General features: G+C 54.7%; 1 protein-coding gene and 9 pseudogenes across 1 annotated transcript; all 10 read right to left on the bottom strand.

The window, feature by feature from the left end:
- Window positions 1-56,667: 56,667 nt before the first annotated feature.
- Window positions 56,668-118,269, bottom strand: LOC122688276 (liprin-alpha-1-like). Its single transcript, XM_043894175.1, has 7 exons — window positions 118,209-118,269; window positions 116,841-116,931; window positions 61,389-61,487; window positions 60,753-60,917; window positions 60,025-60,099; window positions 58,650-58,678; window positions 56,668-56,671 (listed from the first exon to the last, which is right to left on the bottom strand). The coding sequence occupies exons 2-7, from the start codon at window positions 116,895-116,897 to the stop codon at window positions 56,668-56,670; spliced, it is 429 nt and encodes a 142-aa protein (XP_043750110.1). The 5' UTR covers window positions 116,898-116,931; window positions 118,209-118,269.
- Window positions 90,477-90,595, bottom strand: LOC122688853 (annotated as a pseudogene).
- LOC122688841 lies at window positions 96,842-96,960 on the bottom strand (annotated as a pseudogene).
- LOC122688830 lies at window positions 103,203-103,321 on the bottom strand (annotated as a pseudogene).
- Window positions 109,564-109,682, bottom strand: LOC122688818 (annotated as a pseudogene).
- LOC122688807 lies at window positions 115,938-116,056 on the bottom strand (annotated as a pseudogene).
- Window positions 118,270-122,312: 4,043 nt separating the features above from the next.
- On the bottom strand, window positions 122,313-122,431 carry LOC122688801 (annotated as a pseudogene).
- A 6,264-nt stretch (window positions 122,432-128,695) lies between these two features.
- Window positions 128,696-128,814, bottom strand: LOC122688800 (annotated as a pseudogene).
- Window positions 128,815-135,080: 6,266 nt separating this feature from the next.
- On the bottom strand, window positions 135,081-135,199 carry LOC122688798 (annotated as a pseudogene).
- A 6,256-nt stretch (window positions 135,200-141,455) lies between these two features.
- On the bottom strand, window positions 141,456-141,574 carry LOC122688787 (annotated as a pseudogene).
- Between the last annotated feature and the right edge of the window lie 753 nt (window positions 141,575-142,327).

The raw sequence follows: 142,327 nt of genomic DNA, 5'->3' as shown, positions 1-142,327 counted from the left end.
CTACCTGGCCCCTGTGGCCAAAGCCCTTGCCCCTGTCTTCCTCACGACCCCTCCCCAGGGCCTGGCCACCCCCTTCGCTGGCTGCAGGACCACGTGCCATCATCCCGGCTCCGCTCCAGCGAACCAGCTGCCTGTGGGTTCACCCCTATCAGCACGTTCAGCACATCCTCTCGGTTCTCTCGCCTTCAAATGGCACAAGGGAACCAGCAGACTCCTCCTCCAGGGCACCCTGCAGCGCCCACTGGGGGTCTCTGAATGCTGCTTGGGAGAGGCATCTCCTGTCCATATAGTGTATGATCCATCTACATTATGCCTGTAACTGCATAGTGATACACTAACTCTAACTTACTGCTCTGCGGGAAAATCACCATTTAATGAGACACGAAGACAAAGCACAAACCAGACGAATGGAACACAGCACTGATATGACCAGAGCAAGTGGGAGGATGGCGGAGGGGAGATGGATGTGTGAACTACAGCCTCTGGTGGGGGGGATGGGAGGCTGCGGTCTGGATTGATGATGGCTAAACAGGCAACAGGATGAGTCAGGAAATCAAAGCCAATGATGACGGCAGACACACCGTCCGAAAACTCCACAAGGAGAAGATATTCGGAACTGTTCTTTTACAAATACTCGGAAAGAAATGAAGCGTGAAACCACAGAGAAATCGTCCAAGAATTTTAAATATCAACTACTTAGACACTGATACAAATTATAAAAGCAGTGTGTCAAAAGACCGCAAAATGGACCAGTTACCACTTCACATGCATCTAAAATGACCCACAGTTAATTGAACTCTATGCTAACAACGCAGCTCACAGGAAATGGGTGGTAACAGAAAAAAGGGATAATGCAAGTGCAGCTTCAAGGCAGAGTGTTGTACACGTGATTCACGGGGTAAACAGCCGTGCACTCAGAAACCGAGGCTACACAGGCAAGAAAGCCAGCACATGTGCCTTAGAGCCGCACGCTCTGTCTCCATAAGCCCTAGGGCGTCATCCCGTGTTGAGACGCGGAAGAGTGAGGCAGCCCGACTTCTTCCCTGGGGCCCTGGGGCACTGGGTCTTTAACTGGTTTCACGTGCACAGCTGGCCTGAGCATGCGGCCAGGCCCATCAGCAAGCGGACCAGTTTAGAGTCTTGGTCCTCTTGCCACCGCATGCCCTGCACCCTGCAGCCAGGTGTCCCCGATGGAACATGTGCTGCCCGGCTTTCACTCGCCATGAGGGCGGCCTATGCTTACTTTCACGAGGCTGTCTGCTCCCTGACCACAGAAACTTCCCTGCCGCTGCCGTGCCCAGCACAGGCCAGGCCCACCGCTCCAGAGGCAGGCTCTGGCTGAGTTCACGATGGCTTGCTAAGCCGGTGGTCCAAATATGAAGCCTAATTGGTCCCTGTGCCATTATGGAATGATTAAAGGCCAGGCAGTTTTAAAAGTCTTAAACCTCTGAGCGGAGCAAATGTACCCGATTTTCCTCTGGGGAAAAACAGAAAAAACAAAGGAAGAAAAACAGTGTGCTTGGGGAGGGATGCGGCAGGGAGGAGGCAGACACTTACCGGAGTCATCACGCCCAGCCGGTCTCCCTCGCGCGTCAGGCTTTGCCACCTCCCTCGGGGCGGGGAGCGCTCCCTGCTGGGCGGGCAGGAGCCGGCAAGTGAGGAGGCAGGACACAGGCTGAGGGAGCTCAGGGACTTAAAACGCCGAAGGCTGCCTAAGCGCGCCCCGCCCGCCCTGCTCTCAGTCTCCTCGGCCCGCTGCTTCGAAATCTTCTTCTCCTCTCGGATCCACCTAGAAGAGAGCAAAACTCGTCAGCTGCCCTCGTCAGCACAGGAACGTTTCTGGACAACAAATCTGGGCTGGCATTCTGTGTCACGATGAGCAAATTCTGGGAACATCTGCTCATTTCTCATCTCGGCTAAAAGGTTCGACTTTCCCTCTTTTGAATATTCTCAAACTTGGAATAACTTCGCACTGAGACTTACAAACTGGCCCCTGGTCATTCACGTTTGATTTGACTTATTTACGCTAACATTCTGACGGGGCCTGGGTGGCGACTCTCTCCCTGTGAGGAGATACCTGAAGTTGACAACCTTCACCTTCCCTGCTCTCAGGGCAGAGGTGTGCACGTCAGTGCCTCAAGTCTTTTCCACTGGGAATCGGGAACTCTCTATAACCAACACAGCGATTCACGAACAAGCTGGAGATTCTAAACAAAAGTCCCCAGACCAGATGAAGTGCTGAGGGGATTTTTCTTTTTTAATGGTTGAACATGTACAAACACATCACTTGATGAAGTTCTCCACCAGCTTTGTGCGAGTTTCTGGATTCATGTCAATGTGCCGCATTCACCTAGAATTCACGCTTACTGCTCTTCTCCCCTAATGTGTAGTGGATGATTTTATATAGCAGTTTAAATACTCGATGATGCCTATAAAATGATTTCGAAAATAAACTACAGGATTCTTGCAGGTCATAACCTCTTCAGCTTCATTCTACCCATAAGTCCTGAAAGTTTCTCACTTGTGATAGCAAGCTGATGGACAGAATTTATCATTTATAAAACAAGTCAACTTACTGCCTAAGGAAAATTCACTTTACCTGACAACTTGCTGTAAAAATAAAAATATTCATATGGAAAAAACCGTTCCACATTTCCTGCAGGGATGGGGAAAGCCCATCTTTCTGAGCTCTTCTGAGCTCAAACAGGGCGCAGGAAGCAGTCTGTCTCGGCATCAAAAGTGCAGGCGGCACCACCTGCGTTTGCTGGCTGTGCCGTTCACCCCTGCCTTCCCCCCGAGCCCCGCGTGCTCGGCACACAGGCACGAGCACCTCGACCTGGGCTGACGTGACGAGAACAATCTGAGCAGCAGCTCTGCCTGGTCCTGCGCACGGTCACCGGCCTGAGGCCACACTGGACGTGGACCCGGGACAGGGGCTTAGCTGTGCCGGTGTGGCCCAGGCAGGCCTCCGGCCCCCGGACACCCGGCTGCACCCAGACCCAAGGCCTGCTGCTCACCACGAGGAGCGCCTTTGCGTGCTATCCCATTTTGTAAACTGTTAACAACTGCCAAGACGGTGTGGGAAGAAAACATCTTAAATATACTGATGAGATGAGAATAACTCAAACCCGTGTCTTTGGACCACTGTCTTACAACAAGCCAATCTTCACACTGTATTAAGTTAAAAAGGACAATGCAGATCTGAGTGGGAATTTGCCAACCCCCAAGCCCCTGCTTTTCTGTTCCAGGTGGCTTTGCACCAGAACGTGGGAGTCTCCGATGGACACAGGTGGGTGAACCCACAGGGCTGGGGGGCACACGGGCCGCAGAGGACACCGCCTCGGCACCTCACCCACCTTGGGGCTCAGAGCTGGGGGGGACACCCTACAACGCCCCCCAACAGAGTGCTGAAACCAGCTGTGGACAGAACGCCCTGCCTGACTGAGCTCTCTCATCAAGGGCATTCTCACAACTGAAAATCCTTGAAGCAGGCCTGAAGTCAGTTCTCTCACTGTGGAACACTCAGACTTCTCGCAGGAGAAGAGAGCTCCTCAGAGAAGCCCAGGTTCTGGGGAGCTGAGTTTGGGCGCACCCACCGGATCTCTTCACTGATGGCGTCCAGCGGCTCCTGATACATCACAGGCAGAGTGTCGGCATCGGCCTGCACACTGGGCGGCAGCTGACCGGCCGAGCTGAGGAGGGTGACCCCGTCGCCCTCGCCGTCAGACACATCCTCGTCACTCTCGAAGGCCCGGGCCACGGTGTCCACCACGCGGGCCTGCTGCGCGGACTCCCAGTCCTGCTCCCTCTGGCTCTGCACCTGGGCACGAGAGGACCACGGCTCGTCAGCGACATTCAGGACAGCTCTCGTCTGTCAGGAACCGAGCACAATTTGACATGGAAGCCCTGACATTGGATAAACAGCCATGCTTATGAGACACTGCCATCTCTTAAGCGAGCAGTCCTGAAGAAACGGGCAGGAGGAGAATCCAGTTCCTAGATGGCCTGGTGACACTCAGGTCTTAGCGTGGACGGAAGGCAATCCTATGAGGTTATTCACAAGGGTGGGCTGATGGAGTCAGAGACAAAAACCCAAAATTAGAAACAGTCCATGCCTCCATCAGGCAGGATGAAGGAAAATAAGAAGGAAAAAATCCTTCAGCTCCGCAGCCTCTGGGTCCACCTCAGCGGTCATCACTTGTACTAGTTCCCCGAGGAGTGCCGTCCTCACAGGTTCCCAGGCCTCCGTGTTCCAGGCTGGTCTGAACACGCACAGACAGGAGCGAGCAGGGCAGCCAGGGGACTGGAGGGCCAGCCCCCTGCGGCTCTCGTCTCGGGGCACAGGCACTCGGGCTGTTCTGGGGGATAGCCCCTCGCACCGCAATGGCGGCTCTGCCATCAGAGACGCACGGGAGAGTGCCTGCTGGGGCCCGTGCCGCCCTCCCACTCTCACACCTCACACCCTGTTCTCTGCAAGTCTCCCCCCTGTCCGACTCTCAACCCAGGTCCTGCCTTCTCTCCCAGACATGACCGGAAAGCAACCGTGGGGCAGCCTCGAGATGCTGGCTGCCGACTACCTGGCCCCTGTGGCCAAAGCCCTTGCCCCTGTCTTCCTCACGACCCCTCCCCAGGGCCTGGCCACCCCCTTCGCTGGCTGCAGGACCACGTGCCATCATCCCGGCTCCGCTCCAGCGAACCAGCTGCCTGTGGGTTCACCCCTATCAGCACGTTCAGCACATCCTCTCGGTTCTCTCGCCTTCAAATGGCACAAGGGAACCAGCAGACTCCTCCTCCAGGGCACCCTGCAGCGCCCACTGGGGGTCTCTGAATGCTGCTTGGGAGAGGCATCTCCTGTCCATATAGTGTATGATCCATCTACATTATGCCTGTAACTGCATAGTGATACACTAACTCTAACTTACTGCTCTGCGGGAAAATCACCATTTAATGAGACACGAAGACAAAGCACAAACCAGACGAATGGAACACAGCACTGATATGACCAGAGCAAGTGGGAGGATGGCGGAGGGGAGATGGATGTGTGAACTACAGCCTCTGGTGGGGGGGATGGGAGGCTGCGGTCTGGATTGATGATGGCTAAACAGGCAACAGGATGAGTCAGGAAATCAAAGCCAATGATGACGGCAGACACACCGTCCGAAAACTCCACAAGGAGAAGATATTCGGAACTGTTCTTTTACAAATACTCGGAAAGAAATGAAGCGTGAAACCGAGAAATCGTCCAAGAATTTTAAATATCAACTACTTAGACACTGATACAAATTATAAAAGCAGTGTGTCAAAAGACCACAAAATGGACCAGTTACCACTTCACATGCATCTAAAATGACCCACAGTTAATTGAACTCTATGCTAACAACGCAGCTCACAGGAAATGGGTGGTAACAGAAAAAAGGGATAATGCAAGTGCAGTTTCAAGGCAGAGTGTTGTACACGTGATTCACGGGGTAAACAGCCGTGCACTCAGAAACCGAGGCTACACAGGCAAGAAAGCCAGCACATGTGCCTTAGAGCCGCACGCTCTGTCTCCATAAGCCCTAGGGCGTTATCCCGTGTTGAGACGCGGAAGAGTGAGGCAGCCCGACTTCTTCCCTGGGGCCCTGGGGCACTGGGTCTTTAACTGGTTTCACGTGCACAGCTGGCCTGAGCATGCGGCCAGGCCCATCAGCAAGCGGACCAGTTTAGAGTCTTGGTCCTCTTGCCACCGCATGCCCTGCACCCTGCAGCCAGGTGTCCCCGATGGAACATGTGCTGCCCGGCTTTCACTCGCCATGAGGGCGGCCTATGCTTACTTTCACGAGGCTGTCTGCTCCCTGACCACAGAAACTTCCCTGCCGCTGCCGTGCCCAGCACAGGCCAGGCCCACCGCTCCAGAGGCAGGCTCTGGCTGAGTTCACGATGGCTTGCTAAGCCGGTGGTCCAAATATGAAGCCTAATTGGTCCCTGTGCCATTATGGAATGATTAAAGGCCAGGCAGTTTTAAAAGTCTTAAACCTCTGAGCGGAGCAAATGTACCCGATTTTCCTCTGGGGAAAAACAGAAAAAACAAAGGAAGAAAAACAGTGTGCTTGGGGAGGGATGCGGCAGGGAGGAGGCAGACACTTACCGGAGTCATCACGCCCAGCCGGTCTCCCTCGCGCGTCAGGCTTTGCCACCTCCCTCGGGGCGGGGAGCGCTCCCTGCTGGGCGGGCAGGAGCCGGCAAGTGAGGAGGCAGGACACAGGCTGAGGGAGCTCAGGGACTTAAAACGCCGAAGGCTGCCTAAGCGCGCCCCGCCCACCCTGCTCTCAGTCTCCTCGGCCCGCTGCTTCGAAATCTTCTTCTCCTCTCGGATCCACCTAGAAGAGAGCAAAACTCGTCAGCTGCCCTCGTCAGCACAGGAACGTTTCTGGACAACAAATTTGGGCTGGCATTCTGTGTCACGATGAGCAAATTCTGGGAACATCTGCTCATTTCTCATCTCGGCTAAAAGGTTCGACTTTCCCTCTTTTGAATATTCTCAAACTTGGAATAACTTCGCACTGAGACTTACAAACTGGCCCCTGGTCATTCACGTTTGATTTGACTTATTTACGCTAACATTCTGACGGGGCCTGGGTGGCGACTCTCTCCCTGTGAGGAGATACCTGAAGTTGACCACCTTCACCTTCCCTGCTCTCAGGGCAGAGGTGCACGTCAGTGCCTCAAGTCTTTTCCACTGGGAATCGGGAACTCTCTATAACCAACACAGCGATTCACGAACAAGCTGGAGATTCTAAACAAAAGTCCCCAGAGCAGATGAAGTGCTGAGGGGATTTTTCTTTTTTAATGGTTGAACATGTACAAACACATCACTTGATGAAGTTCTCCACCAGCTTTGTGCGAGTTTCTGGATTCATGTCAATGTGCCGCATTCACCTAGAATTCACGCTTACTGCTCTTCTCCCCTAATGTGTAGTGGATGATTTTATATAGCAGTTTAAATACTCGATGATGCCTATAAAATGATTTCGAAAATAAACTACAGGATTCTTGCAGGTCATAACCTCTTCAGCTTCATTCTACCCATAAGTCCTGAAAGTTTCTCACTTGTGATAGCAAGCTGATGGACAGAATTTATCATTTATAAAACAAGTCAACTTACTGCCTAAGGAAAATTCACTTTACCTGACAACTTGCTGTAAAAATAAAAATATTCATATGGAAAAAACCGTTCCACATTTCCTGCAGGGATGGGGAAAGCCCATCTTTCTGAGCTCTTCTGAGCTCAAACAGGGCGCAGGAAGCAGTCTGTCTCGGCATCAAAAGTGCAGGCGGCACCACCTGCGTTTGCTGGCTGTGCCGTTCACCCCTGCCTTCCCCCCGAGCCCCGCGTGCTCGGCACACAGGCACGAGCACCTCGACCTGGGCTGACGTGACGAGAACAATCTGAGCAGCAGCTCTGCCTGGTCCTGCGCACGGTCACCGGCCTGAGGCCACACTGGACGTGGACCCGGGACAGGGGCTTAGCTGTGCCGGTGTGGCCCAGGCAGGCCTCCGGCCCCCGGACACCCGGCTGCACCCAGACCCAAGGCCTGCTGCTCACCACGAGGAGCGCCTTTGCGTGCTATCCCATTTTGTAAACTGTTAACAACTGCCAAGACGGTGTGGGAAGAAAACATCTTAAATATACTGATGAGATGAGAATAACTCAAACCCGTGTCTTTGGACCACTGTCTTACAACAAGCCAATCTTCACACTGTATTAAGTTAAAAAGGACAATGCAGATCTGAGTGGGAATTTGCCAACCCCCAAGCCCCTGCTTTTCTGTTCCAGGTGGCTTTGCACCAGAACGTGGGAGTCTCCGATGGACACAGGTGGGTGAACCCACAGGGCTGGGGGGCACACGGGCCGCAGAGGACACCGCCTCGGCACCTCACCCACCTTGGGGCTCAGAGCTGGGGGGGACACCCTACAACGCCCCCCAACAGAGTGCTGAAACCAGCTGTGGACAGAACGCCCTGCCTGACTGAGCTCTCTCATCAAGGGCATTCTCACAACTGAAAATCCTTGAAGCAGGCCTGAAGTCAGTTCTCTCACTGTGGAACACTCAGACTTCTCGCAGGAGAAGAGAGCTCCTCAGAGAAGCCCAGGTTCTGGGGAGCTGAGTTTGGGCGCACCCACCGGATCTCTTCACTGATGGCGTCCAGCGGCTCCTGATACATCACAGGCAGAGTGTCGGCATCGGCCTGCACACTGGGCGGCAGCTGACCGGCCGAGCTGAGGAGGGTGACCCCGTCGCCCTCGCCGTCAGACACATCCTCGTCACTCTCGAAGGCCCGGGCCACGGTGTCCACCATGCGGGCCTGCTGCGCGGACTCCCAGTCCTGCTCCCTCTGGCTCTGCACCTGGGCACGAGAGGACCACGGCTCGTCAGCGACATTCAGGACAGCTCTCGTCTGTCAGGAACCGAGCACAATTTGACATGGAAGCCCTGACATTGGATAAACAGCCATGCTTATGAGACACTGCCATCTCTTAAGCGAGCAGTCCTGAAGAAACGGGCAGGAGGAGAATCCAGTTCCTAGATGGCCTGGTGACACTCAGGTCTTAGCGTGGACGGAAGGCAATCCTATGAGGTTATTCACAAGGGTGGGCTGATGGAGTCAGAGACAAAAACCCAAAATTAGAAACAGTCCATGCCTCCATCAGGCAGGATGAAGGAAAATAAGAAGGAAAAAATCCTTCAGCTCCGCAGCCTCTGGGTCCACCTCAGCGGTCATCACTTGTACTAGTTCCCCGAGGAGTGCCGTCCTCACAGGTTCCCAGGCCTCCGTGTTCCAGGCTGGTCTGAACACGCACAGACAGGAGCGAGCAGGGCAGCCAGGGGACTGGAGGGCCAGCCCCCTGCGGCTCTCGTCTCGGGGCACAGGCACTCGGGCTGTTCTGGGGGATAGCCCCTCGCACCGCAATGGCGGCTCTGCCATCAGAGACGCACGGGAGAGTGCCTGCTGGGGCCCGTGCCGCCCTCCCACTCTCACACCTCACACCCTGTTCTCTGCAAGTCTCCCCCCTGTCCGACTCTCAACCCAGGTCCTGCCTTCTTTCCCAGACATGACCGGAAAGCAACCGCGGGGCAGCCTCGAGATGCTGGCTGCCGACTACCTGGCCCCTGTGGCCAAAGCCCTTGCCCCTGTCTTCCTCACGACCCCTCCCCAGGGCCTGGCCACCCCCTTCGCTGGCTGCAGGACCACGTGCCATCATCCCGGCTCCGCTCCAGCGAACCAGCTGCCTGTGGGTTCACCCCTATCAGCACGTTCAGCACATCCTCTCGGTTCTCTCGCCTTCAAATGGCACAAGGGAACCAGCAGACTCCTCCTCCAGGGCACCCTGCAGCGCCCACTGGGGGTCTCTGAATGCTGCTTGGGAGAGGCATCTGCTGTCCATATAGTGTATGATCCATCTACATTATGCCTGTAACTGCATAGTGATACACTAACTCTAACTTACTGCTCTGCGGGAAAATCACCATTTAATGAGACACGAAGACAAAGCACAAACCAGACGAATGGAACACAGCACTGATATGACCAGAGCAAGTGGGAGGATGGCGGAGGGGAGATGGATGTGTGAACTACAGCCTCTGGTGGGGGGGATGGGAGGCTGCGGTCTGGATTGATGATGGCTAAACAGGCAACAGGATGAGTCAGGAAATCAAAGCCAATGATGACGGCAGACACACCGTCCGAAAACTCCACAAGGAGAAGATATTCGGAACTGTTCTTTTACAAATACTCGGAAAGAAATGAAGCGTGAAACCACAGAGAAATCGTCCAAGAATTTTAAATATCAACTACTTAGACACTGATACAAATTATAAAAGCAGTGTGTCAAAAGACCGCAAAATGGACCAGTTACCACTTCACATGCATCTAAAATGACCCACAGTTAATTGAACTCTATGCTAACAACGCAGCTCACAGGAAATGGGTGGTAACAGAAAAAAGGGATAATGCAAGTGCAGCTTCAAGGCAGAGTGTTGTACACGTGATTCACGGGGTAAACAGCCGTGCACTCAGAAACCGAGGCTACACAGGCAAGAAAGCCAGCACATGTGCCTTAGAGCCGCACGCTCTGTCTCCATAAGCCCTAGGGCGTCATCCCGTGTTGAGACGCGGAAGAGTGAGGCAGCCCGACTTCTTCCCTGGGGCCCTGGGGCACTGGGTCTTTAACTGGTTTCACGTGCACAGCTGGCCTGAGCATGCGGCCAGGCCCATCAGCAAGCGGACCAGTTTAGAGTCTTGGTCCTCTTGCCACCGCATGCCCTGCACCCTGCAGCCAGGTGTCCCCGATGGAACATGTGCTGCCCGGCTTTCACTCGCCATGAGGGCGGCCTATGCTTACTTTCACGAGGCTGTCTGCTCCCTGACCACAGAAACTTCCCTGCCGCTGCCGTGCCCAGCACAGGCCAGGCCCACCGCTCCAGAGGCAGGCTCTGGCTGAGTTCACGATGGCTTGCTAAGCCGGTGGTCCAAATATGAAGCCTAATTGGTCCCTGTGCCATTATGGAATGATTAAAGGCCAGGCAGTTTTAAAAGTCTTAAACCTCTGAGCGGAGCAAATGTACCCGATTTTCCTCTGGGGAAAAACAGAAAAAACAAAGGAAGAAAAACAGTGTGCTTGGGGAGGGATGCGGCAGGGAGGAGGCAGACACTTACCGGAGTCATCACGCCCAGCCGGTCTCCCTCGCGCGTCAGGCTTTGCCACCTCCCTCGGGGCGGGGAGCGCTCCCTGCTGGGCGGGCAGGAGCCGGCAAGTGAGGAGGCAGGACACAGGCTGAGGGAGCTCAGGGACTTAAAACGCCGAAGGCTGCCTAAGCGCGCCCCGCCCGCCCTGCTCTCAGTCTCCTCGGCCCGCTGCTTCGAAATCTTCTTCTCCTCTCGGATCCACCTAGAAGAGAGCAAAACTCGTCAGCTGCCCTCGTCAGCACAGGAACGTTTCTGGACAACAAATCTGGGCTGGCCTTCTGTGTCACGATGAGCAAATTCTGGGAACATCTGCTCATTTCTCATCTCGGCTAAAAGGTTCGACTTTCCCTCTTTTGAATATTCTCAAACTTGGAATAACTTCGCACTGAGACTTACAAACTGGCCCCTGGTCATTCACGTTTGATTTGACTTATTTACGCTAACATTCTGACGGGGCCTGGGTGGCGACTCTCTCCCTGTGAGGAGATACCTGAAGTTGACAACCTTCACCTTCCCTGCTCTCAGGGCAGAGGTGTGCACGTCAGTGCCTCAAGTCTTTTCCACTGGGAATCGGGAACTCTCTATAACCAACACAGCGATTCACGAACAAGCTGGAGATTCTAAACAAAAGTCCCCAGACCAGATGAAGTGCTGAGGGGATTTTTCTTTTTTAATGGTTGAACATGTACAAACACATCACTTGATGAAGTTCTCCACCAGCTTTGTGCGAGTTTCTGGATTCATGTCAATGTGCCGCATTCACCTAGAATTCACGCTTACTGCTCTTCTCCCCTAATGTGTAGTGGATGATTTTATATAGCAGTTTAAATACTCGATGATGCCTATAAAATGATTTCGAAAATAAACTACAGGATTCTTGCAGGTCATAACCTCTTCAGCTTCATTCTACCCATAAGTCCTGAAAGTTTCTCACTTGTGATAGCAAGCTGATGGACAGAATTTATCATTTATAAAACAAGTCAACTTACTGCCTAAGGAAAATTCACTTTACCTGACAACTTGCTGTAAAAATAAAAATATTCATATGGAAAAAACCGTTCCACATTTCCTGCAGGGATGGGGAAAGCCCATCTTTCTGAGCTCTTCTGAGCTCAAACAGGGCGCAGGAAGCAGTCTGTCTCGGCATCAAAAGTGCAGGCGGCACCACCTGCGTTTGCTGGCTGTGCCGTTCACCCCTGCCTTCCCCCCGAGCCCCGCGTGCTCGGCACACAGGCACGAGCACCTCGACCTGGGCTGACGTGACGAGAACAATCTGAGCAGCAGCTCTGCCTGGTCCTGCGCACGGTCACCGGCCTGAGGCCACACTGGACGTGGACCCGGGACAGGGGCTTAGCTGTGCCGGTGTGGCCCAGGCAGGCCTCCGGCCCCCGGACACCCGGCTGCACCCAGACCCAAGGCCTGCTGCTCACCACGAGGAGCGCCTTTGCGTGCTATCCCATTTTGTAAACTGTTAACAACTGCCAAGACGGTGTGGGAAGAAAACATCTTAAATATACTGATGAGATGAGAATAACTCAAACCCGTGTCTTTGGACCACTGTCTTACAACAAGCCAATCTTCACACTGTATTAAGTTAAAAAGGACAATGCAGATCTGAGTGGGAATTTGCCAACCCCCAAGCCCCTGCTTTTCTGTTCCAGGTGGCTTTGCACCAGAACGTGGGAGTCTCCGATGGACACAGGTGGGTGAACCCACAGGGCTGGGGGGCACACGGGCCGCAGAGGACACCGCCTCGGCACCTCACCCACCTTGGGGCTCAGAGCTGGGGGGGACACCCTACAACGCCCCCCAACAGAGTGCTGAAACCAGCTGTGGACAGAACGCCCTGCCTGACTGAGCTCTCTCATCAAGGGCATTCTCACAACTGAAAATCCTTGAAGCAGGCCTGAAGTCAGTCCTCTCACTGTGGAACACTCAGACTTCTCGCAGGAGAAGAGAGCTCCTCAGAGAAGCCCAGGTTCTGGGGAGCTGAGTTTGGGCGCACCCACCGGATCTCTTCACTGATGGCGTCCAGCGGCTCCTGATACATCACAGGCAGAGTGTCGGCATCGGCCTGCACACTGGGCGGCAGCTGACCGGCCGAGCTGAGGAGGGTGACCCCGTCGCCCTCGCCGTCAGACACATCCTCGTCACTCTCGAAGGCCCGGGCCACGGTGTCCACCACGCGGGCCTGCTGCGCGGACTCCCAGTCCTGCTCCCTCTGGCTCTGCACCTGGGCACGAGAGGACCACGGCTCGTCAGCGACATTCAGGACAGCTCTCGTCTGTCAGGAACCGAGCACAATTTGACATGGAAGCCCTGACATTGGATAAACAGCCATGCTTATGAGACACTGCCATCTCTTAAGCGAGCAGTCCTGAAGAAACGGGCAGGAGGAGAATCCAGTTCCTAGATGGCCTGGTGACACTCAGGTCTTAGCGTGGACGGAAGGCAATCCTATGAGGTTATTCACAAGGGTGGGCTGATGGAGTCAGAGACAAAAACCCAAAATTAGAAACAGTCCATGCCTCCATCAGGCAGGATGAAGGAAAATAAGAAGGAAAAAATCCTTCAGCTCCGCAGCCTCTGGGTCCACCTCAGCGGTCATCACTTGTACTAGTTCCCCGAGGAGTGCCGTCCTCACAGGTTCCCAGGCCTCCGTGTTCCAGGCTGGTCTGAACACGCACAGACAGGAGCGAGCAGGGCAGCCAGGGGACTGGAGGGCCAGCCCCCTGCGGCTCTCGTCTCGGGGCACAGGCACTCGGGCTGTTCTGGGGGATAGCCCCTCGAACCGCAATGGCGGCTCTGCCATCAGAGACGCACGGGAGAGTGCCTGCTGGGGCCCGTGCCGCCCTCCCACTCTCACACCTCACACCCTGTTCTCTGCAAGTCTCCCCCCTGTCCGACTCTCAACCCAGGTCCTGCCTTCTTTCCCAGACATGACCGGAAAGCAACCGCGGGGCAGCCTCGAGATGCTGGCTGCCGACTACCTGGCCCCTGTGGCCAAAGCCCTTGCCCCTGTCTTCCTCACGACCCCTCCCCAGGGCCTGGCCACCCCCTTCGCTGGCTGCAGGACCACGTGCCATCATCCCGGCTCCGCTCCAGCGAACCAGCTGCCTGTGGGTTCACCCCTATCAGCACGTTCAGCACATCCTCTCGGTTCTCTCGCCTTCAAATGGCACAAGGGAACCAGCAGACTCCTCCTCCAGGGCACCCTGCAGCGCCCACTGGGGGTCTCTGAATGCTGCTTGGGAGAGGCATCTGCTGTCCATATAGTGTATGATCCATCTACATTATGCCTGTAACTGCATAGTGATACACTAACTCTAACTTACTGCTCTGCGGGAAAATCACCATTTAATGAGACACGAAGACAAAGCACAAACCAGACGAATGGAACACAGCACTGATATGACCAGAGCAAGTGGGAGGATGGCGGAGGGGAGATGGATGTGTGAACTACAGCCTCTGGTGGGGGGGATGGGAGGCTGCGGTCTGGATTGATGATGGCTAAACAGGCAACAGGATGAGTCAGGAAATCAAAGCCAATGATGACGGCAGACACACCGTCCGAAAACTCCACAAGGAGAAGATATTCGGAACTGTTCTTTTACAAATACTCGGAAAGAAATGAAGCGTGAAACCACAGAGAAATCGTCCAAGAATTTTAAATATCAACTACTTAGACACTGATACAAATTATAAAAGCAGTGTGTCAAAAGACCGCAAAATGGACCAGTTACCACTTCACATGCATCTAAAATGACCCACAGTTAATTGAACTCTATGCTAACAACGCAGCTCACAGGAAATGGGTGGTAACAGAAAAAAGGGATAATGCAAGTGCAGCTTCAAGGCAGAGTGTTGTACACGTGATTCACGGGGTAAACAGCCGTGCACTCAGAAACCGAGGCTACACAGGCAAGAAAGCCAGCACATGTGCCTTAGAGCCGCACGCTCTGTCTCCATAAGCCCTAGGGCGTCATCCCGTGTTGAGACGCGGAAGAGTGAGGCAGCCCGACTTCTTCCCTGGGGCCCTGGGGCACTGGGTCTTTAACTGGTTTCACGTGCACAGCTGGCCTGAGCATGCGGCCAGGCCCATCAGCAAGCGGACCAGTTTAGAGTCTTGGTCCTCTTGCCACCGCATGCCCTGCACCCTGCAGCCAGGTGTCCCCAATGGAACATGTGCTGCCCGGCTTTCACTCGCCATGAGGGCGGCCTATGCTTACTTTCACGAGGCTGTCTGCTCCCTGACCACAGAAACTTCCCTGCCGCTGCCGTGCCCAGCACAGGCCAGGCCCACCGCTCCAGAGGCAGGCTCTGGCTGAGTTCACGATGGCTTGCTAAGCCGGTGGTCCAAATATGAAGCCTAATTGGTCCCTGTGCCATTATGGAATGATTAAAGGCCAGGCAGTTTTAAAAGTCTTAAACCTCTGAGCGGAGCAAATGTACCCGATTTTCCTCTGGGGAAAAACAGAAAAAACAAAGGAAGAAAAACAGTGTGCGTGGGGAGGGATGCGGCAGGGAGGAGGCAGACACTTACCGGAGTCATCACGCCCAGCCGGTCTCCCTCGCGCGTCAGGCTTTGCCACCTCCCTCGGGGCGGGGAGCGCTCCCTGCTGGGCGGGCAGGAGCCGGCAAGTGAGGAGGCAGGACACAGGCTGAGGGAGCTCAGGGACTTAAAACGCCGAAGGCTGCCTAAGCGCGCCCCGCCCGCCCTGCTCTCAGTCTCCTCGGCCCGCTGCTTCGAAATCTTCTTCTCCTCTCGGATCCACCTAGAAGAGAGCAAAACTCGTCAGCTGCCCTCGTCAGCACAGGAACGTTTCTGGACAACAAATCTGGGCTGGCCTTCTGTGTCACGATGAGCAAATTCTGGGAACATCTGCTCATTTCTCATCTCGGCTAAAAGGTTCGACTTTCCCTCTTTTGAATATTCTCAAACTTGGAATAACTTCGCACTGAGACTTACAAACTGGCCCCTGGTCATTCACGTTTGATTTGACTTATTTACGCTAACATTCTGACGGGGCCTGGGTGGCGACTCTCTCCCTGTGAGGAGATACCTGAAGTTGACAACCTTCACCTTCCCTGCTCTCAGGGCAGAGGTGTGCACGTCAGTGCCTCAAGTCTTTTCCACTGGGAATCGGGAACTCTCTATAACCAACACAGCGATTCACGAACAAGCTGGAGATTCTAAACAAAAGTCCCCAGACCAGATGAAGTGCTGAGGGGATTTTTCTTTTTTAATGGTTGAACATGTACAAACACATCACTTGATGAAGTTCTCCACCAGCTTTGTGCGAGTTTCTGGATTCATGTCAATGTGCCGCATTCACCTAGAATTCACGCTTACTGCTCTTCTCCCCTAATGTGTAGTGGATGATTTTATATAGCAGTTTAAATACTCGATGATGCCTATAAAATGATTTCGAAAATAAACTACAGGATTCTTGCAGGTCATAACCTCTTCAGCTTCATTCTACCCATAAGTCCTGAAAGTTTCTCACTTGTGATAGCAAGCTGATGGACAGAATTTATCATTTATAAAACAAGTCAACTTACTGCCTAAGGAAAATTCACTTTACCTGACAACTTGCTGTAAAAATAAAAATATTCATATGGAAAAAACCGTTCCACATTTCCTGCAGGGATGGGGAAAGCCCATCTTTCTGAGCTCTTCTGAGCTCAAACAGGGCGCAGGAAGCAGTCTGTCTCGGCATCAAAAGTGCAGGCGGCACCACCTGCGTTTGCTGGCTGTGCCGTTCACCCCTGCCTTCCCCCCGAGCCCCGCGTGCTCGGCACACAGGCACGAGCACCTCGACCTGGGCTGACGTGACGAGAACAATCTGAGCAGCAGCTCTGCCTGGTCCTGCGCACGGTCACCGGCCTGAGGCCACACTGGACGTGGACCCGGGACAGGGGCTTAGCTGTGCCGGTGTGGCCCAGGCAGGCCTCCGGCCCCCGGACACCCGGCTGCACCCAGACCCAAGGCCTGCTGCTCACCACGAGGAGCGCCTTTGCGTGCTATCCCATTTTGTAAACTGTTAACAACTGCCAAGACGGTGTGGGAAGAAAACATCTTAAATATACTGATGAGATGAGAATAACTCAAACCCGTGTCTTTGGACCACTGTCTTACAACAAGCCAATCTTCACACTGTATTAAGTTAAAAAGGACAATGCAGATCTGAGTGGGAATTTGCCAACCCCCAAGCCCCTGCTTTTCTGTTCCAGGTGGCTTTGCACCAGAACGTGGGAGTCTCCGATGGACACAGGTGGGTGAACCCACAGGGCTGGGGGGCACACGGGCCGCAGAGGACACCGCCTCGGCACCTCACCCACCTTGGGGCTCAGAGCTGGGGGGGACACCCTACAACGCCCCCCAACAGAGTGCTGAAACCAGCTGTGGACAGAACGCCCTGCCTGACTGAGCTCTCTCATCAAGGGCATTCTCACAACTGAAAATCCTTGAAGCAGGCCTGAAGTCAGTCCTCTCACTGTGGAACACTCAGACTTCTCGCAGGAGAAGAGAGCTCCTCAGAGAAGCCCAGGTTCTGGGGAGCTGAGTTTGGGCGCACCCACCGGATCTCTTCACTGATGGCGTCCAGCGGCTCCTGATACATCACAGGCAGAGTGTCGGCATCGGCCTGCACACTGGGCGGCAGCTGACCGGCCGAGCTGAGGAGGGTGACCCCGTCGCCCTCGCCGTCAGACACATCCTCGTCACTCTCGAAGGCCCGGGCCACGGTGTCCACCACGCGGGCCTGCTGCGCGGACTCCCAGTCCTGCTCCCTCTGGCTCTGCACCTGGGCACGAGAGGACCACGGCTCGTCAGCGACATTCAGGACAGCTCTCGTCTGTCAGGAACCGAGCACAATTTGACATGGAAGCCCTGACATTGGATAAACAGCCATGCTTATGAGACACTGCCATCTCTTAAGCGAGCAGTCCTGAAGAAACGGGCAGGAGGAGAATCCAGTTCCTAGATGGCCTGGTGACACTCAGGTCTTAGCGTGGACGGAAGGCAATCCTATGAGGTTATTCACAAGGGTGGGCTGATGGAGTCAGAGACAAAAACCCAAAATTAGAAACAGTCCATGCCTCCATCAGGCAGGATGAAGGAAAATAAGAAGGAAAAAATCCTTCAGCTCCGCAGCCTCTGGGTCCACCTCAGCGGTCATCACTTGTACTAGTTCCCCGAGGAGTGCCGTCCTCACAGGTTCCCAGGCCTCCGTGTTCCAGGCTGGTCTGAACACGCACAGACAGGAGCGAGCAGGGCAGCCAGGGGACTGGAGGGCCAGCCCCCTGCGGCTCTCGTCTCGGGGCACAGGCACTCGGGCTGTTCTGGGGGATAGCCCCTCGCACCGCAATGGCGGCTCTGCCATCAGAGACGCACGGGAGAGTGCCTGCTGGGGCCCGTGCCGCCCTCCCACTCTCACACCTCACACCCTGTTCTCTGCAAGTCTCCCCCCTGTCCGACTCTCAACCCAGGTCCTGCCTTCTTTCCCAGACATGACCGGAAAGCAACCGTGGGGCAGCCTCGAGATGCTGGCTGCCGACTACCTGGCCCCTGTGGCCAAAGCCCTTGCCCCTGTCTTCCTCACGACCCCTCCCCAGGGCCTGGCCACCCCCTTCGCTGGCTGCAGGACCACGTGCCATCATCCCGGCTCCGCTCCAGCGAACCAGCTGCCTGTGGGTTCACCCCTATCAGCACGTTCAGCACATCCTCTCGGTTCTCTCGCCTTCAAATGGCACAAGGGAACCAGCAGACTCCTCCTCCAGGGCACCCTGCAGCGCCCACTGGGGGTCTCTGAATGCTGCTTGGGAGAGGCATCTCCTGTCCATATAGTGTATGATCCATCTACATTATGCCTGTAACTGCATAGTGATACACTAACTCTAACTTACTGCTCTGCGGGAAAATCACCATTTAATGAGACACGAAGACAAAGCACAAACCAGACGAATGGAACACAGCACTGATATGACCAGAGCAAGTGGGAGGATGGCGGAGGGGAGATGGATGTGTGAACTACAGCCTCTGGTGGGGGGGATGGGAGGCTGCGGTCTGGATTGATGATGGCTAAACAGGCAACAGGATGAGTCAGGAAATCAAAGCCAATGATGACGGCAGACACACCGTCCGAAAACTCCACAAGGAGAAGATATTCGGAACTGTTCTTTTACAAATACTCGGAAAGAAATGAAGCGTGAAACCACAGAGAAATCGTCCAAGAATTTTAAATATCAACTACTTAGACACTGATACAAATTATAAAAGCAGTGTGTCAAAAGACCGCAAAATGGACCAGTTACCACTTCACATGCATCTAAAATGACCCACAGTTAATTGAACTCTATGCTAACAACGCAGCTCACAGGAAATGGGTGGTAACAGAAAAAAGGGATAATGCAAGTGCAGCTTCAAGGCAGAGTGTTGTACACGTGATTCACGGGGTAAACAGCCGTGCACTCAGAAACCGAGGCTACACAGGCAAGAAAGCCAGCACATGTGCCTTAGAGCCGCACGCTCTGTCTCCATAAGCCCTAGGGCGTCATCCCGTGTTGAGACGCGGAAGAGTGAGGCAGCCCGACTTCTTCCCTGGGGCCCTGGGGCACTGGGTCTTTAACTGGTTTCACGTGCACAGCTGGCCTGAGCATGCGGCCAGGCCCATCAGCAAGCGGACCAGTTTAGAGTCTTGGTCCTCTTGCCACCGCATGCCCTGCACCCTGCAGCCAGGTGTCCCCGATGGAACATGTGCTGCCCGGCTTTCACTCGCCATGAGGGCGGCCTATGCTTACTTTCACGAGGCTGTCTGCTCCCTGACCACAGAAACTTCCCTGCCGCTGCCGTGCCCAGCACAGGCCAGGCCCACCGCTCCAGAGGCAGGCTCTGGCTGAGTTCACGATGGCTTGCTAAGCCGGTGGTCCAAATATGAAGCCTAATTGGTCCCTGTGCCATTATGGAATGATTAAAGGCCAGGCAGTTTTAAAAGTCTTAAACCTCTGAGCGGAGCAAATGTACCCGATTTTCCTCTGGGGAAAAACAGAAAAAACAAAGGAAGAAAAACAGTGTGCGTGGGGAGGGATGCGGCAGGGAGGAGGCAGACACTTACCGGAGTCATCACGCCCAGCCGGTCTCCCTCGCGCGTCAGGCTTTGCCACCTCCCTCGGGGCGGGGAGCGCTCCCTGCTGGGCGGGCAGGAGCCGGCAAGTGAGGAGGCAGGACACAGGCTGAGGGAGCTCAGGGACTTAAAACGCCGAAGGCTGCCTAAGCGCGCCCCGCCCGCCCTGCTCTCAGTCTCCTCGGCCCGCTGCTTCGAAATCTTCTTCTCCTCTCGGATCCACCTAGAAGAGAGCAAAACTCGTCAGCTGCCCTCGTCAGCACAGGAACGTTTCTGGACAACAAATCTGGGCTGGCCTTCTGTGTCACGATGAGCAAATTCTGGGAACATCTGCTCATTTCTCATCTCGGCTAAAAGGTTCGACTTTCCCTCTTTTGAATATTCTCAAACTTGGAATAACTTCGCACTGAGACTTACAAACTGGCCCCTGGTCATTCACGTTTGATTTGACTTATTTACGCTAACATTCTGACGGGGCCTGGGTGGCGACTCTCTCCCTGTGAGGAGATACCTGAAGTTGACAACCTTCACCTTCCCTGCTCTCAGGGCAGAGGTGTGCACGTCAGTGCCTCAAGTCTTTTCCACTGGGAATCGGGAACTCTCTATAACCAACACAGCGATTCACGAACAAGCTGGAGATTCTAAACAAAAGTCCCCAGACCAGATGAAGTGCTGAGGGGATTTTTCTTTTTTAATGGTTGAACATGTACAAACACATCACTTGATGAAGTTCTCCACCAGCTTTGTGCGAGTTTCTGGATTCATGTCAATGTGCCGCATTCACCTAGAATTCACGCTTACTGCTCTTCTCCCCTAATGTGTAGTGGATGATTTTATATAGCAGTTTAAATACTCGATGATGCCTATAAAATGATTTCGAAAATAAACTACAGGATTCTTGCAGGTCATAACCTCTTCAGCTTCATTCTACCCATAAGTCCTGAAAGTTTCTCACTTGTGATAGCAAGCTGATGGACAGAATTTATCATTTATAAAACAAGTCAACTTACTGCCTAAGGAAAATTCACTTTACCTGACAACTTGCTGTAAAAATAAAAATATTCATATGGAAAAAACCGTTCCACATTTCCTGCAGGGATGGGGAAAGCCCATCTTTCTGAGCTCTTCTGAGCTCAAACAGGGCGCAGGAAGCAGTCTGTCTCGGCATCAAAAGTGCAGGCGGCACCACCTGCATTTGCTGGCTGTGCCGTTCACCCCTGCCTTCCCCCCGAGCCCCGCGTGCTCGGCACACAGGCACGAGCACCTCGACCTGGGCTGACGTGACGAGAACAATCTGAGCAGCAGCTCTGCCTGGTCCTGCGCACGGTCACCGGCCTGAGGCCACACTGGACGTGGACCCGGGACAGGGGCTTAGCTGTGCCGGTGTGGCCCAGGCAGGCCTCCGGCCCCCGGACACCCGGCTGCACCCAGACCCAAGGCCTGCTGCTCACCACGAGGAGCGCCTTTGCGTGCTATCCCATTTTGTAAACTGTTAACAACTGCCAAGACGGTGTGGGAAGAAAACATCTTAAATATACTGATGAGATGAGAATAACTCAAACCCGTGTCTTTGGACCACTGTCTTACAACAAGCCAATCTTCACACTGTATTAAGTTAAAAAGGACAATGCAGATCTGAGTGGGAATTTGCCAACCCCCAAGCCCCTGCTTTTCTGTTCCAGGTGGCTTTGCACCAGAACGTGGGAGTCTCCGATGGACACAGGTGGGTGAACCCACAGGGCTGGGGGGCACACGGGCCGCAGAGGACACCGCCTCGGCACCTCACCCACCTTGGGGCTCAGAGCTGGGGGGGACACCCTACAACGCCCCCCAACAGAGTGCTGAAACCAGCTGTGGACAGAACGCCCTGCCTGACTGAGCTCTCTCATCAAGGGCATTCTCACAACTGAAAATCCTTGAAGCAGGCCTGAAGTCAGTCCTCTCACTGTGGAACACTCAGACTTCTCGCAGGAGAAGAGAGCTCCTCAGAGAAGCCCAGGTTCTGGGGAGCTGAGTTTGGGCGCACCCACCGGATCTCTTCACTGATGGCGTCCAGCGGCTCCTGATACATCACAGGCAGAGTGTCGGCATCGGCCTGCACACTGGGCGGCAGCTGACCGGCCGAGCTGAGGAGGGTGACCCCGTCGCCCTCGCCGTCAGACACATCCTCGTCACTCTCGAAGGCCCGGGCCACGGTGTCCACCACGCGGGCCTGCTGCGCGGACTCCCAGTCCTGCTCCCTCTGGCTCTGCACCTGGGCACGAGAGGACCACGGCTCGTCAGCGACATTCAGGACAGCTCTCGTCTGTCAGGAACCGAGCACAATTTGACATGGAAGCCCTGACATTGGATAAACAGCCATGCTTATGAGACACTGCCATCTCTTAAGCGAGCAGTCCTGAAGAAACGGGCAGGAGGAGAATCCAGTTCCTAGATGGCCTGGTGACACTCAGGTCTTAGCGTGGACGGAAGGCAATCCTATGAGGTTATTCACAAGGGTGGGCTGATGGAGTCAGAGACAAAAACCCAAAATTAGAAACAGTCCATGCCTCCATCAGGCAGGATGAAGGAAAATAAGAAGGAAAAAATCCTTCAGCTCCGCAGCCTCTGGGTCCACCTCAGCGGTCATCACTTGTACTAGTTCCCCGAGGAGTGCCGTCCTCACAGGTTCCCAGGCCTCCGTGTTCCAGGCTGGTCTGAACACGCACAGACAGGAGCGAGCAGGGCAGCCAGGGGACTGGAGGGCCAGCCCCCTGCGGCTCTCGTCTCGGGGCACAGGCACTCGGGCTGTTCTGGGGGATAGCCCCTCGCACCGCAATGGCGGCTCTGCCATCAGAGACGCACGGGAGAGTGCCTGCTGGGGCCCGTGCCGCCCTCCCACTCTCACACCTCACACCCTGTTCTCTGCAAGTCTCCCCCCTGTCCGACTCTCAACCCAGGTCCTGCCTTCTTTCCCAGACATGACCGGAAAGCAACCGTGGGGCAGCCTCGAGATGCTGGCTGCCGACTACCTGGCCCCTGTGGCCAAAGCCCTTGCCCCTGTCTTCCTCACGACCCCTCCCCAGGGCCTGGCCACCCCCTTCGCTGGCTGCAGGACCACGTGCCATCATCCCGGCTCCGCTCCAGCGAACCAGCTGCCTGTGGGTTCACCCCTATCAGCACGTTCAGCACATCCTCTCGGTTCTCTCGCCTTCAAATGGCACAAGGGAACCAGCAGACTCCTCCTCCAGGGCACCCTGCAGCGCCCACTGGGGGTCTCTGAATGCTGCTTGGGAGAGGCATCTCCTGTCCATATAGTGTATGATCCATCTACATTATGCCTGTAACTGCATAGTGATACACTAACTCTAACTTACTGCTCTGCGGGAAAATCACCATTTAATGAGACACGAAGACAAAGCACAAACCAGACGAATGGAACACAGCACTGATATGACCAGAGCAAGTGGGAGGATGGCGGAGGGGAGATGGATGTGTGAACTACAGCCTCTGGTGGGGGGGATGGGAGGCTGCGGTCTGGATTGATGATGGCTAAACAGGCAACAGGATGAGTCAGGAAATCAAAGCCAATGATGACGGCAGACACACCGTCCGAAAACTCCACAAGGAGAAGATATTCGGAACTGTTCTTTTACAAATACTCGGAAAGAAATGAAGCGTGAAACCACAGAGAAATCGTCCAAGAATTTTAAATATCAACTACTTAGACACTGATACAAATTATAAAAGCAGTGTGTCAAAAGACCACAAAATGGACCAGTTACCACTTCACATGCATCTAAAATGACCCACAGTTAATTGAACTCTATGCTAACAACGCAGCTCACAGGAAATGGGTGGTAACAGAAAAAAGGGATAATGCAAGTGCAGTTTCAAGGCAGAGTGTTGTACACGTGATTCACGGGGTAAACAGCCGTGCACTCAGAAACCGAGGCTACACAGGCAAGAAAGCCAGCACATGTGCCTTAGAGCCGCACGCTCTGTCTCCATAAGCCCTAGGGCGTCATCCCGTGTTGAGACGCGGAAGAGTGAGGCAGCCCGACTTCTTCCCTGGGGCCCTGGGGCACTGGGTCTTTAACTGGTTTCACGTGCACAGCTGGCCTGAGCATGCGGCCAGGCCCATCAGCAAGCGGACCAGTTTAGAGTCTTGGTCCTCTTGCCACCGCATGCCCTGCACCCTGCAGCCAGGTGTCCCCGATGGAACATGTGCTGCCCGGCTTTCACTCGCCATGAGGGCGGCCTATGCTTACTTTCACGAGGCTGTCTGCTCCCTGACCACAGAAACTTCCCTGCCGCTGCCGTGCCCAGCACAGGCCAGGCCCACTGCTCCAGAGGCAGGCTCTGGCTGAGTTCACGATGGCTTGCTAAGCCGGTGGTCCAAATATGAAGCCTAATTGGTCCCTGTGCCATTATGGAATGATTAAAGGCCAGGCAGTTTTAAAAGTCTTAAACCTCTGAGCGGAGCAAATGTACCCGATTTTCCTCTGGGGAAAAACAGAAAAAACAAAGGAAGAAAAACAGTGTGCTTGGGGAGGGATGCGGCAGGGAGGAGGCAGACACTTACCGGAGTCATCACGCCCAGCCGGTCTCCCTCGCGCGTCAGGCTTTGCCACCTCCCTCGGGGCGGGGAGCGCTCCCTGCTGGGCGGGCAGGAGCCGGCAAGTGAGGAGGCAGGACACAGGCTGAGGGAGCTCAGGGACTTAAAACGCCGAAGGCTGCCTAAGCGCGCCCCGCCCACCCTGCTCTCAGTCTCCTCGGCCCGCTGCTTCGAAATCTTCTTCTCCTCTCGGATCCACCTAGAAGAGAGCAAAACTCGTCAGCTGCCCTCGTCAGCACAGGAACGTTTCTGGACAACAAATTTGGGCTGGCATTCTGTGTCACGATGAGCAAATTCTGGGAACATCTGCTCATTTCTCATCTCGGCTAAAAGGTTCGACTTTCCCTCTTTTGAATATTCTCAAACTTGGAATAACTTCGCACTGAGACTTACAAACTGGCCCCTGGTCATTCACGTTTGATTTGACTTATTTACGCTAACATTCTGACGGGGCCTGGGTGGCGACTCTCTCCCTGTGAGGAGATACCTGAAGTTGACCACCTTCACCTTCCCTGCTCTCAGGGCAGAGGTGCACGTCAGTGCCTCAAGTCTTTTCCACTGGGAATCGGGAACTCTCTATAACCAACACAGCGATTCACGAACAAGCTGGAGATTCTAAACAAAAGTCCCCAGAGCAGATGAAGTGCTGAGGGGATTTTTCTTTTTTAATGGTTGAACATGTACAAACACATCACTTGATGAAGTTCTCCACCAGCTTTGTGCGAGTTTCTGGATTCATGTCAATGTGCCGCATTCACCTAGAATTCACGCTTACTGCTCTTCTCCCCTAATGTGTAGTGGATGATTTTATATAGCAGTTTAAATACTCGATGATGCCTATAAAATGATTTCGAAAATAAACTACAGGATTCTTGCAGGTCATAACCTCTTCAGCTTCATTCTACCCATAAGTCCTGAAAGTTTCTCACTTGTGATAGCAAGCTGATGGACAGAATTTATCATTTATAAAACAAGTCAACTTACTGCCTAAGGAAAATTCACTTTACCTGACAACTTGCTGTAAAAATAAAAATATTCATATGGAAAAAACCGTTCCACATTTCCTGCAGGGATGGGGAAAGCCCATCTTTCTGAGCTCTTCTGAGCTCAAACAGGGCGCAGGAAGCAGTCTGTCTCGGCATCAAAAGTGCAGGCGGCACCACCTGCGTTTGCTGGCTGTGCCGTTCACCCCTGCCTTCCCCCCGAGCCCCGCGTGCTCGGCACACAGGCACGAGCACCTCGACCTGGGCTGACGTGACGAGAACAATCTGAGCAGCAGCTCTGCCTGGTCCTGCGCACGGTCACCGGCCTGAGGCCACACTGGACGTGGACCCGGGACAGGGGCTTAGCTGTGCCGGTGTGGCCCAGGCAGGCCTCCGGCCCCCGGACACCCGGCTGCACCCAGACCCAAGGCCTGCTGCTCACCACGAGGAGCGCCTTTGCGTGCTATCCCATTTTGTAAACTGTTAACAACTGCCAAGACGGTGTGGGAAGAAAACATCTTAAATATACTGATGAGATGAGAATAACTCAAACCCGTGTCTTTGGACCACTGTCTTACAACAAGCCAATCTTCACACTGTATTAAGTTAAAAAGGACAATGCAGATCTGAGTGGGAATTTGCCAACCCCCAAGCCCCTGCTTTTCTGTTCCAGGTGGCTTTGCACCAGAACGTGGGAGTCTCCGATGGACACAGGTGGGTGAACCCACAGGGCTGGGGGGCACACGGGCCGCAGAGGACACCGCCTCGGCACCTCACCCACCTTGGGGCTCAGAGCTGGGGGGGACACCCTACAACGCCCCCCAACAGAGTGCTGAAACCAGCTGTGGACAGAACGCCCTGCCTGACTGAGCTCTCTCATCAAGGGCATTCTCACAACTGAAAATCCTTGAAGCAGGCCTGAAGTCAGTTCTCTCACTGTGGAACACTCAGACTTCTCGCAGGAGAAGAGAGCTCCTCAGAGAAGCCCAGGTTCTGGGGAGCTGAGTTTGGGCGCACCCACCGGATCTCTTCACTGATGGCGTCCAGCGGCTCCTGATACATCACAGGCAGAGTGTCGGCATCGGCCTGCACACTGGGCGGCAGCTGACCGGCCGAGCTGAGGAGGGTGACCCCGTCGCCCTCGCCGTCAGACACATCCTCGTCACTCTCGAAGGCCCGGGCCACGGTGTCCACCATGCGGGCCTGCTGCGCGGACTCCCAGTCCTGCTCCCTCTGGCTCTGCACCTGGGCACGAGAGGACCACGGCTCGTCAGCGACATTCAGGACAGCTCTCGTCTGTCAGGAACCGAGCACAATTTGACATGGAAGCCCTGACATTGGATAAACAGCCATGCTTATGAGACACTGCCATCTCTTAAGCGAGCAGTCCTGAAGAAACGGGCAGGAGGAGAATCCAGTTCCTAGATGGCCTGGTGACACTCAGGTCTTAGCGTGGACGGAAGGCAATCCTATGAGGTTATTCACAAGGGTGGGCTGATGGAGTCAGAGACAAAAACCCAAAATTAGAAACAGTCCATGCCTCCATCAGGCAGGATGAAGGAAAATAAGAAGGAAAAAATCCTTCAGCTCCGCAGCCTCTGGGTCCACCTCAGCGGTCATCACTTGTACTAGTTCCCCGAGGAGTGCCGTCCTCACAGGTTCCCAGGCCTCCGTGTTCCAGGCTGGTCTGAACACGCACAGACAGGAGCGAGCAGGGCAGCCAGGGGACTGGAGGGCCAGCCCCCTGCGGCTCTCGTCTCGGGGCACAGGCACTCGGGCTGTTCTGGGGGATAGCCCCTCGCACCGCAATGGCGGCTCTGCCATCAGAGACGCACGGGAGAGTGCCTGCTGGGGCCCGTGCCGCCCTCCCACTCTCACACCTCACACCCTGTTCTCTGCAAGTCTCCCCCCTGTCCGACTCTCAACCCAGGTCCTGCCTTCTTTCCCAGACATGACCGGAAAGCAACCGCGGGGCAGCCTCGAGATGCTGGCTGCCGACTACCTGGCCCCTGTGGCCAAAGCCCTTGCCCCTGTCTTCCTCACGACCCCTCCCCAGGGCCTGGCCACCCCCTTCGCTGGCTGCAGGACCACGTGCCATCATCCCGGCTCCGCTCCAGCGAACCAGCTGCCTGTGGGTTCACCCCTATCAGCACGTTCAGCACATCCTCTCGGTTCTCTCGCCTTCAAATGGCACAAGGGAACCAGCAGACTCCTCCTCCAGGGCACCCTGCAGCGCCCACTGGGGGTCTCTGAATGCTGCTTGGGAGAGGCATCTGCTGTCCATATAGTGTATGATCCATCTACATTATGCCTGTAACTGCATAGTGATACACTAACTCTAACTTACTGCTCTGCGGGAAAATCACCATTTAATGAGACACGAAGACAAAGCACAAACCAGACGAATGGAACACAGCACTGATATGACCAGAGCAAGTGGGAGGATGGCGGAGGGGAGATGGATGTGTGAACTACAGCCTCTGGTGGGGGGGATGGGAGGCTGCGGTCTGGATTGATGATGGCTAAACAGGCAACAGGATGAGTCAGGAAATCAAAGCCAATGATGACGGCAGACACACCGTCCGAAAACTCCACAAGGAGAAGATATTCGGAACTGTTCTTTTACAAATACTCGGAAAGAAATGAAGCGTGAAACCACAGAGAAATCGTCCAAGAATTTTAAATATCAACTACTTAGACACTGATACAAATTATAAAAGCAGTGTGTCAAAAGACCGCAAAATGGACCAGTTACCACTTCACATGCATCTAAAATGACCCACAGTTAATTGAACTCTATGCTAACAACGCAGCTCACAGGAAATGGGTGGTAACAGAAAAAAGGGATAATGCAAGTGCAGCTTCAAGGCAGAGTGTTGTACACGTGATTCACGGGGTAAACAGCCGTGCACTCAGAAACCGAGGCTACACAGGCAAGAAAGCCAGCACATGTGCCTTAGAGCCGCACGCTCTGTCTCCATAAGCCCTAGGGCGTCATCCCGTGTTGAGACGCGGAAGAGTGAGGCAGCCCGACTTCTTCCCTGGGGCCCTGGGGCACTGGGTCTTTAACTGGTTTCACGTGCACAGCTGGCCTGAGCATGCGGCCAGGCCCATCAGCAAGCGGACCAGTTTAGAGTCTTGGTCCTCTTGCCACCGCATGCCCTGCACCCTGCAGCCAGGTGTCCCCGATGGAACATGTGCTGCCCGGCTTTCACTCGCCATGAGGGCGGCCTATGCTTACTTTCACGAGGCTGTCTGCTCCCTGACCACAGAAACTTCCCTGCCGCTGCCGTGCCCAGCACAGGCCAGGCCCACCGCTCCAGAGGCAGGCTCTGGCTGAGTTCACGATGGCTTGCTAAGCCGGTGGTCCAAATATGAAGCCTAATTGGTCCCTGTGCCATTATGGAATGATTAAAGGCCAGGCAGTTTTAAAAGTCTTAAACCTCTGAGCGGAGCAAATGTACCCGATTTTCCTCTGGGGAAAAACAGAAAAAACAAAGGAAGAAAAACAGTGTGCTTGGGGAGGGATGCGGCAGGGAGGAGGCAGACACTTACCGGAGTCATCACGCCCAGCCGGTCTCCCTCGCGCGTCAGGCTTTGCCACCTCCCTCGGGGCGGGGAGCGCCCCCTGCTGGGCGGGCAGGAGCCGGCAAGTGAGGAGGCAGGACACAGGCTGAGGGAGCTCAGGGACTTAAAACGCCGAAGGCTGCCTAAGCGCGCCCCGCCCGCCCTGCTCTCAGTCTCCTCGGCCCGCTGCTTCGAAATCTTCTTCTCCTCTCGGATCCACCTAGAAGAGAGCAAAACTCGTCAGCTGCCCTCGTCAGCACAGGAACGTTTCTGGACAACAAATCTGGGCTGGCCTTCTGTGTCACGATGAGCAAATTCTGGGAACATCTGCTCATTTCTCATCTCGGCTAAAAGGTTCAACTTTCCCTCTTTTGAATATTCTCAAACTTGGAATAACTTCGCACTGAGACTTACAAACTGGCCCCTGGTCATTCACGTTTGATTTGACTTATTTACGCTAACATTCTGACGGGGCCTGGGTGGCGACTCTCTCCCTGTGAGGAGATACCTGAAGTTGACAACCTTCACCTTCCCTGCTCTCAGGGCAGAGGTGTGCACGTCAGTGCCTCAAGTCTTTTCCACTGGGAATCGGGAACTCTCTATAACCAACACAGCGATTCACGAACAAGCTGGAGATTCTAAACAAAAGTCCCCAGACCAGATGAAGTGCTGAGGGGATTTTTCTTTTTTAATGGTTGAACATGTACAAACACATCACTTGATGAAGTTCTCCACCAGCTTTGTGCGAGTTTCTGGATTCATGTCAATGTGCCGCATTCACCTAGAATTCACGCTTACTGCTCTTCTCCCCTAATGTGTAGTGGATGATTTTATATAGCAGTTTAAATACTCGATGATGCCTATAAAATGATTTCGAAAATAAACTACAGGATTCTTGCAGGTCATAACCTCTTCAGCTTCATTCTACCCATAAGTCCTGAAAGTTTCTCACTTGTGATAGCAAGCTGATGGACAGAATTTATCATTTATAAAACAAGTCAACTTACTGCCTAAGGAAAATTCACTTTACCTGACAACTTGCTGTAAAAATAAAAATATTCATATGGAAAAAACCGTTCCACATTTCCTGCAGGGATGGGGAAAGCCCATCTTTCTGAGCTCTTCTGAGCTCAAACAGGGCGCAGGAAGCAGTCTGTCTCGGCATCAAAAGTGCAGGCGGCACCACCTGCGTTTGCTGGCTGTGCCGTTCACCCCTGCCTTCCCCCCGAGCCCCGCGTGCTCGGCACACAGGCACGAGCACCTCGACCTGGGCTGACGTGACGAGAACAATCTGAGCAGCAGCTCTGCCTGGTCCTGCGCACGGTCACCGGCCTGAGGCCACACTGGACGTGGACCCGGGACAGGGGCTTAGCTGTGCCGGTGTGGCCCAGGCAGGCCTCCGGCCCCCGGACACCCGGCTGCACCCAGACCCAAGGCCTGCTGCTCACCACGAGGAGCGCCTTTGCGTGCTATCCCATTTTGTAAACTGTTAACAACTGCCAAGACGGTGTGGGAAGAAAACATCTTAAATATACTGATGAGATGAGAATAACTCAAACCCGTGTCTTTGGACCACTGTCTTACAACAAGCCAATCTTCACACTGTATTAAGTTAAAAAGGACAATGCAGATCTGAGTGGGAATTTGCCAACCCCCAAGCCCCTGCTTTTCTGTTCCAGGTGGCTTTGCACCAGAACGTGGGAGTCTCCGATGGACACAGGTGGGTGAACCCACAGGGCTGGGGGGCACACGGGCCGCAGAGGACACCGCCTCGGCACCTCACCCACCTTGGGGCTCAGAGCTGGGGGGGACACCCTACAACGCCCCCCAACAGAGTGCTGAAACCAGCTGTGGACAGAACGCCCTGCCTGACTGAGCTCTCTCATCAAGGGCATTCTCACAACTGAAAATCCTTGAAGCAGGCCTGAAGTCAGTTCTCTCACTGTGGAACACTCAGACTTCTCGCAGGAGAAGAGAGCTCCTCAGAGAAGCCCAGGTTCTGGGGAGCTGAGTTTGGGCGCACCCACCGGATCTCTTCACTGATGGCGTCCAGCGGCTCCTGATACATCACAGGCAGAGTGTCGGCATCGGCCTGCACACTGGGCGGCAGCTGACCGGCCGAGCTGAGGAGGGTGACCCCGTCGCCCTCGCCGTCAGACACATCCTCGTCACTCTCGAAGGCCCGGGCCACGGTGTCCACCACGCGGGCCTGCTGCGCGGACTCCCAGTCCTGCTCCCTCTGGCTCTGCACCTGGGCACGAGAGGACCACGGCTCGTCAGCGACATTCAGGACAGCTCTCGTCTGTCAGGAACCGAGCACAATTTGACATGGAAGCCCTGACATTGGATAAACAGCCATGCTTATGAGACACTGCCATCTCTTAAGCGAGCAGTCCTGAAGAAACGGGCAGGAGGAGAATCCAGTTCCTAGATGGCCTGGTGACACTCAGGTCTTAGCGTGGACGGAAGGCAATCCTATGAGGTTATTCACAAGGGTGGGCTGATGGAGTCAGAGACAAAAACCCAAAATTAGAAACAGTCCATGCCTCCATCAGGCAGGATGAAGGAAAATAAGAAGGAAAAAATCCTTCAGCTCCGCAGCCTCTGGGTCCACCTCAGCGGTCATCACTTGTACTAGTTCCCCGAGGAGTGCCGTCCTCACAGGTTCCCAGGCCTCCGTGTTCCAGGCTGGTCTGAACACGCACAGACAGGAGCGAGCAGGGCAGCCAGGGGACTGGAGGGCCAGCCCCCTGCGGCTCTCGTCTCGGGGCACAGGCACTCGGGCTGTTCTGGGGGATAGCCCCTCGCACCGCAATGGCGGCTCTGCCATCAGAGACGCACGGGAGAGTGCCTGCTGGGGCCCGTGCCGCCCTCCCACTCTCACACCTCACACCCTGTTCTCTGCAAGTCTCCCCCCTGTCCGACTCTCAACCCAGGTCCTGCCTTCTTTCCCAGACATGACCGGAAAGCAACCGCGGGGCAGCCTCGAGATGCTGGCTGCCGACTACCTGGCCCCTGTGGCCAAAGCCCTTGCCCCTGTCTTCCTCACGACCCCTCCCCAGGGCCTGGCCACCCCCTTCGCTGGCTGCAGGACCACGTGCCATCATCCCGGCTCCGCTCCAGCGAACCAGCTGCCTGTGGGTTCACCCCTATCAGCACGTTCAGCACATCCTCTCGGTTCTCTCGCCTTCAAATGGCACAAGGGAACCAGCAGACTCCTCCTCCAGGGCACCCTGCAGCGCCCACTGGGGGTCTCTGAATGCTGCTTGGGAGAGGCATCTGCTGTCCATATAGTGTATGATCCATCTACATTATGCCTGTAACTGCATAGTGATACACTAACTCTAACTTACTGCTCTGCGGGAAAATCACCATTTAATGAGACACGAAGACAAAGCACAAACCAGACGAATGGAACACAGCACTGATATGACCAGAGCAAGTGGGAGGATGGCGGAGGGGAGATGGATGTGTGAACTACAGCCTCTGGTGGGGGGGATGGGAGGCTGCGGTCTGGATTGATGATGGCTAAACAGGCAACAGGATGAGTCAGGAAATCAAAGCCAATGATGACGGCAGACACACCGTCCGAAAACTCCACAAGGAGAAGATATTCGGAACTGTTCTTTTACAAATACTCGGAAAGAAATGAAGCGTGAAACCACAGAGAAATCGTCCAAGAATTTTAAATATCAACTACTTAGACACTGATACAAATTATAAAAGCAGTGTGTCAAAAGACCGCAAAATGGACCAGTTACCACTTCACATGCATCTAAAATGACCCACAGTTAATTGAACTCTATGCTAACAACGCAGCTCACAGGAAATGGGTGGTAACAGAAAAAAGGGATAATGCAAGTGCAGCTTCAAGGCAGAGTGTTGTACACGTGATTCACGGGGTAAACAGCCGTGCACTCAGAAACCGAGGCTACACAGGCAAGAAAGCCAGCACATGTGCCTTAGAGCCGCACGCTCTGTCTCCATAAGCCCTAGGGCGTCATCCCGTGTTGAGACGCGGAAGAGTGAGGCAGCCCGACTTCTTCCCTGGGGCCCTGGGGCACTGGGTCTTTAACTGGTTTCACGTGCACAGCTGGCCTGAGCATGCGGCCAGGCCCATCAGCAAGCGGACCAGTTTAGAGTCTTGGTCCTCTTGCCACCGCATGCCCTGCACCCTGCAGCCAGGTGTCCCCGATGGAACATGTGCTGCCCGGCTTTCACTCGCCATGAGGGCGGCCTATGCTTACTTTCACGAGGCTGTCTGCTCCCTGACCACAGAAACTTCCCTGCCGCTGCCGTGCCCAGCACAGGCCAGGCCCACCGCTCCAGAGGCAGGCTCTGGCTGAGTTCACGATGGCTTGCTAAGCCGGTGGTCCAAATATGAAGCCTAATTGGTCCCTGTGCCATTATGGAATGATTAAAGGCCAGGCAGTTTTAAAAGTCTTAAACCTCTGAGCGGAGCAAATGTACCCGATTTTCCTCTGGGGAAAAACAGAAAAAACAAAGGAAGAAAAACAGTGTGCTTGGGGAGGGATGCGGCAGGGAGGAGGCAGACACTTACCGGAGTCATCACGCCCAGCCGGTCTCCCTCGCGCGTCAGGCTTTGCCACCTCCCTCGGGGCGGGGAGCGCCCCCTGCTGGGCGGGCAGGAGCCGGCAAGTGAGGAGGCAGGACACAGGCTGAGGGAGCTCAGGGACTTAAAACGCCGAAGGCTGCCTAAGCGCGCCCCGCCCGCCCTGCTCTCAGTCTCCTCGGCCCGCTGCTTCGAAATCTTCTTCTCCTCTCGGATCCACCTAGAAGAGAGCAAAACTCGTCAGCTGCCCTCGTCAGCACAGGAACGTTTCTGGACAACAAATCTGGGCTGGCATTCTGTGTCACGATGAGCAAATTCTGGGAACATCTGCTCATTTCTCATCTCGGCTAAAAGGTTCAACTTTCCCTCTTTTGAATATTCTCAAACTTGGAATAACTTCGCACTGAGACTTACAAACTGGCCCCTGGTCATTCACGTTTGATTTGACTTATTTACGCTAACATTCTGACGGGGCCTGGGTGGCGACTCTCTCCCTGTGAGGAGATACCTGAAGTTGACAACCTTCACCTTCCCTGCTCTCAGGGCAGAGGTGTGCACGTCAGTGCCTCAAGTCTTTTCCACTGGGAATCGGGAACTCTCTATAACCAACACAGCGATTCACGAACAAGCTGGAGATTCTAAACAAAAGTCCCCAGACCAGATGAAGTGCTGAGGGGATTTTTCTTTTTTAATGGTTGAACATGTACAAACACATCACTTGATGAAGTTCTCCACCAGCTTTGTGCGAGTTTCTGGATTCATGTCAATGTGCCGCATTCACCTAGAATTCACGCTTACTGCTCTTCTCCCCTAATGTGTAGTGGATGATTTTATATAGCAGTTTAAATACTCGATGATGCCTATAAAATGATTTCGAAAATAAACTACAGGATTCTTGCAGGTCATAACCTCTTCAGCTTCATTCTACCCATAAGTCCTGAAAGTTTCTCACTTGTGATAGCAAGCTGATGGACAGAATTTATCATTTATAAAACAAGTCAACTTACTGCCTAAGGAAAATTCACTTTACCTGACAACTTGCTGTAAAAATAAAAATATTCATATGGAAAAAACCGTTCCACATTTCCTGCAGGGATGGGGAAAGCCCATCTTTCTGAGCTCTTCTGAGCTCAAACAGGGCGCAGGAAGCAGTCTGTCTCGGCATCAAAAGTGCAGGCGGCACCACCTGCGTTTGCTGGCTGTGCCGTTCACCCCTGCCTTCCCCCCGAGCCCCGCGTGCTCGGCACACAGGCACGAGCACCTCGACCTGGGCTGACGTGACGAGAACAATCTGAGCAGCAGCTCTGCCTGGTCCTGCGCACGGTCACCGGCCTGAGGCCACACTGGACGTGGACCCGGGACAGGGGCTTAGCTGTGCCGGTGTGGCCCAGGCAGGCCTCCGGCCCCCGGACACCCGGCTGCACCCAGACCCAAGGCCTGCTGCTCACCACGAGGAGCGCCTTTGCGTGCTATCCCATTTTGTAAACTGTTAACAACTGCCAAGACGGTGTGGGAAGAAAACATCTTAAATATACTGATGAGATGAGAATAACTCAAACCCGTGTCTTTGGACCACTGTCTTACAACAAGCCAATCTTCACACTGTATTAAGTTAAAAAGGACAATGCAGATCTGAGTGGGAATTTGCCAACCCCCAAGCCCCTGCTTTTCTGTTCCAGGTGGCTTTGCACCAGAACGTGGGAGTCTCCGATGGACACAGGTGGGTGAACCCACAGGGCTGGGGGGCACACGGGCCGCAGAGGACACCGCCTCGGCACCTCACCCACCTTGGGGCTCAGAGCTGGGGGGGACACCCTACAACGCCCCCCAACAGAGTGCTGAAACCAGCTGTGGACAGAACGCCCTGCCTGACTGAGCTCTCTCATCAAGGGCATTCTCACAACTGAAAATCCTTGAAGCAGGCCTGAAGTCAGTTCTCTCACTGTGGAACACTCAGACTTCTCGCAGGAGAAGAGAGCTCCTCAGAGAAGCCCAGGTTCTGGGGAGCTGAGTTTGGGCGCACCCACCGGATCTCTTCACTGATGGCGTCCAGCGGCTCCTGATACATCACAGGCAGAGTGTCGGCATCGGCCTGCACACTGGGCGGCAGCTGACCGGCCGAGCTGAGGAGGGTGACCCCGTCGCCCTCGCCGTCAGACACATCCTCGTCACTCTCGAAGGCCCGGGCCACGGTGTCCACCACGCGGGCCTGCTGCGCGGACTCCCAGTCCTGCTCCCTCTGGCTCTGCACCTGGGCACGAGAGGACCACGGCTCGTCAGCGACATTCAGGACAGCTCTCGTCTGTCAGGAACCGAGCACAATTTGACATGGAAGCCCTGACATTGGATAAACAGCCATGCTTATGAGACACTGCCATCTCTTAAGCGAGCAGTCCTGAAGAAACGGGCAGGAGGAGAATCCAGTTCCTAGATGGCCTGGTGACACTCAGGTCTTAGCGTGGACGGAAGGCAATCCTATGAGGTTATTCACAAGGGTGGGCTGATGGAGTCAGAGACAAAAACCCAAAATTAGAAACAGTCCATGCCTCCATCAGGCAGGATGAAGGAAAATAAGAAGGAAAAAATCCTTCAGCTCCGCAGCCTCTGGGTCCACCTCAGCGGTCATCACTTGTACTAGTTCCCCGAGGAGTGCCGTCCTCACAGGTTCCCAGGCCTCCGTGTTCCAGGCTGGTCTGAACACGCACAGACAGGAGCGAGCAGGGCAGCCAGGGGACTGGAGGGCCAGCCCCCTGCGGCTCTCGTCTCGGGGCACAGGCACTCGGGCTGTTCTGGGGGATAGCCCCTCGCACCGCAATGGCGGCTCTGCCATCAGAGACGCACGGGAGAGTGCCTGCTGGGGCCCGTGCCGCCCTCCCACTCTCACACCTCACACCCTGTTCTCTGCAAGTCTCCCCCCTGTCCGACTCTCAACCCAGGTCCTGCCTTCTTTCCCAGACATGACCGGAAAGCAACCGCGGGGCAGCCTCGAGATGCTGGCTGCCGACTACCTGGCCCCTGTGGCCAAAGCCCTTGCCCCTGTCTTCCTCACGACCCCTCCCCAGGGCCTGGCCACCCCCTTCGCTGGCTGCAGGACCACGTGCCATCATCCCGGCTCCGCTCCAGCGAACCAGCTGCCTGTGGGTTCACCCCTATCAGCACGTTCAGCACATCCTCTCGGTTCTCTCGCCTTCAAATGGCACAAGGGAACCAGCAGACTCCTCCTCCAGGGCACCCTGCAGCGCCCACTGGGGGTCTCTGAATGCTGCTTGGGAGAGGCATCTGCTGTCCATATAGTGTATGATCCATCTACATTATGCCTGTAACTGCATAGTGATACACTAACTCTAACTTACTGCTCTGCGGGAAAATCACCATTTAATGAGACACGAAGACAAAGCACAAACCAGACGAATGGAACACAGCACTGATATGACCAGAGCAAGTGGGAGGATGGCGGAGGGGAGATGGATGTGTGAACTACAGCCTCTGGTGGGGGGGATGGGAGGCTGCGGTCTGGATTGATGATGGCTAAACAGGCAACAGGATGAGTCAGGAAATCAAAGCCAATGATGACGGCAGACACACCGTCCGAAAACTCCACAAGGAGAAGATATTCGGAACTGTTCTTTTACAAATACTCGGAAAGAAATGAAGCGTGAAACCACAGAGAAATCGTCCAAGAATTTTAAATATCAACTACTTAGACACTGATACAAATTATAAAAGCAGTGTGTCAAAAGACCGCAAAATGGACCAGTTACCACTTCACATGCATCTAAAATGACCCACAGTTAATTGAACTCTATGCTAACAACGCAGCTCACAGGAAATGGGTGGTAACAGAAAAAAGGGATAATGCAAGTGCAGCTTCAAGGCAGAGTGTTGTACACGTGATTCACGGGGTAAACAGCCGTGCACTCAGAAACCGAGGCTACACAGGCAAGAAAGCCAGCACATGTGCCTTAGAGCCGCACGCTCTGTCTCCATAAGCCCTAGGGCGTCATCCCGTGTTGAGACGCGGAAGAGTGAGGCAGCCCGACTTCTTCCCTGGGGCCCTGGGGCACTGGGTCTTTAACTGGTTTCACGTGCACAGCTGGCCTGAGCATGCGGCCAGGCCCATCAGCAAGCGGACCAGTTTAGAGTCTTGGTCCTCTTGCCACCGCATGCCCTGCACCCTGCAGCCAGGTGTCCCCGATGGAACATGTGCTGCCCGGCTTTCACTCGCCATGAGGGCGGCCTATGCTTACTTTCACGAGGCTGTCTGCTCCCTGACCACAGAAACTTCCCTGCCGCTGCCGTGCCCAGCACAGGCCAGGCCCACCGCTCCAGAGGCAGGCTCTGGCTGAGTTCACGATGGCTTGCTAAGCCGGTGGTCCAAATATGAAGCCTAATTGGTCCCTGTGCCATTATGGAATGATTAAAGGCCAGGCAGTTTTAAAAGTCTTAAACCTCTGAGCGGAGCAAATGTACCCGATTTTCCTCTGGGGAAAAACAGAAAAAACAAAGGAAGAAAAACAGTGTGCTTGGGGAGGGATGCGGCAGGGAGGAGGCAGACACTTACCGGAGTCATCACGCCCAGCCGGTCTCCCTCGCGCGTCAGGCTTTGCCACCTCCCTCGGGGCGGGGAGCGCTCCCTGCTGGGCGGGCAGGAGCCGGCAAGTGAGGAGGCAGGACACAGGCTGAGGGAGCTCAGGGACTTAAAACGCCGAAGGCTGCCTAAGCGCGCCCCGCCCGCCCTGCTCTCAGTCTCCTCGGCCCGCTGCTCCGAAATCTTCTTCTCCTCCCGGATCCACCTAGAAGAGAGCAAAACTCGTCAGCTGCCCTCGTCAGCACAGGAACGTTTCTGGACAACAAATTTGGGCTGGCATTCTGTGTCACGATGAGCAAATTCTGGGAACATCTGCTCATTTCTCATCTCGGCTAAAAGGTTCGACTTTCCCTCTTTTGAATATTCTCAAACTTGGAATAACTTCGCACTGAGACTTACAAACTGGCCCCTGGTCATTCACGTTTGATTTGACTTATTTACGCTAACATTCTGATGGGGCCTGGGTGGCGACTCTCTCCCTGTGAGGAGATACCTGAAGTTGACCACCTTCACCTTCCCTGCTCTCAGGGCAGAGGTGCACGTCAGTGCCTCAAGTCTTTTCCACTGGGAATCGGGAACTCTCTATAACCAACACAGCGATTCACGAACAAGCTGGAGATTCTAAACAAAAGTCCCCAGACCAGATGAAGTGCTGAGGGGATTTTTCTTTTTTAATGGTTGAACATGTACAAACACATCACTTGATGAAGTTCTCCACCAGCTTTGTGCGAGTTTCTGGATTCATGTCAATGTGCCGCATTCACCTAGAATTCACGCTTACTGCTCTTCTCCCCTAATGTGTAGTGGATGATTTTATATAGCAGTTTAAATACTCGATGATGCCTATAAAATGATTTCGAAAATAAACTACAGGATTCTTGCAGGTCATAACCTCTTCAGCTTCATTCTACCCATAAGTCCTGAAAGTTTCTCACTTGTGATAGCAAGCTGATGGACAGAATTTATCATTTATAAAACAAGTCAACTTACTGCCTAAGGAAAATTCACTTTACCTGACAACTTGCTGTAAAAATAAAAATATTCATATGGAAAAAAACCGTTCCACATTTCCTGCAGGGATGGGGAAAGCCCATCTTTCTGAGCTCTTCTGAGCTCAAACAGGGCGCAGGAAGCAGTCTGTCTCGGCATCAAAAGTGCAGGCGGCACCACCTGCGTTTGCTGGCTGTGCCGTTCACCCCTGCCTTCCCCCCGAGCCCCGCGTGCTCGGCACACAGGCACGAGCACCTCGACCTGGGCTGACGTGACGAGAACAATCTGAGCAGCAGCTCTGCCTGGTCCTGCGCACGGTCACCGGCCTGAGGCCACACTGGACGTGGACCCGGGACAGGGGCTTAGCTGTGCCGGTGTGGCCCAGGCAGGCCTCCGGCCCCCGGACACCCGGCTGCACCCAGACCCAAGGCCTGCTGCTCACCACGAGGAGCGCCTTTGCGTGCTATCCCATTTTGTAAACTGTTAACAACTGCCAAGACGGTGTGGGAAGAAAACATCTTAAATATACTGATGAGATGAGAATAACTCAAACCCGTGTCTTTGGACCACTGTCTTACAACAAGCCAATCTTCACACTGTATTAAGTTAAAAAGGACAATGCAGATCTGAGTGGGAATTTGCCAACCCCCAAGCCCCTGCTTTTCTGTTCCAGGTGGCTTTGCACCAGAACGTGGGAGTCTCCGATGGACACAGGTGGGTGAACCCACAGGGCTGGGGGGCACACGGGCCGCAGAGGACACCGCCTCGGCACCTCACCCACCTTGGGGCTCAGAGCTGGGGGGGACACCCTACAACGCCCCCCAACAGAGTGCTGAAACCAGCTGTGGACAGAACGCCCTGCCTGACTGAGCTCTCTCATCAAGGGCATTCTCACAACTGAAAATCCTTGAAGCAGGCCTGAAGTCAGTTCTCTCACTGTGGAACACTCAGACTTCTCGCAGGAGAAGAGAGCTCCTCAGAGAAGCCCAGGTTCTGGGGAGCTGAGTTTGGGCGCACCCACCGGATCTCTTCACTGATGGCGTCCAGCGGCTCCTGATACATCACAGGCAGAGTGTCGGCATCGGCCTGCACACTGGGCGGCAGCTGACCGGCCGAGCTGAGGAGGGTGACCCCGTCGCCCTCGCCGTCAGACACATCCTCGTCACTCTCGAAGGCCCGGGCCACGGTGTCCACCACGCGGGCCTGCTGCGCGGACTCCCAGTCCTGCTCCCTCTGGCTCTGCACCTGGGCACGAGAGGACCACGGCTCGTCAGCGACATTCAGGACAGCTCTCGTCTGTCAGGAACCGAGCACAATTTGACATGGAAGCCCTGACATTGGATAAACAGCCATGCTTATGAGACACTGCCATCTCTTAAGCGAGCAGTCCTGAAGAAACGGGCAGGAGGAGAATCCAGTTCCTAGATGGCCTGGTGACACTCAGGTCTTAGCGTGGACGGAAGGCAATCCTATGAGGTTATTCACAAGGGTGGGCTGATGGAGTCAGAGACAAAAACCCAAAATTAGAAACAGTCCATGCCTCCATCAGGCAGGATGAAGGAAAATAAGAAGGAAAAAATCCTTCAGCTCCGCAGCCTCTGGGTCCACCTCAGCGGTCATCACTTGTACTAGTTCCCCGAGGAGTGCCGTCCTCACAGGTTCCCAGGCCTCCGTGTTCCAGGCTGGTCTGAACACGCACAGACAGGAGCGAGCAGGGCAGCCAGGGGACTGGAGGGCCAGCCCCCTGCGGCTCTCGTCTCGGGGCACAGGCACTCGGGCTGTTCTGGGGGATAGCCCCTCGCACCGCAATGGCGGCTCTGCCATCAGAGACGCACGGGAGAGTGCCTGCTGGGGCCCGTGCCGCCCTCCCACTCTCACACCTCACACCCTGTTCTCTGCAAGTCTCCCCCCTGTCCGACTCTCAACCCAGGTCCTGCCTTCTTTCCCAGACATGACCGGAAAGCAACCGTGGGGCAGCCTCGAGATGCTGGCTGCCGACTACCTGGCCCCTGTGGCCAAAGCCCTTGCCCCTGTCTTCCTCACGACCCCTCCCCAGGGCCTGGCCACCCCCTTCGCTGGCTGCAGGACCACGTGCCATCATCCCGGCTCCGCTCCAGCGAACCAGCTGCCTGTGGGTTCACCCCTATCAGCACGTTCAGCACATCCTCTCGGTTCTCTCGCCTTCAAATGGCACAAGGGAACCAGCAGACTCCTCCTCCAGGGCACCCTGCAGCGCCCACTGGGGGTCTCTGAATGCTGCTTGGGAGAGGCATCTGCTGTCCATATAGTGTATGATCCATCTACATTATGCCTGTAACTGCATAGTGATACACTAACTCTAACTTACTGCTCTGCGGGAAAATCACCATTTAATGAGACACGAAGACAAAGCACAAACCAGACGAATGGAACACAGCACTGATATGACCAGAGCAAGTGGGAGGATGGCGGAGGGGAGATGGATGTGTGAACTACAGCCTCTGGTGGGGGGGATGGGAGGCTGCGGTCTGGATTGATGATGGCTAAACAGGCAACAGGATGAGTCAGGAAATCAAAGCCAATGATGACGGCAGACACACCGTCCGAAAACTCCACAAGGAGAAGATATTCGGAACTGTTCTTTTACAAATACTCGGAAAGAAATGAAGCGTGAAACCACAGAGAAATCGTCCAAGAATTTTAAATATCAACTACTTAGACACTGATACAAATTATAAAAGCAGTGTGTCAAAAGACCGCAAAATGGACCAGTTACCACTTCACATGCATCTAAAATGACCCACAGTTAATTGAACTCTATGCTAACAACGCAGCTCACAGGAAATGGGTGGTAACAGAAAAAAGGGATAATGCAAGTGCAGCTTCAAGGCAGAGTGTTGTACACGTGATTCACGGGGTAAACAGCCGTGCACTCAGAAACCGAGGCTACACAGGCAAGAAAGCCAGCACATGTGCCTTAGAGCCGCACGCTCTGTCTCCATAAGCCCTAGGGCGTCATCCCGTGTTGAGACGCGGAAGAGTGAGGCAGCCCGACTTCTTCCCTGGGGCCCTGGGGCACTGGGTCTTTAACTGGTTTCACGTGCACAGCTGGCCTGAGCATGCGGCCAGGCCCATCAGCAAGCGGACCAGTTTAGAGTCTTGGTCCTCTTGCCACCGCATGCCCTGCACCCTGCAGCCAGGTGTCCCCGATGGAACATGTGCTGCCCGGCTTTCACTCGCCATGAGGGCGGCCTATGCTTACTTTCACGAGGCTGTCTGCTCCCTGACCACAGAAACTTCCCTGCCGCTGCCGTGCCCAGCACAGGCCAGGCCCACCGCTCCAGAGGCAGGCTCTGGCTGAGTTCACGATGGCTTGCTAAGCCGGTGGTCCAAATATGAAGCCTAATTGGTCCCTGTGCCATTATGGAATGATTAAAGGCCAGGCAGTTTTAAAAGTCTTAAACCTCTGAGCGGAGCAAATGTACCCGATTTTCCTCTGGGGAAAAACAGAAAAAACAAAGGAAGAAAAACAGTGTGCGTGGGGAGGGATGCGGCAGGGAGGAGGCAGACACTTACCGGAGTCATCACGCCCAGCCGGTCTCCCTCGCGCGTCAGGCTTTGCCACCTCCCTCGGGGTGGGGAGCGCCCCCTGCTGGGCGGGCAGGAGCCGGCAAGTGAGGAGGCAGGACACAGGCTGAGGGAGCTCAGGGACTTAAAACGCCGAAGGCTGCCTAAGCGCGCCCCGCCCGCCCTGCTCTCAGTCTCCTCGGCCCGCTGCTCCGAAATCTTCTTCTCCTCCCGGATCCACCTAGAAGAGAGCAAAACTCGTCAGCTGCCCTCGTCAGCACAGGAACGTTTCTGGACAACAAATCTGGGCTGGCCTTCTGTGTCACGATGAGCAAATTCTGGGAACATCTGCTCATTTCTCATCTCGGCTAAAAGGTTCGACTTTCCCTCTTTTGAATATTCTCAAACTTGGAATAACTTCGCACTGAGACTTACAAACTGGCCCCTGGTCATTCACGTTTGATTTGACTTATTTACGCTAACATTCTGATGGGGCCTGGGTGGCGACTCTCTCCCTGTGAGGAGATACCTGAAGTTGACAACCTTCACCTTCCCTGCTCTCAGGGCAGAGGTGTGCACGTCAGTGCCTCAAGTCTTTTCCACTGGGAATCGGGAACTCTCTATAACCAACACAGCGATTCACGAACAAGCTGGAGATTCTAAACAAAAGTCCCCAGACCAGATGAAGTGCTGAGGGGATTTTTCTTTTTTAATGGTTGAACATGTACAAACACATCACTTGATGAAGTTCTCCACCAGCTTTGTGCGAGTTTCTGGATTCATGTCAATGTGCCGCATTCACCTAGAATTCACGCTTACTGCTCTTCTCCCCTAATGTGTAGTGGATGATTTTATATAGCAGTTTAAATACTCGATGATGCCTATAAAATGATTTCGAAAATAAACTACAGGATTCTTGCAGGTCATAACCTCTTCAGCTTCATTCTACCCATAAGTCCTGAAAGTTTCTCACTTGTGATAGCAAGCTGATGGACAGAATTTATCATTTATAAAACAAGTCAACTTACTGCCTAAGGAAAATTCACTTTACCTGACAACTTGCTGTAAAAATAAAAATATTCATATGGAAAAAACCGTTCCACATTTCCTGCAGGGATGGGGAAAGCCCATCTTTCTGAGCTCTTCTGAGCTCAAACAGGGCGCAGGAAGCAGTCTGTCTCGGCATCAAAAGTGCAGGCGGCACCACCTGCGTTTGCTGGCTGTGCCGTTCACCCCTGCCTTCCCCCCGAGCCCCGCGTGCTCGGCACACAGGCACGAGCACCTCGACCTGGGCTGACGTGACGAGAACAATCTGAGCAGCAGCTCTGCCTGGTCCTGCGCACGGTCACCGGCCTGAGGCCACACTGGACGTGGACCCGGGACAGGGGCTTAGCTGTGCCGGTGTGGCCCAGGCAGGCCTCCGGCCCCCGGACACCCGGCTGCACCCAGACCCAAGGCCTGCTGCTCACCACGAGGAGCGCCTTTGCGTGCTATCCCATTTTGTAAACTGTTAACAACTGCCAAGACGGTGTGGGAAGAAAACATCTTAAATATACTGATGAGATGAGAATAACTCAAACCCGTGTCTTTGGACCACTGTCTTACAACAAGCCAATCTTCACACTGTATTAAGTTAAAAAGGACAATGCAGATCTGAGTGGGAATTTGCCAACCCCCAAGCCCCTGCTTTTCTGTTCCAGGTGGCTTTGCACCAGAACGTGGGAGTCTCCGATGGACACAGGTGGGTGAACCCACAGGGCTGGGGGGCACACGGGCCGCAGAGGACACCGCCTCGGCACCTCACCCACCTTGGGGCTCAGAGCTGGGGGGGACACCCTACAACGCCCCCCAACAGAGTGCTGAAACCAGCTGTGGACAGAACGCCCTGCCTGACTGAGCTCTCTCATCAAGGGCATTCTCACAACTGAAAATCCTTGAAGCAGGCCTGAAGTCAGTTCTCTCACTGTGGAACACTCAGACTTCTCGCAGGAGAAGAGAGCTCCTCAGAGAAGCCCAGGTTCTGGGGAGCTGAGTTTGGGCGCACCCACCGGATCTCTTCACTGATGGCGTCCAGCGGCTCCTGATACATCACAGGCAGAGTGTCGGCATCGGCCTGCACACTGGGCGGCAGCTGACCGGCCGAGCTGAGGAGGGTGACCCCGTCGCCCTCGCCGTCAGACACATCCTCGTCACTCTCGAAGGCCCGGGCCACGGTGTCCACCACGCGGGCCTGCTGCGCGGACTCCCAGTCCTGCTCCCTCTGGCTCTGCACCTGGGCACGAGAGGACCACGGCTCGTCAGCGACATTCAGGACAGCTCTCGTCTGTCAGGAACCGAGCACAATTTGACATGGAAGCCCTGACATTGGATAAACAGCCATGCTTATGAGACACTGCCATCTCTTAAGCGAGCAGTCCTGAAGAAACGGGCAGGAGGAGAATCCAGTTCCTAGATGGCCTGGTGACACTCAGGTCTTAGCGTGGACGGAAGGCAATCCTATGAGGTTATTCACAAGGGTGGGCTGATGGAGTCAGAGACAAAAACCCAAAATTAGAAACAGTCCATGCCTCCATCAGGCAGGATGAAGGAAAATAAGAAGGAAAAAATCCTTCAGCTCCGCAGCCTCTGGGTCCACCTCAGCGGTCATCACTTGTACTAGTTCCCCGAGGAGTGCCGTCCTCACAGGTTCCCAGGCCTCCGTGTTCCAGGCTGGTCTGAACACGCACAGACAGGAGCGAGCAGGGCAGCCAGGGGACTGGAGGGCCAGCCCCCTGCGGCTCTCGTCTCGGGGCACAGGCACTCGGGCTGTTCTGGGGGATAGCCCCTCGCACCGCAATGGCGGCTCTGCCATCAGAGACGCACGGGAGAGTGCCTGCTGGGGCCCGTGCCGCCCTCCCACTCTCACACCTCACACCCTGTTCTCTGCAAGTCTCCCCCCTGTCCGACTCTCAACCCAGGTCCTGCCTTCTTTCCCAGACATGACCGGAAAGCAACCGTGGGGCAGCCTCGAGATGCTGGCTGCCGACTACCTGGCCCCTGTGGCCAAAGCCCTTGCCCCTGTCTTCCTCACGACCCCTCCCCAGGGCCTGGCCACCCCCTTCGCTGGCTGCAGGACCACGTGCCATCATCCCGGCTCCGCTCCAGCGAACCAGCTGCCTGTGGGTTCACCCCTATCAGCACGTTCAGCACATCCTCTCGGTTCTCTCGCCTTCAAATGGCACAAGGGAACCAGCAGACTCCTCCTCCAGGGCACCCTGCAGCGCCCACTGGGGGTCTCTGAATGCTGCTTGGGAGAGGCATCTCCTGTCCATATAGTGTATGATCCATCTACATTATGCCTGTAACTGCATAGTGATACACTAACTCTAACTTACTGCTCTGCGGGAAAATCACCATTTAATGAGACACGAAGACAAAGCACAAACCAGACGAATGGAACACAGCACTGATATGACCAGAGCAAGTGGGAGGATGGCGGAGGGGAGATGGATGTGTGAACTACAGCCTCTGGTGGGGGGGATGGGAGGCTGCGGTCTGGATTGATGATGGCTAAACAGGCAACAGGATGAGTCAGGAAATCAAAGCCAATGATGACGGCAGACACACCGTCCGAAAACTCCACAAGGAGAAGATATTCGGAACTGTTCTTTTACAAATACTCGGAAAGAAATGAAGCGTGAAACCGAGAAATCGTCCAAGAATTTTAAATATCAACTACTTAGACACTGATACAAATTATAAAAGCAGTGTGTCAAAAGACCACAAAATGGACCAGTTACCACTTCACATGCATCTAAAATGACCCACAGTTAATTGAACTCTATGCTAACAACGCAGCTCACAGGAAATGGGTGGTAACAGAAAAAAGGGATAATGCAAGTGCAGTTTCAAGGCAGAGTGTTGTACACGTGATTCACGGGGTAAACAGCCGTGCACTCAGAAACCGAGGCTACACAGGCAAGAAAGCCAGCACATGTGCCTTAGAGCCGCACGCTCTGTCTCCATAAGCCCTAGGGCGTTATCCCGTGTTGAGACGCGGAAGAGTGAGGCAGCCCGACTTCTTCCCTGGGGCCCTGGGGCACTGGGTCTTTAACTGGTTTCACGTGCACAGCTGGCCTGAGCATGCGGCCAGGCCCATCAGCAAGCGGACCAGTTTAGAGTCTTGGTCCTCTTGCCACCGCATGCCCTGCACCCTGCAGCCAGGTGTCCCCGATGGAACATGTGCTGCCCGGCTTTCACTCGCCATGAGGGCGGCCTATGCTTACTTTCACGAGGCTGTCTGCTCCCTGACCACAGAAACTTCCCTGCCGCTGCCGTGCCCAGCACAGGCCAGGCCCACCGCTCCAGAGGCAGGCTCTGGCTGAGTTCACGATGGCTTGCTAAGCCGGTGGTCCAAATATGAAGCCTAATTGGTCCCTGTGCCATTATGGAATGATTAAAGGCCAGGCAGTTTTAAAAGTCTTAAACCTCTGAGCGGAGCAAATGTACCCGATTTTCCTCTGGGGAAAAACAGAAAAAACAAAGGAAGAAAAACAGTGTGCTTGGGGAGGGATGCGGCAGGGAGGAGGCAGACACTTACCGGAGTCATCACGCCCAGCCGGTCTCCCTCGCGCGTCAGGCTTTGCCACCTCCCTCGGGGCGGGGAGCGCTCCCTGCTGGGCGGGCAGGAGCCGGCAAGTGAGGAGGCAGGACACAGGCTGAGGGAGCTCAGGGACTTAAAACGCCGAAGGCTGCCTAAGCGCGCCCCGCCCACCCTGCTCTCAGTCTCCTCGGCCCGCTGCTTCGAAATCTTCTTCTCCTCTCGGATCCACCTAGAAGAGAGCAAAACTCGTCAGCTGCCCTCGTCAGCACAGGAACGTTTCTGGACAACAAATTTGGGCTGGCATTCTGTGTCACGATGAGCAAATTCTGGGAACATCTGCTCATTTCTCATCTCGGCTAAAAGGTTCGACTTTCCCTCTTTTGAATATTCTCAAACTTGGAATAACTTCGCACTGAGACTTACAAACTGGCCCCTGGTCATTCACGTTTGATTTGACTTATTTACGCTAACATTCTGACGGGGCCTGGGTGGCGACTCTCTCCCTGTGAGGAGATACCTGAAGTTGACCACCTTCACCTTCCCTGCTCTCAGGGCAGAGGTGCACGTCAGTGCCTCAAGTCTTTTCCACTGGGAATCGGGAACTCTCTATAACCAACACAGCGATTCACGAACAAGCTGGAGATTCTAAACAAAAGTCCCCAGAGCAGATGAAGTGCTGAGGGGATTTTTCTTTTTTAATGGTTGAACATGTACAAACACATCACTTGATGAAGTTCTCCACCAGCTTTGTGCGAGTTTCTGGATTCATGTCAATGTGCCGCATTCACCTAGAATTCACGCTTACTGCTCTTCTCCCCTAATGTGTAGTGGATGATTTTATATAGCAGTTTAAATACTCGATGATGCCTATAAAATGATTTCGAAAATAAACTACAGGATTCTTGCAGGTCATAACCTCTTCAGCTTCATTCTACCCATAAGTCCTGAAAGTTTCTCACTTGTGATAGCAAGCTGATGGACAGAATTTATCATTTATAAAACAAGTCAACTTACTGCCTAAGGAAAATTCACTTTACCTGACAACTTGCTGTAAAAATAAAAATATTCATATGGAAAAAACCGTTCCACATTTCCTGCAGGGATGGGGAAAGCCCATCTTTCTGAGCTCTTCTGAGCTCAAACAGGGCGCAGGAAGCAGTCTGTCTCGGCATCAAAAGTGCAGGCGGCACCACCTGCGTTTGCTGGCTGTGCCGTTCACCCCTGCCTTCCCCCCGAGCCCCGCGTGCTCGGCACACAGGCACGAGCACCTCGACCTGGGCTGACGTGACGAGAACAATCTGAGCAGCAGCTCTGCCTGGTCCTGCGCACGGTCACCGGCCTGAGGCCACACTGGACGTGGACCCGGGACAGGGGCTTAGCTGTGCCGGTGTGGCCCAGGCAGGCCTCCGGCCCCCGGACACCCGGCTGCACCCAGACCCAAGGCCTGCTGCTCACCACGAGGAGCGCCTTTGCGTGCTATCCCATTTTGTAAACTGTTAACAACTGCCAAGACGGTGTGGGAAGAAAACATCTTAAATATACTGATGAGATGAGAATAACTCAAACCCGTGTCTTTGGACCACTGTCTTACAACAAGCCAATCTTCACACTGTATTAAGTTAAAAAGGACAATGCAGATCTGAGTGGGAATTTGCCAACCCCCAAGCCCCTGCTTTTCTGTTCCAGGTGGCTTTGCACCAGAACGTGGGAGTCTCCGATGGACACAGGTGGGTGAACCCACAGGGCTGGGGGGCACACGGGCCGCAGAGGACACCGCCTCGGCACCTCACCCACCTTGGGGCTCAGAGCTGGGGGGGACACCCTACAACGCCCCCCAACAGAGTGCTGAAACCAGCTGTGGACAGAACGCCCTGCCTGACTGAGCTCTCTCATCAAGGGCATTCTCACAACTGAAAATCCTTGAAGCAGGCCTGAAGTCAGTTCTCTCACTGTGGAACACTCAGACTTCTCGCAGGAGAAGAGAGCTCCTCAGAGAAGCCCAGGTTCTGGGGAGCTGAGTTTGGGCGCACCCACCGGATCTCTTCACTGATGGCGTCCAGCGGCTCCTGATACATCACAGGCAGAGTGTCGGCATCGGCCTGCACACTGGGCGGCAGCTGACCGGCCGAGCTGAGGAGGGTGACCCCGTCGCCCTCGCCGTCAGACACATCCTCGTCACTCTCGAAGGCCCGGGCCACGGTGTCCACCACGCGGGCCTGCTGCGCGGACTCCCAGTCCTGCTCCCTCTGGCTCTGCACCTGGGCACGAGAGGACCACGGCTCGTCAGCGACATTCAGGACAGCTCTCGTCTGTCAGGAACCGAGCACAATTTGACATGGAAGCCCTGACATTGGATAAACAGCCATGCTTATGAGACACTGCCATCTCTTAAGCGAGCAGTCCTGAAGAAACGGGCAGGAGGAGAATCCAGTTCCTAGATGGCCTGGTGACACTCAGGTCTTAGCGTGGACGGAAGGCAATCCTATGAGGTTATTCACAAGGGTGGGCTGATGGAGTCAGAGACAAAAACCCAAAATTAGAAACAGTCCATGCCTCCATCAGGCAGGATGAAGGAAAATAAGAAGGAAAAAATCCTTCAGCTCCGCAGCCTCTGGGTCCACCTCAGCGGTCATCACTTGTACTAGTTCCCCGAGGAGTGCCGTCCTCACAGGTTCCCAGGCCTCCGTGTTCCAGGCTGGTCTGAACACGCACAGACAGGAGCGAGCAGGGCAGCCAGGGGACTGGAGGGCCAGCCCCCTGCGGCTCTCGTCTCGGGGCACAGGCACTCGGGCTGTTCTGGGGGATAGCCCCTCGCACCGCAATGGCGGCTCTGCCATCAGAGACGCACGGGAGAGTGCCTGCTGGGGCCCGTGCCGCCCTCCCACTCTCACACCTCACACCCTGTTCTCTGCAAGTCTCCCCCCTGTCCGACTCTCAACCCAGGTCCTGCCTTCTTTCCCAGACATGACCGGAAAGCAACCGTGGGGCAGCCTCGAGATGCTGGCTGCCGACTACCTGGCCCCTGTGGCCAAAGCCCTTGCCCCTGTCTTCCTCACGACCCCTCCCCAGGGCCTGGCCACCCCCTTCGCTGGCTGCAGGACCACGTGCCATCATCCCGGCTCCGCTCCAGCGAACCAGCTGCCTGTGGGTTCACCCCTATCAGCACGTTCAGCACATCCTCTCGGTTCTCTCGCCTTCAAATGGCACAAGGGAACCAGCAGACTCCTCCTCCAGGGCACCCTGCAGCGCCCACTGGGGGTCTCTGAATGCTGCTTGGGAGAGGCATCTCCTGTCCATATAGTGTATGATCCATCTACATTATGCCTGTAACTGCATAGTGATACACTAACTCTAACTTACTGCTCTGCGGGAAAATCACCATTTAATGAGACACGAAGACAAAGCACAAACCAGACGAATGGAACACAGCACTGATATGACCAGAGCAAGTGGGAGGATGGCGGAGGGGAGATGGATGTGTGAACTACAGCCTCTGGTGGGGGGGATGGGAGGCTGCGGTCTGGATTGATGATGGCTAAACAGGCAACAGGATGAGTCAGGAAATCAAAGCCAATGATGACGGCAGACACACCGTCCGAAAACTCCACAAGGAGAAGATATTCGGAACTGTTCTTTTACAAATACTCGGAAAGAAATGAAGCGTGAAACCGAGAAATCGTCCAAGAATTTTAAATATCAACTACTTAGACACTGATACAAATTATAAAAGCAGTGTGTCAAAAGACCACAAAATGGACCAGTTACCACTTCACATGCATCTAAAATGACCCACAGTTAATTGAACTCTATGCTAACAACGCAGCTCACAGGAAATGGGTGGTAACAGAAAAAAGGGATAATGCAAGTGCAGTTTCAAGGCAGAGTGTTGTACACGTGATTCACGGGGTAAACAGCCGTGCACTCAGAAACCGAGGCTACACAGGCAAGAAAGCCAGCACATGTGCCTTAGAGCCGCACGCTCTGTCTCCATAAGCCCTAGGGCGTTATCCCGTGTTGAGACGCGGAAGAGTGAGGCAGCCCGACTTCTTCCCTGGGGCCCTGGGGCACTGGGTCTTTAACTGGTTTCACGTGCACAGCTGGCCTGAGCATGCGGCCAGGCCCATCAGCAAGCGGACCAGTTTAGAGTCTTGGTCCTCTTGCCACCGCATGCCCTGCACCCTGCAGCCAGGTGTCCCCGATGGAACATGTGCTGCCCGGCTTTCACTCGCCATGAGGGCGGCCTATGCTTACTTTCACGAGGCTGTCTGCTCCCTGACCACAGAAACTTCCCTGCCGCTGCCGTGCCCAGCACAGGCCAGGCCCACCGCTCCAGAGGCAGGCTCTGGCTGAGTTCACGATGGCTTGCTAAGCCGGTGGTCCAAATATGAAGCCTAATTGGTCCCTGTGCCATTATGGAATGATTAAAGGCCAGGCAGTTTTAAAAGTCTTAAACCTCTGAGCGGAGCAAATGTACCCGATTTTCCTCTGGGGAAAAACAGAAAAAACAAAGGAAGAAAAACAGTGTGCTTGGGGAGGGATGCGGCAGGGAGGAGGCAGACACTTACCGGAGTCATCACGCCCAGCCGGTCTCCCTCGCGCGTCAGGCTTTGCCACCTCCCTCGGGGCGGGGAGCGCTCCCTGCTGGGCGGGCAGGAGCCGGCAAGTGAGGAGGCAGGACACAGGCTGAGGGAGCTCAGGGACTTAAAACGCCGAAGGCTGCCTAAGCGCGCCCCGCCCACCCTGCTCTCAGTCTCCTCGGCCCGCTGCTTCGAAATCTTCTTCTCCTCTCGGATCCACCTAGAAGAGAGCAAAACTCGTCAGCTGCCCTCGTCAGCACAGGAACGTTTCTGGACAACAAATTTGGGCTGGCATTCTGTGTCACGATGAGCAAATTCTGGGAACATCTGCTCATTTCTCATCTCGGCTAAAAGGTTCGACTTTCCCTCTTTTGAATATTCTCAAACTTGGAATAACTTCGCACTGAGACTTACAAACTGGCCCCTGGTCATTCACGTTTGATTTGACTTATTTACGCTAACATTCTGACGGGGCCTGGGTGGCGACTCTCTCCCTGTGAGGAGATACCTGAAGTTGACCACCTTCACCTTCCCTGCTCTCAGGGCAGAGGTGCACGTCAGTGCCTCAAGTCTTTTCCACTGGGAATCGGGAACTCTCTATAACCAACACAGCGATTCACGAACAAGCTGGAGATTCTAAACAAAAGTCCCCAGAGCAGATGAAGTGCTGAGGGGATTTTTCTTTTTTAATGGTTGAACATGTACAAACACATCACTTGATGAAGTTCTCCACCAGCTTTGTGCGAGTTTCTGGATTCATGTCAATGTGCCGCATTCACCTAGAATTCACGCTTACTGCTCTTCTCCCCTAATGTGTAGTGGATGATTTTATATAGCAGTTTAAATACTCGATGATGCCTATAAAATGATTTCGAAAATAAACTACAGGATTCTTGCAGGTCATAACCTCTTCAGCTTCATTCTACCCATAAGTCCTGAAAGTTTCTCACTTGTGATAGCAAGCTGATGGACAGAATTTATCATTTATAAAACAAGTCAACTTACTGCCTAAGGAAAATTCACTTTACCTGACAACTTGCTGTAAAAATAAAAATATTCATATGGAAAAAACCGTTCCACATTTCCTGCAGGGATGGGGAAAGCCCATCTTTCTGAGCTCTTCTGAGCTCAAACAGGGCGCAGGAAGCAGTCTGTCTCGGCATCAAAAGTGCAGGCGGCACCACCTGCGTTTGCTGGCTGTGCCGTTCACCCCTGCCTTCCCCCCGAGCCCCGCGTGCTCGGCACACAGGCACGAGCACCTCGACCTGGGCTGACGTGACGAGAACAATCTGAGCAGCAGCTCTGCCTGGTCCTGCGCACGGTCACCGGCCTGAGGCCACACTGGACGTGGACCCGGGACAGGGGCTTAGCTGTGCCGGTGTGGCCCAGGCAGGCCTCCGGCCCCCGGACACCCGGCTGCACCCAGACCCAAGGCCTGCTGCTCACCACGAGGAGCGCCTTTGCGTGCTATCCCATTTTGTAAACTGTTAACAACTGCCAAGACGGTGTGGGAAGAAAACATCTTAAATATACTGATGAGATGAGAATAACTCAAACCCGTGTCTTTGGACCACTGTCTTACAACAAGCCAATCTTCACACTGTATTAAGTTAAAAAGGACAATGCAGATCTGAGTGGGAATTTGCCAACCCCCAAGCCCCTGCTTTTCTGTTCCAGGTGGCTTTGCACCAGAACGTGGGAGTCTCCGATGGACACAGGTGGGTGAACCCACAGGGCTGGGGGGCACACGGGCCGCAGAGGACACCGCCTCGGCACCTCACCCACCTTGGGGCTCAGAGCTGGGGGGGACACCCTACAACGCCCCCCAACAGAGTGCTGAAACCAGCTGTGGACAGAACGCCCTGCCTGACTGAGCTCTCTCATCAAGGGCATTCTCACAACTGAAAATCCTTGAAGCAGGCCTGAAGTCAGTTCTCTCACTGTGGAACACTCAGACTTCTCGCAGGAGAAGAGAGCTCCTCAGAGAAGCCCAGGTTCTGGGGAGCTGAGTTTGGGCGCACCCACCGGATCTCTTCACTGATGGCGTCCAGCGGCTCCTGATACATCACAGGCAGAGTGTCGGCATCGGCCTGCACACTGGGCGGCAGCTGACCGGCCGAGCTGAGGAGGGTGACCCCGTCGCCCTCGCCGTCAGACACATCCTCGTCACTCTCGAAGGCCCGGGCCACGGTGTCCACCATGCGGGCCTGCTGCGCGGACTCCCAGTCCTGCTCCCTCTGGCTCTGCACCTGGGCACGAGAGGACCACGGCTCGTCAGCGACATTCAGGACAGCTCTCGTCTGTCAGGAACCGAGCACAATTTGACATGGAAGCCCTGACATTGGATAAACAGCCATGCTTATGAGACACTGCCATCTCTTAAGCGAGCAGTCCTGAAGAAACGGGCAGGAGGAGAATCCAGTTCCTAGATGGCCTGGTGACACTCAGGTCTTAGCGTGGACGGAAGGCAATCCTATGAGGTTATTCACAAGGGTGGGCTGATGGAGTCAGAGACAAAAACCCAAAATTAGAAACAGTCCATGCCTCCATCAGGCAGGATGAAGGAAAATAAGAAGGAAAAAATCCTTCAGCTCCGCAGCCTCTGGGTCCACCTCAGCGGTCATCACTTGTACTAGTTCCCCGAGGAGTGCCGTCCTCACAGGTTCCCAGGCCTCCGTGTTCCAGGCTGGTCTGAACACGCACAGACAGGAGCGAGCAGGGCAGCCAGGGGACTGGAGGGCCAGCCCCCTGCGGCTCTCGTCTCGGGGCACAGGCACTCGGGCTGTTCTGGGGGATAGCCCCTCGCACCGCAATGGCGGCTCTGCCATCAGAGACGCACGGGAGAGTGCCTGCTGGGGCCCGTGCCGCCCTCCCACTCTCACACCTCACACCCTGTTCTCTGCAAGTCTCCCCCCTGTCCGACTCTCAACCCAGGTCCTGCCTTCTTTCCCAGACATGACCGGAAAGCAACCGCGGGGCAGCCTCGAGATGCTGGCTGCCGACTACCTGGCCCCTGTGGCCAAAGCCCTTGCCCCTGTCTTCCTCACGACCCCTCCCCAGGGCCTGGCCACCCCCTTCGCTGGCTGCAGGACCACGTGCCATCATCCCGGCTCCGCTCCAGCGAACCAGCTGCCTGTGGGTTCACCCCTATCAGCACGTTCAGCACATCCTCTCGGTTCTCTCGCCTTCAAATGGCACAAGGGAACCAGCAGACTCCTCCTCCAGGGCACCCTGCAGCGCCCACTGGGGGTCTCTGAATGCTGCTTGGGAGAGGCATCTGCTGTCCATATAGTGTATGATCCATCTACATTATGCCTGTAACTGCATAGTGATACACTAACTCTAACTTACTGCTCTGCGGGAAAATCACCATTTAATGAGACACGAAGACAAAGCACAAACCAGACGAATGGAACACAGCACTGATATGACCAGAGCAAGTGGGAGGATGGCGGAGGGGAGATGGATGTGTGAACTACAGCCTCTGGTGGGGGGGATGGGAGGCTGCGGTCTGGATTGATGATGGCTAAACAGGCAACAGGATGAGTCAGGAAATCAAAGCCAATGATGACGGCAGACACACCGTCCGAAAACTCCACAAGGAGAAGATATTCGGAACTGTTCTTTTACAAATACTCGGAAAGAAATGAAGCGTGAAACCACAGAGAAATCGTCCAAGAATTTTAAATATCAACTACTTAGACACTGATACAAATTATAAAAGCAGTGTGTCAAAAGACCGCAAAATGGACCAGTTACCACTTCACATGCATCTAAAATGACCCACAGTTAATTGAACTCTATGCTAACAACGCAGCTCACAGGAAATGGGTGGTAACAGAAAAAAGGGATAATGCAAGTGCAGCTTCAAGGCAGAGTGTTGTACACGTGATTCACGGGGTAAACAGCCGTGCACTCAGAAACCGAGGCTACACAGGCAAGAAAGCCAGCACATGTGCCTTAGAGCCGCACGCTCTGTCTCCATAAGCCCTAGGGCGTCATCCCGTGTTGAGACGCGGAAGAGTGAGGCAGCCCGACTTCTTCCCTGGGGCCCTGGGGCACTGGGTCTTTAACTGGTTTCACGTGCACAGCTGGCCTGAGCATGCGGCCAGGCCCATCAGCAAGCGGACCAGTTTAGAGTCTTGGTCCTCTTGCCACCGCATGCCCTGCACCCTGCAGCCAGGTGTCCCCGATGGAACATGTGCTGCCCGGCTTTCACTCGCCATGAGGGCGGCCTATGCTTACTTTCACGAGGCTGTCTGCTCCCTGACCACAGAAACTTCCCTGCCGCTGCCGTGCCCAGCACAGGCCAGGCCCACCGCTCCAGAGGCAGGCTCTGGCTGAGTTCACGATGGCTTGCTAAGCCGGTGGTCCAAATATGAAGCCTAATTGGTCCCTGTGCCATTATGGAATGATTAAAGGCCAGGCAGTTTTAAAAGTCTTAAACCTCTGAGCGGAGCAAATGTACCCGATTTTCCTCTGGGGAAAAACAGAAAAAACAAAGGAAGAAAAACAGTGTGCTTGGGGAGGGATGCGGCAGGGAGGAGGCAGACACTTACCGGAGTCATCACGCCCAGCCGGTCTCCCTCGCGCGTCAGGCTTTGCCACCTCCCTCGGGGCGGGGAGCGCTCCCTGCTGGGCGGGCAGGAGCCGGCAAGTGAGGAGGCAGGACACAGGCTGAGGGAGCTCAGGGACTTAAAACGCCGAAGGCTGCCTAAGCGCGCCCCGCCCGCCCTGCTCTCAGTCTCCTCGGCCCGCTGCTCCGAAATCTTCTTCTCCTCCCGGATCCACCTAGAAGAGAGCAAAACTCGTCAGCTGCCCTCGTCAGCACAGGAACGTTTCTGGACAACAAATCTGGGCTGGCATTCTGTGTCACGATGAGCAAATTCTGGGAACATCTGCTCATTTCTCATCTCGGCTAAAAGGTTCGACTTTCCCTCTTTTGAATATTCTCAAACTTGGAATAACTTCGCACTGAGACTTACAAACTGGCCCCTGGTCATTCACGTTTGATTTGACTTATTTACGCTAACATTCTGACGGGGCCTGGGTGGCGACTCTCTCCCTGTGAGGAGATACCTGAAGTTGACAACCTTCACCTTCCCTGCTCTCAGGGCAGAGGTGTGCACGTCAGTGCCTCAAGTCTTTTCCACTGGGAATCGGGAACTCTCTATAACCAACACAGCGATTCACGAACAAGCTGGAGATTCTAAACAAAAGTCCCCAGACCAGATGAAGTGCTGAGGGGATTTTTCTTTTTTAATGGTTGAACATGTACAAACACATCACTTGATGAAGTTCTCCACCAGCTTTGTGCGAGTTTCTGGATTCATGTCAATGTGCCGCATTCACCTAGAATTCACGCTTACTGCTCTTCTCCCCTAATGTGTAGTGGATGATTTTATATAGCAGTTTAAATACTCGATGATGCCTATAAAATGATTTCGAAAATAAACTACAGGATTCTTGCAGGTCATAACCTCTTCAGCTTCATTCTACCCATAAGTCCTGAAAGTTTCTCACTTGTGATAGCAAGCTGATGGACAGAATTTATCATTTATAAAACAAGTCAACTTACTGCCTAAGGAAAATTCACTTTACCTGACAACTTGCTGTAAAAATAAAAATATTCATATGGAAAAAACCGTTCCACATTTCCTGCAGGGATGGGGAAAGCCCATCTTTCTGAGCTCTTCTGAGCTCAAACAGGGCGCAGGAAGCAGTCTGTCTCGGCATCAAAAGTGCAGGCGGCACCACCTGCGTTTGCTGGCTGTGCCGTTCACCCCTGCCTTCCCCCCGAGCCCCGCGTGCTCGGCACACAGGCACGAGCACCTCGACCTGGGCTGACGTGACGAGAACAATCTGAGCAGCAGCTCTGCCTGGTCCTGCGCACGGTCACCGGCCTGAGGCCACACTGGACGTGGACCCGGGACAGGGGCTTAGCTGTGCCAGTGTGGCCCAGGCAGGCCTCCGGCCCCCGGACACCCGGCTGCACCCAGACCCAAGGCCTGCTGCTCACCACGAGGAGCGCCTTTGCGTGCTATCCCATTTTGTAAACTGTTAACAACTGCCAAGACGGTGTGGGAAGAAAACATCTTAAATATACTGATGAGATGAGAATAACTCAAACCCGTGTCTTTGGACCACTGTCTTACAACAAGCCAATCTTCACACTGTATTAAGTTAAAAAGGACAATGCAGATCTGAGTGGGAATTTGCCAACCCCCAAGCCCCTGCTTTTCTGTTCCAGGTGGCTTTGCACCAGAACGTGGGAGTCTCCGATGGACACAGGTGGGTGAACCCACAGGGCTGGGGGGCACACGGGCCGCAGAGGACACCGCCTCGGCACCTCACCCACCTTGGGGCTCAGAGCTGGGGGGGACACCCTACAACGCCCCCCAACAGAGTGCTGAAACCAGCTGTGGACAGAACGCCCTGCCTGACTGAGCTCTCTCATCAAGGGCATTCTCACAACTGAAAATCCTTGAAGCAGGCCTGAAGTCAGTTCTCTCACTGTGGAACACTCAGACTTCTCGCAGGAGAAGAGAGCTCCTCAGAGAAGCCCAGGTTCTGGGGAGCTGAGTTTGGGCGCACCCACCGGATCTCTTCACTGATGGCGTCCAGCGGCTCCTGATACATCACAGGCAGAGTGTCGGCATCGGCCTGCACACTGGGCGGCAGCTGACCGGCCGAGCTGAGGAGGGTGACCCCGTCGCCCTCGCCGTCAGACACATCCTCGTCACTCTCGAAGGCCTGGGCCACGGTGTCCACCACGCGGGCCTGCTGCGCGGACTCCCAGTCCTGCTCCCTCTGGCTCTGCACCTGGGCACGAGAGGACCACAGCTCGTCAGCGACATTCAGGACAGCTCTCGTCTGTCAGGAACCGAGCACAATTTGATATGGAAGCCCTGACATTGGATAAACAGCCATGCTTATGAGACACTGCCATCTCTTAAGCGAGCAGTACTGAAGAAACGGGCAGGAGGAGAATCCAGTTCCTAGATGGCCTGGTGACACTCAGGTCTTAGCGTGGACGGAAGGCAATCCTATGAGGTTATTCACAAGGGTGGGCTGATGGAGTCAGAGACAAAAACCCAAAATTAGAAACAGTCCATGCCTCCATCAGGCAGGATGAAGGAAAATAAGAAGGAAAAAATCCTTCAGCTCCGCAGCCTCTGGGTCCACCTCAGCGGTCATCACTTGTACTAGTTCCCCGAGGAGTGCCGTCCTCACAGGTTCCCAGGCCTCCGTGTTCCAGGCTGGTCTGAACACGCACAGACAGGAGCGAGCAGGGCAGCCAGGGGACTGGAGGGCCAGCCCCCTGCGGCTCTCGTCTCGGGGCACAGGCACTCGGGCTGTTCTGGGGGATAGCCCCTTGCACCACAATGGCGGCTCTGCCATCAGAGACGCACGGGAGAGTGCCTGCTGGGGCCCGTGCCGCCCTCCCGCTCTCACACCTCACACCCTGTTCTCTGCAAGTCTCCCCCCTGTCCGACTCTCAACCCACGTCCTGCCTTCTCTCCCAGACATGACTTCAAAGCATCCGAGAGGCAGCCTCGAGGTGCTGGCTGCCGGCTCCCTGGCCGCGTGGTCACAGCCCACGCCCCCTGTCTTCCTCACGACCCCTCCCCAGGGCCTGACCTCCCCCTTCGCCGGCTGCAGGACCACCTGCCATCATCCCGGTTCCGCTCCAGCAAACCGGCTGCCTATGGGTTCACCCCCATCAGCCCGATCAGCACAGCCTCTCGCTACTCTCTGCTTCAGATGGCACAACGGGAGCCAGCAGACTCCTCCTCCAGGGCACCCTGCAGCGCCCACTCAGGGTCTCTGAACGCTCCCTGGGAGCGGCCTCTGCTGTCCCCCTCCCGCCTGGTCTCCAGCTCTCTGCAAGCAGGCGCTGTGCCCCGCCCTGCCGGGCAGTTCCCGGGGGCTGGAGGAATCCATGTCACCAAGCCTCCTCTCCTCCTTGCCCACCCCGCCGCCCTCCTACATGTCTCTCCCTGGCTCCAGGTCCCACCCTCCCTGGGGTTATTCCTCAGGCCCTTGCACCCCATTTCAAAGATAAATAACATCTGATGTCCAACACTACAGCCTTCATACTTTTTGAAAATGAAAGTACAGAAATGACGAACCCTTAACTGAATTACACGATGACTGTCCAAACTCACCTGTTTGTGTGCGGTCCTTAATTCCTCTTCTAAGGAACTACACCTTTCGAGAGCATGTCGCAGTTGCTCTCTCAACTGAAATAAAAGGGGCCGAATCACTGTGTGTTGATGTGTGTACATACGTTAGTGCACTTCTTATTCTACCCTCACCCGATTCCATGGCTACTGTAACAGAATACCTTTAATGTCTCTCATTGACCTTAAGGTGAAGAAAATCTGCTTACTAACAGCTTTAAATTCTCAGTTTCAGAGGAAAAAACTGTTATCCTAAAAGAACTGTATTACCCAGTTTTTAATTGCAAATTGATATACAGAATAAAAAAAACCTTGAGGCATTTATGCCAACTAATACTTTTTAACTGGGCGCTTCCCAGGTGTCTCAGTGGTAAAGAATCTGCCTGCCAATGTGAGAGGGCAGGTTCGATCCCTGGGTCGGGAAGATCCCCTGGACTAGGAGATGGCCACCCACTCCAGTATTCTTGCCTGGGAAGCCCCATGAAGAGAGGAGCGTGGTGGGCTACGGTCCACAGGGTCGCAAAGACTCGGACATGTCTGAGTATGTACTCAGGCAACGCTTTTTAACCATATAAAACTCTGAGTTCTTACAGAAAAACCTGTATTTACAAGAATTCAAGAAGCTCAAAAGTCAACTAGTTCCATAAATACACGCATCGTCCACCTAACCAGGCAGCAAATGTACAAATCCAGGACGGCCGCGTGGCTGGTACCTTCTCGTCCAGGGCCTTGTGGTGCTCAAAGAGCAATCTCAGCGCCCTGAGCAGCTCCACCTCGCTGGTCATGCTGGCTGGGGACTGCGCCTGCTGCGGGCCTGCCGTCATCCCGAGGGATGGCACATACCGGGAAACCAGGATCTCCAGGTGTTCCAGCAGCAGCTGCAAGGCGGGGCCAAAGAAGCACCTTCAACCTCACACTTGAATTCAGGGCTGAGAACGCCTCTCAGCCTCACGCTAAGACCAAAACCATGCTAAGGCACGTCGGAATCCCGCCAGTTCAGTCTGAAGTTAGAGTGGACTTCCCCAGTGTCCCAGGAGTTAACACTCCACCCTTCTGCAGGGCTCATGGGTTTTAATCCCTGGTCGGGGAACTAAGATCCCACACAAACTGCAGCATGGACAAAAATGGAACGTAAGAGAACTTTCCCCTTAAATGTACTAAAATTACATTAGCTCTCATCATAAATTTGAAGCAAGGTATGAGAACCCCAAACTGATCCACCTCGGTCTGCTCAGTGGGAAGATGTGAAAAATGACTTGAAAACCAGACAGACTTTAAAGACAGCAACACGGAGCCCAGTGGTGAACCCCGCGGGGCACAGGTCAACACGTGAGACTCCGCCTACTGACCCTGGTGTTGTTCCTTTCGGCTTTCAGCTCCGCGATTTCCGCTTCTCTTGTAAGAAGCTGCTCCCTGCATGCCTTTAGTTGTTGAGATGTGGCCAACTCCTAGAAAACAGGTAAATGAGGGAGTAACTAAATGCAAACACAAATGTTAAAGAGAGCGAGACTCTGAAGACTGACACTGTCCGTTCTCTCCAGGCTCCACTCAAAGGATCTCCCTGCCCCTCCGGAGAAGAGGGGGTCCGCTGACCCCAAGACCACACAGACCCCTACAACTCAGACTGGCCTGCAGCCTCCACCTCGACCTGGCAGGCACGCGGCAGGGCAGAACCCGGAATCCAGCCAGCCTTCTCAAGACCCAGGGAAGTCTGAGAAACTTTCCTAAACATACACCTAACAACAAAGTGGATAAAGAGATTCTTAAACGACACACAGACAAGTGACCTAGAGCCCCTGGGGAGAGGGAAGAAGAAAGGTAAGGTCTACAAGGCCACCAGGCTTTGGAGTGTTCCTCTGGGAAAGAGGCTGATGGCACCCCAAGGCCGTCTGTTAGCCTGACTCCACTGAAGTCACCCAGTCATTCCATGAACTGCTTAAAATGGTAAATTCATGTTATATGTATTTTATCACAATACGTATGTACGCGGGGCCGTCCACGTGGTGAACTTGCTCAGACCAAACCACACGGACTCTTTCATTCTTCGATTGTTCTTTGCACAAATACAAAAATCCTGGGCCACGTATCCCCTACTACATACTAAGTATTCGGCACCTAGAGCACTGCCCAACACTTTGTAAGAGGCATGCAGTAGACATGTGAAGCTATGAGGGTGTATGTTATATACATGAGCACTAGGTACCCGTCATGAGAACACTGGACGCACTGGTCTGTGCTTTGTAAGATGGGAGACGTTAAGGGGCTTAGCCTTTCGGCTTCAAGGACTGACTCTCTAGCTCGATCCACATGCCCCAGAGACTCCTCCAGCCAGGGGATCCCTTGTTTGGAAGAAGAGAGACCTTAACGGGCTTAGCCTTTCTGCTCCAAGGACTGACTCTATGGCTCAGTCCACGTGCCCCAGTGACTCCTCCAGCCACTGTTTCCCTTCCTGTGGGGCCCCCGCCCATCGTCCACACACCACCTGCACAGCCTCTTACAAGGTCAACCTGCTGGGGTCGATCCTGCCCAGGAGGCCAGAACGCCCTGGCCGGCAGGGCCCACACCCATGCGAACACAGTGAAACACAAACCCAATGCTTCGCCAGGTGAGGGCCAACCCGACGGGCCCAGCCCCCAGCTGCTCTCACCTCCGGCCACTCTGCTTCCAGGACTTGGGATGAGGCCAACTTATTTCTTGTCTTGGCCTTTTTCTTGGGGTGGCAGCATGGGAAAAGCGCCCATAGGCTGGCCCTTCTGCGACCCATCCTCGTGGATGGGGGCAGCCCCCCACTCGGGGGCACCTGCTGTTTCTCAGGCAGATACCTCAGCACCTATCTCACACTATGACCACCGCTCTCACACACACACCGCTCTCTCACACACCGCTCTCACACACTGCTCTCACACACACCACTCTCACACACTGCTCTCACACACACCGCTCTCACACACACCGCTCTCACACACCGCTCTCACACACACACCGCTCTCACACACACCGCTGTCACACACACCGCTCTCACACACACCGCTCTCACACACACCGCTCTCACACACTGCTCTCACACACTGCTCTCACACTATGACCACCAGCTCTGCTGTCTCAAGAAGAAATGGCACAAAGGCTCTGCCTCCAGCAAATCTCCCAGGAGCCCAGGACATGGAAACCACTCTGTCACAAGGGGCTCCATGGTAACAGGGGGGCTGAGCTCAGGCCCACCATCAAGGGTGCAGAGAGCGGGGAGGGGCTGCCAAAAAGATGGCAGGTGTGTGTTGGGTGCGGGAGAAGGAAGGCCGTGCCCACAGCTCAGGCCCACCGTCAAACGTGACCCTGCAAGGTCACTGGGTCACAGTCAAACCGAACAGTATAAACTGCTTCAGAAACCACCACCGCTACGGATGAGCACGTCTTCTAAGTGGGCTTCTGCTTCCTCCACCCCTGAAACAAGCCTGCAGTGAGGCTACTGAAAGGGCACCCCTGAACTCAAGGGTGTGCCCAGAATCCACCCGGTTGAGGAGGACTCACCACGCTGGCTGCCCCTCACTCTCACCCTGAGCTTGGTCCTCCCTGACTGGCTCCCTCACTCGAGCTCAGCAAGGGCTTGACCAACCTCGCTCCGGGCGCTTACAGTGAACCCACAGTGGGGACAGGGGTTCATTCAACCTGCTGCGAGCTCGCCCTCTTAACTTCGACCCTGGGCCGCCAGAAGACTCGGCCCCATGGGGGCTGCATGGTGGAGGTTCAGGGGTGGCCCTGCCTCCAGCCGTGACAGCCAGCGCCTCCCAGATCCCGCCAGGGGCTGCCCTGCCCTCCCTCCGCGCCAGAGTCTCCCACCCCCTCTCCTGGCCCCACTCCCAGCCTCGCGGCTCTCCACGCACCAGGGCATAGCCCACACTGCTCCTGGCTCAGCCCAGACCTCTGCGTTCACTTGAGGACTCAGTCCCCTGGGTGCTTGGGGTCCTATGTCCGCCCGACTCAGCAATGACAGACTCTGGGGAGACAGGGTACAGTTTGCGGTCCCGCCCTCAGTGCACCCTGAACACATTCTCTTTTTTTCGCTTTATCTACTGGAGTTCTCTGAGACGTCTTTTGAAAACCTCAACTGTGGCTTTCAAAAAGAATGTAAAATCACTGTGCTCAACTTGAAGAATAAAATCTTCATTTTCAACCTTAAAGTGGTTGAAAGCCAGGGGACTGGCTAACACAGCTCTGGACGGTTCCTCGGGCTGGGAAGACAAACATATGAGCGCAGGCCTGACAAGTCAGTCCGGATGGTAGAGACCAATCTCCCCAAGAAAAGTTGGGCACAGAAAATGTACCCAAAACTCTGCCCAAACTGGCTGAGCGCTGAGTATCAATCACCTCGTGGTCTTCAGGAGGCGGACGGTGGGATTCAGGACCTGCCGAGAAGGAGGGGCCCTGGGAGGGCCCCCAGGCTTCCAGACGGAGACGCTGGAGGGCTCCTCCCTGGGGTCGGGTGGGGGGAGGCGGGGAAGGTGGGTGAAGGCTGCTGAGACTCAGCTTACAAGGACCCCCCCAGCCTCAAGTCACTCAGGCCCTGAGTGAACACAGAGCTCTGTCCCCACTAGAGGTCTACGTCAGAGGAAAGTCTGGAGAAGACAGCATCACTCAGGACCTCTAGCGTTTTCCAAAGGTAGTGTCCAACATGCAACCAACAAAGCAAAAAAGGGTGTAACAACAAACAGGACCAAGAGAAAAAGAACTGAAACAGATCCAGAGGTAGCAGATGTGTATCAGAATATCAGAGGTATGCTAGAGGTATCAGATGCAAACGTCACCAGTTCAAAAAATATACTTGACCAAAGGAGAAATTTCTGAGAATCAAAACCAATGCTACAACGTTAAAATAACAGGGACTGAATTTAAGAACTCAGTCTCTGGGCTTAACATCAAACTGGACGTAGCTGAAGAGAGGATCAGTGAACTGAAGGATGGATCAGTTGAAAAATATATATAAGAGGGAAAAAAGTACAGAAAGAGCCCGTTGTGAAACTATGTTGTTAAAAGCTATAAATGGGTCCCCTTATGAGGGAGAAAAGACAGAAAGGGGAATAAGAAATGCCTCCAGGGGGTGGAACTAAAGAGCCTCTTGATGAAAGTGGCAGAGGAGAGTGAAAAAGCTGGCATAAAACTCAGCATTCAAAAAATGAAGATCATGGCATCCGGCTCCATCGCTTCATGGCAAATAAATGGGGAAACAATGGAAACAGTGACAGACTTTATTTTCTTGGGCTCCAAACTTACTGCAGATGGTGAAATTAAAGGACACTTGCTCCTTGGAAGGAAAGCTATGACGAACCTAGGCAGCATGTTAAAAAACAGAGACATTACTTTGCCGACAAAGGTTCATTTAGTCAAAGCTATGTTTTTTCCAGTAGTCATGCATGGATGTGAGAATTGGCCCATGAAGAAAGCTGAATGCCAAAGAATCAATGCTTCTGGACTGTGATGTTGGAGAAGACTCTTGAGAGCCCCGTGGACTGCAAGGAGATCCAACCAGTCCATCCTAAAGCAAATCAGTCCTCAATATTCACTGGAAGGACTGATGCTGAAGGTCCAATACGTTGGCCACCTGATGCGAGAAACTGACTCACTGGAAAAGAACCTGATGCTGGAGAAGACTTAAGGTGGGAGGAGAAGGGGACAACAGAAGACCAGGCAGTTGGATGGCATCACCGACTCGATGGACATGAGCTTGAGCAGGCTCCGGGAGCTAGTGATGGACAGAGAAGCCTGGCGTGCTGCAGTCCATGGGGTCGCAACGGGTCAGACGCTGAGTGACTGAACTGACTGGCACGGACGGGGGCAAGAGTTGGCTCAAGAATCAGACTATTGACTCAAAAATGAAAACCACACATTGGTTTCAGCAGCTCTGCAGGTGCCTGAGGCGAGAAGAAAATGTTCCAGCGCTCAGAGGAAAAAAGGTGTGGCTTTTAATGGCACAGCAACGCCGAGAGCTGACTTTTCAAGAACACCGAAGTCAGGAGATCATTGACGGGCGGCTGTAAAATGCTAAAAACAAACACCGCCAACCTGTAGTTCTACACCCAACAAAAACACGCTTCCAAAGGGAAAGAAAATAAAGACTTTTAGGGCAAATGGAAATGAGACAACTCATCACCCACAGACATGAACTAAAAAGATATTAAGGCCGTGCTTTGGGAAAAAGAAAAGTAGTCTCTGACTGAAATATAAAAAACAAGTAAAGACCAACCATGAGGTAACTGTGACAGTACACATTAACTCTACAATCATGACAACACCAAAAATATATCTACAGTTTTAAAGGATAACAGTGACAAGGAGGAAACAGCCGTGTCAGGGAGGCAGTAACAGCACTAAGTTAGACTTAAATGTAAACCACACTCCGTATGTGCGCACGCTCACCCAACCACCTGGCAGAGGAGGAAGAACTAGAAAAGCACCTCATCCTTCTAACAGAAGGCCCGAGACAAGGACACAGAAGAGGCGGGACAGACAGAAAACAAACAGCAACACGCTGTCTGCACACGGGAACATCAAACTGTAAACAGAGCAAAGGTTCTCACGGAAAGATAAAAAGTGTCAAACTGATTAACATCAAAACTCTACACTATTCACAGGGGTGCATGTGAAGATGGAAGACCACAGACAGGTGATACGGAAAGATACGCAGGCAAACAAGGACAGAAAACTGATGTGGCAATATCACTGTCAAACACTGCCTAGAGTAAGAAGCATTCCTAGCGATAAAAGGAAGCATCTCATACTGATACAAGTTCCGTCTACCAAAAAGATGAGGATTCTAAATTTGAATGTACCTAATAACATAACCTCAAAATATCAATACATAAAAACTGACAGAAACAGAAAAGGAGTAACAGCCAGGTTCACAATCGCAATGGCAGACGTTAAAGACACATCTCTCACGGAACTGGGCTCCCTGGTGCGTGGTCACCTGCAGCCATGAAGGACCTGAAGTGCGGCCGGCGCTGCGCTGAGGCGTGCTGCACACGTGAGACACGCACTGGAGTTTAAAGACGCAGCGTGAAGAAGAGAACAGAAACTGATTCATTGGGTTCCATCATGCTGATCTCACACAGAAAGGGTACTGCTTTGGGTGTGTTAAAATAAAACGTATTACAGATGATTTCACCTACTTCTGTTTTACTCAACGTGGCTACCGAAATCTGAATTATATGATTGACAAACCTGATCTAAGTGATACGCATGGAACTCTGCATTCCCCCTGATACGCATGATTTTCAGGGGCCCAAGGAACATATAACAAAAGGAATATATATTGGGCCACCAGGAAAGCTCGAATTATTTCAAAGGACTGAAATAATGCAGGGTATGCTTAGGGATTGCAATGGGCTGACGGTCTATGTGCCCTCAAACTTCACCCCGCACGTGGAGATGATACTCGGAGGCAGGGACTCTGGGAGGGGTCAGGTCAGGAGGGAATGGGCTCCCGTGATGCGAGAACAGGGAGAAGCAGCAGCCAGTCTAGCAGACGGGGCACCTGCTGGTGATCTTGGGACTGCCCAGCCTCCAGTACTCTAAGAAACAACTTTCTCTTGTCTAGCAGCTAGTCTACAGTATTGGTAACAGTAGCCCAAAAAGCCTAAGACAGGGCTCTTCATGGAATTAAGCTAGGAATCCAAAAAGGGTCACTAGAAAAACCTTCCCAAACATTGGGAAGTTAAATGACATACTTCTTGAAGAACTTCATGAATAATAATTTTAAAAAACACAACAAAAATTAGAAATACTTTTCCATAAAAGATAATGAAAGTCTGGCTTATTCAAACTTGTGGGACCCAGCGAACTATGTTTACAGGGTAACTTAAAGCCTTAAACACATATCCTGGAAAAGAAGGAAGGCTAAAAGTCAATTAAGCCTCTATCCCAAGAAACCAGAAAAGAAGCACAGCAAATGACACACAAGGCAGAGGGAAGAAAAAGGAGCAGAAAATAAGGAAACAGTAAGCACATATGAATATTTTTAAAAAACAATGCCAAAAGTTGGCTCTTTGAAAGGATTGATAAAAATGATAAACCCCTAGAGAAACTGATTAAGAAAAAGAGACAGGGCACAAATCACCAATATCAAGGATTTTTAAAAGGGGAGACAACCCATCTTGCAGACAAGAAAGAGATTATGAACCACAGTTCACTTACCAATTGCAGAGTCTGCTGGCCTCACTAAATTCCTAGCAGTGGGAAATGCTTTACCTAAATAGACCCAAGAAGACATACAAAATCAGAAATTTTTATTTGCATGAAAAAAATTAAATCTGAAGTGAAAAGCCTCCCCACAATGAAACCTACTTGTTTTGCCAATCAATTCTTCCAAAAAGCCAGGAAGGAAACAGCAATCTCACAGGAACTCTTGGGGTAAACCAGGAACACTCTCCTCCTTGTTTTATAAGACTAGCATAACCTTGATACTAAAACCAACAAGGGGAAGAAGTACAAGAAGGTCAAATTGCTGACTCTGAGTAGAGATGCTGCTGCTGCTAAAGCTAAGTCACTGCAGTCCTGTCTGACTCTGTGTGACCCCATCCCTGGGATTCTCCAGGCAAGAACACTGGAGTGGGTTGCCATTTCCTTGGGGAACTCTCAAGACAAGACTCTTAAAACATGTCCAGAATTCACTTCATTCCTTTGCCATTTCCTTCTCCAGTTTATAACAAGTACACTTCCACAAAACCAAGAGAGGCCCAAAGGAAGACAGGTGGGGTGTATAAAAGCCTCAGCACTTAAAACTCAAGAGACATGAAAACTTTCTGGCCAAAGAAATGAATGTGTGATGGTGGAATTCGGAAGAGAGACATGAATAGCTTTGGGACTACACAATGGCCCCTGACACCTCAATGTAGGAGAGGCTCATGGCATAGACACTGAGCCTTTGGGTAGGAGTGAGATGGGGGCTGAAGACATTTTGTTGTTGTTCAGTCACTAAGTCATGTCCAGCTCTTTGAGACCCCAAGGACTGCAACACGCCAGGCTTCCCTGTCCTTCACCATCTCCCAGAGCTTACTCAAAACTTATGTCCATGGACTCAGTGATGCCATTGAACCATCTCATCCTCAGGCGCCCCCTTTTCCTCCTGCCTTCAATCTTTCCCAGCATCAGGGTCTTTTCCAATGAGTCAGCTCTTCACATCAGTTGGACAAAGTACGGGAGCTTCAGCTACAGCATCAGTCCTTCCAGTGAATATTCAGGGTTGATTTCCTTTAGGATTGACTGGTTTGATGTCCTTGCAGTCCAAGGGACTCTCAAGAGTCCTCTTCAACACCACAGCTCAAAAGCATCAATTCTCTGGCGCTCAGCCCTCTCTACAGTCCAGTTCTCACGGTTCAGGGCAAAGAGTCGGACATGAGGGCCCAGCACCCAGGTTCAAGTGCTGGCTCTGCCCCTGTCGGGCCCAGGGGCCTTGATCTCCTTGCCCCACCTCTCAGAGCCTCAGTTCCTTCCCTCGGTAAAGGGATCTGACCCATGTACCACAAGCCGGGGCAGGATGCCCACACAGGGTGAGGTGGGGATGGGGGTTTGCGTCCAGGATGACAAGTCCCTGAGAACATCTGTGGCTGCATTATCCTTACATACGGAGCTGTTGAAATTAGACTTGAGGTGCCTCAAAGTCGAGAAACCCCACCCCAATATCCAGGCTATGAGGAGGGACCCCTACCCCCAACTCCACCCTCATCACCACACTTAGCCAAGTCTGGAACTGTCTGCGACACCAGCTCACGCCCACAAGGCCTCAGCTGGAAACTGCAAGAAACATGCCCCTCCCCCCGCCCCGTGTCCATGGCCTCCCTGCCCACCCCCGGCAGATGAAAGCCCCTCCATTCTACAGATGGAAAGACTGAGGCTGCTCAGCCCCCAGGACGTGGCCGGGCTGGGTCTGGACACACACACGTGGGCTCAGAGGGGCTGGGCGGGGTATGAGCCTCCCTGGGAGCTCAGGTGCCCTCACCGCCTGACCGAGCCTCCTGGGTTCTGGTGTGGAGGCGGCTCCCATCCTCCAGCAGGCAGCTCCTCGCTTGCTTTTCAGAAAACAACATCCACAAAGATGGGAAACAGATGCCGCCGCGGCCCACACCAGCTCCGGGGAGGAACGAGGAGAAACTACAGCCCGCCAGCCCTGGGGTGCGGTGGAGAGCCCTGAAAGGCAGCTCAAAAGCAAACTGACCTTGTAGGGTTCACGTGTCTACGGCCTTCATAATTCTGCCAAAGCCGGAGTCAAGTTCAACATCAGGGCAGTGTGGGCCTCGGTCAACCGCAATACTCAGACGGGATTTTCAGTGTGGCCTTCTTGGCAATGACCAGTGGGCATAAATTATGCTCTGGCTTTGAGGTTGGACTTGAAAAATGCTGATGGGTTTCAGTTACAAGGAAACATGTTGGCCCACAAGCTGCTCTTGTCTGTTTCCTGGGAACCCTGGCCGCTGACCCCAACACCATTGGAGGGACAGAAGAGTTGGGGGTGGGCAGATGAGGCGCTCCTGCAGAAAGCAGGCCTGGGCCGCCTGCCTCCGGGACCTTTCCCCACCATTTCCATCCTGTCTGCTGCCCCAGGGGTCTCTGGCATGACACCACTCCTGGACCCTCGTGTGTGATACTGACTTCTGGATCAAGGTGTCAGATCCTAATTTGACAAGCAGGGCCCCTCTTCTGGGTGGCTGGGCAAGCTATTTTTAAGCTGAGTTCCTCTGGGCCCACGCTTCCTGGGGGAGGTGGGGGGCAAGAGGGTCACCTGTGGTCACAGCCAGTCGGCCAGGCTCAGCCTCCACGCGTCCTATACACGAAGTTATGAACCCATTTCTTCCAGACCCAACACTCCCCCCTCTGCTGGGTTCAAGTGAAGTGTCACATCTCAGCCAGAAGGCAAATTCTGAGCTCTTCCTCTGGCAGAAACAACTTCACAAAATAAGCCAAGAAAGAGAGCTGGGAAAGCAAACCACATCAACGACCAGAAAAGCATTCCTCACGAGACAAAGCTAGAGAAAAACCCAACATCCTTGTGGCCCAAAAACCCTCTTGGAAATCAATGTTCAGTAAGGAAGAGACGAAACATGTCAAGTTCCAAGGACAGGCATTGCCCATGGCCAGTGTAGTTTCGAGACAGCCTGACCACTCAGATGTAGGCACACACCAATGTCAACCCCAGGTAGACAGCAGTGATGGCCATCACCATAGTAAGTGTTTAGTCTGGTGACAACCTGCCCCAGGCACCACATAAGGGGGCAGACCTGGTTCTCTTCCTCCGCGCCCACACCATTCACTCACAAAGGCAGCTCAGGTGCTATCCTGCCCTGCCTGCCTGTCTGGCTCATCCATGACCACCTCCAGGAAAGGACTCTGCCTTCTCTTCTCTGTGCACCATGAACCTGCATGCAGTGGGCCTGCAGAACCTCAGGAGACTCACCCCACCCCCACTATAGACAGAACCCTCCCCAGGCATTAAAACCGCTGTGGAGCCACTTTGGCCCAAGCCCTGGTTACGGATCCCTGGAGCCTCCTACAGCTTCTACAGCGTGAATAATCAGGTCCTTTATACACAGATTCCTGTCTGTCAGATCTGAGCTTTGGATTCATTGTCAGCTCTGTCCCTTCCATGGCAGCCAGGTGGGCCGCGATGCAGACAAAGGAGCTCATGAGCTGAGTTTCAAGGGAGGCACTGAAAGGACAGCGATGGATGCAACCTGTTGCAAACTGAAGGAGGGTCCCTGCATGTCTCAGAAAAGGCCTCTGGTGAGCAGGTGTGGAGGAGGGCCCCCACGGTGCAAAGGAAAGAGAGGTACTCAGGGGCAAAGGCTCTTGGCCTCTCCTGTAGCAGCTCCAGTTGGAAGCTCGTGACCAGTGGACAGCAAATGGGGTCACCTGAGCATGACTCTTAGTCCCTCACAAAGCAAGAGAAAGGGGGCAGGGTGTGGGAGTACCCAGAGGGTGTGGTGGGGTGGGTGAAGGGAGGTGTCCTTCTTCTCTTCAATGCAAATTGCTTTTGTGAGTCTCAGAGCTGCCAGAAGGCAGTTACCAAGTCAGGTCCCCACTGTATCCAGTGTGGGCTGGCTGCCTTAGCCCCTGCCACATGGACAAGCCACACCATATGGCTTCCCTGAGTTCTAACAACAGGATCTGGGGGTTTTGTGTAGGTACACACTTCCTTGCTGTAGCTGTGTTACCCCCGTCTTTGAGCCCCAGTTTTCTCCTCTAGAAAAAGGACATCCATTGCTACCTTAGCAGGTTGCTACCTTAATCCTGTGAAGACTAATTAGGGTCATTCTACAATTAATAGCTGGCCTTAAGAGATATTGGGCTTCCCCGACAGCTCAGCTGGTAAAGAATCCTCCTGCCATGCAGGAGACCCCGGTTTGCTTCCTGGGTCAGGAATGCTGATCCGCTACACAGGGACAGGCTACCCACTCCAGTACTCTTGGACTTCTCTTGTAGCTCAGCTGGGAAAGAACCTGCCTGCAATGCGGGACAATTCGGTTCAATCCCGAGACTGGGACGATCCCCTGGAGAAGGGAAAGGCTACCCACTCCAGTATTCTGGCCTGGAGAATTCCATGGACTGTATAGCTCATGGGGTCGCCAAGACTTGGACACGGCTGAGGGACTTCCACTTCACTTTCAAGGGATATGACCTGAATCCAGGTTAAACTGGAGTCTCCCAGTGTCATCCGGCATTTCTTCCCTGAGGCCAGCCAAAACCCACACAGGTGCATTTCCACAGGTCTCCGCTCAGCCAGCTGGACAGAAAACCCAGCGCGTTCAAACAAGCTGACAGACAAGCAGGAGAGGACTCACGGGCAGACGGCTTCCCTCCGGTCTCAGGCGGAGCTCCGGGACCACAGCAGGAACCAGGACTCTCAACCGCTGGGCTCAGCAGCGCCCTCCGTCTCAGGCTGGCGGCTCTGCCCCGACGGGCGCGGGAAGGCCACCAACCGCCCCAGGCTGACCTCACGCCCCTCCCACTGCTGTAGCCTGACCTCACGCGGCCCCACCCCTTCCGGCGGAACCAGCCCTCGTCCTCCCTTGAGGCCAGCGTGAGGCCCGGCCCTGGGCTCTGATTGGTCACCGCCCCAGTCCTGAGCCAATCACGGTGGCCAGGGAGGATGGAACACACAGATTGGCCAGGTCCAGGTCATGTGACCATCCCCTCCAGGACACGCCTGAGCCGCTCACCCTGTGTCAGGGGTGGAGACAGTGCGATGCCCCCAGAGCAGGGCTGAGTCCCATCACTGTGTGCGTGTGCTCAGTGTTCTGGGAGCCTGAGAGTCCTGGGAGTGCCTGCCAGTCCTCGCTACACACCGCAGACGGAATAGTCATGACGCACCTCTTCCCTTCCGAAGCGCTGTTTCACGCACCCACTTTCAAGGGAGCAAGACCTCCTGTTCAAAGGTAGGTTTGGAGAGCTTCCCTCTCTTAACCTCTGGGCTTGTTTCTTGTACCATCTTAGAATAATGTAGTCAGTCTAAAACCCCCCACGTGCACCACCACATGCTGCTTTGCCTGTTCAGGATTCTTAGCTGTTCTGAGGAGAGGGCAAGGCCCCGGGGCCTCCCAAAGGGAATGAGTTTTGTCCAAGGGAGCACCTGAGAGGTGAATCACTGAATCGCTTTGCTCTACACGTGAAACAGGCAGTTTATTGTAAATCAACAACACCTCATTTTAAGAAAAGATATTCCCTCATGAAAAATGGTTCAGAATTTTGTGAAGTTTTTTCTTCAATTGTTGGTTGTTAGTAGGTGTCTAATTGGTTTGGTGGTGTTTTTCGAGGTACCTTCCCACATGGATACCAAGTTGTCCCAATGGGACGATTCCTTTGTCCTTTATCCTGGAAGTGTCCTTTCTGCATTTACACATTAAGAAGCTGTTTTAAAAATGCCAAGTATCAAAAACGTCAGTTCTTTGGTAATTTGTACAGCACCCCAGAGGCACGTTTCCATGTCTGTGTCTTCGCTTCGCATTTCACCTTTGCCAGTTTCTAGTGTACACAAGTACCCTCAGAGGGTTCTCTGTAGTGAACCATGTATGTTTCTGTGAGGACAGAGGATGTGAGCACGGAGGACGGGCTGAGTCCATAGTGACCATGTGACCATGCTCAGCAACCCCACTATTAAGTCTGGCTGAGACTTCCTCAGGCAAGCTCTGTGTTTCTTCCTCTTCATCTCTGGATACACAAAGTGATGTTGGTGGATTGGGACGTGGGTCCCTGGGTCCAACAGTGTAGAGATATACCCATAGCCTGCTTTGCCATTATATTTTCCTCCTGTGGGCTCTGCTGATCTGGTGTGCAGATATTTCTGCTAAAGACTTGAGAGGTAGTCAATCCTTCTGCTTCTCATCCCCTGCCTCGTCTGTGCTTCTGTCATTTTTTTTTTTAATTTAGCTAATTTCAATGTTGTTAGTCCTTGTGTCATTCTGACTCTCAGGCACCTGTGGTTTAATAGACCCCCAACCCCCAAGAGCTCCTCTTTGCCTGGTGGGGACATGGAGCACTCAGGGAGCAGCACCACATCGCAATGGAGCCTGGACCAGAGAGACGGTTCTTGCCAGGAAGGCTCCATGCCAGCTGTGGGGGGTTTGGAGTTCACATCTGATTGTGCATCCCCCGGGCCCTCGGTGCAGGCCCTGCTCTGAGATCTGGAAAGGAGGTGGCTTCCCTCCCTGACACAGAACTAGTTTTTTTGGGTTTTTTTTGTCCTCATCCTTGTCCAGTCCCATTTGTCTCCCAGGCTCTACACTTGACCCTCACCCACAGGATCAGGAGAGCCCATTTCTAGACGAATTTCATACAAGGAGAGGCTCCCGGAGACACTCCAACCCCCGGGCCTAAGTAAGTATTTCCTTGGAGTTTCACAGCCCTGGGAAGAGATACTGGATTTGTGTCCATTTTTCAGTTGAATATGTTGAGCCTCAGTTCACTGTGTGATTTGCCCTGAGTCACTCTGCAGGTCAGTGAGTAAGGTAGGATGTGAACCCAGACTCTTTCTCTTGGAGCCCATGACTGTACAGGTGTTTCTGCTCCTCGATTCAATTTATTTAAGGTTTGGTTATTTTTTTTTTTTGATGCATTTGTATATGAGACTGTTCTGTTCTCTCTCTGATGTTTCATATCCTGCTCTATTGCTGAATTTATTAGTTTTAAAGCTTGTTACTTGGTGGAGTTTTTAGGGTGTCATATAAATCCTGTCATAATCAAATAGTGGCAGTGTAACTTCATCTGTTCCTATGGGGATGCTTTTTATTTCCCTTTCTTGCCTAGTTATGCTGGGTAGGACACTTCCCCCTCTGTGTTGAACAAGAGTGATGAGAGTGGGCATCCTTGTACTATTCCTGATCTTTTAGGAAAATCTTTCACCTCTTTACCACTGAGTTGGATGTTAGCTGTGGGCTTGTCTTATATACCCTTTAGGATGTTCCATGTATAGCCACTATATTGAGAGACTGTAGGCAAATTGATGTTACACTTTTGTCGAAAGCTTTTTCTGCAATCGTTGAGAAGATCACATGATTTCATTCTTAGTTTTGCTCATATTGTGTATCACAGGGATTGATGTGCACACAATAAATCATGCTTGCAGGCACAGAATCAATTCCATTTGATCATCGTGTATGATTCTTTTAATGTATCTTCAATTTGGTTTGCTAATATTCTTTTGAGGATTTTTACATGCGTGTACACCAGGGTCAGGGTTCTCTGGTGGTTTGTTTGGTAACGAATCTGTCTGCAATGTGGGAGACCTGGGTTTGACCCCTGGGTCAGGAAGAGCCCCTCAAGAAAGGAATGGCTACCCACTCCAATATTCTTGCCTAGAAAATTCTGTGGACAGAGGATCTGGTGGGCTACAGTCCATGGGTCACAAATAACTGGACATGACTGAGTGACTCACACTTACAAGAGTGCTTCTTGACATTCTTAATATCTAAATTTAAGATCTTATCTCAGGCAAAAATTACAGTCTAAGGCAAAATGTCAAAAGTCCAAGAGTCCTTAGAAGTAAATGACAATAAGGCAGAACAGATGAAAGCAAGAAGGACTCCACATGATTTATTTTTCGTAAGAATTTTAGATCTTCAGAGGAATTCTCATGAAACTGAATGAAAATGCAAGCCTTAGTTTAAAATGGAACCCTTTTTGGTATTATGTTTCTATGTTGAGAGTGAAGTTTTCTTATTTCTGTATGAGATATTAAGCAATACTGTGTAGCTAGTAAAATCATATTTTCAAAACCTGTAATGACATTTATAAGCACTTGTAGTGGAAAAATAGCTAGGGATAGAAGATGATCCCATATAGCTTTAGATGACTGTACAGATGTATTGAATGATAGTTTTCAGGTTGTATTTATTTCTTTTTAGTTGATGGATAACTGCTTTACAATGTGTGGTTGGTTTTCCTCATGCACCAACACGAATAGGCCATAAGTACATTGTCCACTCTTTGGTGAGCTTGCCTCCCACTTCCCGCCATCCCACCCTCTAGGTCATCACAGGCCACCATCCTGGGCTCCGTATGTTATATAGGAACTTCCCACTAGCTAGCTATTTTACATATGGTAGTGGTGATGTTTCAATGCTAGTCTCTCAATTTGTTCCACCTTCTCCTTCTCCAGCTGAGTTCACAAGTCCTTCCTCTACATCTGTGTATCTACTTCTGCCCTTAAAATATTCACCAGTACCCTTTTACAAGATTCCATGTGTATGCATTAATATAGTATGTTTGTTTTTCTCTTTCTGACTTACTTCCCTCTGTATCACATTTGCTAGGTTCATCCACCTCAGTTAAACTGACTCATAGCTGTTCCTTTTCCCGGCTGAGTAATATTCCATTGTGTATATGTTCCACAACGTCTTTATCCATTGTTCTCTTGATAGACATTAGGTTGCTTCCATGCCCTGGCTATTTTAAATAGTTCTGCAATGGACATTGGGGTACATATGTCTTTTTAGAGGTATGGTTTTCTGGGGTATATGGCCAGTAGAGGATTGTTGCATGCTATGGTAGTTTTCTTCCTACGTTTTTAAGAAACCTACACTCCTTCTCCATAGTGGCTGCATCCATTTCCATGTCTGCCAACAGTGCAAGAGGGTTCCCTTTCTTCCATGTCCTGTCCAGCATTTATTATTTGTAGAATTGTTGATGATGGCCATTCTGACTGGTGTGAGGTGATACCTCATGTCGTTTTGATTAGCATTTCCATAATAATGAGCGATGTGGAGCATCTTTTCATATGTTTGGTGGCCTTCTTCATGTCTTCTGCTCAACTTTTCAATTGGTTGCTTTTTTTCTGATATTAGGCTCGATGATCTACTTGTGTACTTTGTAGATAATCCTTTGACAATTCCTTGTTTTACAATTATTTTCTCCTGCTCTGAGGGTTGTCTTTTCATCTTCTTTATAGTTTTCTTTGCTGCTTAAATAATTTGCAGTTTCTCTAGATGCCATTTTTAAAATTTTGGTTTTTTATCTCAGTCATTCTCAGAGGTGGATCAAAGAGGATCTTGCTGTGATAAATGTCAACGAGTGTTCTGCCTATTTTTTCCTCTAACAATTTTATAGGTCCTGGCCGTACTGTTGGTCTTCAATCCATTGTGAATTCATTTTTGTGTATAGTGTGAAGCAGTGTACTAATTTCATTCTTTTCCATGTAGTTGTCCAGTTTCCCAGCACCACTTCGTGAGGAGGCGCTCTATTCTGTCCTTTCTCCACTGTGCATTCTTGCCTCCCTTGTCAAAGGGAAGGTGCCTGTAGGAGTGTGGGTTTACCCCTCCACTTTGCATCTTGGTCCATTGCTCTATGTTGCTATTTTTGTGCCTGTACCATAGTGTCTTGATGACTCTAGCTTGGTCGTATAGTCTGAAGTCAGAAAGGTTGATTCCTCCAGTTCTACATTTCTTTCCAAGGTTGCTTTGGCCCTTCTGGGTCTTTTCTTCTGCCATATACATTGTAAAATTATTAGTCCTAGTTCTTTAAAAAATGTGTTTGGTTGTTTGATAGGGGTGAATTGAATCTGCAGATTGCCTTGGGTAGTAGAGTGATTTTCACAACATTGATTTCGTTCAATTCAAGAACATGGCATATCTTTCTATCTGTTTGTTTCATCTTTGTATCTTTCATCATACAGCCTGTCTTTCTGCATACACATGTTTCGTCTGTTTAGGTAGGTTTATTCCTAGCTATTGGAGAAGAAACTGGCAACCCACTCCAGTAGTCTTGCCTGGAAAATCCCAAGGATGGAGGAGCCTGGTAGGCTACAGACCATGGGGTCCCGAAGAGTCAGACATGACTGAGTGACTTCACTTTCACGTTTCACTTTCATGCCTTGGAGAAGGACATGGCAACCCACTCCAGTGTTCTTGCCTGGAGAATCCCAGGGACGGGGGATCCTGGTGGGCACCCGCCTATGGGGTCGCACAGAGTCGGACACAACTGATGCGACTTAGCAGCAGCAGCATTCCTAGCTACGCTATGTTTCTTGTTTCAGTGGGGAATGGCACTGTGTCCTTAATTTCCCTTGTTGATTTTTCTTGTTGTGTGATAAGTATGCAAAGGATTTCTGTGTATTACTTTTGTATCCTGTGCTTTACTAGATTCACTGATCAGCTCTAGTAATTTTCTGGTTCTATCTTTAGGGTCTTCTGTGAATAGAAACAGGTCCTCTGCAATCCATGAGAGATGGACTTCTTCTTTTCCAGTATGCATTCTTTTTTGTTTTCTTCTCTGATTGCTGTGTCTATGACTTACAAAACTGTATTGAATAATAGGAATGAGAATGGGCACCATAGTCTTGATCCTGATCTCAGAGGAAAAGCTTGCATGTTGACACCACTGAAACTAATGTTTGCTGAGAGATTTTCCTATATGACCTTTCTTATGTTGAGGTAGGTCTCTTCCATGCCCAGTTATGGGGCGTTCTTTAAATCATAAACTGGTGTTTAATTTTGTCAAAACCTTTCTCTGCATCGATTGAGATTATCATATGGTTTTTATCTTTCAGCTTGTTTATATAGTGTATCACATTGATTGATTTGCACATAGTGAAGAATCTTTGCATCCTGGGGATAAACCCCCCTTGAACTTGATGTATGACCCTTTTACTGTGTTTTTGTTTAGTTTTGTTTTTGCTAGCGTTTTCCTCGGGATTTTTGTGTTGATGTTCATCAGTGATGTTAGCCTGTAATTTTCTTTTCTGCGTGGCATTTCTGCTTCATTTTGGTTCATGGTGATGGTGGCCTCACAGAATGAGTTGGGAATGCTCCTCCCTCCACATTTTTCTGGAAGAGTTTGACCAGCATAGTTATTATCGCATCTCTACCATTTGAGAGCATTCGCCTGTGAAGTCCTTGCCGTTTGTTTGTTGGAGACTTTTGATCACAGTTAGTAGTGCTTGTGATTGATGTGTTCACCAGCTCTAACAGCTTGTGATTGGTGTTAGTGCTTGATTGATTCATATTTTCTGTTTCTTCCTGCTTCAGTCTTAGAATATTGTACTTTTCTAAGAATTTGTTCATTTGTTCCAGGTTATCCATTTTATTGTCATGCAGTTGTTTCTGATTGTCTCTCATGATCCGTTCTCTTTCTGTGTTGTCTGTTGTAACATCTCCTTTTTCATTTCGAGTTGATTTGAGTCTTTGCCCTATTTTTCTTGATGAGTCTGGCTCATGATTTGTCAATTTTGTTTATGTTCTCCAAGATGTATCTTATTGTTTTATTGATCTTTGCTAGTGTTTCCTTCATTTCCATTAATTTCTGCTCTGATCTTTATGATTTCTTTCCTTTGGCTAACTTTGGAGGTTTTGTGGCCCTTTTCCTTCTTTTTCTAGGTTCTTTAGGTGTTAGATTAGGTCATTTGATGTTCTTTTCATTTCTTGAGGTAGGCTTCTTGTATTGCTATAAACTTCCCTCTTAGCATTGCTTTTATTGCATCACATCGGTTTTGGGTTGTCATTTATTCATTGCCATTTGTTTTTCAGTATTTTTTAAATTTCCTCTTTGATTTCTTCAGTGACCTGTTTGAGTTCTCCATGTGTTTGTGTTTTTTACAAATGGTTCTTATCAATGATCCCTAATCCTGTATCAGTGTGATCAGAAAAGATGCTTGCTATGATTTCAGTTTCTTAACTGTGCCAAGGCTTGATTTCTGACCCAAGGTGTGATCCGTTCCAGAGAGTGTTCATGTGCAATTAAGGAAACAAAAAATGCATTCTGCTGTTTGGTGATGGAATATGCTAAAGATATCAATAAGGTCCATCTGGTCTAATGTGTGGAGAAGGCAATGGCACCCCACTCCAGTACTCTTTCCTGGAGAATCCCAGGAACAGGGGTGCCTAGTGGGCTGCCGTCTATGGGGTCGCACAGAGTCGGACACGACTGAAGTGACTTAGCAGCAGCAGTCTAAAGTGTGATTTAAGGTGTATGTTTCTGTATTAATATTCTTTGTGGGTGATCTGTCCATTGGTCTAAGTGAGGTGTTAATATCCCCTAGTATTATTTTCTTACTGTCGATTCCCTCTTCCATGTTTGTTTCTGTATGTCTTATGTATTTAGGGGCTCCTGTGTTGGATGCGTGGCTATTATTATTGCAATATCTTCTTCCTGGATTGATCTATCATTGTGTAGTGTCCTTCCTTGTCTCTTGTAATAGTCTTTCTTGAAATGTCTATTTTATCTGATATGAGAATTGCTACTCCAGCTTTCTTTTAATTGCCATTTGCATGGAAAACCATTTTCCAGGCCCTCAGTATTAGTCTGTGTGTGTCCCTAGGTCTGAGGTGGATGTATTATTGACAGCATTTTTATGTGGCCTGTTTTTGTTTCCATTGAGCCAGTCTGTGTTTCAGTTGGACCATTTAATCCTTATATATTTAAGGTAATTATTGATATGCATGATACTATTATTATTTACTTTATTATTCTGGGGTTTGTTTTTTTTTTTCATGTCTATTCACTCCCTTCTATTTCCTGCCTGGAGAACGTCCTTTCGGATTTGTTGTCAAGCTACTTTGGTGGTGCTGAATGTCTTCACCTTTGCTTATCTGTAAAGGTACTGAGTTCTCAGAGTAGGACAGGACTGAGCAACTAAGCATAGCACATGCCAAGCACAGCAACTTGGAGAATCTGCTCTTGCTGCAGGATCCACCTTCTGTCCACTTCCACTTTTCCCTGCAGGTCTCACTACCTGCTGATCGTGTTGCCACAGTGTCCCTCCTAGGTGTCTTGTCACCAGTTTGAGGACATGACCTCCAAGATGTCAGGCCAGTGGGAAGTTGATGCCACACACCTTAGCAGGTGGCGGTCTGGCACCTCTGGTGATAATTTCATTAAGCTCAGCCCTCCCCCACCCTAGATCTTCTCGTTGGCATTGTTGGTGTGAATTTGAGGACTTCTATAGGACACATGTGACACGTGGCTCTTCAGTAAGAGGAGCTGCTAGCCTTGGCTGGCAGAGTGAGGCAGGGGGCTGTGTGCTAGGTTCCTTTGTCTGAGAAGAAGAACACCTCAATTTCATGAGGCCTTGAGCTCTCAGACCCAAAGGAGTGAAACCGGGGCTGTAGAAAGTTGACAGGCACTGACTGGAAATCTGTGTGAGGAGGTGCTGCTTCTGGCTGTGTCCGGTGTCTCATGCTGAGCACAGAAAACTGATGCTTTTGAACTGTGGTGTTGGAGAAGACTCTTGAGAGTCCCTTGGACTGCAAGGAGATCCAAGCAGTCCATCCTAAAGGAAATCAGTCCTGGGTGTTCATTGGAAGGACTGATGCTGAAGCTGAAACTCCAATACTTTGGCCACCTGATGCGAAGAGCTGACTCATTTGAAAAGACCCTGATGTTGAGAAAGATTGAAGGCTCGAGGAGAAGGGGACGACAGAGGATGAGATACTTAGATGGCATCACCGACTCAACGGACATGAGTTTGGGTAAACTCCAGGAGTTGTTGATGCACAGGTAGGCCTGGCGTGCTGCGATTCATGGGGTCGCAAAGAGGCGGACATGACTGAGCGACTGAACTGGCTGACTGACTGACCAGCACCATCATCATACACAGTCACTGGCCCTTGTCCAAGTCCAACAGGTCCAACTCCCCTTATCCCCTGGCAGCCTTATTCTGCTTTGTGTTTGCAGTGGGCTTATCTTGGCATCTCACAGTGGAACCATAGATTATTTGCCCATTTCTCTTTAGCTTGTTTCACTTGGCATATGACTTCAAACTTTACTCACTTTGTCACCCATATCAGAATTTCCTTAGTTGTTAAAAATAAATAGCACATAGGCTCACCGTCATGTACAATCAGGGAAGTACACATTAAAATCATGATATCTCACACCATACCTCTTAGGACTGCCAAACTCCAAAGATAAGATAATAGTCATTGCTGGAGGGTGAGGAACCACAGGAACCATTCCTGGTTGCTGGTGGGATGCCTGTGCAGCCCCCACGAGAGACAGTCTGGCAGTTTTCCCCAAAGCTCCACAGGTCTCACCTTGGGATCCAGCCACCGAGCTTTCAGTAATTAGGCAGTTGCTCTGAGATTCTAAGTCCAAATGCAAATGAGGATGCAACTTCGCGTGGCAGTTCTATTCACAGTGGCTATAAACGTGAAGACGTCAGGATATCCTTCAGTAGATGAACGTGCAAGCAATGGGTGTATACAGATATCAAGGGGACCAGAACACACCACCCCAAATTAGGTCTGTCTGACTTATTTTAGTTTGATTAATTTGAAAAAAAAAAAAAAACTGAGTAGAGGTTGCCGCCTATTTTTTTTTAAGATTTGCTCATGTCTTTAGGCCACGCTGTGTCTCCGTCGCTCTGGGCAGGCGTTCTCTAGTTGTGGACGTGGGTTCTCCTCGGGGTGCAGAGCACGGGCTCCAGGGGTGCAGGCTCAGGACTTGGGGTGCCCGCCTTTAGGAGCTGTGGCTCCCGGCTCTAGAGCACTGGCTCAGCAGGTGTGCATGAGCTCAGCTGCCCTGAGGCATGTGGGAGACTCCTGGATCGGGGACAGAACGTGTGTCCACCGCTTTAGCAGGCAGATTCTTAGCAGCTGGCTCACCAGGGAAGGCTGAGGTCGCCCTTCTGTGAGGTACATTTACATTTATTAGGGAAATCGCCATTTGTAAGGGTGTCCCTCTTTGAACCTAGGAGAAGGATAATTACATCTCAAGGAAGGAACACTTATCAGTGAAGAAGTCAGGACTTCAGTCTGCAAACAATCATCTATTTATTTACTGTGCTTTGCATGGTAACCTGCCATAAATGGCTTCCGCCTTCCCCTCAAGGTCTTTTTTCTGTTTGGGGCTGAAGAGCCATTTAAGGTGAAGTCTTAGGTCATTTCAGGGAGTGACTCAGTTTTCCTTGACATCTCCTCTCTATGCAAAAGGTATACATGTTAATTGAAATTCTGTTTTTCTCCAGGTAAAATGTGTTCAATCAAGGAGAAGGAGGGCTAGACCAAGAACCTGGAAGGGGAGAAGGAAATTTATTTTCCTCCTGTATACATGCAAAGGAATAACACTCAACAGTGGAAAGGAATGAAATATCAACCCTTGAAAGACAGGGATAAATCTTCGATGCATATGGCTAAGTGAAAGAATCCAGCCTCCCCACAATGAAACCTAGTTGTTTTGCCCATCAATTCTTCCAAAAAGCCAGGGAAGTAAACAGCAATCTCACAGGAACTCTTGGGGTAAACCAGGAACACTCTCCTCCTTGTTTCATAAGACTAGCATAACCTTGATACTAAAACCAACAAGGGGAAGAAGTACAAGAAGGTAAAAACGCTGACTCTGAGTAGAGATGCTGCTGCTGCTAATGCTAAGTCACTTCATTCGAGTCCGACTCTGTGCGACCCCATCCCTGGGATTCTCCAGGCAAGAACACTGGAGTGGGTTGCCATTTCCTTGGGGAACTTTCAAGACAAGACTCTTGAAACATATCCAGAATTCACTTCATACCTTTGCCATTTCCTTCGCCAGTTCATAACAAGTACGCTTCCACAAAACCAAGTGAGGCACATAGGAAGACAGGTGGGGTATATAAAAGCCTCAGCACTTAAGATTCAAGAGACATAAAAACTTCCTAACCAAAGAAATGAATGTGTGATGGTGGAATTCGGAAGAGAGATATGAATAGCTTTGGGACTACACAATGGCCCCTGACACCTCAATGTAAGAGAGGCTCCTGGCACAGACACTGAGTCTATGGGTAGGAGTGAGATGGGGGCTGAAGATGGAGGTGGCCGCAGCCAGGCGCCTTAAGAACCTTAAGAACCCTGCGTTGCGCCTCCCTTTCGGGCTGACTTGCCTGCAGGTCAGGCCAGCCGGCCACACCTCTCCAAGGGCCGTGGGCTGCACTTGAGCCGCACGACCTGCGACCGGACACCGGTCGGCCAGGGCCGGCAGCCTGGCGGCCGCCCGACGCCACCCGGCCTCCGCACACCGCCAACCCCGGCCAGAACCCACGTGGCACGGCCCGGAGCCCCGGAGGGCTTCCTGAACCCCGAGTGGCCGGCTGGCCACTCTCCAGGCCCGCCCCCTGTCGGCGCCCGCGACCACCCCCACCCCCCGCCCCACTCGCCTTCCAGGCTCAGGGCCACGTGGCCCCGGAGGTGTCTGATTCGGGCCCGCCGCGGACCGCGGCCCTCGGTCCTCTGAGCCTCCCGCGGGCGTAGGCGTAGCGCAGCCGGGGCCCTGAGTGCCCATCCTGCCCGGCACCTGCCCAGGGCCCAAACCCACCGCGAGCCACCTGCGCGGTCCACCCCAGTGCCTCAGCCCCACCCCTTCGCCCCACCGCGGCCCCCCTTGTCCCCACGCCGCCCGCCAAGCACGGGACCTTCCTGAGGGCCTTCACACTCTTCCTTAAAGAGTTCTACATGAATTGAAGACAGGATCTACTGGATTGTCACCAACTGCTAAAACAGACAGACAACAGTTACTTTGATCCTTCTTGCCTTACTGTGAGCTGTGATGGTAGGGAACCTCATGGCTGCTGCACTCAACGCTTTCATTCATTCTCTTGTTTCAAAACAGGGATTCATTGAGCTGCATGGGAGATGAATTCTGTCATTAGAAACGTTGCCACCAGGCTTAAGAAATATATTTATAACTCATTTCTTTCAGGAAACAGGTTTCAAGATCTCCATCAGAAGTCTTTTATTAAGATAAATCACAGCTTTGTCAGTTTCTCCAGAAGTACTCTTATTTTTCACTCCCAAGGAGAAGCGCACTAATAGAACTAAATGAACCTAGTAGGTTATTTTCTCTCTAATGGCACCTGTCTTTATTCATAGGAGTCCGGTCTACGTATTTCCTGGGCTTCCCTGGTGGCTCAGGTGGTGAAGAATCTGTCTGCAATGCAGGAGCCCTGGGTTCCACGGCTGGGTTGAGAAGATCGCCTGGAGAAGGGAATGGCGACCTCTTCCAGTATTCTTGCCTAGAGAATTCCACGGACAGGGGAACTTGGAAGGCTACATAGTCCATGGAGTCACAAAGACTCGGACACAACGGAGCAACTAATACACGTATTTTTTACTATTTGCTTCATAGAAGCAATCGTTGATAGCCTTTTATAGCACTTTCTAAAGAACGTGTGGTGCCTTTTTCTTTGTTGTAAGCTGCACTAGGTCTTGGTTGCCACACATGGGATCTTTAATTGTGGCGTGCAAACTCTTACTTGCAGTGTATGGGATCTAGTTCACTGGCCAGAGATGGAACCCAGGCCCCTGCATTGGGAGCAGCCACTGGATGACCAGGGAAGCCCCCTAAAGAACTCTTCAAGTGCAACTTTCTGGATGTTCGCAGCAGCTCCGGGCAGTCCTAGTGATGATACTGTTCTGCACTCCCGAGCCCGTGTCCTCCCCGAGGGACACAGGGGCCAAGCGAGCAGACAGATGCTACCCCAGCGTCAGACCGCAGGGCCAGACTGGCTGTGTAAACTCCCTTCCAGTGATGTCCTCTTTTTACCGTTCCTCTGGTAAATTCAGTACTGCTTTCCTTGGAGCGTGTGTTTAAAAAGGAAATCCTAGATGTGTTCCAACATTACTGCCCACTTTGAGGTGGATTGATATCTACCTAGGACTTGTTTATTAAACCCACCTGCCTGAGTACTGTGACTTGACTGGAGTTTTCTTGAAGTCACTCCTGAAGCATTGTGATGGTTTTGTCTGACATTAATAGATTTTTAAAAATGATACGTGTTGGCGTATGGCTATGAAGAAAGGGGAGAATCTGTTGCTATTGCAAACCAATTATGGAGGCAACTTAAAAAGGAAATCTGAATTGTAACTGTGTTTCTATTTATGTAAAATACGGTCCTTACCTTGCAGTCTGTAGTTGATGTGCACAGACACAGCAGTGGCTCGCGGGTTGCTCTTCTGCCATCTTCCTGTCCTCCTTCAGTCCCTGCATGTGTATAGGAACTTCAGTGAGATAATGGGGCATTTAACAGAGATTGCTCTGCGCAACACTGTCTTTAGTGTTTCTATTTTAAATTTGCTAGGCTGTTAATTTATATGCAAATAAAAGACACAATAAGAGAGTTCTGTGCCTATTGTGTATACGTAACCTGAAAGTAAATGCAGGATATTGATCCCAGAGGGAAAATAAGTTAAGAGCGTCTGCGTTCAAAGATGTTTGAAAGTTCTTATTTCAGGCTGAACCGTTGTTGGTGACCCGTGAAAGTCGCTCAGTCATGTCTGACTCTGCGAACGCAGGGACTATACAGTCCATGGAATTCTCCAGGCCCGAATACTAGAGTGGGTAGCCGTTCCCTTCTCCAGGGGGTCTCTGCAACCCAGGGATGGAACCCAGGTCTCCTGCATGCCAGGTGGATTCTTCACCAGCTGAGCCACCAGGGAAGCCTGAACACTTATCAGCAGTTAAGGATTTCACAAATGCTAGATTGGAAAGATAAAATAATAATTCTGCTACATTAAAACAGATTTTCCTAAGTTCAAATTTTTTCAATGCAGTTGTAGGGAAGAAGTCTTTCCCCCTTATGGACATATCAGTATGTTAATGCCTAAGAAGTCCTTTTTCGAAAAGTTACAAAAAAGAAAAAAGGCGGAAAATTATGCCAATAAGGCACCACATGATGATGCAAAAAGATGGACACAGACAAGGAAAGAAGGAATAAAAACTAAGCATTATGCTAATGGGAAACCATCATGCAAGTTAATTCGGGGGGAGGGGGGAACCTAATGGAAAACACTTGCTTCTATGCCATAAACCATCTTCGAATTCAGGTTTCATTGGATTTTTCACGATAAACGTTTCATCACCTATACGTTGGCTTGTCGTCTACTTTGTGCAAAAGCCTGGAGCTCCTAACTACTAGGGGGTCTCCCATCCAAGTACTAACTAACCCTGCTTAGTTTCCCAGATCAGAAGACATCTGGCCCGTTCAGGGTGGTATGATCTCATCAGAGGGAGGCGGCTGGCGCCAGGCGCCTTCAAAGCCCTGCGCTGCGCCTCCCTCTCGCTCTGACGTGCCGGTCGAGCCGGCCCGGGCCGCACCTTTCCACGGGGCGCGCGCTGCACTTGAGCCGCACGACCAGCGACCGAACTCGGGCCGGCCAGGCCCGGCAGCCCGGCCGACGCCGCCCCGTCCCCGCACACCGCCGCCCTGGCAAGCAAGCCTGGCCCGGCCCGGGGGCCCGGAGGGTTGCCGGGACCACGAGCGGCCGGCCAGTCGGGCGTGCAGGCCTGGGCTGGGGGTTGGGGTGAGGGGCGCGGAGGTCTGGGCGCCCACCCACCCTGGGCCTCTCCAGGCCCGCCCCCAGCTCGGGTCCCCCACCCACCCCTCCGGATCGCTGCTCAGGCCCAAGTGGCCCCAGAGGTGTCTGGCTTGCGGGCGGGCCGGCCGCCGGCGCCGGCGACTGGAGCGCGGCAGCCCCGCCCCTTCGCCCGACCGCGGCCCCCCCTTGTCCCCACGCCGCCCGCCAAGCACAGGACCTTCCTGAGAGAGCGGACGAGCGACAGGCAGGGGCACGGACACGGACACACACACAGACACTCGCACGCACCCAGGCCAAGGGAGACAGCCGGCCGGCGCAAGCTCCTCAGCCAGAGCCAGACCCACAGCGCCTGTGAGAGGCCGGGGGTCAGGAGACTCAGAGGCAGAAAGAGATGAAGGTTCAGAGACAGACTCCCAGACGGCGAGAGGGAGATGAAGACAGACACGCGCGCGGACACACACACACACACACACAGGTGGAGACAGACAGAGGGAGACAGACCGACTGACAGAAGGCAAACGGGAGACAGACACGGGAGAGAGGATGGCATCCGATCCGAGACAGACACACTGGCACAACCGTGACCACCCCAGAGAGAGGCCCTGCGGAAGAAGCCGCTTCCCCAAGGGAGGGGGCGTTCCCTTGGGGCGGCCCAGGCTGGACGCGGTGCCCCGGGGCTGGCAGTCCCCCGTGGGGTCCCCAAGACTTCCTCGCAGCTGAAGTCTCAAAGGTCCCCTTCAGCTTGGCTCCCTAAGGCAAGACCCAGCCCCCGCCCCCAGACCAGAGGGTGAGTGTGTGAGAGTGTGTGTGTGAGTGTGTCGGTGGGCGAGGCTGTGGTCAGGCCGACTGGGGGCCGGGTGCATACCCACGATGGACGGGGGAGGGTGTGGAGGCGTGGGGGTGGGGCTGGGGGTGGGGAATCTGTGTGGTCCTCTTGCTGTCTCTCTCTCCCTCTTTCTTCTTCTTCTTTTTTTTTTAAAAGGTAAGATGCTTTTATTGAAATATTGGGAATATTCTCTGTACAGCAGCAGTCTCACTGAGAGGCAGTTTTGCCTCCCAAGTAACATTTGACAATGGTTGAAGACATTCTTGATTGTTAAATCTTGGGGAGGGGTGTTATGAGTATCTCATGGGTAAAAGACACAAATGAACAATACTTCGGTTCAATTCTAAACACAGAGAATGTGCCAAATTCTCAAGAAACATTGTTCATACACTTAATTGACTTAATTTCCAAGGTCCTTATGCCTAGAGTAAGTAATCCAGAAACCACACCGTTTCTCGCCTGGCTTTACGCGGGACACGTGGGAGAACAAAAAGTAAGGTTTCACTCCATTCAATGACCTTAGTTTTCTCAGATGCAGTTTTCATAAGCTCACAAACTCCCGACCCACTCACCCTCCCCTGGGGTTGCAAATCTCTCCTTGGAGAAGCCAAAACAAAGAAAGCCCAATCCCGCACGGTGATCAGCGAAGTGCTGAGGAAACCGTCCCTCGGGGTTTCAAGGCGCTGCTCCCGCAGAGGGCCTGCCCACCTAATCACTGCCGGGCAAATGAAGGAGTCCAACCTGCTCGAGAAACGCTCACTCAAGGGAGGCTTTGACCGCCAGAGCCCCGGGCCCAGACCCCACAGAGAGCAATCCCTCCTCAGAGCCTCAAGGGCCAGGCCTCGGGGCCCGCTCCCCCAGGGCAGAAGGTGCGCGCTAGGGCGCGAGACTGGGGCGCCGAGAGGGCCTGGGACGCCCCGCGCACCCGCCCACCCGCCCTCCCAGAGTGGAGGAGGAGCCCGCCGGTCTCCGGCCTCCACCACCCCGGCCCCCGACTTACCGCGGTGCGCTGGGGGAGGGGAAGTGTCAGGAGTGAGGGGCTAGGCCGCACCACCACCCGCCGCTCAGAGAGCAGCGCGCGGCCGCCACGAAACCGTCGCCGCCGCCGTCTCCAGCACCGATACCGACCGCCGCCGCTCCGGGCGCAGCGCGTAGGGGGCCCGACTGCGTCGCACGCCGCCCGCCCGCCGTCAGAGGCTCACTGCGCGCGCTCCGCCCTCACTGTCTGTGCATTGGCTGACTCCGCCACCACTCTATCTGCATCCGCCCTGTTCTTCACTGGACCACGGGGCTTTTGAAACCGAACGTGAGGGTTGTGAGGGTTGTCTCTGCCAGACTAGGACTCTCTCCCCTCTTTCTGAGTCTCCCTTCCCTGTGCTTTGCAGCTCTTTACCTGTCCGGGGCGGGGTGTGTCTGTGTGTTTCTGTGTGTGTCTTTGTGTGTCTCTGTCTCTGTGTGTGTGTGTGTGTGTGTGTGTGTGTGTGTGTGCACACGCGCGCGAACGGTCACCTGGGAGTACTGGGCTGGGGCTCGGGCTGGGGCAGCCCCCGGGATTGCCTGAGGCATGCCAAGGGAGCCCCAGATGGAGACCCGACTGTCATCTGGTTTCCTGGAAGCCAAATCCGGAGGCAACCCAGGCCTGCGGCCGGAGTCGGGGCCCCGGCCCCCCACCAGGGGAGGGGCTGGGGCTGCGGGGACCCAAGAGTTGGGCCGCTGCTGTCTTCGAGGGCCGCCGGCAGGCCGGCTGGAAGGCAGGCGACGGCTCTGAGCGCGCCGGGTGCGAGGGGCCAGGGGCAGGTGGGGCTCGGGGCGGCCAACCGCGCCGGGGGAGCCAGGGCTAAAGGACAGGGGAGGCAGGAAGCCTACAGCACCCGGTATTCCCAGGCGGTCTCCCACCCAAGTACTAACCAGGCCAGACCCTGCTTCGCTTCCCAGATCAGACAAGATCTGGCGCGTTCAGGGTGGTATGGCCCTAGACGGAGGTGGCTGCAGCCAGGCGCCTTAAGAACCTTAAGAACCCTGCGTTGCGCCTCCCTTTCGGTCTGACTTGCCTGCCGGTCAGGCCAGCCGGCCACACCTCTCCAAGGGCCGCGGGCTGCACTTGAGCCGCACGACCTGCGACCGGACTCCGGTCGGCCAGGGCCGGCAGCCCGGCGGCCGTCCGACGCCGCCCGGCCTCCGCACACCGCCAAGCCCGGCCAGAACCCGCCTGGCCCGGCCCGGGGCCCCGGAGGGCTTCCTGGACCCCGAGTGGCCGGCTGGCCGTGCATGCCTGGGCCTGGGGTTGGGGTGAGGGGCGCGGAGGTCTCGGCGCCCTCCCGCCCTGGGCCTCTCCAGGCCCGCCCCCTGTCGGCGCCCGCGCCCACCCCCACCCCCCGCCCCACTCGCCTTCCAGGCTCAGGGCCACGTGGCCCCGGAGGTGTCTGATTCGGGCCCGCCGCGGACCGCGGCCCTCGGTCCTCTGAGCCTCCCGCGGGCGTAGGCGTAGCGCAGCCGGGGCCCTGAGTGCCCATCCTGCCCGGCACCTGCCCAGGGCCCAAACCCACCGCGAGCCACCTGCGCGGTCCACCCCAGCGCCTCAGCCCCACCCCTTCGCCCCACCGCGGCCCCCCTTGTCCCCACGCCGCCCGCCAAGCACGGGACCTTCCTGAGGGCCTTCAGACTCTTCCTTAAAGAGTTCTACGTGAATTGAAGACAGGATCTACTGGATTGTCACCAACTGCTAAAACAGACAGACAACAGTTACTTTGATCCTTCTTGCCTTACTGTGAGCTGTGACGGGAGGGAACCTCATGGCTGCTGCACTCAACGCTTTCATTCATTCTCTTGTTTCAAAACAGGGATTCATTGAGCTGCATGGGAGATGAATTCTGTCATTAGAAACGTTGCCACCAGGCTTAAGAAATATATTTATAACTCATTTCTTTCAGGAAACAGGTTTCAAGATCTCCATCAGAAGTCTTTTATTAAGATAAATCACAGCTTTGTCAGGTTCTCCAGAAGTACTCTTATTTTTCACTCCCAAGGAGAAGCGCACTAATAGAACTAAATGAACCTAGTAGGTTATTTTCTCTCTAATGGCACCTGTCTTTATTCATAGGAGTCTGGTCTACATATTTCCTGGGCTTCCCTGGTGGCTCAGGTGGTGAAGAATCTGTCTGCAATGCAGGAGCCCTGGGTTCCACGGCTGGGTTGAGACGATCGCCTAGAGAAGGGAATGGTGACCTCTTCCAGTATTCTTGCCTAGAGAATTCCACGGACAGGGGAACTTGGAAGGCTACACAGTCCATGGAGTCACAAAGACTCGGACACAACTGAGCAACTAATACACGTATTTCTTACTATTTGCTTCGTAGAAGCAATCATTCATAGCCTTTTATAGCACTTTCTGAAGAACGTGTGGTGCCTTTTTCTTTGTTGTAAGCTGCACTAGGTCTTGGTTGCCACACATGGGATCTTTAATTGTGGCGTGCAAACTCTTACTTGCAGTGTATGGGATCTAGTTCACTGGCCAGAGATGGAACCCAGGCCCCTGCATTGGGAGCAGCCACTGGATGACCAGGGAAGCCCTCTAAAGAACTCTTCAAGTGCAACTTTCTGGATGTTCGCAGCAGCTCCGGGCAGTCCTAGTGATGATACTGTTCTGCACTCCCGAGCCCGTGTCCTCCCCGAGGGACACAGGGGCCAAGCGAGCAGACAGATGCTACCCCAGCGTCAGACCGCAGGGCCAGACTGGCTGTGTAAACTCCCTTCCAGTGATGTCCTCTTTTTACCGTTCCTCTGGTAAATTCAGTACTGTTTTCCTTGGAGCGTGTGTTTAAAAAGGAAATCCTAGATGTGTTCCAACATTACTGCCCACTTTGAGGTGGACTGATATCTACCTAGGACTTGTTTATTAAACCCACCTGCCTGAGTACTGTGACTTGATTGGAGTTTTCTTGAAGTCACTCCTGAAGCATTGTGATGGTTTTGTCTGACATTAATAGATTTTTAAAAATGATACGTGTTGGCGTATGGCTATGAAGAAAGGGGAGAATCTGTTGCTATTGCAAACCAATTATGGAGGCAACTTAAAAAGGAAATCTGAATTGTAACTGTGTTTCTATTTATGTAAAATACGGTCCTTACCTTGCAGTCTGTAGTTGATGTGCACAGACACAGCAGTGGCTCGCGGGTTGCTCTTCTGCCATCTTCCTGTCCTCCTTCAGTCCCTGCATGTGTATAGGAACTTCAGTGAGATAATGGGGCATTTAACAGAGATTGCTCTGCGCAACACTGTCTTTAGTGTTTCTATTTTAAATTTGCTAGGCTGTTAATTTATATGCAAATAAAAGACACAATAAGAGAGTTCTGTGCCTATTGTGTATACGTAACCTGAAAGTAAATGCAGGATATTGATCCCAGAGGGAAAATAAGTTAAGAGCGTCTGTGTTCAAAGATTTTTGAAAGTTCTTATTTCAGGCTGAACCGTTGTTGGTGACCCGTGAAAGTCGCTCAGTCATGTCTGACTCTGCGAACGCAGGGACTATACAGTCCATGGAATTCTCCAGGCCCGAATACTAGAGTGGGTAGCCTTTCCCTTCTCCAGGGGGTCTCTGCAACCCAGGGATCGAACCCAGGTCTCCTGCATGCCAGGTGGATTCTTCACCAGCTGAGCCACCAGGGAAGCCTGAACACTTATCAGCAGTTAAGGATTTCACAAATGCTAGATTGGAAAGATAAAATAATAATTCTGCTACATTAAAACAGATTTTCTTAAGTTCAAATTTTTTCAATGCAGTTGTAGGGAAGAAGTCTTTCCCCCTTATGGACATATCAGTATGTTAATGCCTAAGAAGTCCTTTTTCGAAAAGTTACAAAAAAGAAAAAAGGCGGAAAATTATGCCAATAAGGCACCACATGATGATGCAAAAAGATGGATACAGACAAGGAAAGAAGGAATAAAAACTAAGCATTATGCTAATGGGAAACCATCATGCAAGTTAATTCGGGGGGAGGGGGGAACCTAATGGAAAACACTTGCTTCTATGCCATAAACCATCTTCGAATTCAGGTTTCATTGGATTTTTCACGATAAACGTTTCATCACCTATACGTTGGCTTGTCGTCTACTTTGTGCAAAAGCCTGGAGCTCCTAACTACTAGGGGGTCTCCCATCCAAGTACTAACTAACCCTGCTTAGTTTCCCAGATCAGAAGACATCTGGCCCGTTCAGGGTGGTATGATCTCATCAGAGGGAGGCGGCTGGCGCCAGGCGCCTTCAAAGCCCTGCGCTGCGCCTCCCTCTCGCTCTGACGTGCCGGTCGAGCCGGCCCGGGCCGCACCTTTCCACGGGGCGCGCGCTGCACTTGAGCCGCACGACCAGCGACCGAACTCGGGCCGGCCAGGCCCGGCAGCCCGGCCGACGCCGCCCCGTCCCCGCACACCGCCGCCCTGGCAAGCAAGCCTGGCCCGGCCCGGGGGCCCGGAGGGTTGCCGGGACCACGAGCGGCCGGTTAGGCGTGCAGGCCTGGGCTGCGGGTTGGCGTGAGGGGCGCGGAGGTCTGGGCGCCCACCCACCCTGGGCCTCTCCAGGCCCGCCCCCCGCCCGGGTCCCCCACCCACCCCTCCGGATCGCTGCTCAGGCCCAAGTGGCCCCAGAGGTGTCTGGCCTGCGGGCGGGCCGGCCGCCGCCGGCGACTGGAGCGCGGCAGCCCCGCCCCTTCGCCCGACCGCGGCCCCCCCTTGTCCCCACGCCGCCCGCCAAGCACAGGACCTTCCTGAGAGAGCGGACGAGCGACAGGCAGGGGCACGGACACGGACACACACACACACACTCGCACCCACCCAGGCCAAGGGAGACAGCCGGCCGGCGCAAGCTCCTCAGCCAGAGCCAGACCCACAGCGCCTGTGAGAGGCCGGGGGTCAGGAGACTCAGAGGCAGAAGGAGATGAAGGTTCAGAGACAGGCTCCCAGACGGCGAGAGGGAGATGAAGACAGACACGCGCGCGGACACACACACACACACACACAGGTGGAGACAGACAGAGGGAGACAGACCGACTGACAGAAGGCAAACGGGAGACAGACACGGGAGAGAGGATGGCATCCGATCCGAGACAGACACACTGGCACAACCGTGACCACCCCAGAGAGAGGCCCTGCGGAAGAAGCCGCTTCCCCAAGGGAGGGGGCGTTCCCTTGGGGCGGCCCAGGCTGGACGCGGTGCCCCGGGGCTGGCAGTCCCCCGTGGGGTCCCCAAGACTTCCTCGCAGCTGAAGTCTCAAAGGTCCCCTTCAGCTTGGCTCCCTAAGGCAAGACCCAGCCCCCGCCCCCAGACCAGAGGGTGAGTGTGTGAGAGTGTGTGTGTGAGGGTGTCGGTGGGCGAGGCTGTGGTCAGGCCGACTGGGGGCCGGGTGCATACCCACGATGGACGGGGGAGGGTGTGGAGGCGTGGGGGTGGGGCTGGGGGTGGGGAATCTGTGTGGTCCTCTTGCTGTCTCTCTCTCCCTCTTTCTTCTTCTTCTTTTTTTTTTAAAAGGTAAGATGCTTTTATTGAAATATTGGGAATATTCTCTGTACAGCAGCAGTCTCACTGAGAGGCAGTTTTGCCTCCCAAGTAACATTTGACAATGGTTGAAGACATTCTTGATTGTTAAATCTTGGGGAGGGGTGGTATGAGTATCTCATGGGTAAAAGACACAAATGAACAATACTTCGGTTCAATTCTAAACACAGAGAATGTGCCAAATTCTCAAGAAACATTGTTCATACACTTAATTGACTTAATTTCCAAGGTCCTTATGCCTAGAGTAAGTAATCCAGAAACCACACCGTTTCTCGCCTGGCTTTACGCGGGACACGTGGGAGAACAAAAAGTAAGGTTTCACTCCATTCAATGACCTTAGTTTTCTCAGATGCAGTTTTCATAAGCTCACAAACTCCCGACCCACTCACCCTCCCCTGGGGTTGCAAATCTCTCCTTGGAGAAGCCAAAACAAAGAAAGCCCAATCCCGCACGGTGATCAGCGAAGTGCTGAGGAAACCGTCCCTCGGGGTTTCAAGGCGCTGCTCCCGCAGAGGGCCTGCCCACCTAATCACTGCCGGGCAAATGAAGGAGTTCCAACCTGCTCGAGAAACGCTCACTCAAGGGAGGCTTTGACCGCCAGAGCCCCGGGCCCAGACCCCACAGAGAGCAATCCCTCCTCAGAGCCTCAAGGGCCAGGCCTCGGGGCCCGCTCCCCCAGGGCAGAAGGTGCGCGCTAGGGCGCGAGACTGGGGCGCCGAGAGGGCCTGGGACGCCCCGCGCACCCGCCCACCCGCCCTCCCAGAGTGGAGGAGGAGCCCGCCGGTCTCCGGCCTCCACCACCCCGGCCCCCGACTTACCGCGGTGCGCTGGGGGAGGGGAAGTGTCAGGAGTGAGGGGCTAGGCCGCACCACCACCCGCCGCTCAGAGAGCAGCGCGCGGCCGCCACGAAACCGTCGCCGCCGCCGTCTCCAGCACCGATACCGACCGCCGCCGCTCCGGGCGCAGCGCGTAGGGGGCCCGACTGCGTCGCACGCCGCCCGCCCGCCGTCAGAGGCTCACTGCGCGCGCTCCGCCCTCACTGTCTGTGCATTGGCTGACTCCGCCACCACTCTATCTGCATCCGCCCTGTTCTTCACTGGACCACGGGGCTTTTGAAACCGAACGTGAGGGTTGTGAGGGTTGTCTCTGCCAGACTAGGACTCTCTCCCCTCTTTCTGAGTCTCCCTTCCCTGTGCTTTGCAGCTCTTTACCTGTCCGGGGCGGGGTGTGTCTGTGTGTTTCTGTGTGTGTCTTTGTGTGTCTCTGTCTCTGTGTGTGTGTGTGTGTGTGTGTGTGTGTGTGTGTGCACACGCGCGCGAACGGTCACCTGGGAGTACTGGGCTGGGGCTCGGGCTGGGGCAGCCCCCGGGATTGCCTGAGGCATGCCAAGGGAGCCCCAGATGGAGACCCGACTGTCATCTGGTTTCCTGGAAGCCAAATCCGGAGGCAAGCCAGGCCTGCGGCGGGAGTCGGGGCCCCGGCCACCCACCGGGGGAGGGGCTGGGGCTGCGGGGACCCAAGAGTTGGGCCGCTGCTGTCTTCGAGGGCCGCCGGCAGGCCGGCTGGAAGGCAGGCGACGGCTCTGAGCGCGCCGGGTGCGAGGGGCCAGGGGCAGGTGGGGCTCGGGGCGGCCAACCGCGCCGGGGGAGCCAGGGCTAAAGGACAGGGGAGGCAGGAAGCCTACAGCACCCGGTATTCCCAGGCGGTCTCCCACCCAAGTACTAACCAGGCCAGACCCTGCTTCGCTTCCCAGATCAGACAAGATCTGGCGCGTTCAGGGTGGTATGGCCCTAGACGGAGGTGGCTGCAGCCAGGCGCCTTAAGAACCTTAAGAACCCTGCGTTGCGCCTCCCTTTCGGTCTGACTTGCCTGCCGGTCAGGCCAGCCGGCCACACCTCTCCAAGGGCCGCGGGCTGCACTTGAGCCGCACGACCTGCGACCGGACTCCGGTCGGCCAGGGCCGGCAGCCCGGCGGCCGCCCGACGCCGCCCGGCCTCCGCACACCGCCAAGCCCGGCCAGAACCCGCCTGGCCCGGCCCGGGGCCCCGGAGGGCTTCCTGGACCCCGAGTGGCCGGCTGGCCGTGCATGCCTGGGCCTGGGGTTGGGGTGAGGGGCGCGGAGGTCTCGGCGCCCTCCCGCCCTGGGCCTCTCCAGGCCCGCCCCCTGTCGGCGCCCGGGCCCACCCCCACCCCCCGCCCCACTCGCCTTCCAGGCTCAGGGCCACGTGGCCCCGGAGGTGTCTGATTCGGGCCCGCCGCGGACCGCGGCCCTCGGTCCTCTGAGCCTCCCGCGGGCGTAGGCGTAGCGCAGCCGGGGCCCTGAGTGCCCATCCTGCCCGGCACCTGCCCAGGGCCCAAACCCACCGCGAGCCACCTGCGCGGTCCACCCCAGCGCCTCAGCCCCACCCCTTCGCCCCACCGCGGCCCCCCTTGTCCCCACGCCGCCCGCCAAGCACGGGACCTTCCTGAGGGCCTTCACACTCTTCCTTAAAGAGTTCTACGTGAATTGAAGACAGGATCTACTGGATTGTCACCAACTGCTAAAACAGACAGACAACAGTTACTTTGATCCTTCTTGCCTTACTGTGAGCTGTGACGGTAGGGAACCTCATGGCTGCTGCACTCAACGCTTTCATTCATTCTCTTGTTTCAAAACAGGGATTCATTGAGCTGCATGGGAGATGAATTCTGTCATTAGAAACGTTGCCACCAGGCTTAAGAAATATATTTATAACTCATTTCTTTCAGGAAACAGGTTTCAAGATCTCCATCAGAAGTCTTTTATTAAGATAAATCACAGCTTTGTCAGGTTCTCCAGAAGTACTCTTATTTTTCACTCCCAAGGAGAAGCGCACTAATAGAACTAAATGAACCTAGTAGGTTATTTTCTCTCTAATGGCACCTGTCTTTATTCATAGGAGTCTGGTCTACATATTTCCTGGGCTTCCCTGGTGGCTCAGGTGGTGAAGAATCTGTCTGCAATGCAGGAGCCCTGGGTTCCACGGCTGGGTTGAGACGATCGCCTAGAGAAGGGAATGGTGACCTCTTCCAGTATTCTTGCCTAGAGAATTCCACGGACAGGGGAACTTGGAAGGCTACACAGTCCATGGAGTCACAAAGACTCGGACACAACTGAGCAACTAATACACGTATTTCTTACTATTTGCTTCGTAGAAGCAATCATTCATAGCCTTTTATAGCACTTTCTGAAGAACGTGTGGTGCCTTTTTCTTTGTTGTAAGCTGCACTAGGTCTTGGTTGCCACACATGGGATCTTTAATTGTGGCGGGCAAACTCTTACTTGCAGTGTATGGGATCTAGTTCACTGGCCAGAGATGGAACCCAGGCCCCTGCATTGGGAGCAGCCACTGGATGACCAGGGAAGCCCTCTAAAGAACTCTTCAAGTGCAACTTTCTGGATGTTCGCAGCAGCTCCGGGCAGTCCTAGTGATGATACTGTTCTGCACTCCCGAGCCCGTGTCCTCCCCGAGGGACACAGGGGCCAAGCGAGCAGACAGATGCTACCCCAGCGTCAGACCGCAGGGCCAGACTGGCTGTGTAAACTCCCTTCCAGTGATGTCCTCTTTTTACCGTTCCTCTGGTAAATTCAGTACTGTTTTCCTTGGAGCGTGTGTTTAAAAAGGAAATCCTAGATGTGTTCCAACATTACTGCCCACTTTGAGGTGGACTGATATCTACCTAGGACTTGTTTATTAAACCCACCTGCCTGAGTACTGTGACTTGATTGGAGTTTTCTTGAAGTCACTCCTGAAGCATTGTGATGGTTTTGTCTGACATTAATAGATTTTTAAAAATGATACGTGTTGGCGTATGGCTATGAAGAAAGGGGAGAATCTGTTGCTATTGCAAACCAATTATGGAGGCAACTTAAAACGGAAATCTGAATTGTAACTGTGTTTCTATTTATGTAAAATACGGTCCTTACCTTGCAGTCTGTAGTTGATGTGCACAGACACAGCAGTGGCTCGCGGGTTGCTCTTCTGCCATCTTCCTGTCCTCCTTCAGTCCCTGCATGTGTATAGGAACTTCAGTGAGATAATGGGGCATTTAACAGAGATTGCTCTGCGCAACACTGTCTTTAGTGTTTCTATTTTAAATTTGCTAGGCTGTTAATTTATATGCAAATAAAAGACACAATAAGAGAGTTCTGTGCCTATTGTGTATACGTAACCTGAAAGTAAATGCAGGATATTGATCCCAGAGGGAAAATAAGTTAAGAGCGTCTGTGTTCAAAGATTTTTGAAAGTTCTTATTTCAGGCTGAACCGTTGTTGGTGACCCGTGAAAGTCGCTCAGTCATGTCTGACTCTGCGAACGCAGGGACTATACAGTCCATGGAATTCTCCAGGCCCGAATACTAGAGTGGGTAGCCTTTCCCTTCTCCAGGGGGTCTCTGCAACCCAGGGATCGAACCCAGGTCTCCTGCATGCCAGGTGGATTCTTCACCAGCTGAGCCACCAGGGAAGCCTGAACACTTATCAGCAGTTAAGGATTTCACAAATGCTAGATTGGAAAGATAAAATAATAATTCTGCTACATTAAAACAGATTTTCTTAAGTTCAAATTTTTTCAATGCAGTTGTAGGGAAGAAGTCTTTCCCCCTTATGGACATATCAGTATGTTAATGCCTAAGAAGTCCTTTTTCGAAAAGTTACAAAAAAGAAAAAAGGCGGAAAATTATGCCAATAAGGCACCACATGATGATGCAAAAAGATGGATACAGACAAGGAAAGAAGGAATAAAAACTAAGCATTATGCTAATGGGAAACCATCATGCAAGTTAATTCGGGGGGAGGGGGGAACCTAATGGAAAACACTTGCTTCTATGCCATAAACCATCTTCGAATTCAGGTTTCATTGGATTTTTCACGATAAACGTTTCATCACCTATACGTTGGCTTGTCGTCTACTTTGTGCAAAAGCCTGGAGCTCCTAACTACTAGGGGGTCTCCCATCCAAGTACTAACTAACCCTGCTTAGTTTCCCAGATCAGAAGACATCTGGCCCGTTCAGGGTGGTATGATCTCATCAGAGGGAGGCGGCTGGCGCCAGGCGCCTTCAAAGCCCTGCGCTGCGCCTCCCTCTCGCTCTGACGTGCCGGTCGAGCCGGCCCGGGCCGCACCTTTCCACGGGGCGCGCGCTGCACTTGAGCCGCACGACCAGCGACCGAACTCGGGCCGGCCAGGCCCGGCAGCCCGGCCGACGCCGCCCCGTCCCCGCACACCGCCGCCCTGGCAAGCAAGCCTGGCCCGGCCCGGGGGCCCGGAGGGTTGCCGGGACCACGAGCGGCCGGTTAGGCGTGCAGGCCTGGGCTGCGGGTTGGCGTGAGGGGCGCGGAGGTCTGGGCGCCCACCCACCCTGGGCCTCTCCAGGCCCGCCCCCCGCTCGGGTCCCCCACCCACCCCTCCGGATCGCTGCTCAGGCCCAAGTGGCCCCAGAGGTGTCTGGCTTGCGGGCGGGCCGGCCGCCGCCGGCGACTGGAGCGCGGCAGCCCCGCCCCTTCGCCCGACCGCGGCCCCCCCTTGTCCCCACGCCGCCCGCCAAGCACAGGACCTTCCTGAGAGAGCGGACGAGCGACAGGCAGGGGCACGGGCACGGACACACACACACACACTCGCACCCACCCAGGCCAAGGGAGACAGCCGGCCGGCGCAAGCTCCTCAGCCAGAGCCAGACCCACAGCGCCTGTGAGAGGCCGGGGGTCAGGAGACTCAGAGGCAGAAGGAGATGAAGGTTCAGAGACAGGCTCCCAGACGGCGAGAGGGAGATGAAGACAGACACGCGCGCGGACACACACACACACACACACAGGTGGAGACAGACAGAGGGAGACAGACCGACTGACAGAAGGCAAACGGGAGACAGACACGGGAGAGAGGATGGCATCCGATCCGAGACAGACACACTGGCACAACCGTGACCACCCCAGAGAGAGGCCCTGCGGAAGAAGCCGCTTCCCCAAGGGAGGGGGCGTTCCCTTGGGGCGGCCCAGGCTGGACGCGGTGCCCCGGGGCTGGCAGTCCCCCGTGGGGTCCCCAAGACTTCCTCGCAGCTGAAGTCTCAAAGGTCCCCTTCAGCTTGGCTCCCTAAGGCAAGACCCAGCCCCCGCCCCCAGACCAGAGGGTGAGTGTGTGAGAGTGTGTGTGTGAGGGTGTCGGTGGGCGAGGCTGTGGTCAGGCCGACTGGGGGCCGGGTGCATACCCACGATGGACGGGGGAGGGTGTGGAGGCGTGGGGGTGGGGCTGGGGGTGGGGAATCTGTGTGGTCCTCTTGCTGTCTCTCTCTCCCTCTTTCTTCTTCTTCTTTTTTTTTTAAAAGGTAAGATGCTTTTATTGAAATATTGGGAATATTCTCTGTACAGCAGCAGTCTCACTGAGAGGCAGTTTTGCCTCCCAAGTAACATTTGACAATGGTTGAAGACATTCTTGATTGTTAAATCTTGGGGAGGGGTGTTATGAGTATCTCATGGGTAAAAGACACAAATGAAAAATACTTCGGTTCAATTCTAAACACAGAGAATGTGCCAAATTCTCAAGAAACATTGTTCATACACTTAATTGACTTAATTTCCAAGGTCCTTATGCCTAGAGTAAGTAATCCAGAAACCACACCGTTTCTCGCCTAGCTTTACGCGGGACACGTGGGAGAACAAAAAGTAAGGTTTCACTCCATTCAATGACCTTAGTTTTCTCAGATGCAGTTTTCATAAGCTCACAAACTCCCGACCCACTCACCCTCCCCTGGGGTTGCAAATCTCTCCTTGGAGAAGCCAAAACAAAGAAAGCCCAATCCCGCACGGTGATCAGAGAAGTGCTGAGGAAACCGTCCCTCGGGGTTTCAAGGCGCTGCTCCCGCAGAGGGCCTGCCCACCTAATCACTGCCGGGCACATGAAGGAGTTCCAACCTGCTCGAGAAACGCTCACTCAAGGGAGGCTTTGACCGCCAGAGCCCCGGGCCCAGACCCCACAGAGAGCAATCCCTCCTCAGAGCCTCAAGGGCCAGGCCTCGGGGCCCGCTCCCCCAGGGCAGAAGGCGCGAGCTAGGGCGCGAGACTGGGGCGCCGAGAGGGCCTGGGACGCCCCGCGCACCCGCCCACCCGCCCTCCCAGAGTGGAGGAGGAGCCCGCCGGTCTCCGGCCTCCACCACCCCGGCCCCCGACTTACCGCGGTGCGCTGGGGGAGGGGAAGTGTCAGGAGTGAGGGGCTAGGCCGCACCACCACCCGCCGCTCAGAGAGCAGCGCGCGGCCGCCACGAAACCGTCGCCGCCGCCGTCTCCAGCACCGATACCGACCGCCGCCGCTCCGGGCGCAGCGCGTAGGGGGCCCGACTGCGTCGCACGCCGCCCGCCCGCCGTCAGAGGCTCACTGCGCGCGCTCCGCCCTCACTGTCTGTGCATTGGCTGACTCCGCCACCACTCTATCTGCATCCGCCCTGTTCTTCACTGGACCACGGGGCTTTTGAAACCGAACGTGAGGGTTGTGAGGGTTGTCTCTGCCAGACTAGGACTCTCTCCCCTCTTTCTGAGTCTCCCTTCCCTGTGCTTTGCAGCTCTTTACCTGTCCGGGGCGGGGTGTGTCTGTGTGTTTCTGTGTGTGTCTTTGTGTGTCTCTGTCTCTGTGTGTGTGTTTGTGTGTGTGTGTGTGTGTGCACACGCGCGCGAACGGTCACCTGGGAGTACTGGGCTGGGGCTCGGGCTGGGGCAGCCCCCAGGATTGCCTGAGGCATGCCAAGGGAGCCCCAGATGGAGACCCGACTGTCATCTGGTTTCCTGGAAGCCAAATCCGGAGGCAAGCCAGGCCTGCGGCGTGAGTCGGGGCCCCGGCCACCCACCGGGGGAGGGGCTGGGGCTGCGGGGACCCAAGAGTTGGGCTGCTGCTGTCTTCGAGGGCCGCCGGCAGGCCGGCTGGAAGGCAGGCGACGGCTCTGAGCGCGCCAGGTGCGAGGGGCCAGGGGCAGGTGGGGCTCGGGGCGGCCAACCGCGCCGGGGGAGCCAGGGCTAAAGGACAGGGGAGGCAGGAAGCCTACAGCACCCGGTATTCCCAGGCGGTCTCCCACCCAAGTACTAACCAGGCCAGACCCTGCTTCGCTTCCCAGATCAGACAAGATCTGGCGCGTTCAGGGTGGTATGGCCCTAGACGGAGGTGGCTGCAGCCAGGCGCCTTAAGAACCTTAAGAACCCTGCGTTGCGCCTCCCTTTCGGTCTGACTTGCCTGCCGGTCAGGCCAGCCGGCCACACCTCTCCAAGGGCCGCGGGCTGCACTTGAGCCGCAAGACCTGCGACCGGACTCCGGTCGGCCAGGGCCGGCAGCCCGGCGGCCGCCCGACGCCGCCCGGCCTCCGCACACCGCCAAGCCCGGCCAGAACCCGCCTGGCCCGGCCCGGGGCCCCGGAGGGCTTCCTGGACCCCGAGTGGCCGGCTGGCCGTGCATGCCTGGGCCTGGGGTTGGGGTGAGGGGCGCGGAGGTCTCGGCGCCCTCCCGCCCTGGGCCTCTCCAGGCCCGCCCCCTGTCGGCGCCCGGGCCCACCCCCACCCCCCGCCCCACTCGCCTTCCAGGCTCAGGGCCACGTGGCCCCGGAGGTGTCTGATTCGGGCCCGCCGCGGACCGCGGCCCTCGGTCCTCTGAGCCTCCCGCGGGCGTAGGCGTAGCGCAGCCGGGGCCCTGAGTGCCCATCCTGCCCGGCACCTGCCCAGGGCCCAAACCCACCGCGAGCCACCTGCGCGGTCCACCCCAGCGCCTCAGCCCCACCCCTTCGCCCCACCGCGGCCCCCCTTGTCCCCACGCCGCCCGCCAAGCACGGGACCTTCCTGAGGGCCTTCACACTCTTCCTTAAAGAGTTCTACGTGAATTGAAGACAGGATCTACTGGATTGTCACCAACTGCTAAAACAGACAGACAACAGTTACTTTGATCCTTCTTGCCTTACTGTGAGCTGTGACGGTAGGGAACCTCATGGCTGCTGCACTCAACGCTTTCATTCATTCTCTTGTTTCAAAACAGGGATTCATTGAGCTGCATGGGAGATGAATTCTGTCATTAGAAACGTTGCCACCAGGCTTAAGAAATATATTTATAACTCATTTCTTTCAGGAAACAGGTTTCAAGATCTCCATCAGAAGTCTTTTATTAAGATAAATCACAGCTTTGTCAGGTTCTCCAGAAGTACTCTTATTTTTCACTCCCAAGGAGAAGCGCACTAATAGAACTAAATGAACCTAGTAGGTTATTTTCTCTCTAATGGCACCTGTCTTTATTCATAGGAGTCTGGTCTACATATTTCCTGGGCTTCCCTGGTGGCTCAGGTGGTGAAGAATCTGTCTGCAATGCAGGAGCCCTGGGTTCCACGGCTGGGTTGAGACGATCGCCTAGAGAAGGGAATGGTGACCTCTTCCAGTATTCTTGCCTAGAGAATTCCACGGACAGGGGAACTTGGAAGGCTACACAGTCCATGGAGTCACAAAGACTCGGACACAACTGAGCAACTAATACACGTATTTCTTACTATTTGCTTCGTAGAAGCAATCATTCATAGCCTTTTATAGCACTTTCTGAAGAACGTGTGGTGCCTTTTTCTTTGTTGTAAGCTGCACTAGGTCTTGGTTGCCACACATGGGATCTTTAATTGTGGCGGGCAAACTCTTACTTGCAGTGTATGGGATCTAGTTCACTGGCCAGAGATGGAACCCAGGCCCCTGCATTGGGAGCAGCCACTGGATGACCAGGGAAGCCCTCTAAAGAACTCTTCAAGTGCAACTTTCTGGATGTTCGCAGCAGCTCCGGGCAGTCCTAGTGATGATACTGTTCTGCACTCCCGAGCCCGTGTCCTCCCCGAGGGACACAGGGGCCAAGCGAGCAGACAGATGCTACCCCAGCGTCAGACCGCAGGGCCAGACTGGCTGTGTAAACTCCCTTCCAGTGATGTCCTCTTTTTACCGTTCCTCTGGTAAATTCAGTACTGTTTTCCTTGGAGCGTGTGTTTAAAAAGGAAATCCTAGATGTGTTCCAACATTACTGCCCACTTTGAGGTGGACTGATATCTACCTAGGACTTGTTTATTAAACCCACCTGCCTGAGTACTGTGACTTGATTGGAGTTTTCTTGAAGTCACTCCTGAAGCATTGTGATGGTTTTGTCTGACATTAATAGATTTTTAAAAATGATACGTGTTGGCGTATGGCTATGAAGAAAGGGGAGAATCTGTTGCTATTGCAAACCAATTATGGAGGCAACTTAAAACGGAAATCTGAATTGTAACTGTGTTTCTATTTATGTAAAATACGGTCCTTACCTTGCAGTCTGTAGTTGATGTGCACAGACACAGCAGTGGCTCGCGGGTTGCTCTTCTGCCATCTTCCTGTCCTCCTTCAGTCCCTGCATGTGTATAGGAACTTCAGTGAGATAATGGGGCATTTAACAGAGATTGCTCTGCGCAACACTGTCTTTAGTGTTTCTATTTTAAATTTGCTAGGCTGTTAATTTATATGCAAATAAAAGACACAATAAGAGAGTTCTGTGCCTATTGTGTATACGTAACCTGAAAGTAAATGCAGGATATTGATCCCAGAGGGAAAATAAGTTAAGAGCGTCTGTGTTCAAAGATTTTTGAAAGTTCTTATTTCAGGCTGAACCGTTGTTGGTGACCCGTGAAAGTCGCTCAGTCATGTCTGACTCTGCGAACGCAGGGACTATACAGTCCATGGAATTCTCCAGGCCCGAATACTAGAGTGGGTAGCCTTTCCCTTCTCCAGGGGGTCTCTGCAACCCAGGGATCGAACCCAGGTCTCCTGCATGCCAGGTGGATTCTTCACCAGCTGAGCCACCAGGGAAGCCTGAACACTTATCAGCAGTTAAGGATTTCACAAATGCTAGATTGGAAAGATAAAATAATAATTCTGCTACATTAAAACAGATTTTCTTAAGTTCAAATTTTTTCAATGCAGTTGTAGGGAAGAAGTCTTTCCCCCTTATGGACATATCAGTATGTTAATGCCTAAGAAGTCCTTTTTCGAAAAGTTACAAAAAAGAAAAAAGGCGGAAAATTATGCCAATAAGGCACCACATGATGATGCAAAAAGATGGATACAGACAAGGAAAGAAGGAATAAAAACTAAGCATTATGCTAATGGGAAACCATCATGCAAGTTAATTCGGGGGGAGGGGGGAACCTAATGGAAAACACTTGCTTCTATGCCATAAACCATCTTCGAATTCAGGTTTCATTGGATTTTTCACGATAAACGTTTCATCACCTATACGTTGGCTTGTCGTCTACTTTGTGCAAAAGCCTGGAGCTCCTAACTACTAGGGGGTCTCCCATCCAAGTACTAACTAACCCTGCTTAGTTTCCCAGATCAGAAGACATCTGGCCCGTTCAGGGTGGTATGATCTCATCAGAGGGAGGCGGCTGGCGCCAGGCGCCTTCAAAGCCCTGCGCTGCGCCTCCCTCTCGCTCTGACGTGCCGGTCGAGCCGGCCCGGGCCGCACCTTTCCACGGGGCGCGCGCTGCACTTGAGCCGCACGACCAGCGACCGAACTCGGGCCGGCCAGGCCCGGCAGCCCGGCCGACGCCGCCCCGTCCCCGCACACCGCCGCCCTGGCAAGCAAGCCTGGCCCGGCCCGGGGGCCCGGAGGGTTGCCGGGACCACGAGCGGCCGGTTAGGCGTGCAGGCCTGGGCTGCGGGTTGGCGTGAGGGGCGCGGAGGTCTGGGCGCCCACCCACCCTGGGCCTCTCCAGGCCCGCCCCCCGCTCGGGTCCCCCACCCACCCCTCCGGATCGCTGCTCAGGCCCAAGTGGCCCCAGAGGTGTCTGGCTTGCGGGCGGGCCGGCCGCCGCCGGCGACTGGAGCGCGGCAGCCCCGCCCCTTCGCCCGACCGCGGCCCCCCCTTGTCCCCACGCCGCCCGCCAAGCACAGGACCTTCCTGAGAGAGCGGACGAGCGACAGGCAGGGGCACGGGCACGGACACACACACACACACTCGCACCCACCCAGGCCAAGGGAGACAGCCGGCCGGCGCAAGCTCCTCAGCCAGAGCCAGACCCACAGCGCCTGTGAGAGGCCGGGGGTCAGGAGACTCAGAGGCAGAAGGAGATGAAGGTTCAGAGACAGGCTCCCAGACGGCGAGAGGGAGATGAAGACAGACACGCGCGCGGACACACACACACACACACACAGGTGGAGACAGACAGAGGGAGACAGACCGACTGACAGAAGGCAAACGGGAGACAGACACGGGAGAGAGGATGGCATCCGATCCGAGACAGACACACTGGCACAACCGTGACCACCCCAGAGAGAGGCCCTGCGGAAGAAGCCGCTTCCCCAAGGGAGGGGGCGTTCCCTTGGGGCGGCCCAGGCTGGACGCGGTGCCCCGGGGCTGGCAGTCCCCCGTGGGGTCCCCAAGACTTCCTCGCAGCCGAAGTCTCAAAGGTCCCCTTCAGCTTGGCTCCCTAAGGCAAGACCCAGCCCCCGCCCCCAGACCAGAGGGTGAGTGTGTGAGAGTGTGTGTGTGAGGGTGTCGGTGGGCGAGGCTGTGGTCAGGCCGACTGGGGGCCGGGTGCATACCCACGATGGACGGGGGAGGGTGTGGAGGCGTGGGGGTGGGGCTGGGGGTGGGGAATCTGTGTGGTCCTCTTGCTGTCTCTCTCTCCCTCTTTCTTCTTCTTCTTTTTTTTTTAAAAGGTAAGATGCTTTTATTGAAATATTGGGACTATTCTCTGTACAGCAGCAGTCTCACTGAGAGGCAGTTTTGCCTCCCAAGTAACATTTGACAATGGTTGAAGACATTCTTGATTGTTAAATCTTGGGGAGGGGTGTTATGAGTATCTCATGGGTAAAAGACACAAATGAACAATACTTCGGTTCAATTCTAAACACAGAGAATGTGCCAAATTCTCAAGAAACATTGTTCATACACTTAATTGACTTAATTTCCAAGGTCCTTATGCCTAGAGTAAGTAATCCAGAAACCACACCGTTTCTCGCCTAGCTTTACGCGGGACACGTGGGAGAACAAAAAGTAAGGTTTCACTCCATTCAATGACCTTAGTTTTCTCAGATGCAGTTTTCATAAGCTCACAAACTCCCGACCCACTCACCCTCCCCTGGGGTTGCAAATCTCTCCTTGGAGAAGCCAAAACAAAGAAAGCCCAATCCCGCACGGTGATCAGAGAAGTGCTAAGGAAACCGTCCCTCGGGGTTTCAAGGCGCTGCTCCCGCAGAGGGCCTGCCCACCTAATCACTGCCGGGCAAATGAAGGAGTTCCAACCTGCTCGAGAAACGCTCACTCAAGGGAGGCTTTGACCGCCAGAGCCCCGGGCCCAGACCCCACAGAGAGCAATCCCTCCTCAGAGCCTCAAGGGCCAGGCCTCGGGGCCCGCTCCCCCAGGGCAGAAGGTGCGAGCTAGGGCGCGAGACTGGGGCGCCGAGAGGGCCTGGGACGCCCCGCGCACCCGCCCACCCGCCCTCCCAGAGTGGAGGAGGAGCCCGCCGGTCTCCGGCCTCCACCACCCCGGCCCCCGACTTACCGCGGTGCGCTGGGGGAGGGGAAGTGTCAGGAGTGAGGGGCTAGGCCGCACCACCACCCGCCGCTCAGAGAGCAGCGCGCGGCCGCCACGAAACCGTCGCCGCCGCCGTCTCCAGCACCGATACCGACCGCCGCCGCTCCGGGCGCAGCGCGTAGGGGGCCCGACTGCGTCGCACGCCGCCCGCCCGCCGTCAGAGGCTCACTGCGCGCGCTCCGCCCTCACTGTCTGTGCATTGGCTGACTCCGCCACCACTCTATCTGCATCCGCCCTGTTCTTCACTGGACCACGGGGCTTTTGAAACCGAACGTGAGGGTTGTGAGGGTTGTCTCTGCCAGACTAGGACTCTCTCCCCTCTTTCTGAGTCTCCCTTCCCTGTGCTTTGCAGCTCTTTACCTGTCCGGGGCGGGGTGTGTCTGTGTGTTTCTGTGTGTGTCTTTGTGTGTCTCTGTCTCTGTGTGTGTGTGTGTGTGTGTGTGTGTGTGTGCACACGCGCGCGAACGGTCACCTGGGAGTACTGGGCTGGGGCTCGGGCTGGGGCAGCCCCCAGGATTGCCTGAGGCATGCCAAGGGAGCCCCAGATGGAGACCCGACTGTCATCTGGTTTCCTGGAAGCCAAATCCGGAGGCAAGCCAGGCCTGCGGCGGGAGTCGGGGCCCCGGCCACCCACCGGGGGAGGGGCTGGGGCTGCGGGGACCCAAGAGTTGGGCTGCTGCTGTCTTCGAGGGCCGCCGGCAGGCCGGCTGGAAGGCAGGCGACGGCTCTGAGCGCGCCAGGTGCGAGGGGCCAGGGGCAGGTGGGGCTCGGGGCGGCCAACCGCGCCGGGGGAGCCAGGGCTAAAGGACAGGGGAGGCAGGAAGCCTACAGCACCCGGTATTCCCAGGCGGTCTCCCACCCAAGTACTAACCAGGCCAGACCCTGCTTCGCTTCCCAGATCAGACAAGATCTGGCGCGTTCAGGGTGGTATGGCCCTAGACGGAGGTGGCTGCAGCCAGGCGCCTTAAGAACCTTAAGAACCCTGCGTTGCGCCTCCCTTTCGGTCTGACTTGCCTGCCGGTCAGGCCAGCCGGCCACACCTCTCCAAGGGCCGCGGGCTGCACTTGAGCCGCACGACCTGCGACCGGACTCCGGTCGGCCAGGGCCGGCAGCCCGGCGGCCGCCCGACGCCGCCCGGCCTCTGCACACCGCCAACCCCGGCCAGAACCCGCCTGGCCCGGCCCGGGGCCCCGGAGGGCTTCCTGGACCCCGAGTGGCCGGCTGGCCGTGCATGCCTGGGCCTGGGGTTGGGGTGAGGGGCGCGGAGGTCTCGGCGCCCTCCCGCCCTGGGCCTCTCCAGGCCCGCCCCCTGTCGGCGCCCGGGCCCACCCCCACCCCCCGCCCCACTCGCCTTCCAGGCTCAGGGCCACGTGGCCCCGGAGGTGTCTGATTCGGGCCCGCCGCGGACCGCGGCCCTCGGTCCTCTGAGCCTCCCGCGGGCGTAGGCGTAGCGCAGCCGGGGCCCTGAGTGCCCATCCTGCCCGGCACCTGCCCAGGGCCCAAACCCACCGCGAGCCACCTGCGCGGTCCACCCCAGCGCCTCAGCCCCACCCCTTCGCCCCACCGCGGCCCCCCTTGTCCCCACGCCGCCCGCCAAGCACGGGACCTTCCTGAGGGCCTTCACACTCTTCCTTAAAGAGTTCTACGTGAATTGAAGACAGGATCTACTGGATTGTCACCAACTGCTAAAACAGACAGACAACAGTTACTTTGATCCTTCTTGCCTTACTGTGAGCTGTGACGGTAGGGAACCTCATGGCTGCTGCACTCAACGCTTTCATTCATTCTCTTGTTTCAAAACAGGGATTCATTGAGCTGCATGGGAGATGAATTCTGTCATTAGAAACGTTGCCACCAGGCTTAAGAAATATATTTATAACTCATTTCTTTCAGGAAACAGGTTTCAAGATCTCCATCAGAAGTCTTTTATTAAGATAAATCACAGCTTTGTCAGGTTCTCCAGAAGTACTCTTATTTTTCACTCCCAAGGAGAAGCGCACTAATAGAACTAAATGAACCTAGTAGGTTATTTTCTCTCTAATGGCACCTGTCTTTATTCATAGGAGTCTGGTCTACATATTTCCTGGGCTTCCCTGGTGGCTCAGGTGGTGAAGAATCTGTCTGCAATGCAGGAGCCCTGGGTTCCACGGCTGGGTTGAGAAGATCGCCTGGAGAAGGGAATGGCGACCTCTTCCAGTATTCTTGCCTAGAGAATTCCACGGACAGGGGAACTTGGAAGGCTACACAGTCCATGGAGTCACAAAGACTCGGACACAACTGAGCAACTAATACACGTATTTCTTACCATTTGCTTCGTAGAAGCAATCGTTCATAGCCTTTTATAGCACTTTCTGAAGAACGTGTGGTGCCTTTTTCTTTGTTGTAAGCTGCACTAGGTCTTGGTTGCCACACATGGGATCTTTAATTGTGGCGGGCAAACTCTTACTTGCAGTGTATGGGATCTAGTTCACTGGCCAGAGATGGAACCCAGGCCCCTGCATTGGGAGCAGCCACTGGATGACCAGGGAAGCCCTCTAAAGAACTCTTCAAGTGCAACTTTCTGGATGTTCGCAGCAGCTCCGGGCAGTCCTAGTGATGATACTGTTCTGCACTCCCGAGCCCGTGTCCTCCCCGAGGGACACAGGGGCCAAGCGAGCAGACAGATGCTACCCCAGCGTCAGACCGCAGGGCCAGACTGGCTGTGTAAACTCCCTTCCAGTGATGTCCTCTTTTTACCGTTCCTCTGGTAAATTCAGTACTGTTTTCCTTGGAGCGTGTGTTTAAAAAGGAAATCCTAGATGTGTTCCAACATTACTGCCCACTTTGAGGTGGACTGATATCTACCTAGGACTTGTTTATTAAACCCACCTGCCTGAGTACTGTTGACTTGATTGGAGTTTTCTTGAAGTCACTCCTGAAGCATTGTGATGGTTTTGTCTGACATTAATAGATTTTTAAAAATGATACGTGTTGGCGTATGGCTATGAAGAAAGGGGAGAATCTGTTGCTATTGCAAACCAATTATGGAGGCAACTTAAAACGGAAATCTGAATTGTAACTGTGTTTCTATTTATGTAAAATACGGTCCTTACCTTGCAGTCTGTAGTTGATGTGCACAGACACAGCAGTGGCTCGCGGGTTGCTCTTCTGCCATCTTCCTGTCCTCCTTCAGTCCCTGCATGTGTATAGGAACTTCAGTGAGATAATGGGGCATTTAACAGAGATTGCTCTGCGCAACACTGTCTTTAGTGTTTCTATTTTAAATTTGCTAGGCTGTTAATTTATATGCAAATAAAAGACACAATAAGAGAGTTCTGTGCCTATTGTGTATACGTAACCTGAAAGTAAATGCAGGATATTGATCCCAGAGGGAAAATAAGTTAAGAGCGTCTGTGTTCAAAGATTTTTGAAAGTTCTTATTTCAGGCTGAACCGTTGTTGGTGACCCGTGAAAGTCGCTCAGTCATGTCTGACTCTGCGAACGCAGGGACTATACAGTCCATGGAATTCTCCAGGCCCGAATACTAGAGTGGGTAGCCTTTCCCTTCTCCAGGGGGTCTCTGCAACCCAGGGATCGAACCCAGGTCTCCTGCATGCCAGGTGGATTCTTCACCAGCTGAGCCACCAGGGAAGCCTGAACACTTATCAGCAGTTAAGGATTTCACAAATGCTAGATTGGAAAGATAAAATAATAATTCTGCTACATTAAAACAGATTTTCTTAAGTTCAAATTTTTTCAATGCAGTTGTAGGGAAGAAGTCTTTCCCCCTTATGGACATATCAGTATGTTAATGCCTAAGAAGTCCTTTTTCGAAAAGTTACAAAAAAGAAAAAAGGCGGAAAATTATGCCAATAAGGCACCACATGATGATGCAAAAAGATGGATACAGACAAGGAAAGAAGGAATAAAAACTAAGCATTATGCTAATGGGAAACCATCATGCAAGTTAATTCGGGGGGAGGGGGGAACCTAATGGAAAACACTTGCTTCTATGCCATAAACCATCTTCGAATTCAGGTTTCATTGGATTTTTCACGATAAACGTTTCATCACCTATACATTGGCTTGTCGTCTACTTTGTGCAAAAGCCTGGAGCTCCTAACTACTAGGGGGTCTCCCATCCAAGTACTAACTAACCCTGCTTAGTTTCCCAGATCAGAAGACATCTGGCCCGTTCAGGGTGGTATGATCTCATCAGAGGGAGGCGGCTGGCGCCAGGCGCCTTCAAAGCCCTGCGCTGCGCCTCCCTCTCGCTCTGACGTGCCGGTCGAGCCGGCCCGGGCCGCACCTTTCCACGGGGCGCGCGCTGCACTTGAGCCGCACGACCAGCGACCGAACTCGGGCCGGCCAGGCCCGGCAGCCCGGCCGACGCCGCCCCGTCCCCGCACACCGCCGCCCTGGCAAGCAAGCCTGGCCCGGCCCGGGGGCCCGGAGGGTTGCCGGGACCACGAGCGGCCGGTTAGGCGTGCAGGCCTGGGCTGCGGGTTGGCGTGAGGGGCGCGGAGGTCTGGGCGCCCACCCACCCTGGGCCTCTCCAGGCCCGCCCCCCGCTCGGGTCCCCCACCCACCCCTCCGGATCGCTGCTCAGGCCCAAGTGGCCCCAGAGGTGTCTGGCTTGCGGGCGGGCCGGCCGCCGCCGGCGACTGGAGCGCGGCAGCCCCGCCCCTTCGCCCGACCGCGGCCCCCCCTTGTCCCCACGCCGCCCGCCAAGCACAGGACCTTCCTGAGAGAGCGGACGAGCGACAGGCAGGGGCACGGGCACGGACACACACACACACACTCGCACCCACCCAGGCCAAGGGAGACAGCCGGCCGGCGCAAGCTCCTCAGCCAGAGCCAGACCCACAGCGCCTGTGAGAGGCCGGGGGTCAGGAGACTCAGAGGCAGAAAGAGATGAAGGTTCAGAGACAGGCTCCCAGACGGCGAGAGGGAGATGAAGACAGACACGCGCGCGGACACACACACACACACACACAGGTGGAGACAGACAGAGGGAGACAGACCGACTGACAGAAGGCAAACGGGAGACAGACACGGGAGAGAGGATGGCATCCGATCCGAGACAGACACACTGGCACAACCGTGACCACCCCAGAGAGAGGCCCTGCGGAAGAAGCCGCTTCCCCAAGGGAGGGGGCGTTCCCTTGGGGCGGCCCAGGCTGGACGCGGTGCCCCGGGGCTGGCAGTCCCCCGTGGGGTCCCCAAGACTTCCTCGCAGCTGAAGTCTCAAAGGTCCCCTTCAGCTTGGCTCCCTAAGGCAAGACCCAGCCCCCGCCCCCAGACCAGAGGGTGAGTGTGTGAGAGTGTGTGTGTGAGGGTGTCGGTGGGCGAGGCTGTGGTCAGGCCGACTGGGGGCCGGGTGCATACCCACGATGGACGGGGGAGGGTGTGGAGGCGTGGGGGTGGGGCTGGGGGTGGGGAATCTGTGTGGTCCTCTTGCTGTCTCTCTCTCCCTCTTTCTTCTTCTTCTTTTTTTTTTAAAAGGTAAGATGCTTTTATTGAAATATTGGGACTATTCTCTGTACAGCAGCAGTCTCACTGAGAGGCAGTTTTGCCTCCCAAGTAACATTTGACAATGGTTGAAGACATTCTTGATTGTTAAATCTTGGGGAGGGGTGTTATGAGTATCTCATGGGTAAAAGACACAAATGAACAATACTTCGGTTCAATTCTAAACACAGAGAATGTGCCAAATTCTCAAGAAACATTGTTCATACACTTAATTGACTTAATTTCCAAGGTCCTTATGCCTAGAGTAAGTAATCCAGAAACCACACCGTTTCTCGCCTAGCTTTACGCGGGACACGTGGGAGAACAAAAAGTAAGGTTTCACTCCATTCAATGACCTTCGTTTTCTCAGATGCAGTTTTCATAAGCTCACAAACTCCCGACCCACTCACCCTCCCCTGGGGTTGCAAATCTCTCCTTGGAGAAGCCAAAACAAAGAAAGCCCAATCCCGCACGGTGATCAGCGAAGTGCTGAGGAAACCCTCCCTCGGGGTTTCAAGGCGCTGCTCCCGCAGAGGGCCTGCCCACCTAATCACTGCCGGGCAAATGAAGGAGTTCCAACCTGCTCGAGAAACGCTCACTCAAGGGAGGCTTTGACCGCCAGAGCCCCGGGCCCAGACCCCACAGAGAGCAATCCCTCCTCAGAGCCTCAAGGGCCAGGCCTCGGGGCCCGCTCCCCCAGGGCAGAAGGTGCGAGCTAGGGCGCGAGACTGGGGCGCCGAGAGGGCCTGGGACGCCCCGCGCACCCGCCCACCCGCCCTCCCAGAGTGGAGGAGGAGCCCGCCGGTCTCCGGCCTCCACCACCCCGGCCCCCGACTTACCGCGGTGCGCTGGGGCAGGGGAAGTGTCAGGAGTGAGGGGCTAGGCCGCACCACCACCCGCCGCTCAGAGAGCAGCGCGCGGCCGCCACGAAACCGTCGCCGCCGCCGTCTCCAGCACCGATACCGACCGCCGCTCCGGGCGCAGCGCGTAGGGGACCCGACTGCGTCGCACGCCGCCCGCCCGCCGTCAGAGGCTCACTGCGCGCGCTCCGCCCTCACTGTCTGTGCATTGGCTGACTCCGCCACCACTCTATCTGCATCCGCCCTGTTCTTCACTGGACCACGGGGCTTTTGAAACCGAACGTGAGGGTTGTGAGGGTTGTCTCTGCCAGACTAGGACTCTCTCCCCTCTTTCTGAGTCTCCCTTCCCTGTGCTTTGCAGCTCTTTACCTGTCCGGGGCGGGGTGTGTCTGTGTGTTTCTGTGTGTGTCTTTGTGTGTCTCTGTCTCTGTGTGTGTGTGTGTGTGTGTGTGTGTGTGTGTGTGCACACGCGCGCGAGCGGTCACCTGGGAGTACTGGGCTGGGGCTCGGGCTGGGGCAGCCCCCGGGATTGCCTGAGGCATGCCAAGGGAGCCCCAGATGGAGACCCGACTGTCATCTGGTTTCCTGGAAGCCAAATCCGGAGGCAAGCCAGGCCTGCGGCGGGAGTCGGGGCCCGGCCATCCACCGGGGGAGGGGCTGGGGCTGCGGGGACCCAAGAGTTGGGCTGCTGCTGTCTTCGAGGGCCGCCGGCAGGCCGGCTGGCCGGCCGGCTGGAAGGCAGGCGACGGCTCTGAGCGCGCCGGGTGCGAGGGGCCAGGGGCAGGTGGGGCTCGGGGCGGCCAACCGCGCCGGGGGAGCCAGGGCTAAAGGACAGGGGAGGCAGGAAGCCTACAGCACCCGGTATTCCCAGGCGGTCTCCCACCCAAGTACTAACCAGGCCAGACCCTGCTTCGCTTCCCAGATCAGACAAGATCTGGCGCGTTCAGGGTGGTATGGCCCTAGACGGAGGTGGCTGCAGCCAGGCGCCTTAAGAACCTTAAGAACCCTGCGTTGCGCCTCCCTTTCGGTCTGACTTGCCTGCCGGTCAGGCCAGCCGGCCACACCTCTCCAAGGGCCGCGGGCTGCACTTGAGCCGCACGACCTGCGACCGGACTCCGGTCGGCCAGGGCCGGCAGCCCGGCGGCCGCCCGACGCCGCCCGGCCTCCGCACACCGCCAAGCCCGGCCAGAACCCGCCTGGCCCGGCCCGGGGCCCCGGAGGGCTTCCTGGACCCCGAGTGGCCGGCTGGCCGTGCATGCCTGGGCCTGGGGTTGGGGTGAGGGGCGCGGAGGTCTCGGCGCCCTCCCGCCCTGGGCCTCTCCAGGCCCGCCCCCTGTCGGCGCCCGGGCCCACCCCCCCCCCCCGCCCCACTCGCCTTCCAGGCTCAGGGCCACGTGGCCCCGGAGGTGTCTGATTCGGGCCCGCCGCGGACCGCGGCCCTCGGTCCTCTGAGCCTCCCGCGGGCGTAGGCGTAGCGCAGCCGGGGCCCTGAGTGCCCATCCTGCCCGGCACCTGCCCAGGGCCCAAACCCACCGCGAGCCACCTGCGCGGTCCACCCCAGCGCCTCAGCCCCACCCCTTCGCCCCACCGCGGCCCCCCCTTGTCCCCACGCCGCCCGCCAAGCACGGGACCTTCCTGAGGGCCTTCACACTCTTCCTTGAAGAGTTCTACGTGAATTGAAGACAGGATCTACTGGATTTTCACCAACTGCTAAAACAGACAGACAACAGTTACTTTGATCCTTCTTGCCTTACTGTGAGCTGTGACGGGAGGGAACCTCGTGGCTGCTGCACTCAACGCTTTCATTCATTCTCTTGTTTCAAAACAGGGATTCATTGAGCTGCATGGGAGATGAATTCTGTCATTAGAAACGTTGCCACCAGGCTTAAGAAATATATTTATAACTCATTTCTTTCAGGAAACAGGTTTCAAGATCTCCATCAGAAGTCTTTTATTAAGATAAATCACAGCTTTGTCAGGTTCTCCAGAAGTACTCTTATTTTTCACTCCCAAGGAGAAGCGCACTAATAGAACTAAATGAACCTAGTAGGTTATTTTCTCTCTAATGGCACCTGTCTTTATTCATAGGAGTCTGGTCTACATATTTCCTGGGCTTCCCTGGTGGCTCAGGTGGTGAAGAATCTGTCTGCAATGCAGGAGCCCTGGGTTCCACGGCTGGGTTGAGACGATCGCCTGGAGAAGGGAATGGTGACCTCTTCCAGTATTCTTGCCTAGAGAATTCCACGGACAGGGGAACTTGGAAGGCTACACAGTCCATGGAGTCACAAAGACTCGGACACAACTGAGCAACTAATACACGTATTTCTTACTATTTGCTTCGTAGAAGCAATCATTCATAGCCTTTTATAGCACTTTCTGAAGAACGTGTGGTGCCTTTTTCTTTGTTGTAAGCTGCACTAGGTCTTGGTTGCCACACATGGGATCTTTAATTGTGGCGGGCAAACTCTTACTTGCAGTGTATGGGATCTAGTTCACTGGCCAGAGATGGAACCCAGGCCCCTGCATTGGGAGCAGCCACTGGATGACCAGGGAAGCCCTCTAAAGAACTCTTCAAGTGCAACTTTCTGGATGTTCGCAGCAGCTCCGGGCAGTCCTAGTGATGATACTGTTCTGCACTCCCGAGCCCGTGTCCTCCCCGAGGGACACAGGGGCCAAGCGAGCAGACAGATGCTACCCCAGCGTCAGACCGCAGGGCCAGACTGGCTGTGTAAACTCCCTTCCAGTGATGTCCTCTTTTTACCGTTCCTCTGGTAAATTCAGTACTGTTTTCCTTGGAGCGTGTGTTTAAAAAGGAAATCCTAGATGTGTTCCAACATTACTGCCCACTTTGAGGTGGACTGATATCTACCTAGGACTTGTTTATTAAACCCACCTGCCTGAGTACTGTTGACTTGATTGGAGTTTTCTTGAAGTCACTCCTGAAGCATTGTGATGGTTTTGTCTGACATTAATAGATTTTTAAAAATGATACGTGTTGGCGTATGGCTATGAAGAAAGGGGAGAATCTGTTGCTATTGCAAACCAATTATGGAGGCAACTTAAAACGGAAATCTGAATTGTAACTGTGTTTCTATTTATGTAAAATACGGTCCTTACCTTGCAGTCTGTAGTTGATGTGCACAGACACAGCAGTGGCTCGCGGGTTGCTCTTCTGCCATCTTCCTGTCCTCCTTCAGTCCCTGCATGTGTATAGGAACTTCAGTGAGATAATGGGGCATTTAACAGAGATTGCTCTGCGCAACACTGTCTTTAGTGTTTCTATTTTAAATTTGCTAGGCTGTTAATTTATATGCAAATAAAAGACACAATAAGAGAGTTCTGTGCCTATTGTGTATACGTAACCTGAAAGTAAATGCAGGATATTGATCCCAGAGGGAAAATAAGTTAAGAGCGTCTGTGTTCAAAGATTTTTGAAAGTTCTTATTTCAGGCTGAACCGTTGTTGGTGACCCGTGAAAGTCGCTCAGTCATGTCTGACTCTGCGAACGCAGGGACTATACAGTCCATGGAATTCTCCAGGCCCGAATACTAGAGTGGGTAGCCTTTCCCTTCTCCAGGGGGTCTCTGCAACCCAGGGATCGAACCCAGGTCTCCTGCATGCCAGGTGGATTCTTCACCAGCTGAGCCACCAGGGAAGCCTGAACACTTATCAGCAGTTAAGGATTTCACAAATGCTAGATTGGAAAGATAAAATAATAATTCTGCTACATTAAAACAGATTTTCTTAAGTTCAAATTTTTTCAATGCAGTTGTAGGGAAGAAGTCTTTCCCCCTTATGGACATATCAGTATGTTAATGCCTAAGAAGTCCTTTTTCGAAAAGTTACAAAAAAGAAAAAAGGCGGAAAATTATGCCAATAAGGCACCACATGATGATGCAAAAAGATGGATACAGACAAGGAAAGAAGGAATAAAAACTAAGCATTATGCTAATGGGAAACCATCATGCAAGTTAATTCGGGGGGAGGGGGGAACCTAATGGAAAACACTTGCTTCTATGCCATAAACCATCTTCGAATTCAGGTTTCATTGGATTTTTCACGATAAACGTTTCATCACCTATACATTGGCTTGTCGTCTACTTTGTGCAAAAGCCTGGAGCTCCTAACTACTAGGGGGTCTCCCATCCAAGTACTAACTAACCCTGCTTAGTTTCCCAGATCAGAAGACATCTGGCCCGTTCAGGGTGGTATGATCTCATCAGAGGGAGGCGGCTGGCGCCAGGCGCCTTCAAAGCCCTGCGCTGCGCCTCCCTCTCGCTCTGACGTGCCGGTCGAGCCGGCCCGGGCCGCACCTTTCCACGGGGCGCGCGCTGCACTTGAGCCGCACGACCAGCGACCGAACTCGGGCCGGCCAGGCCCGGCAGCCCGGCCGACGCCGCCCCGTCCCCGCACACCGCCGCCCTGGCAAGCAAGCCTGGCCCGGCCCGGGGGCCCGGAGGGTTGCCGGGACCACGAGCGGCCGGTTAGGCGTGCAGGCCTGGGCTGCGGGTTGGCGTGAGGGGCGCGGAGGTCTGGGCGCCCACCCACCCTGGGCCTCTCCAGGCCCGCCCCCCGCTCGGGTCCCCCACCCACCCCTCCGGATCGCTGCTCAGGCCCAAGTGGCCCCAGAGGTGTCTGGCTTGCGGGCGGGCCGGCCGCCGCCGGCGACTGGAGCGCGGCAGCCCCGCCCCTTCGCCCGACCGCGGCCCCCCCTTGTCCCCACGCCGCCCGCCAAGCACAGGACCTTCCTGAGAGAGCGGACGAGCGACAGGCAGGGGCACGGGCACGGACACACACACACACACTCGCACCCACCCAGGCCAAGGGAGACAGCCGGCCGGCGCAAGCTCCTCAGCCAGAGCCAGACCCACAGCGCCTGTGAGAGGCCGGGGGTCAGGAGACTCAGAGGCAGAAAGAGATGAAGGTTCAGAGACAGGCTCCCAGACGGCGAGAGGGAGATGAAGACAGACACGCGCGCGGACACACACACACACACACACAGGTGGAGACAGACAGAGGGAGACAGACCGACTGACAGAAGGCAAACGGGAGACAGACACGGGAGAGAGGATGGCATCCGATCCGAGACAGACACACTGGCACAACCGTGACCACCCCAGAGAGAGGCCCTGCGGAAGAAGCCGCTTCCCCAAGGGAGGGGGCGTTCCCTTGGGGCGGCCCAGGCTGGACGCGGTGCCCCGGGGCTGGCAGTCCCCCGTGGGGTCCCCAAGACTTCCTCGCAGCTGAAGTCTCAAAGGTCCCCTTCAGCTTGGCTCCCTAAGGCAAGACCCAGCCCCCGCCCCCAGACCAGAGGGTGAGTGTGTGAGAGTGTGTGTGTGAGGGTGTCGGTGGGCGAGGCTGTGGTCAGGCCGACTGGGGGCCGGGTGCATACCCACGATGGACGGGGGAGGGTGTGGAGGCGTGGGGGTGGGGCTGGGGGTGGGGAATCTGTGTGGTCCTCTTGCTGTCTCTCTCTCCCTCTTTCTTCTTCTTCTTTTTTTTTTAAAAGGTAAGATGCTTTTATTGAAATATTGGGACTATTCTCTGTACAGCAGCAGTCTCACTGAGAGGCAGTTTTGCCTCCCAAGTAACATTTGACAATGGTTGAAGACATTCTTGATTGTTAAATCTTGGGGAGGGGTGTTATGAGTATCTCATGGGTAAAAGACACAAATGAACAATACTTCGGTTCAATTCTAAACACAGAGAATGTGCCAAATTCTCAAGAAACATTGTTCATACACTTAATTGACTTAATTTCCAAGGTCCTTATGCCTAGAGTAAGTAATCCAGAAACCACACCGTTTCTCGCCTAGCTTTACGCGGGACACGTGGGAGAACAAAAAGTAAGGTTTCACTCCATTCAATGACCTTCGTTTTCTCAGATGCAGTTTTCATAAGCTCACAAACTCCCGACCCACTCACCCTCCCCTGGGGTTGCAAATCTCTCCTTGGAGAAGCCAAAACAAAGAAAGCCCAATCCCGCACGGTGATCAGAGAAGTGCTGAGGAAACCCTCCCTCGGGGTTTCAAGGCGCTGCTCCCGCAGAGGGCCTGCCCACCTAATCACTGCCGGGCAAATGAAGGAGTTCCAACCTGCTCGAGAAACGCTCACTCAAGGGAGGCTTTGACCGCCAGAGCCCCGGGCCCAGACCCCACAGAGAGCAATCCCTCCTCAGAGCCTCAAGGGCCAGGCCTCGGGGCCCGCTCCCCCAGGGCAGAAGGTGCGAGCTAGGGCGCGAGACTGGGGCGCCGAGAGGGCCTGGGACGCCCCGCGCACCCGCCCACCCGCCCTCCCAGAGTGGAGGAGGAGCCCGCCGGTCTCCGGCCTCCACCACCCCGGCCCCCGACTTACCGCGGTGCGCTGGGGCAGGGGAAGTGTCAGGAGTGAGGGGCTAGGCCGCACCACCACCCGCCGCTCAGAGAGCAGCGCGCGGCCGCCACGAAACCGTCGCCGCCGCCGTCTCCAGCACCGATACCGACCGCCGCTCCGGGCGCAGCGCGTAGGGGACCCGACTGCGTCGCACGCCGCCCGCCCGCCGTCAGAGGCTCACTGCGCGCGCTCCGCCCTCACTGTCTGTGCATTGGCTGACTCCGCCACCACTCTATCTGCATCCGCCCTGTTCTTCACTGGACCACGGGGCTTTTGAAACCGAACGTGAGGGTTGTGAGGGTTGTCTCTGCCAGACTAGGACTCTCTCCCCTCTTTCTGAGTCTCCCTTCCCTGTGCTTTGCAGCTCTTTACCTGTCCGGGGCGGGGTGTGTCTGTGTGTTTCTGTGTGTGTCTTTGTGTGTCTCTGTCTCTGTGTGTGTGTGTGTGTGTGTGTGTGTGTGTGTGTGCACACGCGCGCGAACGGTCACCTGGGAGTACTGGGCTGGGGCTCGGGCTGGGGCAGCCCCCGGGATTGCCTGAGGCATGCCAAGGGAGCCCCAGATGGAGACCCGACTGTCATCTGGTTTCCTGGAAGCCAAATCCGGAGGCAACCCAGGCCTGCGGCGGGAGTCGGGGCCCGGCCACCCACCGGGGGAGGGGCTGGGGCTGCGGGGACCCAAGAGTTGGGCTGCTGCTGTCTTCGAGGGCCGCCGGCAGGCCGGCTGGCCGGCCGGCTGGAAGGCAGGCGACGGCTCTGAGCGCGCCAGGTGCGAGGGGCCAGGGGCAGGTGGGGCTCGGGGCGGCCAACCGCGCCGGGGGAGCCAGGGCTAAAGGACAGGGGAGGCAGGAAGCCTACAGCACCCGGTATTCCCAGGCGGTCTCCCACCCAAGTACTAACCAGGCCAGACCCTGCTTCGCTTCCCAGATCAGACAAGATCTGGCGCGTTCAGGGTGGTATGGCCCTAGACGGAGGTGGCTGCAGCCAGGCGCCTTAAGAACCTTAAGAACCCTGCGTTGCGCCTCCCTTTCGGTCTGACTTGCCTGCCGGTCAGGCCAGCCGGCCACACCTCTCCAAGGGCCGCGGGCTGCACTTGAGCCGCACGACCTGCGACCGGACTCCGGTCGGCCAGGGCCGGCAGCCCGGCGGCCGCCCGACGCCGCCCGGCCTCCGCACACCGCCAAGCCCGGCCAGAACCCGCCTGGCCCGGCCCGGGGCCCCGGAGGGCTTCCTGGACCCCGAGTGGCCGGCTGGCCGTGCATGCCTGGGCCTGGGGTTGGGGTGAGGGGCGCGGAGGTCTCGGCGCCCTCCCGCCCTGGGCCTCTCCAGGCCCGCCCCCTGTCGGCGCCCGGGCCCACCCCCACCCCCCGCCCCACTCGCCTTCCAGGCTCAGGGCCACGTGGCCCCGGAGGTGTCTGATTCGGGCCCGCCGCGGACCGCGGCCCTCGGTCCTCTGAGCCTCCCGCGGGCGTAGGCGTAGCGCAGCCGGGGCCCTGAGTGCCCATCCTGCCCGGCACCTGCCCAGGGCCCAAACCCACCGCGAGCCACCTGCGCGGTCCACCCCAGCGCCTCAGCCCCACCCCTTCGCCCCACCGCGGCCCCCCTTGTCCCCACGCCGCCCGCCAAGCACGGGACCTTCCTGAGGGCCTTCACACTCTTCCTTGAAGAGTTCTACGTGAATTGAAGACAGGATCTACTGGATTGTCACCAACTGCTAAAACAGACAGACAACAGTTACTTTGATCCTTCTTGCCTTACTGTGAGCTGTGACGGTAGGGAACCTCATGGCTGCTGCACTCAACGCTTTCATTCATTCTCTTGTTTCAAAACAGGGATTCATTGAGCTGCATGGGAGATGAATTCTGTCATTAGAAACGTTGCCACCAGGCTTAAGAAATATATTTATAACTCATTTCTTTCAGGAAACAGGTTTCAAGATCTCCATCAGAAGTCTTTTATTAAGATAAATCACAGCTTTGTCAGGTTCTCCAGAAGTACTCTTATTTTTCACTCCCAAGGAGAAGCGCACTAATAGAACTAAATGAACCTAGTAGGTTATTTTCTCTCTAATGGCACCTGTCTTTATTCATAGGAGTCTGGTCTACATATTTCCTGGGCTTCCCTGGTGGCTCAGGTGGTGAAGAATCTGTCTGCAATGCAGGAGCCCTGGGTTCCACGGCTGGGTTGAGACGATCGCCTAGAGAAGGGAATGGTGACCTCTTCCAGTATTCTTGCCTAGAGAATTCCACGGACAGGGGAACTTGGAAGGCTACACAGTCCATGGAGTCACAAAGACTCGGACACAACTGAGCAACTAATACACGTATTTCTTACTATTTGCTTCGTAGAAGCAATCATTCATAGCCTTTTATAGCACTTTCTGAAGAACGTGTGGTGCCTTTTTCTTTGTTGTAAGCTGCACTAGGTCTTGGTTGCCACACATGGGATCTTTAATTGTGGCGGGCAAACTCTTACTTGCAGTGTATGGGATCTAGTTCACTGGCCAGAGATGGAACCCAGGCCCCTGCATTGGGAGCAGCCACTGGATGACCAGGGAAGCCCTCTAAAGAACTCTTCAAGTGCAACTTTCTGGATGTTCGCAGCAGCTCCGGGCAGTCCTAGTGATGATACTGTTCTGCACTCCCGAGCCCGTGTCCTCCCCGAGGGACACAGGGGCCAAGCGAGCAGACAGATGCTACCCCAGCGTCAGACCGCAGGGCCAGACTGGCTGTGTAAACTCCCTTCCAGTGATGTCCTCTTTTTACCGTTCCTCTGGTAAATTCAGTACTGTTTTCCTTGGAGCGTGTGTTTAAAAAGGAAATCCTAGATGTGTTCCAACATTACTGCCCACTTTGAGGTGGACTGATATCTACCTAGGACTTGTTTATTAAACCCACCTGCCTGAGTACTGTGACTTGATTGGAGTTTTCTTGAAGTCACTCCTGAAGCATTGTGATGGTTTTGTCTGACATTAATAGATTTTTAAAAATGATACGTGTTGGCGTATGGCTATGAAGAAAGGGGAGAATCTGTTGCTATTGCAAACCAATTATGGAGGCAACTTAAAACGGAAATCTGAATTGTAACTGTGTTTCTATTTATGTAAAATACGGTCCTTACCTTGCAGTCTGTAGTTGATGTGCACAGACACAGCAGTGGCTCGCGGGTTGCTCTTCTGCCATCTTCCTGTCCTCCTTCAGTCCCTGCATGTGTATAGGAACTTCAGTGAGATAATGGGGCATTTAACAGAGATTGCTCTGCGCAACACTGTCTTTAGTGTTTCTATTTTAAATTTGCTAGGCTGTTAATTTATATGCAAATAAAAGACACAATAAGAGAGTTCTGTGCCTATTGTGTATACGTAACCTGAAAGTAAATGCAGGATATTGATCCCAGAGGGAAAATAAGTTAAGAGCGTCTGTGTTCAAAGATTTTTGAAAGTTCTTATTTCAGGCTGAACCGTTGTTGGTGACCCGTGAAAGTCGCTCAGTCATGTCTGACTCTGCGAACGCAGGGACTATACAGTCCATGGAATTCTCCAGGCCCGAATACTAGAGTGGGTAGCCTTTCCCTTCTCCAGGGGGTCTCTGCAACCCAGGGATCGAACCCAGGTCTCCTGCATGCCAGGTGGATTCTTCACCAGCTGAGCCACCAGGGAAGCCTGAACACTTATCAGCAGTTAAGGATTTCACAAATGCTAGATTGGAAAGATAAAATAATAATTCTGCTACATTAAAACAGATTTTCTTAAGTTCAAATTTTTTCAATGCAGTTGTAGGGAAGAAGTCTTTCCCCCTTATGGACATATCAGTATGTTAATGCCTAAGAAGTCCTTTTTCGAAAAGTTACAAAAAAGAAAAAAGGCGGAAAATTATGCCAATAAGGCACCACATGATGATGCAAAAAGATGGATACAGACAAGGAAAGAAGGAATAAAAACTAAGCATTATGCTAATGGGAAACCATCATGCAAGTTAATTCGGGGGGAGGGGGGAACCTAATGGAAAACACTTGCTTCTATGCCATAAACCATCTTCGAATTCAGGTTTCATTGGATTTTTCACGATAAACGTTTCATCACCTATACGTTGGCTTGTCGTCTACTTTGTGCAAAAGCCTGGAGCTCCTAACTACTAGGGGGTCTCCCATCCAAGTACTAACTAACCCTGCTTAGTTTCCCAGATCAGAAGACATCTGGCCCGTTCAGGGTGGTATGATCTCATCAGAGGGAGGCGGCTGGCGCCAGGCGCCTTCAAAGCCCTGCGCTGCGCCTCCCTCTCGCTCTGACGTGCCGGTCGAGCCGGCCCGGGCCGCACCTTTCCACGGGGCGCGCGCTGCACTTGAGCCGCACGACCAGCGACCGAACTCGGGCCGGCCAGGCCCGGCAGCCCGGCCGACGCCGCCCCGTCCCCGCACACCGCCGCCCTGGCAAGCAAGCCTGGCCCGGCCCGGGGGCCCGGAGGGTTGCCGGGACCACGAGCGGCCGGTTAGGCGTGCAGGCCTGGGCTGCGGGTTGGCGTGAGGGGCGCGGAGGTCTGGGCGCCCACCCACCCTGGGCCTCTCCAGGCCCGCCCCCCGCTCGGGTCCCCCCCCCCCCCCCCCGGATCGCTGCTCAGGCCCAAGTGGCCCCAGAGGTGTCTGGCTTGCGGGCGGGCCGGCCGCCGCCGGCGACTGGAGCGCGGCAGCCCCGCCCCTTCGCCCGACCGCGGCCCCCCCTTGTCCCCACGCCGCCCGCCAAGCACAGGACCTTCCTGAGAGAGCGGACGAGCGACAGGCAGGGGCACGGACACGGACACACACACACACACACACACTCGCACGCACCCAGGCCAAGGGAGACAGCCGGCCGGCGCAAGCTCCTCAGCCAGAGCCAGACCCACAGCGCCTGTGAGAGGCCGGGGGTCAGGAGACTCAGAGGCAGAAGGAGATGAAGGTTCAGAGACAGGCTCCCAGACGGCGAGAGGGAGATGAAGACAGACACGCGCGCGGACACACACACACACACACACACGTGGAGACAGACAGAGGGAGACAGACCGACTGACAGAAGGCAAACGGGAGACAGACACGGGAGAGAGGATGGCATCCGATCCGAGACAGACACACTGGCACAACCGTGACCACCCCAGAGAGAGGCCCTGCGGAAGAAGCCGCTTCCCCAAGGGAGGGGGCGTTCCCTTGGGGCGGCCCAGGCTGGACGCGGTGCCCCGGGGCTGGCAGTCCCCCGTGGGGTCCCCAAGACTTCCTCGCAGCTGAAGTCTCAAAGGTCCCCTTCAGCTTGGCTCCCTAAGGCAAGACCCAGCCCCCGCCCCCAGACCAGAGGGTGAGTGTGTGAGAGTGTGTGTGTGAGGGTGTCGGTGGGCGAGGCTGTGGTCAGGCCGACTGGGGGCCGGGTGCATACCCACGATGGACGGGGGAGGGTGTGGAGGCGTGGGGGTGGGGCTGGGGGTGGGGAATCTGTGTGGTCCTCTTGCTGTCTCTCTCTCCCTCTTTCTTCTTCTTCTTTTTTTTTTAAAAGGTAAGATGCTTTTATTGAAATATTGGGACTATTCTCTGTACAGCAGCAGTCTCACTGAGAGGCAGTTTTGCCTCCCAAGTAACATTTGACAATGGTTGAAGACATTCTTGATTGTTAAATCTTGGGGAGGGGTGTTATGAGTATCTCATGGGTAAAAGACACAAATGAACAATACTTCGGTTCAATTCTAAACACAGAGAATGTGCCAAATTCTCAAGAAACATTGTTCATACACTTAATTGACTTAATTTCCAAGGTCCTTATGCCTAGAGTAAGTAATCCAGAAACCACACCGTTTCTCGCCTAGCTTTACGCGGGACACGTGGGAGAACAAAAAGGAAGGTTTCACTCCATTCAATGACCTTAGTTTTCTCAGATGCAGTTTTCATAAGCTCACAAACTCCCGACCCACTCACCCTCCCCTGGGGTTGCAAATCTCTCCTTGGAGAAGCCAAAACAAAGAAAGCCCAATCCCGCTCGGTGATCAGCGAAGTGCTGAGGAAACCGACCCTCGGGGTTTCAAGGCGCTGCTCCCGCAGAGGGCCTGCCCACCTAATCACTGCCGGGCAAATGAAGGAGTTCCAACCTGCTCGAGAAACGCTCACTCAAGGGAGGCTTTGACCGCCAGAGCCCCGGGCCCAGACCCCACAGAGAGCAATCCCTCCTCAGAGCCTCAAGGGCCAGGCCTCGGGGCCCGCTCCCCCAGGGCAGAAGGTGCGAGCTAGGGCGCGAGACTGGGGCGCCGAGAGGGCCTGGGACGCCCCGCGCACCCGCCCACCCGCCCTCCCAGAGTGGAGGAGGAGCCCGCCGGTCTCCGGCCTCCACCACCCCGGCCCCCGACTTACCGCGGTGCGCTGGGGGAGGGGAAGTGTCAGGAGTGAGGGGCTAGGCCGCACCACCACCCGCCGCTCAGAGAGCAGCGCGCGGCCGCCACGAAACCGTCGCCGCCGCCGTCTCCAGCACCGATACCGACCGCCGCCGCTCCGGGCGCAGCGCGTAGGGGGCCCGACTGCGTCGCACGCCGCCCGCCCGCCGTCAGAGGCTCACTGCGCGCGCTCCGCCCTCACTGTCTGTGCATTGGCTGACTCCGCCACCACTCTATCTGCATCCGCCCTGTTCTTCACTGGACCACGGGGCTTTTGAAACCGAACGTGAGGGTTGTGAGGGTTGTCTCTGCCAGACTAGGACTCTCTCCCCTCTTTCTGAGTCTCCCTTCCCTGTGCTTTGCAGCTCTTTACCTGTCCGGGGCGGGGTGTGTCTGTGTGTTTCTGTGTGTGTCTTTGTGTGTCTCTGTCTCTGTGTGTGTGTGTGTGTGTGTGTGTGTGTGTGTGTGCACACGCGCGCGAACGGTCACCTGGGAGTACTGGGCTGGGGCTCGGGCTGGGGCAGCCCCCGGGATTGCCTGAGGCATGCCAAGGGAGCCCCAGATGGAGACCCGACTGTCATCTGGTTTCCTGGAAGCCAAATCCGGAGGCAAGCCAGGCCTGCGGCGGGAGTCGGGGCCCCGGCCACCCACCGGGGGAGGGGCTGGGGCTGCGGGGACCCAAGAGTTGGGCTGCTGCTGTCTTCGAGGGCCGCCGGCAGGCCGGCTGGCCGGCCGGCTGGAAGGCAGGCGACGGCTCTGAGCGCGCCAGGTGCGAGGGGCCAGGGGCAGGTGGGGCTCGGGGCGGCCAACCGCGCCGGGGGAGCCAGGGCTAAAGGACAGGGGAGGCAGGAAGCCTACAGCACCCGGTATTCCCAGGCGGTCTCCCACCCAAGTACTAACCAGGCCAGACCCTGCTTCGCTTCCCAGATCAGACAAGATCTGGCGCGTTCAGGGTGGTATGGCCCTAGACGGAGGTGGCTGCAGCCAGGCGCCTTAAGAACCTTAAGAACCCTGCGTTGCGCCTCCCTTTCGGTCTGACTTGCCTGCCGGTCAGGCCAGCCGGCCACACCTCTCCAAGGGCCGCGGGCTGCACTTGAGCCGCACGACCTGCGACCGGACTCCGGTCGGCCAGGGCCGGCAGCCCGGCGGCCGCCCGACGCCGCCCGGCCTCCGCACACCGCCAAGCCCGGCCAGAACCCGCCTGGCCCGGCCCGGGGCCCCGGAGGGCTTCCTGGACCCCGAGTGGCCGGCTGGCCGTGCATGCCTGGGCCTGGGGTTGGGGTGAGGGGCGCGGAGGTCTCGGCGCCCTCCCGCCCTGGGCCTCTCCAGGCCCGCCCCCTGTCGGCGCCCGCGCCCACCCCCACCCCCCGCCCCACTCGCCTTCCAGGCTCAGGGCCACGTGGCCCCGGAGGTGTCTGATTCGGGCCCGCCGCGGACCGCGGCCCTCGGTCCTCTGAGCCTCCCGCGGGCGTAGGCGTAGCGCAGCCGGGGCCCTGAGTGCCCATCCTGCCCGGCACCTGCCCAGGGCCCAAACCCACCGCGAGCCACCTGCGCGGTCCACCCCAGCGCCTCAGCCCCACCCCTTCGCCCCACCGCGGCCCCCCTTGTCCCCACGCCGCCCGCCAAGCACGGGACCTTCCTGAGGGCCTTCACACTCTTCCTTGAAGAGTTCTACGTGAATTGAAGACAGGATCTACTGGATTGTCACCAACTGCTAAAACAGACAGACAACAGTTACTTTGATCCTTCTTGCCTTACTGTGAGCTGTGACGGTAGGGAACCTCATGGCTGCTGCACTCAACGCTTTCATTCATTCTCTTGTTTCAAAACAGGGATTCATTGAGCTGCATGGGAGATGAATTCTGTCATTAGAAACGTTGCCACCAGGCTTAAGAAATATATTTATAACTCATTTCTTTCAGGAAACAGGTTTCAAGATCTCCATCAGAAGTCTTTTATTAAGATAAATCACAGCTTTGTCAGGTTCTCCAGAAGTACTCTTATTTTTCACTCCCAAGGAGAAGCGCACTAATAGAACTAAATGAACCTAGTAGGTTATTTTCTCTCTAATGGCACCTGTCTTTATTCATAGGAGTCTGGTCTACATATTTCCTGGGCTTCCCTGGTGGCTCAGGTGGTGAAGAATCTGTCTGCAATGCAGGAGCCCTGGGTTCCACGGCTGGGTTGAGACGATCGCCTAGAGAAGGGAATGGTGACCTCTTCCAGTATTCTTGCCTAGAGAATTCCACGGACAGGGGAACTTGGAAGGCTACACAGTCCATGGAGTCACAAAGACTCGGACACAACTGAGCAACTAATACACGTATTTCTTACTATTTGCTTCGTAGAAGCAATCATTCATAGCCTTTTATAGCACTTTCTGAAGAACGTGTGGTGCCTTTTTCTTTGTTGTAAGCTGCACTAGGTCTTGGTTGCCACACATGGGATCTTTAATTGTGGCGGGCAAACTCTTACTTGCAGTGTATGGGATCTAGTTCACTGGCCAGAGATGGAACCCAGGCCCCTGCATTGGGAGCAGCCACTGGATGACCAGGGAAGCCCTCTAAAGAACTCTTCAAGTGCAACTTTCTGGATGTTCGCAGCAGCTCCGGGCAGTCCTAGTGATGATACTGTTCTGCACTCCCGAGCCCGTGTCCTCCCCGAGGGACACAGGGGCCAAGCGAGCAGACAGATGCTACCCCAGCGTCAGACCGCAGGGCCAGACTGGCTGTGTAAACTCCCTTCCAGTGATGTCCTCTTTTTACCGTTCCTCTGGTAAATTCAGTACTGTTTTCCTTGGAGCGTGTGTTTAAAAAGGAAATCCTAGATGTGTTCCAACATTACTGCCCACTTTGAGGTGGACTGATATCTACCTAGGACTTGTTTATTAAACCCACCTGCCTGAGTACTGTGACTTGATTGGAGTTTTCTTGAAGTCACTCCTGAAGCATTGTGATGGTTTTGTCTGACATTAATAGATTTTTAAAAATGATACGTGTTGGCGTATGGCTATGAAGAAAGGGGAGAATCTGTTGCTATTGCAAACCAATTATGGAGGCAACTTAAAACGGAAATCTGAATTGTAACTGTGTTTCTATTTATGTAAAATACGGTCCTTACCTTGCAGTCTGTAGTTGATGTGCACAGACACAGCAGTGGCTCGCGGGTTGCTCTTCTGCCATCTTCCTGTCCTCCTTCAGTCCCTGCATGTGTATAGGAACTTCAGTGAGATAATGGGGCATTTAACAGAGATTGCTCTGCGCAACACTGTCTTTAGTGTTTCTATTTTAAATTTGCTAGGCTGTTAATTTATATGCAAATAAAAGACACAATAAGAGAGTTCTGTGCCTATTGTGTATACGTAACCTGAAAGTAAATGCAGGATATTGATCCCAGAGGGAAAATAAGTTAAGAGCGTCTGTGTTCAAAGATTTTTGAAAGTTCTTATTTCAGGCTGAACCGTTGTTGGTGACCCGTGAAAGTCGCTCAGTCATGTCTGACTCTGCGAACGCAGGGACTATACAGTCCATGGAATTCTCCAGGCCCGAATACTAGAGTGGGTAGCCTTTCCCTTCTCCAGGGGGTCTCTGCAACCCAGGGATCGAACCCAGGTCTCCTGCATGCCAGGTGGATTCTTCACCAGCTGAGCCACCAGGGAAGCCTGAACACTTATCAGCAGTTAAGGATTTCACAAATGCTAGATTGGAAAGATAAAATAATAATTCTGCTACATTAAAACAGATTTTCTTAAGTTCAAATTTTTTCAATGCAGTTGTAGGGAAGAAGTCTTTCCCCCTTATGGACATATCAGTATGTTAATGCCTAAGAAGTCCTTTTTCGAAAAGTTACAAAAAAGAAAAAAGGCGGAAAATTATGCCAATAAGGCACCACATGATGATGCAAAAAGATGGATACAGACAAGGAAAGAAGGAATAAAAACTAAGCATTATGCTAATGGGAAACCATCATGCAAGTTAATTCGGGGGGAGGGGGGAACCTAATGGAAAACACTTGCTTCTATGCCATAAACCATCTTCGAATTCAGGTTTCATTGGATTTTTCACGATAAACGTTTCATCACCTATACGTTGGCTTGTCGTCTACTTTGTGCAAAAGCCTGGAGCTCCTAACTACTAGGGGGTCTCCCATCCAAGTACTAACTAACCCTGCTTAGTTTCCCAGATCAGAAGACATCTGGCCCGTTCAGGGTGGTATGATCTCATCAGAGGGAGGCGGCTGGCGCCAGGCGCCTTCAAAGCCCTGCGCTGCGCCTCCCTCTCGCTCTGACGTGCCGGTCGAGCCGGCCCGGGCCGCACCTTTCCACGGGGCGCGCGCTGCACTTGAGCCGCACGACCAGCGACCGAACTCGGGCCGGCCAGGCCCGGCAGCCCGGCCGACGCCGCCCCGTCCCCGCACACCGCCGCCCTGGCAAGCAAGCCTGGCCCGGCCCGGGGGCCCGGAGGGTTGCCGGGACCACGAGCGGCCGGTTAGGCGTGCAGGCCTGGGCTGCGGGTTGGCGTGAGGGGCGCGGAGGTCTGGGCGCCCACCCACCCTGGGCCTCTCCAGGCCCGCCCCCCGCTCGGGTCCCCCACCCACCCCTCCGGATCGCTGCTCAGGCCCAAGTGGCCCCAGAGGTGTCTGGCTTGCGGGCGGGCCGGCCGCCGCCGGCGACTGGAGCGCGGCAGCCCCGCCCCTTCGCCCGACCGCGGCCCCCCCTTGTCCCCACGCCGCCCGCCAAGCACAGGACCTTCCTGAGAGAGCGGACGAGCGACAGGCAGGGGCACGGACACGGACACACACACACACACACACACTCGCACGCACCCAGGCCAAGGGAGACAGCCGGCCGGCGCAAGCTCCTCAGCCAGAGCCAGACCCACAGCGCCTGTGAGAGGCCGGGGGTCAGGAGACTCAGAGGCAGAAGGAGATGAAGGTTCAGAGACAGGCTCCCAGACGGCGAGAGGGAGATGAAGACAGACACGCGCGCGGACACACACACACACACACACACGTGGAGACAGACAGAGGGAGACAGACCGACTGACAGAAGGCAAACGGGAGACAGACACGGGAGAGAGGATGGCATCCGATCCGAGACAGACACACTGGCACAACCGTGACCACCCCAGAGAGAGGCCCTGCGGAAGAAGCCGCTTCCCCAAGGGAGGGGGCGTTCCCTTGGGGCGGCCCAGGCTGGACGCGGTGCCCCGGGGCTGGCAGTCCCCCGTGGGGTCCCCAAGACTTCCTCGCAGCTGAAGTCTCAAAGGTCCCCTTCAGCTTGGCTCCCTAAGGCAAGACCCAGCCCCCGCCCCCAGACCAGAGGGTGAGTGTGTGAGAGTGTGTGTGTGAGGGTGTCGGTGGGCGAGGCTGTGGTCAGGCCGACTGGGGGCCGGGTGCATACCCACGATGGACGGGGGAGGGTGTGGAGGCGTGGGGGTGGGGCTGGGGGTGGGGAATCTGTGTGGTCCTCTTGCTGTCTCTCTCTCCCTCTTTCTTCTTCTTCTTTTTTTTTTAAAAGGTAAGATGCTTTTATTGAAATATTGGGACTATTCTCTGTACAGCAGCAGTCTCACTGAGAGGCAGTTTTGCCTCCCAAGTAACATTTGACAATGGTTGAAGACATTCTTGATTGTTAAATCTTGGGGAGGGGTGTTATGAGTATCTCATGGGTAAAAGACACAAATGAACAATACTTCGGTTCAATTCTAAACACAGAGAATGTGCCAAATTCTCAAGAAACATTGTTCATACACTTAATTGACTTAATTTCCAAGGTCCTTATGCCTAGAGTAAGTAATCCAGAAACCACACCGTTTCTCGCCTAGCTTTACGCGGGACACGTGGGAGAACAAAAAGGAAGGTTTCACTCCATTCAATGACCTTCGTTTTCTCAGATGCAGTTTTCATAAGCTCACAAACTCCCGACCCACTCACCCTCCCCTGGGGTTGCAAATCTCTCCTTGGAGAAGCCAAAACAAAGAAAGCCCAATCCCGCACGGTGATCAGAGAAGTGCTGAGGAAACCCTCCCTCGGGGTTTCAAGGCGCTGCTCCCGCAGAGGGCCTGCCCACCTAATCACTGCCGGGCAAATGAAGGAGTTCCAACCTGCTCGAGAAACGCTCACTCAAGGGAGGCTTTGACCGCCAGAGCCCCGGGCCCAGACCCCACAGAGAGCAATCCCTCCTCAGAGCCTCAAGGGCCAGGCCTCGGGGCCCGCTCCCCCAGGGCAGAAGGCGCGAGCTAGGGCGCGAGACTGGGGCGCCGAGAGGGCCTGGGACGCCCCGCGCACCCGCCCACCCGCCCTCCCAGAGTGGAGGAGGAGCCCGCCGGTCTCCGGCCTCCACCACCCCGGCCCCCGACTTACCGCGGTGCGCTGGGGGAGGGGAAGTGTCAGGAGTGAGGGGCTAGGCCGCACCACCACCCGCCGCTCAGAGAGCAGCGCGCGGCCGCCACGAAACCGTCGCCGCCGCCGTCTCCAGCACCGATACCGACCGCCGCCGCTCCGGGCGCAGCGCGTAGGGGGCCCGACTGCGTCGCACGCCGCCCGCCCGCCGTCAGAGGCTCACTGCGCGCGCTCCGCCCTCACTGTCTGTGCATTGGCTGACTCCGCCACCACTCTATCTGCATCCGCCCTGTTCTTCACTGGACCACGGGGCTTTTGAAACCGAACGTGAGGGTTGTGAGGGTTGTCTCTGCCAGACTAGGACTCTCTCCCCTCTTTCTGAGTCTCCCTTCCCTGTGCTTTGCAGCTCTTTACCTGTCCGGGGCGGGGTGTGTCTGTGTGTTTCTGTGTGTGTCTTTGTGTGTCTCTGTCTCTGTGTGTGTGTGTGTGTGTGTGTGTGTGTGTGTGTGTGCACACGCGCGCGAACGGTCACCTGGGAGTACTGGGCTGGGGCTCGGGCTGGGGCAGCCCCCGGGATTGCCTGAGGCATGCCAAGGGAGCCCCAGATGGAGACCCGACTGTCATCTGGTTTCCTGGAAGCCAAATCCGGAGGCAAGCCAGGCCTGCGGCGGGAGTCGGGGCCCCGGCCACCCACCGGGGGAGGGGCTGGGGCTGCGGGGACCCAAGAGTTGGGCTGCTGCTGTCTTCGAGGGCCGCCGGCAGGCCGGCTGGCCGGCCGGCTGGAAGGCAGGCGACGGCTCTGAGCGCGCCGGGTGCGAGGGGCCAGGGGCAGGTGGGGCTCGGGGCGGCCAACCGCGCCGGGGGAGCCAGGGCTAAAGGACAGGGGAGGCAGGAAGCCTACAGCACCCGGTATTCCCAGGCGGTCTCCCACCCAAGTACTAACCAGGCCAGACCCTGCTTCGCTTCCCAGATCAGACAAGATCTGGCGCGTTCAGGGTGGTATGGCCCTAGACGGAGGTGGCTGCAGCCAGGCGCCTTAAGAACCTTAAGAACCCTGCGTTGCGCCTCCCTTTCGGTCTGACTTGCCTGCCGGTCAGGCCAGCCGGCCACACCTCTCCAAGGGCCGCGGGCTGCACTTGAGCCGCACGACCTGCGACCGGACTCCGGTCGGCCAGGGCCGGCAGCCCGGCGGCCGCCCGACGCCGCCCGGCCTCCGCACACCGCCAAGCCCGGCCAGAACCCGCCTGGCCCGGCCCGGGGCCCCGGAGGGCTTCCTGGACCCCGAGTGGCCGGCTGGCCGTGCATGCCTGGGCCTGGGGTTGGGGTGAGGGGCGCGGAGGTCTCGGCGCCCTCCCGCCCTGGGCCTCTCCAGGCCCGCCCCCTGTCGGCGCCCGGGCCCACCCCCACCCCCCGCCCCACTCGCCTTCCAGGCTCAGGGCCACGTGGCCCCGGAGGTGTCTGATTCGGGCCCGCCGCGGACCGCGGCCCTCGGTCCTCTGAGCCTCCCGCGGGCGTAGGCGTAGCGCAGCCGGGGCCCTGAGTGCCCATCCTGCCCGGCACCTGCCCAGGGCCCAAACCCACCGCGAGCCACCTGCGCGGTCCACCCCAGCGCCTCAGCCCCACCCCTTCGCCCCACCGCGGCCCCCCTTGTCCCCACGCCGCCCGCCAAGCACGGGACCTTCCTGAGGGCCTTCACACTCTTCCTTAAAGAGTTCTACGTGAATTGAAGACAGGATCTACTGGATTGTCACCAACTGCTAAAACAGACAGACAACAGTTACTTTGATCCTTCTTGCCTTACTGTGAGCTGTGACGGTAGGGAACCTCATGGCTGCTGCACTCAACGCTTTCATTCATTCTCTTGTTTCAAAACAGGGATTCATTGAGCTGCATGGGAGATGAATTCTGTCATTAGAAACGTTGCCACCAGGCTTAAGAAATATATTTATAACTCATTTCTTTCAGGAAACAGGTTTCAAGATCTCCATCAGAAGTCTTTTATTAAGATAAATCACAGCTTTGTCAGGTTCTCCAGAAGTACTCTTATTTTTCACTCCCAAGGAGAAGCGCACTAATAGAACTAAATGAACCTAGTAGGTTATTTTCTCTCTAATGGCACCTGTCTTTATTCATAGGAGTCTGGTCTACATATTTCCTGGGCTTCCCTGGTGGCTCAGGTGGTGAAGAATCTGTCTGCAATGCAGGAGCCCTGGGTTCCACGGCTGGGTTGAGACGATCGCCTAGAGAAGGGAATGGTGACCTCTTCCAGTATTCTTGCCTAGAGAATTCCACGGACAGGGGAACTTGGAAGGCTACACAGTCCATGGAGTCACAAAGACTCGGACACAACTGAGCAACTAATACACGTATTTCTTACTATTTGCTTCGTAGAAGCAATCATTCATAGCCTTTTATAGCACTTTCTGAAGAACGTGTGGTGCCTTTTTCTTTGTTGTAAGCTGCACTAGGTCTTGGTTGCCACACATGGGATCTTTAATTGTGGCGGGCAAACTCTTACTTGCAGTGTATGGGATCTAGTTCACTGGCCAGAGATGGAACCCAGGCCCCTGCATTGGGAGCAGCCACTGGATGACCAGGGAAGCCCTCTAAAGAACTCTTCAAGTGCAACTTTCTGGATGTTCGCAGCAGCTCCGGGCAGTCCTAGTGATGATACTGTTCTGCACTCCCGAGCCCGTGTCCTCCCCGAGGGACACAGGGGCCAAGCGAGCAGACAGATGCTACCCCAGCGTCAGACCGCAGGGCCAGACTGGCTGTGTAAACTCCCTTCCAGTGATGTCCTCTTTTTACCGTTCCTCTGGTAAATTCAGTACTGTTTTCCTTGGAGCGTGTGTTTAAAAAGGAAATCCTAGATGTGTTCCAACATTACTGCCCACTTTGAGGTGGACTGATATCTACCTAGGACTTGTTTATTAAACCCACCTGCCTGAGTACTGTGACTTGATTGGAGTTTTCTTGAAGTCACTCCTGAAGCATTGTGATGGTTTTGTCTGACATTAATAGATTTTTAAAAATGATACGTGTTGGCGTATGGCTATGAAGAAAGGGGAGAATCTGTTGCTATTGCAAACCAATTATGGAGGCAACTTAAAACGGAAATCTGAATTGTAACTGTGTTTCTATTTATGTAAAATACGGTCCTTACCTTGCAGTCTGTAGTTGATGTGCACAGACACAGCAGTGGCTCGCGGGTTGCTCTTCTGCCATCTTCCTGTCCTCCTTCAGTCCCTGCATGTGTATAGGAACTTCAGTGAGATAATGGGGCATTTAACAGAGATTGCTCTGCGCAACACTGTCTTTAGTGTTTCTATTTTAAATTTGCTAGGCTGTTAATTTATATGCAAATAAAAGACACAATAAGAGAGTTCTGTGCCTACTGTGTATACGTGTGTGTATACGTAACCTGAAAGTAAATGCAGGATATTGATCCCAGAGGGAAAATAAGTTAAGAGCGTCTGTGTTCAAAGATTTTTGAAAGTTCTTATTTCAGGCTGAACCGTTGTTGGTGACCCGTGAAAGTCGCTCAGTCATGTCTGACTCTGCGAACGCAGGGACTATACAGTCCATGGAATTCTCCAGGCCCGAATACTAGAGTGGGTAGCCTTTCCCTTCTCCAGGGGGTCTCTGCAACCCAGGGATCGAACCCAGGTCTCCTGCATGCCAGGTGGATTCTTCACCAGCTGAGCCACCAGGGAAGCCTGAACACTTATCAGCAGTTAAGGATTTCACAAATGCTAGATTGGAAAGATAAAATAATAATTCTGCTACATTAAAACAGATTTTCTTAAGTTCAAATTTTTTCAATGCAGTTGTAGGGAAGAAGTCTTTCCCCCTTATGGACATATCAGTATGTTAATGCCTAAGAAGTCCTTTTTCGAAAAGTTACAAAAAAGAAAAAAGGCGGAAAATTATGCCAATAAGGCACCACATGATGATGCAAAAAGATGGATACAGACAAGGAAAGAAGGAATAAAAACTAAGCATTATGCTAATGGGAAACCATCATGCAAGTTAATTCGGGGGGAGGGGGGAACCTAATGGAAAACACTTGCTTCTATGCCATAAACCATCTTCGAATTCAGGTTTCATTGGATTTTTCACGATAAACGTTTCATCACCTATACGTTGGCTTGTCGTCTACTTTGTGCAAAAGCCTGGAGCTCCTAACTACTAGGGGGTCTCCCATCCAAGTACTAACTAACCCTGCTTAGTTTCCCAGATCAGAAGACATCTGGCCCGTTCAGGGTGGTATGATCTCATCAGAGGGAGGCGGCTGGCGCCAGGCGCCTTCAAAGCCCTGCGCTGCGCCTCCCTCTCGCTCTGACGTGCCGGTCGAGCCGGCCCGGGCCGCACCTTTCCACGGGGCGCGCGCTGCACTTGAGCCGCACGACCAGCGACCGAACTCGGGCCGGCCAGGCCCGGCAGCCCGGCCGACGCCGCCCCGTCCCCGCACACCGCCGCCCTGGCAAGCAAGCCTGGCCCGGCCCGGGGGCCCGGAGGGTTGCCGGGACCACGAGCGGCCGGTTAGGCGTGCAGGCCTGGGCTGCGGGTTGGCGTGAGGGGCGCGGAGGTCTGGGCGCCCACCCACCCTGGGCCTCTCCAGGCCCGCCCCCCGCTCGGGTCCCCCACCCACCCCTCCGGATCGCTGCTCAGGCCCAAGTGGCCCCAGAGGTGTCTGGCTTGCGGGCGGGCCGGCCGCCGCCGGCGACTGGAGCGCGGCAGCCCCGCCCCTTCGCCCGACCGCGGCCCCCCCTTGTCCCCACGCCGCCCGCCAAGCACAGGACCTTCCTGAGAGAGCGGACGAGCGACAGGCAGGGGCACGGGCACGGACACACACACACACACTCGCACCCACCCAGGCCAAGGGAGACAGCCGGCCGGCGCAAGCTCCTCAGCCAGAGCCAGACCCACAGCGCCTGTGAGAGGCCGGGGGTCAGGAGACTCAGAGGCAGAAAGAGATGAAGGTTCAGAGACAGACTCCCAGACGGCGAGAGGGAGATGAAGACAGACACGCGCGCGGACACACACACACAAACACACACACACACACACACACAGGTGGAGACAGACAGAGGGAGACAGACACGGGAGAGAGGATGGCATCCGATCCGAGACAGACACACTGGCACAACCGTGACCACCCCAGAGAGAGGCCCTGCGGAAGAAGCCGCTTCCCCAAGGGAGGGGGCGTTCCCTTGGGGCGGCCCAGGCTGGACGCGGTGCCCCGGGGCTGGCAGTCCCCCGTGGGGTCCCCAAGACTTCCTCGCAGCTGAAGTCTCAAAGGTCCCCTTCAGCTTGGCTCCCTAAGGCAAGACCCAGCCCCCGCCCCCAGACCAGAGGGTGAGTGTGTGAGAGTGTGTGTGTGAGTGTGTCGGTGGGCGAGGCTGTGGTCAGGCCGACTGGGGGCCGGGTGCATACCCACGATGGACGGGGGAGGGTGTGGAGGCGTGGGGGTGGGGCTGGGGGTGGGGAATCTGTGTGGTCCTCTTGCTGTCTCTCTCTCCCTCTTTCTTCTTCTTCTTTTTTTTTTAAAAGGTAAGATGCTTTTATTGAAATATTGGGAATATTCTCTGTACAGCAGCAGTCTCACTGAGAGGCAGTTTTGCCTCCCAAGTAACATTTGACAATGGTTGAAGACATTCTTGATTGTTAAATCTTGGGGAGGGGTGTTATGAGTATCTCATGGGTAAAAGACACAAATGAACAATACTTCGGTTCAATTCTAAACACAGAGAATGTGCCAAATTCTCAAGAAACATTGGTCATACACTTAATTGACTTAATTTCCAAGGTCCTTATGCCTAGAGTAAGTAATCCAGAAACCACACCGTTTCTCGCCTAGCTTTACGCGGGACACGTGGGAGAACAAAAAGTAAGGTTTCACTCCATTCAATGACCTTAGTTTTCTCAGATGCAGTTTTCATAAGCTCACAAACTCCCGACCCACTCACCCTCCCCTGGGGTTGCAAATCTCTCCTTGGAGAAGCCAAAACAAAGAAAGCCCAATCCCGCACGGTGATCAGAGAAGTGCTGAGGAAACCCTCCCTCGGGGTTTCAAGGCGCTGCTCCCGCAGAGGGCCTGCCCACCTAATCACTGCCGGGCAAATGAAGGAGTTCCAACCTGCTCGAGAAACGCTCACTCAAGGGAGGCTTTGACCGCCAGAGCCCCGGGCCCAGACCCCACAGAGAGCAATCCCTCCTCAGAGCCTCAAGGGCCAGGCCTCGGGGCCCGCTCCCCCAGGGCAGAAGGCGCGAGCTAGGGCGCGAGACTGGGGCGCCGAGAGGGCCTGGGACGCCCCGCGCACCCGCCCACCCGCCCTCCCAGAGTGGAGGAGGAGCCCGCCGGTCTCCGGCCTCCACCACCCCGGCCCCCGACTTACCGCGGTGCGCTGGGGGAGGGGAAGTGTCAGGAGTGAGGGGCTAGGCCGCACCACCACCCGCCGCTCAGAGAGCAGCGCGCGGCCGCCACGAAACCGTCGCCGCCGCCGTCTCCAGCACCGATACCGACCGCCGCCGCTCCGGGCGCAGCGCGTAGGGGGCCCGACTGCGTCGCACGCCGCCCGCCCGCCGTCAGAGGCTCACTGCGCGCGCTCCGCCCTCACTGTCTGTGCATTGGCTGACTCCGCCACCACTCTATCTGCATCCGCCCTGTTCTTCACTGGACCACGGGGCTTTTGAAACCGAACGTGAGGGTTGTGAGGGTTGTCTCTGCCAGACTAGGACTCTCTCCCCTCTTTCTGAGTCTCCCTTCCCTGTGCTTTGCAGCTCTTTACCTGTCCGGGGCGGGGTGTGTCTGTGTGTTTCTGTGTGTGTCTTTGTGTGTCTCTGTCTCTGTGTGTGTGTGTGTGTGTGTGTGTGTGTGTGTGTGCACACGCGCGCGAACGGTCACCTGGGAGTACTGGGCTGGGGCTCGGGCTGGGGCAGCCCCCGGGATTGCCTGAGGCATGCCAAGGGAGCCCCAGATGGAGACCCGACTGTCATCTGGTTTCCTGGAAGCCAAATCCGGAGGCAACCCAGGCCTGCGGCGGGAGTCGGGGCCCCGGCCACCCACCGGGGGAGGGGCTGGGGCTGCGGGGACCCAAGAGTTGGGCTGCTGCTGTCTTCGAGGGCCGCCGGCAGGCCGGCTGGCCGGCCGGCTGGAAGGCAGGCGACGGCTCTGAGCGCGCCGGGTGCGAGGGGCCAGGGGCAGGTGGGGCTCGGGGCGGCCAACCGCGCCGGGGGAGCCAGGGCTAAAGGACAGGGGAGGCAGGAAGCCTACAGCACCCGGTATTCCCAGGCGGTCTCCCACCCAAGTACTAACCAGGCCAGACCCTGCTTCGCTTCCCAGATCAGACAAGATCTGGCGCGTTCAGGGTGGTATGGCCCTAGACGGAGGTGGCTGCAGCCAGGCGCCTTAAGAACCTTAAGAACCCTGCGTTGCGCCTCCCTTTTGGTCTGACTTGCCTGCCGGTCAGGCCAGCCGGCCACACCTCTCCAAGGGCCGCGGGCTGCACTTGAGCCGCACGACCTGCGACCGGACTCCGGTCGGCCAGGGCCGGCAGCCCGGCGGCCGCCCGACGCCGCCCGGCCTCCGCACACCGCCAAGCCCGGCCAGAACCCGCCTGGCCCGGCCCGGGGCCCCGGAGGGCTTCCTGGACCCCGAGTGGCCGGCTGGCCGTGCATGCCTGGGCCTGGGGTTGGGGTGAGGGGCGCGGAGGTCTCGGCGCCCTCCCGCCCTGGGCCTCTCCAGGCCCGCCCCCTGTCGGCGCCCGGGCCCACCCCCACCCCCCGCCCCACTCGCCTTCCAGGCTCAGGGCCACGTGGCCCCGGAGGTGTCTGATTCGGGCCCGCCGCGGACCGCGGCCCTCGGTCCTCTGAGCCTCCCGCGGGCGTAGGCGTAGCGCAGCCGGGGCCCTGAGTGCCCATCCTGCCCGGCACCTGCCCAGGGCCCAAACCCACCGCGAGCCACCTGCGCGGTCCACCCCAGCGCCTCAGCCCCACCCCTTCGCCCCACCGCGGCCCCCCTTGTCCCCACGCCGCCCGCCAAGCACGGGACCTTCCTGAGGGCCTTCACACTCTTCCTTAAAGAGTTCTACGTGAATTGAAGACAGGATCTACTGGATTGTCACCAACTGCTAAAACAG

The sequence above is a fragment of the Cervus elaphus genome, chromosome 33, assembly GCF_910594005.1.
Source record: "Cervus elaphus chromosome 33, mCerEla1.1, whole genome shotgun sequence".
Taxonomy (NCBI): domain Eukaryota; kingdom Metazoa; phylum Chordata; class Mammalia; order Artiodactyla; family Cervidae; genus Cervus; species Cervus elaphus.
This window is presented reverse-complemented; position numbering and strand designations above follow the sequence as displayed.

Bases quoted from the DNA above. Each gene is read 5' to 3' on its own strand.
- LOC122688276 (XM_043894175.1), bottom strand. From the start codon at position 116,897: ATGAAAGCGTTGAGTGCAGCAGCCACGAGGTTCCCTCCCGTCACAGCT. The intron at 61,488-116,840 runs GCAAGAAGGATC...CCTGTTTTCTAG, and splicing joins CCGTCACAGCTCACAGTAAG to GAGTTGGCCACATCTCAACA. The intron at 60,100-60,752 runs GTACCAGCCACG...CTTTTATTTCAG, and splicing joins ACAAGGCCCTGGACGAGAAG to TTGAGAGAGCAACTGCGACA.